The following is a 144,179-nucleotide window of genomic DNA, read 5'->3' on the forward strand; positions in this document are numbered from 1 at the left end:
TCATTTTAATTACCAAGAGTTTCTTTCTTATAACCTAGTGTTATCATTGGCTGATTTCTCTGTGAACACTAATTATAGAAGTTACAATAAACAGGAAAATATTTAGCTCCATTTATGTACTTCAATAACATATTTGAATTTTCAATATAAGATTTTTTTTATCTAAAAGTTTTTAAAATCATCTTTTGTGGGATTTACTGTTGGGCAAATTAGGGTTTCTGTTCTATTGTGGCTAGTACATTTTTCCTAGTGTACAGAAATGCTATTGATTTTGATACAGGAGTGCTGGGAAGGGACGAGCATGGTCCCTTTAAACGATACCGAACGGGGGACAGGGAAGTGCTGGGTAGAGCAAGGCCGGTGCCTGGCTAGGGCTTCACCCTCCGGCTTGTGCCCACGAACCTAGGTGAGGACAGGCACTCCTGCCTTTGGGCCCAAATGTTGCATTTTCCAAAACCACCCTGGCCCACCACGCCCCCATCCTGGGCCGATAAAAACTGAGACTCTAGCAGGCAGATACACAAGCGTCTGGACGTCCAGAGGAGGGGATCAGCGGAAGAAGACACAAGCAGCCGGACATCGAGAGGATGTCGAGGGGAGCATGCCAGTGGAAGAGCACATGACAGACACTGGCAGGACAGCAGGCCATTGACTGGAGGAACGATGTGGAGTTTAGCGAGATCAGGTGGAGGAGAGCACGGGCCGCTAAGCAGAGGGACCCCTGGTGCATCTCCCGTCTGGCTCCCCCATCTGCTGAGAACTACTTCTACTCAGTAAAACCTCGGACTCATTCTCCAAGCCCTCGCGTGATCTGATTCTTCCGGTACACCACGGCAGGAAACCCTGGGATACAGAAATCCCCCCGTCGTTGTGGTAAGTAAGCGGGTCTATGAGCTGGTTAACACAAGCCTATAGACGGCAAAACTAAAAGAGCACCCTGTAACACACGCCCACTGGGGCTTCAGGAGCTGTAAACATCCACCTCTAGTCACTGCCGTGGGGTTAGAGCCCCATGGCCTGTTTGTCTGTATGCTCCCCTAGAGGTTTGAGCAGCCGGGCACTGAAGAAGCAAGCCCCTCCCCCATCGCATGCCCCCATCCGGACATGGGAACTTTTCCCATTTCAATTTCATATGTTCAACTTTCATATAGCAACCTTGCTAAACTCCAGTATTATTTATTTCTAATTGTTGTGCTTCAGATTATCTTGAATTTTCAATTATGATAAACATATTATATGACTAAAATATAATGTAATATTTATATCTAATTTCTGTTCCTTGCCTTTTTGCATTAGTTATAAATTAAGATTGCTTGACTTTGTTGCATAGCACAGGTAGTGGACTTTAGTGGAAATGTTCTTAAAATTTTAACACAGCGTCATGCTATTGTATGTTTTTGGTTGATATCCATCCTCATATTATCAGGTATCTTTTTTAGTTTGCTAAAAGTTTTAATCATTAAACAGGCATTAACTTTCATTAAAGGATTTTTCTTTCTCCATTGATAATAATAATTTACCTTATACATGTTAGTATTTTTATTATATTAAACAATAGTTAAATTTGAAATATTTTACATTTACTAAAAATTATTAGTATTACTAGTTTTTCCTTTTGCCTTAGATTCCAATATGACTTGGTTATTGATCCTGTCTTTTTAAATTGTGATATTTTATTTATCATGGATGTTTGCTATAATTTTAATTTTTTAAACATGTTGCATTACCATATTATTTATCTTGGTGACTGAGATTTTTTAATGTTCCCTTAAATGTTGTGCCTGAAGAGATTACCTCACTTGCCTCACTCTAGTCCCAGCCCTGCTAGTCAGATTACAGATTTTGTAAACACTATATTTCAGATAGTGTTTACACGAGAAAGATATTTAGGAGTGGACTTGTGAATCAACATGGTCAATCAGACAGTCATATCTCTCTAAACAAGATGTTAGGTTCAAAGGTGACCTAAGACATTTGGGTCAATGAGCGTGAAGCCAGGACTTTAACTCAATTCTTTGAGGTAGGAGAATCCAAAAATTTTTAGAAGACTTTACCCTGAAAAGATGTGGACCTTAAATTCTGAAAGTCATATTGAAACCTTGTGCAACTAGAAAATAAAGGCAGAATATATTGAGCAGCAGAATCATGAGCCAAAGATAGACTGAGTTTTATTGACCTAATATGTGACCCTGAATCTATCTATACTAAAGTCAAATTCCTCTGGTCCTTTCAGTTTTGTGATTCAAATATATCTCTATTTTATTTCAAACTGATTGGGCTAGAAATTTTACAATCTGTGGCTAAATTGATGAGGAAATCATATTCATTGTCCTAATGCTCCATTTTATTTATTATAAGGTTAAAGTCTCTCTCTGTCTCCCCTTTCCTGGTACAATAAATTACCATGCACCTACTATCTAAATATTTCTTATATTTATAAGTACTCTGAGTAATTCTAACCAAGAAACTAGCTATGTGGTTGTAAGTAGTTCAGAAACTGGACCTGCAGGACCAACAAAAGCAAGGTTTTCTGTTCTACCTAGCAAAATGTGGGGAAAGTGATTAAAGTACATCCCAGCCAAAGTCCCTGAGAAAGCACTTAAAGTCAAAAGTTGGAAACACTAAATAAAATTGCTAATTTGCTAAAAACCAGGTAAGAGCAGGAGCCGCTGATGACAGAATCAACCAACGGCCTAAATAGTTAGCTAGTTTAGTGTCATGATTTTTTTTCTTCTGATATAGAGATGGGCTAGGCCAAATACAATAGCCAGGATAGGAAGTTATGTAATGTATAGTTATATAACATATATTTAAATATGCATGTCTATATTCATACAATTGTATATGAAATGAGTGATGAAAATATATATGTAGCAGAGTAAATTTTAAATGTGTAGATTATTAGGACATAGTGTACTAATTTGTTTGACAAATAAATTATAATATATGGATGTGTACTTGCAATTAAAAGGCAGCTATTAACAATTCCAATTTAAGGAAATAAAACCAGAGTGTGGGAACAATTATTTTTGGTCTTAAGATTTTGTACCTTTATGATAACTAATGAGCATTGAATTCTTTTTTATGTACTAAAATCTTTACGAGTACAACAGCCAGGTTTCATTATTCAGAATAATATATTTTACTTCTTATAATGTAAAAAATATAATCGTTTGAGTGGTTTTCAGCATGATCTGTTAATTTTGAATACAGAGAGTGAACAAAGCAGGTAAATATATGTATATGCTGAATAATGTAATTCCATATACAATTCACAGTTAGATGCACTTGATTGTGGAAAATAAAGGAAAACAATAACATCAAGATCTTATTCCAAAACACGGTAAAAATAACGTTCACATGCATTAAACATTTCAAGCCATCTCAGTATATGTCTTTCTTGAGTAAGTAGTGAACCAATGGACCAGTGGTTATTGTTGGAGAAAACAATTAGGCAACTCATCAATGCGCTATTTATACAATCTTAGTGACTATTTACGACTTCACCTAAGTAGACTTTCCCACTCATTTGAAGCTATTGCTATCTATAAATAAATGGCAACAGGAAATGTTTCACAAAGGCCTTTGATTTCCAAAACTCTCAAATTCCACAGCAAAGACTCAATTTAAGGCAATTATTTATGCACTGAATATGTGAATGAAGTTGTATTATTTTCCTTAAGTGAAAAAAGCTGATACTATTTTGTAATGATAAAATTTGTATACCACAGTAGAAAATGATTTGCAATTATGTGTTAGGACTTTTCATATTCCATATTGAAACATAGTGATTCTGTAGCTGGCATTAGCTGTACCCTGACTTCACATGAATGGCCTGGAGGGGATCATATTTTTAAACAGGAAATCAGTGTGAATTAGCTGAGTAATTAACATTCAGTGTACAGTGAGCATTCTTAACTAAATCAAAGTAGTCATGAAAGAAAGTACTGTTGGTAAATCCAAAAACATACATCAAAATTAAATGGTGAGGTTGAAGGTTGTAGTTAAGTACCAACTAGTGTGAGTTCTGGGAGCATTTTGAAATGGTGGAGGAATGTACTAAATTTCTGAGGAATTAATACTGATGGGAAGGATGCAGTAAAGAGTAAAACCGGGGGCATTATGGTTTATACCTGTAATCCCAGCACTTTGGGAGGCTGGGGCTGGAAGATTGCTTGAGCCCAGGTGTTCAAGACAAGCCTACGTAACGTGGTGAAACTCATCTCTACAAAAATTACATAAATTAGCTGGTGTGGTGGCCTGCACCTCTAGTCCCAGCTAGGTGGGAGGTTTCAGTGACCCGTGATTGCACCACTGCACTCCAGCCTGGGTGACAGAGTGGGACCCTGTCTAAAAAAACATAACAAAACAAAACAAAATGAAAAAAAAAAAAAGAAGAAAAGAAAAAGAAAAAAGTAAAAAGCCTAGGGATTGGGTGAACTTTTTTGAAAAAAAAAAAAAAACAAAGCATAAAGATTTGGAGACTGTTTAGATGTGGTATATGAGGGAAAACAATAAATCTAAATTGAGTTCAAAATTTCAATCCTGAAGAACAGGCAGAATTATACTATCATTGTTAGCGAGAAGTCATGAAGCTATTCATGAAGCTAGTCATGAAGCTAGTCATGAAGCTATTCATGAAGCTAGTCATGAAGCTATTCATACCAAATGAATGAAACGGTTGTTTCTAAATCAGTTCCAATTCCAGTGTCAAATTTGAGGTGAGCACTACAGAAAATGACATGTCTTGGAGGTTGTTGAGGTTGTTGAGATGCCAGACTGCACATGGCTCAGCAATAAATGAAAGATACAGGTCTGGATATAGTCAATTAACTCCAGCAAAATATTAAATCCCCAAGAATGACTAGCACATGAATTTTCTAGTAGACTCTTCCCTGCTGATAATTTTCTCTTCAACAGAAATAACCTACTTTTTAAAGCATGAATTATTAGTTGCATTGTGTGCAAATCCTAATGATAACTGAATAGATTTCAGAAGGTTTCAATATTTTTGTTATTTTTAGTAAGAGAAAATATTGGGAAGCATAGTATTAAGAAGTACATATAAATAATTCCCTCTCGATTGCCATAAAACTTCTTGTTTCCATAAAGGTTCTCCTTATCATGAGTTGTATTTAACACACAATTATTCAGTCATCTTGACTGATAGAATGGGCTATGGTCAAACAAAAAAAAAAAAAGTGAAACCAATCCAAATCAGGCAGGCACATGATGCAGAGTTGACTGTTCAAAGACAGTTTAGCTCAATATAGATGGAAGTACTGGTTAGTACAAAAGGAGAAAAACTATGTCTAAGGAGGGAAGCACATCATAGAATTCTATTATTACCAGTCTTTTTAAATACACAATTGAATAAACTTTATCAGAAGCAGGTGTTTGTCACCATTTTATATGTGAAACTCAGGAAGTTCTTGATTTTTTAAGAGCTGTATTCCTTAACCTGGTAACAGGCTATAAAGGAGATAATCATTTACATGAGCATATTCTCAAACAGATGGTCACCAAATGGAATCAAAGGACTGATTTGATGTAGCCGGTAGTATGATAATTTGTAGTTAAATGAAAATACAGAAGGATCCAGAGAATAAGTAATTTCCCAGTAGCCAGTTAATAAATTACAGACCTAGAATAAGCAATTTAACAAGATTAGAAAAGCAACTCTGATACAAATGTGTTGATAACAAGTACAATAAGCATAGAAAATTTAATGAACATATTAATTAAAAGGATTTTAGAAGAAAAATAGAAAATCATAGTGAAACATTTCATATAAAATATTTAGTAGAATTAATGTTATATTGCTATAACAAATTCACATATTTTTAACAAAAATTTCTTCATATGCTATTTTCACTCTCTGCTTCTTTCTTTTTCTTTTGGTTTTAATTAGGCCTCCTTTTGATATTCTTTGGATGAAACCTATAAGAGGAAAAGGAATAAATTAATGTGTGATAAAATAACACAATGAAATGTTTTATCTAAAATCTTCTCAAAGTAACTTTTAATATTTAAATCCAAAAGATGTTATTGATTTAAAAGCCTTTAATTTGTCCATGTATTCGTGTAGAACAATTTATTTTTAAGGACGTTACTATGCATATATGAGTTAATAAAAATGGATAAGCATGCCGTTCATTTTTATTATTAGTTCCTCTTCTGTTACAAATCCATGCTTGCTTTATTTTTAAATAGTAGAAATGTGGTTGTATGTGGTTGATTAAATTACAGATAGTTTTTATTTGCATTTTTATACTCTTCTTAGTCTTTTATAAACATGCATTACTTTTATATTCAGAAGACATTAATAAATATGTTAAAATTTTGTGCATTACAAGAAGGCTTAAAACAATTTTGGTATAGTCTTTTAAAGTGAATTCTTAGTATTTGAACTCTGAAAGAATAACATGTTTAATTTGTTTTAAATTGATTCTTTTTCTATGAGGACATTAAAAGAAATTACAGTTACATATCTAGCAATATTATCTAAATGTAATTGAAGAGGACATTTATTAGCTAGATTATACTTTCTTATAATAAAGATAATTAATTTAATATCTTAATAGATTATCATTTCAATTCAATTGCTATCTTAAACACTAGTCAATTAATGGGAAGAGTATCTTCTATACCTTTTTTACATGCCCTCAGACATTCTTGTTTGGAAGTAAAATTGTTTTCATTTCCCCCACATCCACTGTACTTAAATGGGCGGCACTTCCCAATGACTGAATTGTAGTAGAATCTGTTCTCATTGGCACGACACAATCCTCTGTCTGCTGGAGTGAGACACCATGAGGGACCGTGAAATTCTAAAAACATCAGGAAAACATGGTAAGCCATATGTGATAGTGGATTTCAGGTTTTCGTATTGTATATTGTTTATAGATTAATGTTGTTGCATGGGTATGTAAAACAGTAATCTGAATGAATAAAGGGGTATTTAATAAAATTCGTGCATTTCAATTCTAGGAAAATGCTTAACAAAACCATGTGTCCAGTATATTGAGATCTTTCTCCAATGAATTAAAAAATCTCATTTGCTAAAGAGAAGTGTTATGATTACTCTTTATATGAACAAACTATTTGTACATAATAAAAACCACTCTTCAACAATGTAACTGCTGAAAATTTCTTACAGACACACACACACAGACACACACAATCACACATATATATTCATTTACATATCATTTGTTCCCAAATATTTAGCTTTAAAAAATTCTAATGAGCAAAGTTTTTATTTGTGATGTAACAAAAACACTGAAGCTGAGGAAGAGTTACTTCTCTTGACTAAACACATGCTGACTGATGTAATACAAGCACAGTTTAAAGTGGAGGAATTCAGGTATGGCAAGTTCTAAGTTTCAAGGAATGAGTCCAGATGAGTTGTTTGTCTTGGTAGCATTTTTTTTCTCACATTTGAAGCTTAGTTCTAGATGAGTTAAATGTTTTTGCAAAGGAAGCAATATTGATAAAGCCAGTGAAATGAAACATTGATTTGGATCAGACAGATAAGCTGGTTTGTCAATGGGATCAATCAATGGTTTTCAAAAACAGAAGAGAAAAATACAATTAGGGTAATAAAAGGAGCACTCATTTGCCAAATCAAAAGAGAAATTAGTTTCAGCTGAATGTTAGTTTTTAGCTCTCTGGGAATTACTGTCAATGAGGGGCACCGAGTACTCTTCGGTAGCACAGCTAAACTGCTTGATGTTAATAAACCAGTACTACAGGTAAGTTGTTGTATGGCAAGGAATCAATACAAGAAAACTTTAATGGCTTTGTCAAATGGTGAGATGTGATACAAGCAAATACAGAGGAGGAAGATTTGCTAAATGTCCAATATTAGCAGAAAATAGAACTTTGAGGAATCCAGTAGTTAACGAAGGTGAATAGATTGTGCTTTAAGCAAGAAGCAGTCTTTTGGCAAATAAACCCCAGATGAACAGACTGTAAAAGAAAAGAAATAAAACAAAGTGAGAAAAAATGAAAAAAAAAATCTCAAATTGATATAAACATTTTTTACCACCTCCTGCCTTCTAGATATTTAAATAAGGACTAGAGTGTCTTGATATAGTAACTCAGGTAATAAAAAATATTCTGGGAAATATGAGAGGGAATGAATACTGTGAGAATAATTTATGAGAAGAAATTTGAGACAGGTGATATTTTTGTGCCAAACTATATCAATAAGATATCAGAACTATAATCAAATAAAGAGTATTTAGTTTTACTTAGGTCTTTGACTAGGTATATATGCAGTGATTTTAAGACCTTCTAGGATTTGTAAAATGAAAACATCGTTTTAAATCATATGTAGCCCTTTATGTTTTACCTTCTCCTATGTAGGGATTATAGTGCGTGATTTTTAAAATAATTTTTATTGTGTATATGTGAGGTTTACAAAATGATGTTATGGGATACATATAGATAGTAAAATAGTTGCTGTAGTGAAGCAGATTAACATATCCATCTTCTCACAGTTACATTTTTGTGTGTGTGACAAGGGTAGCTAAAATCTACTTATATAACAAAAATCCCTAACACAATACTGTTTTACTAACTGTCGTCTTCATGTTGTACATTAGATCTCTAGGCTTATTTATCCTACATGCCTGTATTTTGTATCCTTTGACATGATGATATGCCATCATAAATCAAAGTTGAATGGTGAGAATGTGTGCTAGACATTCTAGAAAATGTTGACATTTCCTGTCACTAAGAATCATTTATATTAGAGGAATTTTCTAGCAGTCTAGGAGAGTTATATTGTAATTGAGTTGTACTATTGTACACACTTTTCCAATGTGTGTGATGTGTATTATCATCCTTGCACAGTGTAGAATATAAAATGATTATTAATTGCCACCACTTTGATCTCATGAGCTTCCAGTTATCACCTATGTTCAGAAACAAAAGAGATACACTAGATGCAATTAACCTAATTTGAGAAACAGAGAAAACAGAGGAAATTGCTATTGCTTTTTTTCCTGTTTAAACAACCACAGTAACTTCGAAATAGATGTGTATGATAAAACGATATATGACTTATACATCAATTTCACTTTAGCATTTTGTATGTAAGATATATCTGCCCACAGTAAGTTGCAGATAATATGTGTGAATGTGGTTGTAAGTTGTATCCTTCTTTGCAAATGTTAGTTGTTACGTCTAAATAGCAATGCCAGACATCAAGCCCCCTTATTCCAGAACAGAGAAAATTTTCTGATGACAGGGAGCAAACTTCTTCTCTTTTCCCACATACAACCTATAGTAAACATGGCCCAATCATAAAATCAAGGTTATTTCAAAATGGGAAAAAGCTAGGCTAGTACATATGGGGCTACAGTCCCTAGATTGGACGTATGAGAAGAGGAGCCTCTGTTATCATAGACCAAGAACAGCAGGTGAATCCTAGAACCATTTGGGCCTTTCCATTGAAGCTGAAACCATGGAAGATACACCGTGGAGAGACATATACTAGCTTCAGTCTTCCTTTGACCATCCGGTCATCCAACAAGGCCTGCCATTTACCAAATCCTTTCAGAAGCCAGAGGAGAAAGTTCCCCATAAAACCACATGAGGCAGGGTGAAAGCAGGGGATTGGTTTGAGAGCAAAGAGACAGTTGACCAGCATAGATGCCAGCAGAGAAAGCTTCACTAAATTATCCAAGGCATCAGATTGCCTCTACTGACACTCTTTATGACTTCTGAATCAGAGGGTGTCTGGCATGCTGCTTCTGACAGCCTGGGATTTGGTATGCAGATGCACCTATAATCAGATACTTGCTCCTACTTGTCCATGACTGATGCAATGTCAGTTGTTTATCTATCTTACTTCGCCCTGATTTCAACCACTGCTTATGCAGATCATTCAACACAACAGAGTTTTGACCCAGATCAACAGTGAGGTTCCTAACACTAGAAATGGCAATATTTCGATAGTGCATTAAAATGTGAAGTTAATCACTAAGGATATTGTATTATGTGTAATTAACTTTTAGAGGTTTTTAAAGATGCAATAAATTATTGTCAGTTAAGGAATCATTATAAGGCGGTTATTCTTCAGGACATAAATTTTACCTGATATGTAAACTAATTCATTTATCTTAAGATCATTTTAACTCTGAGCAGTAAGACTATCATTGGGTTACTATACCATAAATCACAGTAAAATTAAAGTAATGAAGCAAATGGTTTCTTAAGAACATTTTAGTTCCATTTGAATTTTTTTCACTTCTTGAAGAGAAAAACTTGATTGTTTCCAAATAGCAAATTTATTCTACATATAGATCAGCACTCATCTATTCAAAATCCAGACTTTGCTATCTACAATGAAAGAAAATATAAAGGTTTTACGAAATGTGATTTTTTTAGTTGAGATTATAATTATTCACAGAAAGTTAAGATAGAATAAAAAGACACTAACCTGACTTTTGTTGTTTTTCCAAAGGGAATTTAATAATCAAATGCATTCTGTCTTGATTCTGCCATTAATAACCAGTTGTGTACCTTCTGTCTACAGGGTTTTTGATAGCTTTCAGAATTCAGGATACACTTTTTTTTTTTAAATCAGGAACTATCATGATCTAGTGTGACTGCTAAACTGTAAGATGGTGCTCTAAACTCAGTTTTACAGGTAAAGTTGTTAATGTAAATTTGCTTTGAGATTTATACAGTAAACTTTGAATCATATATTCACTTTGAATCTTTACTGTGGTATCTTTTTTATGATTCTCATTTGGCTTGCCTACTTAGGCTTTTGTTTTACTAAACAAACTAGGTTTTAAGAAATATCTTACAACTTATTAAGTACATTTATTTTATTCTTCTAAGACTTTTTAGGGAATTGAATAACAAATCTTTTTTAAAGTTTTTTTCTCTATAATTTTGTAGTAAAGAGAAATATAAATTATTTACTGCAAATTATCTTTGTAAAACTTTGAAATAATATAAAAGTATAACAAATGTAAAACAAAATTTATCCATAATTTGATTCTTGCCCTTTAGCCACTACCAATGGTTTACATATCTCCAAATTGTTTGCATATTCAAATGTATTAATATAATATTCTATATTTATTACTATACTTGATAATATTTTGTGGCTGTGTCTCCACATTTTTATATAGGCCTCACTCTTTTTAATATAGGTACAGTATTTCATTTTATGAGTTGACTACGGTATATTTAGTCAAATGGACATATAGATTATTATAATTTATTTTTTTCAGTACCAGACAGTGGCTCATGAACACCCATGTACACTGGTTCAGGTGCTTCCAGAGGACATACTTCTAAAATTAGAATTATGCAAAATCTATATTCAATTTATAATTTGATAGATGTTGCTGAATTTTCCACTGAAACTTTTCACAAATTTATATGCCTACAACGACATTTAAAGTGCCTAAACCATTTAGCAAACCATGGACCTTACTGCTATGAATTTATCTCCTATTCAACACTTTTTTTCTTCCCCATGCCAACAAAAGTAGAAGGGTACTATGTGGGACAAGAAACTGCTTATAGCTTGCCAAATGTTATATGAAATATCATTTACATGAAATCCAAATATCATTAATTTGAAGATGCACTATTATTTTGTGTACTATTCATGAACAAAGAAAGACACGGCCAGGCGTGGTGGCTCACACCTGTAATCCCAGCACTTTGGGAGGCCGAGGTGAGTGGATCAACCGAGGTCCGGAGTTTGAGACCAGCCTGACCAACTAGGTGAAACCCTGTCTCTACTAAGAATACAAAAATTAGCTGGGCGTGGTGGCACACGCCTGTGGTCCCAGCTACTAGGGAGGCTGAGGCAGGAGAATCACTTGAACTCCGGAGGTGGAGGTTGCAAGTGAGCTGAGATTGAGCCACTGCACTTCAGCCTGGGTTCAGAACAAGACTCCATCTCGAAAAAAAAAAGAAAGAAAAACATAATTACACTGTTATACACTATCAGTTATAAGTTTCATCATCATTAGAATCATGTTAAAAGGTAGAAAAACCTGCATGTTAGAATCAAGAAAATATAATAATTTATATTTCGTACCAACACACAATACATACATATATATACAAGCACATATAAATGAGAATAGAATTTATATATGTATCCATTGGGCAAAGATTTAAGAGGACGTGCAATCAGTTGGGAGGATGATTACTATAGAGATAGCTTTATTAGGTAGGGAGCTTAGAGATTTGCTAGGTTAAATTTTACAAAAAGATACTTTTATGCTGAGCTTATTCTATATTGTTCGGGCTCCTCCAGCCGCTACTTCCAGTCTTGAACTTTATTTACTTTGTGGCAAGTTGAAAAAAAATACAAGAAAATAGTAAATGAGATATGCTAGAATGCCAACAGTGATTGTTTCTGCATAATGTGGATATGGCCAGTTTTTCTTCTTTTATTTTCTTTTTTATTCAAATTCTTTGCAATCATAATGCTCAAGATATATGATAGAAATAATATGTTAGAGTGAGTCCAGTGTCCTGAGGTAATAGATAAAAGGCTAGAGATTAGAGATTGGAATCTGTTTCTGAGTAGGAATGTGTGGTAAACTTGTCCCGCTCTCTGTAAAAAAGAAAGAGTATGTAGCTCTATTCATTAATCAGGAGAAGTGGTATTAAATTGGTGGAAAGTGATATTCTATAAAGAAAAAAAAAACGGGGAAGGGAATGGAAAAACAAGCACTGTGGAGCTTTTTTCCCCCCCCCCCCGTATGTGTATACTGGGCCACTTACCTGAGGATAAAGTATAGAAGGAGGGTTGCCAGTGAACTTAAAATTGAAAGGTCATAAAGAATAGACTGAGTGAAAACCTGCCCAGACAGAAACTCCCTCCACATATTAAAAGGGAAGGAAATAAATTGGGTAGATGTTCTCTGGGTTGGATTTCATTGCCTAGATACTGCGTAATCCATGGACAGAGTTCATAAAGTCATGTTTCTTCAGGGATTTGTCTAAGCAAAGCTACAAAGAAAGAAAGCCATGGTAAAATTATAGATTATACAGCTATTGAGTATACTTTATTCTAAGATAATTATATCTTATAATGCATTAGAAAAACTTTCTTCATGACATATATGTAAAATTTTAAGCCCTACAAAATTTTAGTAAAAGTAAAAAATTAACATTTAGTCTGTTGATCAGCTTTTTAGGAAGAATGGGATTTTAGTAAGCAGAGAATACAGAGAAGCATGTGGGTGAAGGAAAGTAAAAACACAAAGGTCAGAATGTTTCTGGTTTGCTTGGGGGTACTTTGCAAACTCCAGGCTATCTGGAGAACGTAACACAAAAAAGAGTATAGTGGGATAGAAGGCTGGAAAATTACATTTAGGTCAAATTAAGAAGATTCTTGAATACTATTATATTTAGATTTTTATAATGCAGACATTAAAGAGCCACTGAAATTACTGAATAATGAAAAGACAAGTTCTGATCTTGTTGAATACATGAAGCAAACTCAACCAGGCATGTTTAGGTTGAATCCAGTAACTTTCAATAGAGAAGAATATAAAATTACCACAACCGAAGCAGTTACCATGGGAGTAGCTAAAATTAAGCACCAGATTGAATTTGGGCAGGTAGAGAGCTAGAGATGAAATAATTCTAGTGTTTCTACATTCAGAAGATGTAATACTTGTCTAATATGTTATGAAACATTATAGAATAAATTCTACTTATAATAGTTGTAATTTTTGTAAATTTTGGTGGCTTTTATTCATTGTGGCTTTACTTAGAAAAATATCTGAATATAAAGAGGAAATTGTAGTCTATGTCCATGGGTTAGCCAGCATCCAGGCAAACGAGTTTGAAGTGGAAGATGAAGATAGAGCTCAAGTTTTGAGAAGATAGAGTATTTTAATTTTGACATTGTTTAATGAACGTAAAATGTTATTGTGACTCTGTTCTCCCATAACCCTTGTGCAGGTCTCTGTCTTAGCATGTAACACAGGCACTGAAGTCACCTATTTATTTATCTTCTTCCCTATTTGACAAAAACACCTATAAAGGACAAACTTACACTTTTATTTTTCTCATACTTCCAGTACCTATGGTAGTTAGTCCCGTGTAGGAGACACTCAATGTTTGCTGAAATGAACTGAAATTAGGAAGTACACAGATCTGTACCTTAGGTCATAAGATAAAGTTGAAAATATAGGTGTATACGTCCTTCAATTAGTTATAAGATCCAAAGACAAAAAAATTGTATAATTATGTTTGAATTTTCAAGTGCTATATATGTTATTTCAAAGAAACTTAGCATAAAATTTGTTAAATGAAGATATGTCAGATCAAGGTTACAGACTTTAGCTTCATTAAAAATGATCAGTAACAAAATGTATACAAATAGTACTCATTTTTTGACTATAAACCTCGGATGAAAATAGGTCATCATCATCATTGAAAACAAGCTCAAAAATTAATACTTTGTGCTTTAATTGTGTGCTCAACAACTGGGTTAAGAATTTTATGTCTCATTACAGTTTTCCAAAAGTTTTGAGATATTTCTTGCCACATATAACAAATGAGGAACCTGAAGCCGAGAGAAATTTTGTGATCTTTTTTTCAAGGCCACAGACTGAGTCAGCAAATAGCAGAACTGGAATTAAAAACCACATCTTTCTTTCTATAACGTCAATGCTCTCAACCACTAAGATATGTCATTCTGAAAACTAACTAGAAAATTAAGAAAATAATACCTGAGCAAAACTATTTTAATAATTTTATCAGATAAAAAGAAAATTGTCACAACTTCTCCTTTAGAACTGATGTCCAAATTCCCTCTTTTCTGAAGCTCAGGTTCAGAACATGCTAAATGTACCATAGTCCACAGTTACAAACATGAAGTTGAAGTTTCCTAAGTTTGAACAGGAGAAAGAGTTCTAATCAAAATAGGTCATCACACAAGGAGGCTAGAAACAAATCTTGGTGCAACAGTGCTGATTCAAACAGTATTTAGAGAGCTTGAACATTTGAAGGTAACAAGTATTGAGTTGGCATGGTCAACAGGGACTGATTCTAGAAACAACCACACCAAAGTTCCAGTCTTGCATCCATGTGATCATATCTGCATTGGTCACTCAGATCCATGTAATGCACTGGTCACTCAGATCCATGTAGTGGTATTAGATATAATCAAAACTGGAAACCCCACTTTTGATTAGATATAATCAAAAACTGGAAACCCCACTCTACTGTGTCCCTAGAAGAGGCAGAGTTGGAATTTTCCTGATCAACAGATTTTATTTATTTATTTATTTATGAGAGAGTCTTGCTGTCATCCAGGCTGGAGGGCAGTGGCACAATTACAGCTCACTGCAGCCTCAGCCTCCCTGGCTCAAGCAATCCTCCCACTTCAGCCTCCAGAATAAGTGGGTCTACGATCACAGGCCACCATACTGAGCTAATTATTTTATCTTTTGTAGAGAGAGGGTCTCTGCATGTCACCCAGGCTGGTCTTGAACTCCTGGGCTCAAGCTATCTTCCCACCCCAGCCTCCCAAAGCGCTGGTATTACAGGAGTGAGCCACTGCACCCAGCCACCATTTTGTATTAATACTTCTTAACTTCATTTCTGCAAAGATTTTCCATTACTCAAATAGAAAAAAGGTAAAGAATTACACACAACTTAGAGTAGCTCAAGTTTGTCTAAGCTATTTCTACCACATTACTAAGCTGCCCTACACCAGTCACTATTAAATTCACATTACAATAAGGATTTTTCTTTTTTTTTAAGCAAAAGAAGTCTTATCAAATTAGTATTATTAATTTATTAGTTTGTAGCTTGCATGGTATTAACTTATAAACAATTTTTGGTTTATAGTTGTATAATGATCATAATGAATTTATTCCTACTATGTTACTGGTTCACACAAAATGAAAGTTATTTTAAGTAATTTGGCTTACAAATTGGAAGTCTGTGATTTTTTTTCCTTTTAAAGATACCTATATATTATTCAAGCTTGAGAAACACTTCTCTGGAGGACTTTTATGACTGGGGCAACAAATTATCTGTGTTAAGACTAAAGATGGTCCAGGAAGAAAGGGATTAGAAAAGTAGACAGTGGTCATCTAGGGTGACTGCATTTTGATGGCAGTGATTTTGGCAGAGATGAAGTGCCACATTTTTGTTTCTCATCAGCATTCCTGTCAGGAAGTAGAAAACTTGCTGGGTGCTGTCCAAAACTTGTTATCTATTTTTGGAAAGCCAACTTGTCAGAAAATCAGAATATGAGGCTCCAGATTTACTATGCAGGCATCTTTAGATTATGAGGGATGTTCCTGTGCTTCTTGGTCTTAGAACACATTATGAAAGTCAAGATACTTCTTTAGAACTATGAAAGTGGACTGTGGATGAAGTGGGTTTTTTTTGTTTGTTCGTTTTTTAAGAACTGTAAACAGTGCTTGTGATGACCTGTGGTATGCAGCTGGATGTGGAACTCTTTAGCCGGTGAGGGATAGTTTCTCTCCAGAAAGTTCTCATGGTTTCAGTATTCCTCTACATGCAATCACACCTTCAACAAGAGGCGAGATAATAACAAGGAGATAATCTCATGCAGATTTATAAATTGATTATATCAGTGATTGTGTTTGGCTGTCCATTAGGCCCTTTGTGAATATAACACCTGTTTCAGAAGGCTAGTGATAACAAAAATCTTTTAAAAATGTATTTATATATGCATAGATTTTATTTTCTATTTTTTCCACATAAATGGAATGTATGTCTGGAGGTCATACATTGAATACATTCAGGAGAGGGATAGAGTTTCAAGTAGCAAAAGGATCTTCAGGATGTCATCCAATTACTTTCCCTGGACCTGGAGGCTGGCAGGAGGCAATGTGGAACTGGGTCAGGTATATAGGAGTTCCCTTTCTCAGTCAGTGGCCAAATACTAGAATTGGGTTGGCAGTAGCTTTTTAAGTCTACCTGAATTTTCTTCCCCCCAGAATATCATAAAGCTGATGTAGTTCCAAGGCCCCTCTCAAGAGTTGATGTATGGGGCCAGGCAGAGTAGCTCACGCCTGTAATCCCAGTACTTTGGGTCAGGAGTTCGAGACTAGCCTGGCCAACATGATGAAACCCTGTCTCAACTGAAAATACAAATATTAGCCGGGCGTGGTGGCACATGCCTGTAATCCCAGCTACTCGGGAGGCTGAGGCAGGAGAATCCCTTGAACCTGGGAGGCGGAGATTGCAGTGAGCCGAGATCGCGCCATTGCACTCCAGCCTGGGCAATAAGAGCGAAACTCCATCTCAAAAACAGCAACAACAAAAAACAAAACAAAACAAAAAAAAAACAAATAGTTGATGTATGGAAGCAAAGGGATGTATAAAAATCAGGAAAAAAATGACTTTTTTTCCATGAATAGTTAGGTCCAGTCAAAAGACCACAACTAGCACGAACTCCTGAGAATATTCATTTTTCTTTGCTAGTTAGACATTTACAAGTGAGGTGCAGTGAGAAGACTATGTTTACTATGCATGTAAATATTAAAACTTTATTAGCAGTATGCTATCAAAGGCATCATGTATACATATAAATATTAAGAAAATGCCAAAAGCACAAATATTAACATAGGCATGAAATGCTATCCAATCCTAGAAAGAACATGGATGCATGAATGCAGAAGGTGTTCAGAAAGACTTGGTAAATATGAGCCGCATTCTTCCAACCATCATTTGTTCCTTCTTTTGTAACTGTGGATCACAAAATTGATAAATAAAAAATGTGAGTCATCTCTATATGTTTAACACTGTGGTCAATGCTGAGGGTGGGGGAAGTCTATAAACTATATAGTACATTATGTTTTTCTTCAAAAAAATCTTGTAATCTAGACAGTGAGGCAGAGCAAACACAATATCTAATAGTACAAGTATTGAAGGAATCATAGTAAGAAGCCAGGGGAGAGAGACAGAAAGAAGGCCTCCTTATGGTAGTGAAAAGGCAGATTGGTTAAGAAGATGAGGAGGGTCAGTCAATTTTAGGTGGGGAAAATAACATAAAACATCCTTTAGAATAAGAGTGAGTAATTTGTGTTTAATGATAATGAAAAGGCCAATATGAATGGATGGAAAAAAGTTATATTTAAGGGACAGAAAATATCTGCAATAGATAGAGGACTAGTGGACAATGCAGACAAATTTTAGGCAGTGGATGAAGCTAAATTACCACATGATCGATGAATAGAAATAGGACAGTGATGTCAAAAAGGTCATGTATAATTTGTTACATATGACTGTTCCTTTTTATCTCTCTCTCTAATATGCTTTAGTTTACTTATGTTAGATATATAATTACATTATGTGTAATATATATACAATATCTGAGTTATATCTGAACTTTCTGATATCTATTTATTTATCTATTTGTCTCATGTCTATACAGCCTGGTTTGCCTAAGCCCCTATTAGTTTATGCTTATTTTGGGGGGATATCACGTTCGATTTAAAAATACTGAAATACTTTTAAATTTAAAACTATTTTTTGTAGAGTCACCAAAACGACAATTCCAATTTTAAGTCAATGCATACATATATTTAAAATAGACGTATACCTTAATTTTTTAGCACCCTCTTGAACTATCATTAGTGTTCCAAATTGGATGACATGATTGTTTAGGGAATCTAACCATGAAGGATTGATGATCTGAACGAAATAAATAGGAATGAAAATGGAAGAGACAGAAATAAACATTTCATAAAAAGCAACGAAATTTAATGAATGACTGGAAGAATAGAAGTGATACAAAGAAAATTACTAATCATTCAAATTGGAATAACCAGAAAAACAGTAGAAGAACTCAAAAAGTTCGGAAAGTTGGAAATGTCAAAAAGATAAGGAACAATTATACAAATAAACATCTTTTGACCTTGAAGCCCCATGATACTTCTCTGTGACAATAATCTCAACTTGTTTCTAATGAACACATTCAAACTCTTCGAGTTTCCATATATGCATTAATTTAGTTCTAGTATGAATTCTTCTTAAAATATTAGTCATGATTTTGAGACTGTATATTTACTGATGCATTTATCTGAATAACCAGAGACTTTGTGAGTGTCTGAAATATAAATTTCTTCTGCAAATGGGAACTTACAAAGAAGTTGTTTAACAAATGAGAATCTAAGGCCTGGTGAGTTAAGTGTATTACTCTGAATCACATGGATAATAATAATGAGTAACCCTACACGAACTGACTAGATATCAGGCACTGTCCTAAGAAAGTTATGTATTTTGACTGATTTAACCTCACAACACAACCTATCAACTTAGTACTATAATATTACCATCCTCATTTTACATTGGAAAGATGAAACTCAGGTTAAGAAATATCTTAGGGTCACACAGCTATTAGTCAAAGAGTTGGGAATTTAACCCATGTCTTCAGGCTGAAAGGTTTTTTATCTGCTATATCATTATTTCAGTCATGGGGGAAATCAAGAAGAACCAGTTGTGATGGCTTTCAATTCTAGCGTTTATGTGCAAAATTGCACACATTTAGGGAAATTGCTTTAGAAATATTTCAGGTGGAGAGAACACACATTTATTTTAACTACATGGATATACTCAATACAGCCAATCAAACTGAAATAATGCACTCACGCTCAGGGATATGCTTACAAATCATTATTTAAAATCTCTTTAAGGAAGAGTAAGACTGTCTTTGAGATTACCTAAATAACTTGTTAATATTGAATTGTGGAAATAAAAGGACAAATTACACCGGAATTGTGCTTAGTAAGTATTCAAGTATCTTGAATCAAGAAAGCTTACTGGAAAAATATATCTTGAAAGCCATTTACAACATTCCAGTAATTAAAAATAAATAGCAATTTTTAAAAAGTCATATTATGATAATGTTTAAACTTCTAAAATGCTTCCATAATATCGTGAAGAAAAACATTAAAATTATATTTATAAATATTTCACTTAATAATTGAATTTTAGAATATTCAAATACTCTACTTAAAGATTGTTATTTAGTGGAAAGAATTTAAAGACTGGTATTCCATTTATGTTGTGGGGCAGATTATTATTCCTGTACATTGAATTGAAACTTTAAAGGATTTACAGCTTTTCAAAATAACCTGATACCACAGAGAACTTTACACGTTTGATAAAACCCTTGAAAAACAAAGTTTTATGTAAACAAAGAATTGCATTTTCTTAAACTACAATAGAATGTATTAATATAATTGTAAGCAGTGACAGATGTAATTATATTTGATTGGGGAAATTAAGAGGTGTCTGTAGATCTCAGCAAACCCCTCGGACAGAAGTGACAAGGGGTCATCTAGGTTTTAGACAGAGTACAGGGACATCTGCATTCCCACTTCTGCATCTTGGCTGGGGCAGATTCGAAATCACGTAGGTTTTAAGAAGAATGGCAACATAGCTTCATTGACAATCCACGTTATGCCATCCTTAATATCAAATGTCTCCTAGTTACTGCAACATTGTTTCATGTTTTAGATTAGGAAGGAAGAAAGGCAGGGAAGGGAGGGGAGGGGAGGGGAAGGGAAGGGAAGGAAATGCTCTCAGAAAAAGAGGAAAAGGGGTCAAATTGGCCGGAGGAATGTTGATTTTGAGGCCAATATATACAATCAAAAATAAAACAGTTTTTTAGACAAATAAAGGAGACATTTGCCCTAATTTTAAATGCAGTTACGATAACATTATTCCTTAAATGTCTATTATTCTGAATAAATTCTTGTTAATATTGTTTTCTTTTAAATTCATGTTGTCAATTCTTACTGCTTAGTTAATAATTTACTTTTACAAGCATTTATTTATTTGTTACAATTTTCAATGTGCATCTACATAATAAAGAAGACACATATCAGAGGCCATTTAAAACTCATTAATATTACTTTCTCACACTTATTTTTATTTTGCCCTTTCTAACTTGGTAGTATGCTTACCAAAAATTTTAAATTTTATACTTCAAAAAAACTTAAGGCAAAACTATTCTCTAACCTACTCTACTCACTTTAATGATAAATGACTGTAGATCTCCACTTGAATTGGTAAAATAATTCAAACAAAAGTATTCAAGCATGTTGCAAACTGATTTCATACATTTCTTGTACTTACTGATATACTGTGTCACATGTATATTTAAACCTGTTAATTTAGTCATTCTAAATTTTCTTTTACAGCAGTAAGATTTAACGTGCTTTTGAAAATATAATACTTAACTGAATAAAACAAAATACGAGTGAAAAATACAAAGCTGGAAAGACATAAAGAAATAATGCAACAATAGTACTTAATTTTTCAGATAAATCAGAATCACAAAAGTATTAATTTTTACGAACGAAGTAGTATTTAAAAATTAGACTCAAGTTCATCTGGCATTCAATTCACTGCTCTACCTATTGAATGTAAGGACCTGAAGTCATTTTGAATATATCGTATTTTCCAGCTCCCACTGAAAGTTTGCATCCCCTTAATGACCTCTTAAGTGTTAATTGCACACTTATTGAATGCCTACAATTTAGGGAATTTATTAATACCTGAGACAGCCATCAATTTTTTAAGATCTCACATGAGAAAGAAACATGTTATAGAAAGGCATTTATACTTTAGTTCTCACACATTAATCCTCATGCTTAGGCTGGGTTGAGGGGGATAAGGGAGGATGGGGATGGGGGTCTGGGGAGGGTGTGAAATAGGCAGGACTAAAGGGTAAGGCATGTAGAGAACTTAATTCTCCTTTCACATAATAGTGTTTCAGTTATTAAAAGCACATACTATGCTCCCTCGTAGATCTCATGTCTGTTTACACTTTTCATTTCCTCTTTAATCATGTTTCAAATCCTCCTTGTGATTTCCAAGGTGTGACATTCAGTGCTGAAGCAAGACCCACAAATGATTAGATCACTGTGGGACTCAGCTGAACATTCACAGACTCTTTCTAGAAAAGTCGGAGTCAACATTTTAATGCTTCAAATCCACGTGGGCAGGGCTTTTGTTTGCGTTCTGTTGGCTTGCTTGCTTAGTTGTTCGTTTGTTTGTTTGTTGTAAAGAGGAGTAGCTCAAAGCCAATCTGATTCTGATAAATGGCCAAGGTAGAGAATTCCTGGCCCAAACACTGTTTCTTTTTATTATTATTATTTTAATCCTAAGATTGCAATTTTAATAGTTACAGAATTCTTCACACTCAGGCTAAGTTTATATATAAACATGCCAAGTTTACCTTTGACATGTTCACATGGACTACTTCTAAACAAAATCTTCAATATCTGAATAAGAATATGTGATTTTTATAATTTAGCTAGGATCTAACAATTTTACACTGGTAATTTTTAGCTTTTTATGTTATTTCTAACTGCCCAGATATTTGTGCTTCCTGATTATGTTTTCCAGTATTTTCACTATTTTCTCAGCTCTGCATTTTGTGGAAATATTTCCTGTATATTCGTTTAAATCTGATAAATAGGTTAACAGACAAGAACATAAAAAAGAGTCCTGCAGAATTCAAAAGAAAATTCCCTCCAGAGTGACATAACATTTAGGCATGGTTATTCAATCAATTTCTAATCTGTCCCGTGAGTAACACCAGAGACCTTGCCTAGTGTCATACTGACTTTAAAAGCACTTTAGACTGCCTTTGATGCACTGCTGTGCCAGTACAATGATTTACCATCTTACACTGAGGCTAATTCCTAGCACCATTTTACAAAATAAATTTGGCATAGAGTTAAATATCATATGAAAGTTTTTCATGTGATACATAATCAAAAGCTTACTTCAAAGCATACTTTAAAATAGATTAGGAAAATTGTTGCTTTTATGAGATTAAATGTCTTAAACAATTTGAATCTCAGTATTTCAACAAACACATTATTAAGCAACAACACAGGTATATATATATTTAAAGACATACTTCTAATACACAATCCACTTCATTGTTACCATGATAATAGTTTCCTGGAAGCAATAAAATCCACAAGATTCTTACCAAAAAGGCTGGGAACCTTGGTTGATTGCGGAGTCAGGGAGTTATTCACAGCATTGAGCTGGGTTCCATAATTATCCACCTGGAAACCATTCGCTGGAAAAAAATACAGCCGATTAAAATAGATAAACATTGTCACAATCTCATATTTGGACTCATGAAGCGTACGACAGTTAAAAAAGCAGACTTCTGGCAATTTCATTCACATTGCTATGTTAAATTAGCAAACAGTGAATCTTTAAATATAATTGTAAGGTAATATTTCCATGAGTAACTGTAGTTCTTGGTCAAAAAAGCATAGCAGTTAATGTTTAAGTCATCCCTTTAATAAATGTTATAGGCAGATAAAACTAAGTGATTTTAGGTGGTGGTTTTCAATAACTGTTTGCTCTCATATTTGTATAAATGTGAAAGATTTCAGCAATTCTACTGTGCCAAAATTGTACTGCAGTATTCTCAGGAAGAAGAATTAAATAGTGCAACATAAAAAGTATTAGATCTATGAAAATAATTTCTTAATTTTCTATGCTTTTTAAAAAACTACACATTGTCACAAATCTCACATTGAATGCACACAAATATATCTTCATTTGCATGGCTCAAACAAAACCTGAGTATTGAATACCATCTGAGATGCCTTAGTTTTAAAAGGATGCCTATAAATGAACTAAAATGAAATAAGAAATAAACTTACGACCATCTTCACAAATGTTCTTGCATTCTTCCAGTGTCTCAAAATTGTTCATATTGCCCAGGCATCCACCATACTTGAAACGTTCACACTGTTTTGTCTGATTGTTATAAAAATACCTGGTAATATAACCTCGACATATTCCAGGATCTTCTTCCAAAAAGCAGAAATCTGGCTTTTCTAGAAATTATAAAAATGTCAGAAAGCAATATTCTTTTGTGTAAATAAATTACTGATTTTAATAAAACTTATAAATACCTGGCTAAGTTATTGAAGGAGTAAGCATAAAAATTAAAAAGTAAAAATCTAACTTTATCCACAACTATACACTATTAAAATTATCTACCATATTTTGGGATTGGCATTTCAAATTCTAAATTTCTCATAGTAAATTAATAGGGAATTAACTGTCATTTTTTTACGAATTTAAGGAATAAAAGATTATTTTACCATGTACCACTCTTGCTTTGAAATTACAAAACATTATGGCAAAAATGTGGTTTAATTATTTTTAATATGTTCATGTGTATTAACATTTAGGGAAGGTCTATGAACATTTCAAGCTATTGAGGGTGGCTTCTCAGGAAAAGCATTGTAGTGCGTTGCTTCATTAAGAATGGTTTAAATTTTTAAAAGTTGAAAAAGAATATTTGAGGGGTAGGAAGTTTTCATGGCTAGCCTTAGAAGTTCCTGAATTCTTATGCAGGAATTAATATCTGTACTAGGTAGGACATCCTCTACTGCTGTGTCATTTTTATTTTTTCCTTCTTCTTGTCATTGGAATGACTTCAGTAATGCAGAGGCAGAAAGGAAATACATGTTCAAGGATTGGAGAGGCTTTTGCAAAAGACTAATACTTCTTCTTTGATACTGCTCCAAAGCAGGCTAAACACAGCTGTCATAAAAGTTGTGCCACTGTGATCTACATCACCAGCTCTGTCTACATGCATGCACTGTGAAAAGAAGTGAGCTAATTTTCAAAATTATTATGCTCACAGGCGTATTGGGCTTGAATTTTTAGAACAAAATTCCAATTTCTCAATTTTTTTCCTGCAAGTATATTACCATATTGGCAAAACTGAACTGTGGTAAGCTTTTTCATCTTAAAGCAACTTGTTCTTCTATGTCAGGGAAGCAATACCCACAAGTATTTTACAATAAAAAAGAACATGTATTTAATAATGTTAATGATTTCTGCAACAGTTGCAGATCTGCAAAAGAACAAACTCCTTATTAAAAAGTTATTTTATTAAGTAAAACTTCCTACTATAATATAGTTTTAAAAGTCTATTTTCTGTAACTTTTCAATGTATTAATTTGAAAGTTAACTTTGTTTCTTCTGTATTGCCTCTTGATCTTTCAAATGAATGTTTTTATGATTTTTAGTTAATTGTAATAATATGTGGGGGAAAGGAATAAAACAATTCTTTAAAATGTTATAACATTTTATAAGGTAAAAATACATTGAATTACTATCATATGATTTGTTTTAGTCTTAATGTGTACTTTTTATGAAATTTTAAATGATCTGAACAGAGGATACAAGAACTTTATGTTTGCCAAAAGTGGATGGAGGAAAAATATTGCATATAAAAAACATAAAGGTATAACAAATTATGCTGATAAGTATAATTAAGAAATTGCACATGTACATAAATATATACACCTAATATGTACCCACAAAAATTAAAAATAAACAAAACCACAACAAACAATAAACTGTACAACTGAAAGTTGTTATTTTTCATATGAAACTACATTGGGAAACATGAACTTATGTGAAGACAAAGTTGAAAATGGACACATGTAAAATAATTCTTTTTTTGGCCTGCAGTTTAAACTACAGTTGCAAATCAAAAAATTAATTTCCCATTTTCTTCAGGTAAATAAATTAACCTTCTTATTGAATTTGCATACATAACCCTTGCTCTAAGTCGGTGCTCAGTTGAACTTGAGTAACACAGAATGCAGACTGGATAAGCTAAAGCATTATCACTGTCAACTTTTGTTTGGGCCTGAATACTTGGGAATTGTCCTGGACCAAACTTTCTTTCTAAGGGATTGTATTAAATCTCAAATCTCTTTATATTGGTCCAATGCTAGGAAGCATAATACAAAGTTCACTCGAAATTGATCAAGTCTTTGTTATGAATAGGTGTTAACATGTAAGCATTTTTAACATTCATGTGAACACAGCTTTATTATCTAACTTTCATATATAATATGAGATAAGAATGATTGAATTCTGAATTATAAATATACACTTTACAGCATAATTTTACCTAAAAATAGTACCTGTATTTAATTTTTTTCTAATTTTATGTTTTTGGTAAAAGGTCCTAATATTTAAAGGTTGATATTTTCTTTCACAAAAATATTTATTCTCCTTTGTAGACAAAAACTTCTTTATTATAAATATGCCATTTTGATATTACAGATAAGGCCTTCATTTAATTAAAGTACTAAACATTTTGGTCAAGATTATTTTAATATTTATAGGAACCTATTTTTTAAAATTGTAAGTACATACATTTAGTTATGTTTCTTGTACAAACTTTGCTATTATCTTTATTTTATACATTTTGATTCCAATTCTGGTCAGTGAATTGAGCTTAAAGATTATCAATATGTCACAGAAATTTTCAACTCTTTCCCACATAAATAAATCAAAATAAATAAAATTAAAATGCACTTTGAATTTTGTGGTCTTTCATGTTGTGGTCTTTCATGTCCTGAGTTAAACAATTTAATCTCTTTGTTCAATATTTTCTCATTGAAATGTAAATGCCATAACTGACAATTGGACCAAATCAGTTTCCAGGCCTTTATTAAAAGGACGTTGGTTTCCCTGATCCATTGATAACATTTTTTCTTGTGCTGATATATTTGTGAAAAAGTAATTATTTTTAGCTAAAAACAATAAATGGTATGATTTAAATTACACAATTAAACATACACATACATGCTAGATATTTATTTTTAAATATCTCTACTTACTTTTGCATGTATAACTGCTGACAACTCAGAGACATACATCCATTCAAGGGAATATTTGGTGAAACTTGCTAAAGCCACACAATGTTGATTAGATTAACAAGTGATTAGAGATCAGAGAAATAAAGACTCAAAATATCTAAATCTCTATCAGGAAGGTGTTAAAATAGCATGTGTGGCTCTGGACTATGATTGAACTAAAACTAAATATAATACTACATTAGAATTAGAGTAAATATGGTGTTTGGAGCCTCCTCTGACAAATATAATGTATATATTTTCCTAATTTTTGATTATGTCCATTGAATCATGCAACAAATCATTTCAAAAATGACATGATCAATCTGTCATATGGGTTTATGATCAATCTCTTTTATGGATTTTTTTAAATCAATCTCAGAGAAACTTAAGAATTGAATATCTATACTGAATCAGGGACCAGAAAAAACAAACAAGCAAACAAACAAACAAAAAATTGAATATCTAAATGCCTTACATAAATGCTTCAAATTTACAGACAAATAAATGTTCACCTTGTTGCAATGTTGTCTTTATAATCCTGTTTGCATTATCTGTAATCAAAAGAATATATGCATATCAATTGTCACAATTTATAATGTAATACTATGAATTTGAATTTAACAAACAAGAGTGACATATTTATTACCATTAAAATTATTCTTATACAGAATGTCTTAATAAAAATTGAATTTCTTTTTCTTTTCTCTAAAAATTAATCTTTTCTATTTATTGTAACCATGAAGCCACTTCATTTCAATAGAGTAATGTTTTAGAAACTATGATAAAACTTTCTAACACACTTACAAAGCTGAGAATTCATAGTGACTATGTTTACTGTTCAGGATATCTATACTTAAAACAATTATTTTAAAAATGTGAAATATGAAAGTAATTCAAGCAGCCTACATTACATATAAAAATAATTTGTTAGATAACTGGGAATAAAAGTGAAATTAACCAGAATTATTTCCTTTCCTTATTCTTTCCCCTGCTTCGTTGTCTCAATCCAATTGCAAGTTTCATTATTATTACCAATGTAGAGAAGAAATGAAACAAAAGACATCTGGGACACGTTGTTTGGTTTAACATTTGATTAACGGAATCATTTCCCTCTAAAACTGGAATGTTAGTTGTCTTTGTCCTACCATATTCCAAGTATGAATTCTTTAAGTTCTAATTTAAATGATAGGTAATGAAATTTAAATTGACAAAATAAGTCTATGAAGTTTTAATTTGCTCGCATAGACATTAGGAAAGTTGAGTGGTATTTATTTTGTTGTGGAATCATTTGTTTTGCAGAGAAAATCTTTGGTCAAAGCAGGTTACCATTCGTTATATGACCAGAGAGATAGAAAGGGAGCGAGAGAGAGAAGGGAAGAAAGAATGAGAGAAATAATATGAATTGGGTTATAAGCCTCTTTCAGCAACTGCATCATCCTTTTTTTCTTGAAATAGTTAATTCTTCTATGGAGAGTAAAATGTCTATGAAAGGGAAACTAACGGACCCAAACTTCTTTTCGAATTGTACTATGTTTTATTCAATAGCCTTTTAAAAAAAGAGGTGTGTGTTTGTGTGTGTATGTATAGCTGTATCTATTGAGGTAAGTTTTTTGGTTTACTTCGTTTTCACTGCAACTAACCAACTTCATATTAATGTTTTCAACTAGATTGTAGACTGTCATATAACCTGACATTAAAATATTTAGATATAAAACTAATGTTATGATTTAATTGATAAGAAGAAAGAAATGTATACATATAATGAGTACATAAGACTAGAACGCTAAACAATTTTCATTCCTGATTTACCTATTGACAATAGTCATAAGATGGGAATATATAAATGCTTGATTCATACAATTTTTAAAAGAACATCTATTTTGTTTGTTTACTGTTACATTCTAAATAGGATTAATTCAGGTAATATACATGCCAATTAACTCAATGTGGTTTAGCACACTAGAATTTTAAGTGTATTTATATTACCAATAATTGTCTTTGAGGACTAATAATAATAACCTTGGACACGATAATTTGTATGGCAATAGCAGTATGAAAGCGATTACTAGTTAGAAAAGATTTACAGCAAATTATCAAGTTTTCTTAGATTTAGACAGGATGAAGCATTTATCAATACTTTTTAAGGAGCAATGAGAGAATGTTAGACTGATTTCCATTCTAGTACTCTTTTGAATTTCAATTTATATGAATTTGTTTTAATATTTCATTATGAATATTAAGATGTAAGACTGACAAGCAAAAATATCCCAAAATTTGCATTTGGTTGACACACATTGGCATATGATATTTATACCTCAAACTGACTTATTTATTTTTGCTTCTAAATCCATTCAAAAGTGTGCCAGATGTAAATAATGATATTTTCTTCTGGGTATGCAAGGAGAGTGTTAGATAAATACCAATTGTGTGAAGTTGGTAGAGAGTGTTGTTCAAATCTTTTATATCCTTAGTGATTGTTGTTTACTTTTTCTGTCAATTACTGAAAAAAGGTGTCTTGAAGTATGTAAACTGAACTGAATAATTGTATACTCTCACTTCTGCCAACTTTTTCTTTAAAAATTTTGGAGTTTTATAATTAGGACCATGCACATAGGCATTAAGGATTGTTGTGTCTTTTTTATTAATGGACCCCCATTATAAATATCTTTCTTTCCACCTGGTAGTATTTTTTATCCTGTAGTCTACTTTTACTAATCATTCTTATGATTAGTGCTTACATATTATATCTTTTTCTATCCTTTCACTTTTAATCTCTCTGTCCTTATTTTTAAAGGGCCTTTCCTATAGACAACATATAGTTAGTTCTTGATTTATTTTTGCATACAGAGTGATAATATCTACCTTTTAACTGGCGTGACTGGACCATTAAATTTTAATTTAATCTAATTATCATTAAAGTTGAGTATAAATATCACTAGCAATTTGATTTCTGTTTCTCATTTCTTCTTTGTTTCTGTTTCCCTCTGTTCATGTCTTCTTTAGAATTACTGTAATTGAATATTTTAATAATAATTTCATCTTCATTATGGGCCTATTTGTTATTTCTGCTTGTTTCATTTTTTTAATGGTTGCTTTAAGCATTATAATGTACTAATCCATTACAGTCTAGTGCCAAGTAATGTATGTCATTGTCACCTGTAGAAACCTCAGAACTTTACAACAATAATCTCATATTTTTCTCCTTCCTTCCTGTGTGCTTCAATTCTAAATCCTTTAATACTAATTGTACTGCTGCTCTACCAGGAATAAATTTCCCCAGATAATGCTGATTTGAAAAGCACTTGTTTTAAGAAGTAGATTACTGATTGGCACTTTTTTTCTCTTTTAGTTCTTTGTTTTTTCTTTTTAAAAATTTATTTTTTATTTTCATAGATTTAGGGGCTAGAAGTACGATTTTGTTACGTGGTTATATTGCATAGTGGTGAAGTGGATTTTAGTGTAACCATAACCCAAATAGTGTCCATTGTACCCATTAGATAGTTTCTCATTCCCCAGTTCCCTTTCATCCTCCCATCTTCCTGAGTGTCCATTGTCTATTATTCTACTATGCCCACATGTATGCACTATTTACCCCCCCCACTTATAAATTAGAAAATGTGGTATTTGAATTTCTGTTTCTGAGTTATTTCACTTAAGATAATAGCCTCCAGTTCCATCCATGCTGCTATAAAAGACATGATTTTATTTTTAATGGCTGAGTAGTACTCCATGGAGTATATGTGTATATATAAATATCACATTTTATTTACCCAATCATCTGTTAATAGACACTTATGTTGATTTTATATCTTTGCTACTGTAAACAGTGCTGTGCTAAACATACAAGTAGAGTTATCTTTCTGATATAATGATGTATTTGCTTTGGGTAGACAGCCAGTAGTGGGATTGCTGGAACAAATGGTAGTTCTATTTTTTAGGTCTTTGGGAAATCTCCATACTGTTTTCCATACAGGTTATACTAATTTACATTTCCAGCAACAATGTATAAGCATTCTTTTTTCTCCTAATCTTCAACATCTGTTATTTTTTGACTTTTTAATAGTAGCCATTCTGACTGGTATAATATGGTATTTCATTGTGGTTTTACTTTGCATTTGTCTGATGATTAGTGATTTTCAGCATTTTTTCATATGCTTGTTGGTTGTGTATATGTTTCTTTTGAAAAATACCTTTTCATGTCCTTTATCCATTTTTTAAATGGTTTGTTATTTTCTTGTTGAATTGTTTGAGTTACATGTACATTTTAGATATTAGTCTTTTGTCCAATACACAGTTTGCAAATATTTTTCTCATTCCTTAGGTTATCTGTTCACTCTGATACTTCTTTGGCTGTGCAGAATATTTTTAATTTAAGTTACTTGTGGATCAACTTCAATTTAACTCTCATTTGGCTATTTTTGTTTCTCTTGCATTTGCTTTTGAGGATTTAGTCATACATTCTTTGCCTAGGTCAATATGTACGAGGGTTTTTCCCAGGTTTTCCTCTAGAATTATTATAGTTTCAGGTCTTACATTTAAGTCATTAATCTATTTTGAGTTCATTTTTGTAAAAGGCGAGAGACATTATTCCAGTTTTATTCTTCTGCATATGACTATCCAATTTCTCAACACCATTTATTGAATAGAGTGCCCATTCACCACTGTGTGTTTTTGTTGATTTTGTCAAAGAACAGTTGGCTGTAAATAAGTGTTACAACCAGGGGGGAGGCTGTACCCTGCAAAGCCACAAGGGCAGAGCTGCCCAAGACCATGGGAGCCCACCTCTTGCATCAGCGTGACCTGGATATGAGACATGGAGTCAAAGGAGATCATTTTGGAGCTTTAGGATTTGACTGCCCTGCTGGATTTTGGACTTGCATGGGGCCTGTAGACCCTTTGTTTTGGCCAGTTTCTCCCATTTGGAACAGCTGTATTTACCCAATGCCTGTACCCCCATTGTATCTAGGAAGTAACTAACTTGCTTTTGATTTTACAAGCTCCTAGGCAGAAGGGACTTGCCTTGTCTCAGATGAGACATTGGACTGTGGACTTCTGAGTTAATGCTGAAATGAGTTAAGAATTTGGGGGACTATTGGGAAGGCATGATCAGTTTTGAAATGTGCAAGTGCATGGTGCAACCTGTCAATGGATCTACCATTCTGTGGCCTGGAGGACCGTGGCTTTCTTCTCACAGCTCCACTAGGCAGTGCCCCAGTAGGGAATCTGTGTCAGGGGTCTGACTCTACATTTCCCTTCTGCACTGCTCTAGCAGAGGTTCTCCATGAGAGCCCCACCCATGCAGCAAACTTTTGTCTGCGCATCCAGGCATTTCCATACATCTTCTGAAATCTAGATGTAGGTTCCCAAACCTCAATTCTTGACTTCGGTATACTCTCAGGCTCAATACCATGTGGAAGTTGCCAAGGCTCGAGGCTTGCACCCTCTGAAGCTCTGGCCCTAGCTCTATGTTGGCCGCTTTCAATCATGGCTGGAGTGGCTGGGACACAGGGCACGAAGTCCCTAGACTGCACACAGCACGAGGACCCTGGGCCGGATCCAGGAAACCACTTTTTCCTCCTAAGCCTCCAGGCCTGTGATGGGAAGAGCTGGCACAAATGTCTCACATGCCCTAGAGATATTTTCCCCATTGTCCTGGTGATTAACATTCAGATCCTTGTTACTTATGCAAATTTCTGCAGCTGGCTTGAATTTTTCCTCAGAGAACGTAATTTTCTTTTCACTTGCATTGTCAAGCTGCAAATTTTCCATACTTTTATACTCTGTTTCCCTTTTGAAACTGAATGCCTTTAACAGCACCTAAACCCCCCTTGAATGCTTTGGTGCTTAGAAATTTATTCTGTCAATTACTCTACATCATTTCTTCAAGTTCAACATTCCACGAATCTCTAGGGCAGGGGCAAAATGCTGCCAGTCTCTTTGCTAAAACATAATGAGAGTCAGCTTTGCTCCACTTCCCAACAAGTTCCTCATCTCTATCTGAGACCACCTCAGGCTGGACCTTATCGTTCATATCACTATCAGCATTTTTGTCGAAGCCTTTCAACAAGTCTCTTGGAAGTTCCAAACTTTCCAACATTTTCCTGTTTTCTTCTGAGCCCTCCAAACTGTTGCAACCTCTGCCTGTTACCCAGTTCCAAAGTCACTTCCACATTTTCAGGTATCTTTCCAGCAACACCCCATTCTACTGGTACCCATTTACTATGAGCAAGTCACATCTTACATGGATAGCGGCAGGCAAAGAGAGAGCTTATGCAGAGAAACTCCTGTTTGTTAAAACCATAAGATCATGTGAGACCCATTCACTACCACAATAATAGCATGGGAAAGACCACCTTCCCCCCCGCCCCATCCCCCATGATTCAGTCATTTCCCACCAGTCCCTCCCACAACATATGGGAATTATGGGAGCTACAAGATGATATTTGGGTAGGGACACAGAGTGAAACCATATAACACACATTGTTAGAAAAACCACAACCACTTCTGCTTTCTAATCTCTAATAGCCATCTCCTCTTTTCAGAGAGACCACCATGCTGTACTTGGGTTTCTTTCATATAATGGTGGTTCTGAATGCCTTCACACAGGAAGCAGGGGAGATTGCAGGGCTCATCTTATGTATTTACCTTCTCCCAGAGGTCACAATCCTGCACTGCCTTTTGTTCAATGCTTGCAAACAGTAGTTTTTTACATTTTGTCCAGTTTTATAGTTCTTTATGTTGGGAGAGAAAGTCTTGTTCTATTTATCCATCATGGCTGCCGATTAAATTCTCTCCTTAGGTGCGTTTTTAAAAGTCTAGCCATATTTTTTCCATATACCAGTTATATCCTTATCAGTAGTCTGCTGTATAAAACACTCAGACATTCATACAATAATTGCAAGTGACTTTTTTTTTTCATGGAGTCTTCCTCTGTTGCACAGCTAGAGTGCAGTGGTGCAATCTCGGCTCACTGCAACGTCTGGCTCCTGGTTTTAAGCAATTCTCCTGTCTCAGCCTCCTGAGTAGCTGGGACTACAGGCACATGCCACCATACCCAGCTAATTTTTGTATTTTTAGTAGGGACGGAGTTTCACCATATTGGTGAGGCTGGTCTAAGACTCCTGACCTTAGGTGATCCACCCACCTCAGCCTCCCAAAGTACTGGAATTACAGGTGTGAGCCACTGCACCCAGCCTCAAGTGAATTTTGATAGATAATGAGGAGACGGGGGTAAGAGAGTTACATTTATATGCTAGCCAGAAATGATATTTTAAATGATGATAAGCAAGGCTATCACTGATGAGCAAAATGATTACATTTCCCTAACCTTTAAAGAAAAGAGTAAGTTTTGCACAATGATAAACCATAAGACTTGAACTATACACATATATAAAAAGAACAGGTATATATTTCAGGAAAGAGGCCAGTTGATGAAAATAAATAGCCTGCTAAATGAAAGAGTGGGGATTACAAAGAATGAGGCAACCAGGCTTCTAGCCAAGGTACTGACAACTAAGAATGATTTTCAACTCAACACAAAAGGATACTTGGCCCAATATGTATGGAAGAAAATGGGGTATAGAAATCTGTGATGAATGGGAAAAGACCAAGGAATCACAAAAACCAAAAGCACCACTGAGGACCACTGAGCTGCCTAAACTGTGTTAGTAACATTCCTAGGGCATCTATGGAGAGGAAACAGAGAAATCAGTGCTGTGAGGTTAAAGAAATATATTCGTGTCTATTCTCTTCTTTCAGCTCGGGAGCATACAACTAAACATCTTACAGAGTCACAGAGGAGAGAAGTTCGCTCTTTTCACCACATGGAAGTTTTCCCACAGGCCAAGAGCACCGTGATGCCAAGGCTGTTTAGTAAATGCTATTTAGAAAGCAGTAACAGAGTGAGAATGCAGAGCTGCCTGATTTGCAAAAAACAAGACATCTAGTGTTACTAACCAGAGATATCATTTCTGTATCACCTCAATTGTATCCAACCAGCTCTACGAACATGCTATGGTAGAATATTGGTCTAGAAACTAGGGAAATAAAAGCAACTTAACTTATTCTATCCCTTGAGTAACTTACAATTTGGAAGAATAGCCTGACATTAAAAAAAAAACATTCAAAATTTTGGTCAGTAATTATTTGTAATTTATCTTAGTGAGAAGATATAAAATCCCATACAATAAGGTAATTAGCAAAATTTGCAAAAATGTTAAATTTTAGTAGGATTAATGCAGAATAAAAGTTTAATATAATATGATGTACTTTTGAAATTTATAACTTAGTAATATTAATATAAAACATTGGGTTTAGTAAAGTCCACAAGGGTCATCAGGGATGATTTTTCTTTTCTATGGTATTCTATTTTTATTTCCTGTAGTATTTTAAGGTTCCAATAATAAAAAAATCTTAAATTTCATATATAGTTCTACTATTTTATGCAGCTTAGAATTTTGTAATTAAGAGCCATAGAGCTTCAATTTCCAGATTCATGATCTTGAGAGAGGATAGTGATGAGACCATTGTGTTGACAAAGGAAAGACTAAGTCAATGTGACTAACAGTTTTTCTTCTGCCAACTGAGATTACAAGTCTGGGAGGCCGAATTACACCCACTTTATTTTAAAAATACTTCACAATTCTGTGAACATGAGTTGAGGTTTTTTTCTTCTGTCTTTATTATGGATAAGAGTATAAGACAATAAATGGGGCCTCATATTTTATAATTCACTGATATGAAAAAAAATGAAAAATGATAGTTGAACATGCAAGTTGACCGTACCTAAAATTTGATAATTTGCTTTAAAATGTCTCTCGGGCATATAGAGAGTTTCTGGTACCTATAAATGTGGGTATTTCATGGTACAATTCAGAATTATCATTTTCCTTAAATGTTTTTAGGATTCCCTGAAAGTCTAAAAATGTGGAAATAAAAGATTCCTTGGAAATATTAAAACAGCATGAAATTACTTTTCTCCCTAAATTATCAAATCCATAATTAGACTCAATAGCCCTAAAGGGTCTTGAGTAATAAGGGTTCCCAGAAACCTACCTCTTGTACACATTTTTTTGCACTCTTCCAGAGTTTCAAATCGATTCTGATTTCCTTCACATCCCCCATATATAAATTCTTCGCACTGTCGAGTGAAAATATTGAAGAAAAATCTTTTCATGATTGCTTTACATGGGCCATCATCCGCCTTGAATGCACAAAATGAATGCATAAGTTTCAGTGGTGGCAACTCCGTATCTACAAGGTAAAAATAAAATATATAACATGTAATCTCCATCAACACTGTAATAATGTTCTTTATTTCCTTTTTAATATGTCCTGATTTTAAGGAAAAGTGCAATAAAACATACTAAGAAACTATAAAAAGTTATTCAGTTATCAAAATGGTAGATAAAGTTAATAAATTCACCAAATGAGACACAACTTCTAGACTCTTGTTAGAGAGGTATTGCTTAAATCGTACCAACCGAACTGGGAGGGAATTGAGTAGTAGTTGTAAGGCAACTTCATTCAAGTGGATGTGTCCACAATAGACCTCTTTTAACTCAGCTAATGGACAGTTCTTTGAATTTCTCTCCCTAACCCACACTTGTGTCACTTTTTATACATAAAACAACCCTTTAAAAGCAACAGCATATTCACATTCACATATATATATATATATACACACACATATGTATATAACACTATATTAAACCATTTTCCCTAATTATAAAAATTTATGTGTTTGATGTTATGAAAAATATACTTCATGGTGCTTTTTATTTTAACTTACCATACGATGCCTGGGTTTTAATAATGTTGAAATAATGTAAATAATGCTTTCTATGTTTTAAATAGAATGAGGCAGTTCTTTTGACTTCACGTTATATATTTTTTCTTTAAATATTTAACTCCTAATTTTCATAACAGAATTTTCTATCCTGGGAATGGACATAGACAAAGAGGAAACTCAACTAGATTTTTTAAACATTTTATTTTTTTCAAGTCCAATAAAATTAATAGAAGCCTAATGTTAAGTAAAGTCTATCTGTTTACCAGTAAAGATAGACACTGAAAATTGTGGGTAGTGCAACCAAAGGAATAATGACAAAAATGCCATATAATACTTCTTGAATATTTTCTGCATATTGAGTCTATGTATTTTCTATGTCTTTGGCAATTGATTTATTAATCTCTTATGGGGAATATTGAAACCTATAAATGACCTAAACCAATTTTGCCTCTAGAGGGCAGCAATATTATATTGAATTAAACAGATGAGTATAAATATCTTGAAAAAAAGTGTTTTTATGCATTCTAAAATAGTTTACTTTGAACAACAACAAAAAAATGAATGAGACTTTAATATTTTCACATAAAATATTTTTAAAGCATAAAACACAGGATAAGTTTTTGGAGTATAATTGTCTCAAAAGAAATCAGTTTTAAATTTCCTGTAATTTCAAAATGTGAATTTTTTGAAACAGAAAATATGTGTGTAATAAAAGTTAAATTAGATTATTTTATTAATTCCATTCCACCCATATTATTATTCTAACCAATTTTGAATTAATAGCAAGTATTAGTCTTATTTTAGTAATGTTAAAACTTTTTGTAACAAAATGATTGAAATGATATTGTTAATTTTTTATATGAGTCATAAAATTGTAAGTAGCCTTTACAATCTTGGAAGGATTAAAAATACAGCTTTCTATACATAAGTTGGCATTTTCATGCTGTTTGATTCATGTGACACTAATTATTTTTGAACACGTAAATTTTATCTCAACTACTAACACTGCTTTCAATTTTTAAAAATACTAGTTAAATTTACATAATACCATCTCATTATTTTGATCTATTTCATAAGTTAATTGATTTTTTTTTCAATTGAAATAAATTGAGCTGACAGAACTGATAGAAGAGTATGTTTTTCAGGTCCAGAATTTGTTAACTTAGAATAACATATGACAGAGAATTATTATGATACAGGGATAGTTTCAGCACCAAACACAATTGTCATAAAATAGCTAATTAGCAAGTAAGAATGTTGATCAAATCTTTAACTAAAGTTGAGTTTTATGCACATATGCATTTGTGTGTCTTCAAATTTTTCTGGAGTTATATTCAATTGACAAAATAAAATGTTTGTGTTTACCAACATGATTTTTAAAATAATTTTAAACCAATAACAGTGTTACTAAATCCAATAAATATCTATAGTCTATATACAAATAATTGTATCAAAGTGAGTTAAGAAATATTGGTGAACATTGACAAGTTTAAATGTCATTTCTTTTTTTTTCAAATCCTTTATCTAACATTTCATGTTGATGAACATATCTAAAATATGATAATTTGCTTTAGAAGGTCTCTCAGGTATATAGAGAGTTTCTGGTACCTATAAATATGAGTACTTCATGGTAAAATTTTCCATTTTTCTTAAATTAGATACACAAGTACTTTTTAATAGAAATTCATAACATAAATATAATTGAGGATTGCTAAAAATACTTTCTAAAAATCGAAAAATGTATGAACCAAAATGACTTGTTAAAACACATTTTCTCTATCACTGAAGTTATAATTGTCAGTTTTAAAAATCATTGAATTTTTTTTCTGAGTGGCACATTTACGAATAATTGTAAATGCTGTTTATATTTTTTTGTCTTTACTTAAGGATTTTAGAATGCCAAGCTGACATTTTGAGTTGTTACGAGAAACCAGAAAATTGGTGTGAAGACCCTAAGTGGTGCGTCTGACTTACAGCAGGCCCACAGTAAGTATCATCAAATTACGTATCGTGAGTTTCTGAACTCTAGACATGTTTGTTTTGAAACCAATAAAAATGTGACCTATCAGTTCCTTAAATATGGGACCCCAGAATTCACGTAACAAAGCAGGAATAAAAATATTCTGGCATTTTTAATTTTACAGCTATATACCATTATCTCAAATTGCTGTAGAAATTCTCGTATAATGTGATGTTATTCATTCCCAAGTTAACATTACTTTAGAACTTTAGAGACAAGTTATTGAGGTAGTGTTTCAGATAGAAAACTTCAATAAAGATCTGTATCTGCAGAACACAGGGAACTTTACCTAATACCTGCATTGCCATGTATATTCAGAAAAATCATTTTTTATAAATCAATAATTTTATCAGATACTAATTGATGATTTCTCTACTTTTTATTCTTAATATATTTGATAGTGTTTATTATCAAGCTAAATAAACCTTTTTTCCATTTTCTGCATTAAAGATATAATCACCTCTAGTTCAATCTGCTATTGAGTAATTTTGCCAGCAGGTGGTGGCAGTGCACCACAAAGGCAAAAGCTGATAAACTAGCAACAATAGCTAATGTTGCTCACTGAGTAATTACAATACCCTTGACATTTTTGTAATTGTACCCTTTAATGATCATAATCACCTACTGAGTTAGGCATTATTATGTTCATTTTATAAATTATAAAATAGCATTGCAGAAATTAAGTAAATAACTTAAATTCATACCATAAATGATGGGTTTAAAATTGATCCTCATATGGTTTTACAACAGCTATCTCACACATTCTTAATAACTACATGATATTGTCACAGATATGTGACTGAGATTCCTAAAGTAGCATTTGGATCAAGCATATGGTTTTAATTATATAATTTCCACTCAATCAACAACATTTTTTTTCAAACATTCACCTTTATGAAACTAAAAATGGTTTCAATAATGGAAGTAGGTGATAATTTTATAGAAATTTTCTAGGAGAAACACTAAGTATTAACTTTTATGATTATATTTTGTTAATTATTAGGTGATTATTTGTCTTTATTCACACTTTAATGTATTTCTTATAGAAATCCTGTATTAGAATATTCTTTGTGCAGTGATCTTGCAGCCCACACCTAAGCACAGCATCCCTGGACTCAAGCAATGGCCAGGTGTGCTGGGTGACCCACAGTGCCATGCCATTTCACCCAAAAGGGATGGAAATCTGCCTCGGTTTTCATTTCTTATTTTGAATAAACGCTTTTGAATGTTAATAATTGGGTATTGACCATGCGTCAAGCACTGTGCTGTCACTACAGATATGACAGTAAATTAGATGACAGCAACCCCCCATTCATGGAGCATATAGACACTAAGGACTTACATAAACATTCAGAAAGTCCTGGGTGCTGTGCGAGTGAACAGTAGGATACCTAAATTAGCCTGAAGGGGTCAGCGATAACTTTCCTGAGACTTGAAATTGAGACTTGAAGGAAATGTTTACAGAGGTAATAATTATCTGCCAGCAGCCATGAGAAAGCAAAACACATAGAGGGCAATCTAAAAGGAATTTAATCTGATCCAGTCATATAAATAGAATTATGGTTTATATTGAATCATTTGCCTTTGATGTCATGAATTTTATGTCTCATAGTCTAAAGGTTACAATCCTGCCTTCCCCTCCCCTTCCCCCACCCCATGTCCTGGGATGTTGGATAGAAGCTTACTATAATATTTGCTGCCTGAAAACATGTCATGCCCTTGACTGTAAGAATACTCATCCTCTTGGAACTTATTTGCGAATCTAGGGCTTTCAGGTAACTTACCATCTAAGAATCCACATGCTGCTAGACTCTAATTAAAGGATTTTATTTTATTTTATTTTATTTTCTGGCAGGGAAGAACAAACACATGTACCTTTTGCCTTCTCTGTGTCAGAAAATGTGCCAGATGCTTTTCCACTTTTTATATAAAAATCATAGGAAATTAGTTATTTACATTATTCATTTACAGCTTAGGACACTGGTAGTCAGAAAGTTTAAATAACTTATTCAGTCTCACAAAGGTACTAGGTGGCAAACTACACCTGCAAACTCAGGTCTGTCTGATTCTAAATCCTACAAAAGATACTTGCCTTTCACTAAATGTTCACTCTTAATTTTCTCTCTCCTAGCCCAATGGAATTGTTTTAAAAAGCTTATCACTACTCTTTTTATTATCATTTTTGCCTTATCTAGACGTTAATTCTAGATTATCCTCCCTGCTGATTTGACTGTTAAAAAATCATCTACTATTTGCTTATGAGAGAAGCAATAAAATTTGATGTATTTTTCTATTAATAAGAGTACCTTATTTCAATTAAATAATATACTTCTATAAAATGATGTTATGATCTTAGCATCATGTGATAAATTGTATCTCCAAAATAGAATTTTTTCAGATGTGAGATAAGGTTACTATAAAAATTAATTTTAAACAAAAACAAAATAAAACTAGATAAAACTGCAACTAGTTGGTGAAGAGGTCTTTAAGTCTAGCTTAAATATCAAAATTCTTTGTTACCACCTAGGTTTGGAAGCTACTTTATAGTAATTTTAAATTCTGGCTTAATTACTGATGACTTAATTCTGGATTATTGATTGACAGTGGCAGCAGCAACAATTTCAGGAACTTCCTGGTTAACCAGTATTCATTTTCTCAGTCCAGTTGAGGAAAATTGGACTGGGACAAATACAGGGAACACTTGGATCTATTTGCTTCTCACTTCGCACAATTGAGATTGCCTGTTTTTTCCCTGTTAAGACTTATTTTATCCTCCACCTTCCTTGTTTCTGTAACCTCCAGAATGTTAGAATTTTAACCCACCACCTTCTGAGAAAAAAGCCGAATGAGGGATTGAAACTCATAATGTTCAAATTCCTATTTTCAAAAAGGTACATTAGGGTTTTTACTAAATAATGCTTCATCTCTAGGAAATTTTTATAACATGACTTCCCCTTGCGGAGCCCTCAGAGAGCCAAGCTTGATTGAATCTCCTTCCTCTTCCCATCAACAGCAGCACTCTCCATGCTTCTGTCACTTTGTTTACTACTTTATACGGAAATAAACTGTCCACCCTTCACACTCCCCTAGGAAACGGTGAGATTCTTGAGCACCTCATCTCAGCCATACCTGTTTCTCTAGCACCTTCCACAGTTTCAGGCCCAGAAGATGTATTTATTCAAACTTTATTAAAGTACACTGAACACAGTCATTTTAAAAAGCTATTAAAGCTATCAAATAAGAATGCATTTATGGAAATCTTTTTTACATCTTAAACCACTATACAAAAATAAGCTATCATTTTGTTAATATTCTCTCAATACCAATGCTTGAGATTTCTGTCAACAATTTACTAATTTGCCACAAAATGTTACTTTAAGAAAGGTATATATCCACAATAACCATCACCATACAGTCTTCTCCTTGCTCTATTTTTTATTGTTAATATTCTCGTTTTTAGACACAGAGTTTTATGGAATTAGATCTAACTTATATTACTAGATCCTTTGGTGTCCTGGTTGACTAGATTTTTATATTAGTCTCAACTGGGAAGTTTTGATTTTGGAAATATGGGGAAGAAAGAGAGAATAGCTGAAACCTCAGATGTCTGAAGTTCCCTTTCCTCCTCACACTTTTCCTAGCCAAAGGGTAGCATCAAATGTCATAGGGAGTTGTTTTTACAACATTTTGCTCCTTGCAATAGCCCAGAGCTACTCCAGTGTTTAATATTGTATGCTGAAAAAAAGAGAGAAGTGTTTCAGCTAAAGTTACTTGGTTTCGGACTGTTTAAAACACACATGTGCGTGTATACACACACACACACACACACACACACACACATACATTAGGTATAATAAATTTCCAAAGAAAAATATCACTTCAATAACAACTAATTTCCCTCCACAATGGAAAAATATGGTAGATTTTTTAGATTAAAATTGAGAGCTTTAACTAGCTTAAAAAGATAATTGCTTCTAATATTTTACCTGTGATAATTGTGTGTTCTTCATCTTCCTCAGAATCAGCATTAAGAGGGGCAGGGGCAAGATTAAGCAGCAGGCATACAGAAGCCCAAAGTGCATGTACTTTCTTCATTGTGTAAATCATCTCTGAAATACAGAACCCATACATATCTAATAAATAAAGTGTTAATATGCACTCATTTACAGACTAGTAAACATCATATGTGTACCTCATATGCAAATTTCTATGCCATTTTATGTGTATACACATACATTTCTCTGTGCATACTCAATGAGTCATACTTAAAATGTATATGTAGTATTCAGAATTATGGGCAAACACATTCAGTGCATATATTTATTAATATTCAAGCAAACAGGTTATATTTCAACTTTGAAAATATAAATAAAAAGGACAGTAATTGAGAGACATGGGTAAACGCTGATCAATATGGCGAAGTATGTATTAAAGTCCATTTCCATGTGCAATTTTACTTTCCACATCTTTCGCACAGCTATTCTTTCTCAGTCAGAACCAATAATTATTTAGGCATTTTTCTATTATTTCTTTAATGCAACTTTTAATTCCTGATTTATCTTTCCCTCTGCTCTAGTTCTTCTTTTAAAAAGGAAACACATTTTCAGAATTTTCATCTTTGTTTCTTTTAAAAAATACATTATTTACATCAATTTCCTAACCAGGTTTTCTGTGAGACAGCAGACAGCCAAAACAGAGGACAAAAGAAGTGTCTGACATTCGAGTTAGTCCTCTTTCCCAGTTCATTATTCCACAGTTTAGGGAGTTATCTGATTCAAAAAGTTTCACAGAAAAGTGACTCTAAGTGATAAGCCATCACTCTTACACTCTAAAGGAATCAGATTTCAATAGGAGAGTGAGACTTTTCCTGTTTCAACGTTGTTTAAAGATCTATGGCCAAAAAAGAAAAAAAAAAAGAAAAGAAGTAAGTCACCTTTATTTTTTTAAAGACGACTTCTTCTTTGGATTTAAAGGTGGAAGGAAAAGTGTAATGATCATGCAACACAGAAAAATAAAAGAAGAGAACACTTGCTTCCTTCCTGTTCTCAGCCACTAGTGCCCTTCCAGTCAGGAAGGAAAGCGAGATCTTATCAGCAAACATTCACAAATGCAGGGACAGATACTCCATCAAAAACAATCTAGAGAATTATTTGGTTTTGTCTGTAGCAGATCACAGCTGCAATATACACCATTGTGGGTAGCCATATAATAATGAAGTAATAAATGTTATTATGCTTTAAGTTTCATTAAAATCACTAGCGAGATACATAACCTTTTTTTCTCACAACACTTTGCAAGTGTTAACATACATTTGATTTTTAGTCAGTAGAGATATCATATATCTTGTAAATCATACCATAAACCATTTGGATTCACAAATATATATATATATTTATATAGATACATGATTTTGAAGAATCTTTAAACTAAACTTCTAATCCTTATCGCATTTTTGAACATGTTTTTCAGAGATTCATTTATTTCCATTTGATTCTTTGAAATATACTATCCTGCTATACTTTGAGTATAAAATACAGAGTGTACTCTGCATCACACAGTTCAGGAAGCAGGCTGAGGTTGGGGGCCTGCTGAAGCCCTTGAGAGAGAGGGCTCTAAATTCAGCAAGTTCCTGTCTTAAAAAATGGCAGCCTAGGGTATTGCCTAAACTTAGTACTTTAGACTTTCGTTGGGTGCTAGGATTAGAAACCAGCTCTGACAAATTTGGATCATCAGTTTATTTATTCTAGAATATGTGGAACAATCTGAGATGACAAGGGCAGGCTTGCATTGGTTCTCAGAAACAGCTAGAGCTGGTGAGCTGAGCACCACCAGGTATCTCTCATTGTGGCTAAACTCCTTAGACAGCTTTATTTTCTCTCACTGTGACCCAATCTTCTCTGCATAGCATGATGCATGAACAATGAACTGTCCTGGCTTTTAAACCTTAAGAGTTTTTCAATCAAAATAGTGTGACTACTTCTCTTTATGGTCCAGGCTTAAACAGCTTGAGACTAGCTCTGATAGTTTTAGCATGAAACAAGGGACACCTTTTGGACCAATCCATTTGAGTTGGGAATTGTAGGAGACCATCATAGATTTGGTGGACCCAAAACCAGTCTGGGGTCAGGAATAAGAAAATGTAATACCATGGCAAATATTAATGGAACCATATGGTTTGGGTGGTGGAAACGGACAAGTGTAACTCCCAGAAGGAGGAAATTGTTGCTTTCAGAAGGGAAGGGTGTTGGACAGATAAATGACTATATGACCATATGACTATATACCACAGCAAGCCATAGCTAAATAGTAGCGTATGTAATTTTTTTTTTTTTTTTAAAAAAGAAAAGCAAAAGGCAAATAAAGTCATGAATTGCAGGAGGAATCAAATATCTAAATTTTTACTCAAAAATGCTGTCTGGTTCTGGGTGATAACAGATTTAATGTAGGGATGAATCCATGCACCAACTTCTATATACCATGCAAAATCTTTTTCCTTTTGGAAAAATCCAACTTTCTTAAAATTAGAAAACAGAGGTTTATAAAACACCATTTGCGGATCTCTTCCCCCCATAGATCAGCAGAGAATTTGCTGTAAACATCTGCTTGATAAGCCCATAATCCTGGCTTTCTAATAGAAACATCTTCTTTTAAAAAAATTGACCCTATTATTTAAAATAGTTTTAGATTTAAAAAAAAATAGAGAAGAATGTACAGAGACTTCTCATACACCTCACACCCAGTTTCCCTATTAACATGTTACGTTAGTATGGCGCACTTATCATTAATATACCAAAATTGATATGTTGTTACTAACTAAAGTCCATATGTTAATCAAATATCCTTATCTTTTCCCCAGCACGTTTCTGTTCTAGCAACCCATCCAGAATACCAAATTGCTCTAGGTGTCATCTCTTCTTAAGTTCCCTTGGCTGTGACAGTTTCTCAGATTTTTCTTATTTTTGATGATCTTGACAGTTTTGAATAATACTGGTCAGGTATTTTGCAGGGTATCCCTTAGTAGAATTTATCTGATGTTTTTACTCATAATTAGACCAAGGATTGCCTTGGCTATATGGGCTGTTTTTTGGTTCCATGTGAAGTTTAAAGTAGTTTGTTTTTTCTAATTTTGTGAAGAAAGTCAATGGTAGCTTAATGGGGATAGCATTGAATCTATAAATTGGGCAGTATGGCCATTTTTCAATATTGATTCTTCCTATCCATGAGCATGAAATGTTTTTCCATTTGTTTGTGTCCTCTTTTATTTCCTTGAGCAGTTGTTTGTAGATCTCCTTGAAGAGGTCCCTCACATCCCTTGTGAGTTTTATTCCTAGGTATTTTATTCTCTTTGTCGCAATTGTGAATGGGAGTTCACTCATGATTTTGCTCTCTGTTTGTCTGTTGTTGGTGTATAGGAATGCTTGTGATTTTTGTATCCTGAGACTTTGCTGAAGTTGCTTATCAGCTTAAGGAGATTTGGGGCTGAGAAGATTGGTTTTTTAAATATAAAATCATGTCATCTGCAAACAGAGACAATTTGACTTCTTATCTTCCTATTTGAATAAACTTTATTTCTTTCTCTTGCCTGAGTGCCCCGGCCAGAACTTCCAATACTATGTTGAGTAAGAGTGGTGAGAGAGGGCATCTTTGTCTTGTACTGGCTTTCAAAGGGAATGCTTCCAGGTTTTGCCCATTCCGTATGATATTGGCTGTGAGTTTGTCATAAATAGTTATTATTATTTTGAGATACGTTCCATCAATACCTAGTTTATAGAATTTTTAGCATGAAGAGGTGTTGAATATTATCGAGGGACTTTTCTGCATCTATCGAGATACTCATGAGGTTTTTGTCATTGGTTCTGTTTATGTGATAGATTAAGTTTATTGATTTGTGTATGTTGAACCAGGGTTGCATCCCAGGGATGAAGCCGACTTGATCGTGGTGGATAAGCTTTTTGAGGTACTGCTGGATTTGGTTTGCCAGTATTTTCTTGAGGATTTTCACATTAATGTTCATCAGGGATATTGGCCTGAAATGTTCTTTTTTTTTGTTGTGTGTCTGCCAGGTTTTGGTATCAGGATGACGCTGGCCTCATAAAATGAGTTAGGGAGGTGTCCCTCTTTTTCTATTGTTTGGAATAGTTTCAGAAGGAATGGTACCATCTCCTCTTCATACCTCTGGTAGAATTCGGCTGTGAATCTGTCTGATCCTGGGCTTTTTTTGGTTGCTAGGATATTAGTTACTGCCTCAATTTCAGAACTTGTTATTGGTCTATTCAGGGATTCAACTTCTTCCTGGTTTAGACTTGGGAGGGCGTATGTGTCCAGGAACTTATCCATTTCTTCTGAATTTTCTAGTTTATTTGTGTAGAGGTGTTTATAGTATTCTCTGATGGTAGTCTATTTCTGTGGGATCCGTGGTGATATCCCCTTTATCATTTTTTTTGTGTCTATTTGCTTCTTCTCTTTTTTCTTCTTCATTAGTCTGGCTAGCAATCTATCTATTTGCTGATCTTTTCAAATAACCAGCTCCTGTATTCATTGATTTTTGAAAGGTTTTTCCTGTCTCTATCTCCTTCAGTTCTGCTTTGATCTTAGTTGTCAGATATAAAAAGAGTTCCTCTTTAAAAGTTTGGCTTGTTTAGCATCCTTGCTCTTTGTTCCCTACTCCCAAAGCCAAACTACATTCCTTATCCTTTATGCCTCCCTGTTTTAGTTTCAGTAAACAACTTTCCTATCATTCCTTATCTACAGAGCCCACATCTGCTAATCAATCTGTAAATCAGCCCTCCCATTGTCCACCAGTGTAATCACACTCCTGCCCCTTTCAAGTTACCCAATCAAGTTCAGTGTCGATTTGTACAGTCCAACTCCAGCTAACAGAGACTAGACACATGTCAGAGATGATAAATTCATCTTCAAAAAGTTTTAGTTCCATATTCTTCCTGTTCTTTGTTTCTCCAGTTTCTATAGTTAACTGTGCTATAAACAATCCTTCCCACCAGTCCTAATCTATAACTTACATCTGTTCTGTTCCCTTAGTTACGCACTCTACAACTATTCTTCCTGCTGAAACTACTTGTCCTACCACTGTAACCCACATCCTTGCTCTATTCAGATTAGCCAATCAAAATTAGCTTCGATTATACAATCCAACTCAGTCAGTAAAAAAAAGACACAACAGTAAAAGCCCCTTGTGTTAAAAATAAAAACCCCTGCCCACTCCTCTTGGTGTGCTTTCAAAATGACAAGTGCGAATAACACCCTTCTACTAAGAGAGGAGACCACCCCTCATATTGTCTTATGCCCAACTTCTGCCTCAGAAAGAAGAAGTAAAAACTAAAAGGCAGAAATGAAATCCACAGGCAGGCAGCCCGGCGCTGCGCCCTGGGCCTGGTAGTTAAAGATCGACCCCTGACCTAACCAGTTATGTCATCTATAGATTCCAGACATTGTATGGAAAAGCACTGTGACAATCTCTGTCCTGTTCTGTTCCATTCTGATTACTGGTGCATGCAGCCCCCAGTCATGTACCCCCTGCTTGCTCAATCAATCACGACCCTCTCACACAGACCCCCTTAGAGTTGTAGTCCCTTAAAAGGGACAGGAATTGCTCACTTGGGGAGCTCAGCTTTTGAGATGCAAGTCTGCCGAAATTTCCAGCTGAATAAAGCTCCTCACTTCTTTAACCCGGTGTCTGAGGAGTTTTGTCTATGGCTTGTTCTGCTACATTTCTTGGTACCCTGACCAGGAAGCGAGGTGATTAACAGAGGCCAAGGCAGCCCCTTAGGCAGCTTAGGCCTGCCTTATGGAGCATCCCTGTGGGGACTCCAGCCAGCTTGAGCGACGCAGATCCTGAGAGCGCTCCTGGGTAGGCATTTGCCCCAGTGGAACGCCTTGTCAGAGCAGTGCACGGCAGGCCCCCGCAGAGGGTCAACGCAGTGGCTGAACACCGGGAAAGAACTGGCACTTGCAGTCTGGACATCTGAAACTTGGTAGGACTGGTCTTTGGAACTTGACCACTCCATTTGAGTGGAAGCGTGGCCTGATCACCCATGGCGTGTCTGTACCAGCACTTTGGTTTTTGTTTTTGACTTGACTTGGATTGCTTGATACTTTGGTTTTGGTTTTGACCTGGCTTGGATTTCTTGATACTCTGATTTTGGTTTTGACTCTGGTTTGGTGTAAACTGTGAAAGTGTCTGTGTGCCCTTTTTACCTGTTCTTTGTTTTGCGGTGTGCATGTGGTGTTTTGTCTCGAGGAAGCATGGGTCAGGCACAAAGTAAGCCCACCCCACCAGGAACTATGTTGAAAAATTTCAAGAAAGGATTTAAGGGAGATTATGGTGTTACTCTGACACCAGGAAAAGTTAGAACTTTATGTGAAATAGACTGGCCAGCATTAGAGGTGGATTTCCCATCAGAAGTAAGCCTTGACAGGTCCCTTGTTTCAAAGGTATGGCACAAGGTAACCTGTAAGCCAGGGCACGCAAACCAGTTCCTGTACATAGACACTTGGTTATAGCTGGCTTTAGATCCCCCTCACAGTGGTTGAGAGAACAGCAGCATAAGCAGCTGACAGAGGCAAGGAAAGACCAGCAGAGAGAGAGAGAGAGAGAGAGGAAAGAGACAGAGAGGGAAAGAGGCAAAGAGAGAGAGAAAGTGACAGGAAGAGACAGAAAGACAAAGAGGGAGTCAAGGAAAGAGAGAAAGAGAGAGATATACAAGTAGTTAAGAAAAAAAACAGTGTACCCTATTCCTTTAAAAGCCAAGGTAAATTTAAAACCTATAATTGATAATTAAAGGTATTATCCATAACCCTATAACACTCCAATACCACTTTCTTGTTGTCAGTGTAAACAAGAGAATACCCCAAAAGCATTGAGGCCACTGATAACCCCTAGACTTCCTATCAAAAATCCTTGACCCAGGAACCTGCGGATGGCCCAAATGCATTCAATCTGTAGCGGCAACTGCTTTGCTAACAGAAGAAAGTAGAAAAATAACTTTTAGGGGAAACCTCATTGTGAGCACACCTTACCAGTTCAGAAGTATCCTAAGTTAAAAAAAAAAAAAAAAGACAAAAAGATAGCTTACTAACTTAAAAATCTTAAAGTATAAGGGTATTCTGTTAGAAAAAAAAGAAAAAAGATGATTTAACATTAACTACTGAAAATTCCCTTAACCCAGCAGGTTTCCTAACAGGGGATTTACATCTTAATTACAAAGGTTCGACCAGACCTAAGAGGAACTAAGAGGTCTGGTTCGACCAGACCTAAGAGGAACTCCCTTCAGGACAGGATGATAGATGGTTCCTCCTGGGTAATTGAAGGAAAAAAAAAAAAAAAGCCATCTATACCAATTCTAAGTTAATTTGAACTAAACAAGTTCTTATTAATAGCAAAGGATAATTGAAATCCCAAACTTACAAGGTTTTCAACAAAAGTAAAGTGTGCTAAAAGTTAACAGTGTAACATGTATTATAGTAACTTCTAATCTTGTGGCCTTAGACAGTCTAGTCCACAGACATAAAGGAAGTTCGCTTTGGAAAAGAATGGTTATCATCTTCAAAAAAAAGGGAAAAAAAGTTGGGGGGGGGCGCGAAATTTATGTAAAAAGAATGTTATATGGTAAATTCTTATCCTGAAATAAATTAACTGGTTGTTTAAAGAAAGAAATGTTTGTAATAAGTCAGAAAGTTAAGGCATGTCAAAGAATTGTCTGTGAAAGTCATGAAAGAGAAAAAAAAGTTATAAAAAAGAATTTATGCAAGAAATGTTGTATAATTTAAAAGTAATTGGGCCTCCTGAATGTAAAACTATTGAAGAAACAGTTTATGTGCAAGGTGTATAAGGAAAGTAAAATATACCTTTGGTAAAGGGATTATAAGGAGGCATAAGAATGTGGATTTTTACCTACATTAAAAGGTTAAAAAAAAGTTTTGTTTTGAAGGCTTAAGCAAGTTTTAAAACATTAATCATAAAGAAAATTCTGTGTGTAAACATATTAGCTAAAGTTAAAGAGGTATCATCCAGTTTTTCTGTGAACTAAACATTAAAATAAAAACACAACGGGTTTTTTCTTAAATCACTAACCTGCTCTTTAACAAAAACTATAAAAGGTTAAAAAGAGTCTATAAAAATCTTACCTTATGGTCCAACATTAAAAATTGAATAAATATGTCTACGAAGTTTTATTAAAACGAAGTTTAACATTAATAACACACTAATATAAAGGTGAAATTTAGCTTATCTGGTATAAAAATCACACAAGAAGCATTGTCTAATTTCTTAAAAATTATATACACTTTCCTTTCCCTCCAAACCAAAAGTCTTTTAGCACACTTACCACCCCTAGAATTTCTGGTAAACCAGCTCCAGCCTAAAGATCACGTAAGAAGGAAAACTCGAGCCAGCCTGTGAAGGAGCTTACCTTGTGCTGCTAACCACTGAGACTGCTGTTCGTACAATGGAAAGGGGATGGATTCATCACACCCAAGTCAAGAAAGCACCACCCCCTCCAGAGTCGTGGGCCATAGGGGAAACCCTACCAAACTAAGCTAAGAAAAATTTAACTCTTTCATCTATTCTGTTACTCTTTCTTCTTTCCTCACTCTATTGCTGACCATCTAGTTATTAACATAACCAAGTCAATTTTGCCTCAAACTATTGCATTTAATGCTTGCCTTGTTATACCCTGTGGGGATTTTCCAAGTCAAAGACAGCCCTCTACTTCAGAAAAGTACCTCTGACCTTCCTGACTCTCCTCAGACTGGGCATTAGTAAATTGGGACCATTTAATCCACGGAGATTTCCATAAAGACCCCAGTGCCAACTAGGAGTCTTGCCCCCCGATGTAGAGCTTTTATGCCATAGTTGGTCCAACATTCTGTGGACCACTACAGAGCAAGGATGGACTTCCCCAACCGGTTTTTGTAATTTCCTAAAACCATACGTTCATTTTACTAGAGGATCATAGAAGTTAAAGACTTAATACAAACTTTGGCAATTAAGCAGGTTACCAAGATGCAAATGCCTGGTTGGAATGGATCAAATATTCCCTCCACATGTTAAACAAAAGCAATTGTTATGCTTGTGCACATGGCAGGCCAGAGGCCCAGATTGTCCCCTTTCCACTAAGGTGGTCCTCCAGTCAACCAGGCATGGGCTGCATGGTAGCTCTTTTCCAGGATTCTACAGCCTGGAGTATTAAGTCATGCCAAGCTCTTTCTGCTATATCCGGAAGTCGAGCACCCTGCGGGTCAGCCCTCGAGGGCCATCCCGCTTCCGTCTTCCAACACTAGGTTCACTTCATGTCTCTCATGACAGGGAGAAAACTTAGCATTCCTTGGAGACCTGAAGGGATGCAGTGAGCTTAAGAATTTTCAAGAGCTTATCAATCAGTCAGCCCTAGTTCATCCCCAAGCAGATGCGTGGTGGTATTGTGGTGGACCTTTACTGGGCACTCTGCCAAATAACTGGAGTGGCATTTGTGCTTTAGTCCAATTGGCTATCCCTTTCACCCTGGCATTTCATCAACCAAAGGGAGGAAAAATAAGACATTGTAAAGTGAGAGAAGCCCCTTATGGGCCTTTCGACTCTCACATCTATTTAGATGCAATTGGAATCCAAAAGGGAATACCAGATCAATTTAAAGCCCAAAATCAAATAGCTGCAGGATTTGAGTCAATATTTTGGTGGGTGACAGTTAATAAAAATGTAGATTGGATAAACTACATCTATTACAACCAACAGCAATGAGCTTTTCATGAGTTAAAAGAAAAACTCATGTCGGCCCTAGCCCTGGGGCGACCTGACCAGACAAAACCTTTTACACTGTATGCGTCAGACAGAGAAAAAAAATGGCGGTTAGAGTTTTGACCGAGACCATGGGGCCCTGGCTGGGGCCAGTGGCCTACCTCTCTAAACAACTAGATGGCATTTCTAAGAGTTGGCCCCCATGTTTGAGGGCTTTGGCAGCAACAGCCCTGCTAGCATAAGAAGTGGATAAGCTAACTCTTGGGCAAAACCTAAAGATAAAGGCCCCCCATACTGTGGTGACTTTAATACATACCAAAGGACATCATTGGCTAAAGAATACTAGACTAACTAGATACCAAAGCTTGCTCTGTGAAAAATCCCTGCATAACCATTGAAGTTTGCAACACCCTAAACCCCACCACCTTGCTCCCCGTATCAGAGAGCCCAGTTAAACACAACTGTGTAGAGGTGTTGGACTCAGTTTATTCTAGCAAGCCCAACCTCTGAGACCATCCTTGAACATCAGTAGACTGGTAGCTGCACGTGGACGGGAGCAGCTTCACCAACCCCTGCAAAGTGACTCTGAAGAAGATGACAAGCCCTGCTCCAGTCACACCCAGAAGCTGACTGGTCCACGCACAGCCGAAGCATGAGGAAACTCATCATCGGACTCATTTTCCTTAAAATTTGGACTTGTACAGTAAGGACTTCAACTGACCTTTCCCAGACTGAGGACTGTTCCCAGTATATACGTCAAATCACTGCAGTAGGACAAAAGGTTGCTACAGTTCTATTATTTTATGGTTATTATAAGTGTACCAGGACTCTAAAAGGAACTTGTTTGTATAATGCTATTCTATACAAGGTATATAGCCCTGGAAGTGACCAGCCTGATGTGTGCTATAACCCATCCTTTTTCCTAGTGCCCATAAAAACAGGCACACTTCTAGGCTTCCCAGTCTATGCTTCCCTAGAAAAGAGAAGCATAGCTATAGGCAACTGGAAAGATGATGAGTGGCCCCCTGAAAAAAATCATACAGTACTATGGGCCTGCCACTTAGGCACAAGACGGCTAGTGGGGATACCAAACCCCCATTTTTGTGCTCAACCGAATCATACAGTTACAAGCTGTCTTAGAAATAATAACTAATAAAACTGGTAGAGCTTTAACTGTTTTAGCCCAGCAAAAACCCAGATGAGAAATGCTATCTATCAAAATAGACTAGCCCTAGACTACTTGCTAGCAGCTGAAGGAGTAGTCTGTGGAAAATTTAACCTAAACAATTGCTGTTTGCACATAAATGATCAAGGGCAAGTAGTTGAAGACATAGTTAAAGATATGACAAAACTGGCACATGTGCCCTTGCAAGTGTGGCATGGATTTAATCCTGGGGCCATGTTTGGAAATGGTTTCCAGCACTAAGAGGATTTAAAACTCTTATAATAAAAATTATAATAGTAATAGGAACCTGCTTACTACTCCCTTGTTTGCTACCTGTACTCCTTCAAGTAATAAAAAACTTCATCACTACCTTAGTTCACCAAAATGCTTCAGCACAAGTGTACTATATGAATCACTATTGATCTGTCTTGCAAGAAGACAGTAGTGAGGATGAAAGTGAGAACTCCCACTAATGAGAGAGGTTCTCAAAGAGGGGGGGATAAGGGAAGAGACCACCCCTCATATTGTCTTATGCCCAATTTCTACCTCCAAAGAAGGAAGAAGTAAAAACTAAAAGGCAGAAATGAAATTCACCTGCAGACAGCCCAGTGCCACGCCCTGGTCCTGGTAGTTAAAGATCGACCCCTGACCTAACTGGTTACGTTATCTATAGATTCCAGACATTGTATGGAAAAGCATTGTGAAAATCCCTGTCCTGTTCTGTTCCGTTCTGATTATCAGTGCACGCAGCCCCCAGTCACGTACCCCCTGCTTGCTCAATCGATCACAACCCTCTCACGCAGACCCCCTTAGAGTTGTAAGCCCCTAAAAGGGACTGGAATTGCTCACTCGGGGAGCTCGGCTTTTGAAATGCAAGTCTGCTGAAGTTCCTGGCTGAATAAAGCTCCTTCCTTCTTTAACCTGGTGTCTGAGGAGTTTTGTCTGTGGCTCGTCCTGCTACACTACAAAAGTAAAATTGCCTTACTAAGTAATCTTTTATTGAGCACACGTTTTCTTCGCAGCACCAAGCACTTGTTTCTAACCTTAGTTATTTCTTGTCTTCTGCTAGCTTTTGAATTTGTTTGCTCTTGCTTCTCTAGTTCTTTAAATTGTGGTATTAGGGTGTCAATTTAGATCTTTCCTGCTTTCTCCTGTGGGCATTTAGTGCTATAAATTTCCCTCTAAACACTGCTTTAGCTGTGTCCCAGAGATTCTTGTATGTTGTGTCTTTGCTCTCATTGGTTTGAAAGAACTTATTTATTTCTGCCTTAATTTTTATATTTACCCAGTAGTCATTTAGGAGAAGGTTGTTCAGTTTCCATGTAGTTGTGCAGTTTTGAGTTTCTTAATCCTGAGTTCTAATTTGATTGCACTGTGGTCAGACAAACTGTTTGTTATGATTTCCATTATTTTGCATTTGCTGAGGAGTGTTTTACATCCAATTATGTGGCTAATTTTAAAATAAGTGTGATGTGGTGCTGAGAAGAATGTATATTCTGTTGATTTGGGGTTGAGAGTTCTGTAGATGTCTATTAGACCCACTTGGTCCAGAGCTGAGTTCAAGTGCTAAATATCCTTGTTAATTTTCTGTCTCATTGATCTGTCTAATATTGACAGTGGGGTGTTTAAGTCTCCTACTATTATTGTGTCGGAGTCTAAATCTCTTTGTAGGTCTCTAAGAACTTGATTTATGAATCTGCGTGCTCCTGTATTGGGTGCATTATATTAGGATAGTTAACTATTCTTGTTTCATTGATCCCTTTACCATTATATAACGCCTTTCTTTGGCTCTTTTGATCTTTGTTGGTTTAAAGCCTGTTTTATCAGAGACTGGGAATGCAACCCCTGCTTTGTTTTGGTTTCCATTTGCTTGGTCAATATTCCTCCATCCTTTTATTTTGAGCCTATGTGTGTCTTTGCACTTGACATGGGTCTCCTGAATAGAGCATACCAATGGGTCTTGACTCTGTATCCAATTTGCCAGTCTCTGTCTTTTAATTGGGGCATTTAGCCCATTTACATTTAAGGTTAATATTGCTATGTGTGAATTTGATCCTGTCATTATAATGCTAGCTGGTTATCTTGACTTTTAGTTGATGCAGTTTCTTCAGAGTGTTGTTGGTTTTTACAATTTGGTATGTTTTTGCAGTGGCTGATACCGATTGTTCCTTTCCATGTTTAGTGCTTCTAGAGGAGCTCTTTTAAGGCAGGCCTGGTGGTGACAAAATTTCTCAGCATTTGCTTGTCTGTAAAATATTTTATTTCTCTTTCCCTTATGAAGCTTAATTTGGCTGGATACGAAATTCTAGGTTGAAAATTCTTTTCTTTAAGAATGTAGAATATTGGCCCCACTCTCTTCTGGCTTGTAGAGTTTCTGCAGAGAGATCTGCTGTTAGTCTGATAGGCTTTGCTTTGTGAGTAACCCAACCTTTCCCTCTGGCTGCCCTTAACATTTTTTCCTTTATTTCAACTTTGGTGAATCTGACGATTATGTGTCTTTGGGTTGCTCTTCTTAAGGAGCATCATTGTGGTGTTCTCTGTATTTCCTGAATTTGAGTGTTGGCCTGTCTTGCTAGGTTGGGGAAGTTCTCCTGGATAATATCCCGAAGAGTGTTTTCCAGCTCCTTTCCATTCTCCCAGTCACTTTCAGGTACACCAATCAAACGTAGATTTGGTCTTTTCATATAGTCTCATGTTTCTTAGAGGCTTTGTTCATTCTCCTTTTTCATTCTTTTTTCTCTAATCTTGTCTTCACACTTCATTTCATTAAGTCAGTCTTCTACCTCTGATATCCTTTTTTCTGCTAGATTGATTCAGCTATTGATACTTGTGTATGCTTCACGAAGTTCTCATGCTGTGTTTTTCAGCTCCATCAGATCATTTATGTTCTTCTCTAAACTGGTTATTCTAGTTAGCAATTTCTATAATCTTTTTTTTTAAGGTTTTTACCTTCCTTGCATTGGGTTAGAACATGCTCCCTTAGCTTGGAGGAGTTTGTTATTATCCACCTTCTGAAGCCTACTTCTGTCAATTCATCAAACTCATTCTCCGTCCAGTTCTGTTCCCTTGCTGGCAAGGAGTGTGATCCGTTGGAGGAGAAGTGTTCTGGTTTTGGGAATTTTCAGCTTTTTTGCGCTGGTTTTTCCTCATCTGCATGGATTTACCTACCTTTGGTCTTTGATGTTGGTGACCTTCAGATGGGGTTTCTGTCTGGATGTCCTTTTCGTTGATGTGGATGCTATTCCTTTCTGTTTGTTAGTTTTCCTTCTGAAAGTCAGGCTCCTCTGCTGCAGTGCAGGTCTGCTGGAGTTTGCTTGAGGTCCACTCCAGACCCTGTTTGCCTGGGTATCACCAGCAGAGGCTGCAGAACAGCAAAGTTTGCTGCCTGTTACTTCCTCTGGAAGCTTCGTCCCAGAGGGCACCTGGCAGCTGCCAGCTGGAATTGTCCTGTATGAGGTGTCCATCAGCCCCTGCTGGGAGTTGTCGCCCAGTCAGGAGACACAGGTGTCAGGGATCCACTTGAGGAGGCAGTCTGTCTCTTACCAGAGCTCGAGTGGTGTGCTGGGAGATCCTCTGCTCTCTTCAGAGCTGGCAGGCAGGTACATTTAAGTCTGCTGAAGCTGAGCCCACAGCCTCCCCTTCTCCCAGATGTTCTGTCCCAGGGAGATGGGAGTTTGATCTATAAGCCCCTGACTGGGGCTGCTGCCTTTTTTTTAGAGATGCCCTGCCTAGAGAGGAGGAATCTAGGGAGGCAGTCTGTTTACAGAGGCTTTGCTGAGCTGTTGTGGGCTTCGCCTAGTTGGAACTTCCCTGGGGCTTTGTTTACACTGTGAGGGGAAAACCGGCTATTCAAGCCTCAGTAATGGTGGACGCCCCTCCCCCTACCAAGCTAGTGCATCCGAGGGCGACTTCAGACTGCTATGCTAGCAGCAAGAATTTCAGGCCAATGAATGTTAGCTTGCTGGGCTCTGTAGGTGGTGGGATCCGTTGAGCTAGACCACTTGGCTCCCTGGCTTCAGCCCCCTTTCCAGGGGAGTGAACAGATCTGTCCACTGGCATTCCAGGCACCACTGGGGTATGAAGAAAACTCCTGCAGCTAACTTGGTGTCTGCACAAATGGCTGCCTGTTTTGTGCTTGAAACCCAGGGCCCTGGTGGGGTAGGCACCTGAGGAAATCTCCGGGTCTGTGGGTTGTGAAGACCATGGGAAAAGCATTGTATCTGGGCTAGAGTGCACCATTCCTCAAGGCACAGTTCCTCTTGGCTTCCCCTGGCTAGGGGAGGGAGTTCCCCAATCCCTGGCACTTCCCTGGTGAAACAATGCCCCACCCTGCTTTGGCTTGCCCTCTATGGGCTGCACCCCCTGTCTAACCAGTCCCGATGAGATGAGCCAGGTACCTCAGTTGGAAATGCAGAAATCACCCACCTTCTGCGTTGATCTCTGTGGGAGCTGTAGACTGGAGCTCTTCCTATTCGGCCATCTTGCCAGCCACCCGTACTGTACTTTGGAAGAAAGTCACTACATATAGCCAGCACTTTAAAAGAATGGAGAATTATGGTCCCTATCCTTAAGGTGAGAGTATCTATATAAATTGTTCGGAATACTTTTGCACCAGATATTTGTCTCTCTGTATTAAATTATTTAATCCTTTATTTATATAAGTATGGACTCATGGATATATATTCTATACTTTGTGTTATAATTCACTATGACTTTACTTACATTGTTGCTCAAATGGTCTCCTGGCTTTGGCAAATTTGAGAGAGCATTCAGTTGGCTCCTGTACTTCTTTGAGATAGCTCCATCAATATGAGTTTTTAATTTTTTCTGAGTGCCTTACTTTTTGTCACTACTAGATGCCCCAGTCTCATATTGTATATTTTATGCCCCACTCATAATCACAGACATTTCTCCAAGAAGCCCTGATTCCTTCTACTAGAGATTGGTATTAGAAACCCAGATCTAGGCACTAGGCATGCTCATTGTTACTGGGATGTCATTTCTTTTAGGCCTTCTTTTTGGCAGATTAAAGGAATATATGTGTATATTCTACCCTATCTGTAAAGGTACACTATCTTTAAATACATCAGTATGTTCTGTGACTGGCTTATTTTACTTAGTATACCATCCATGTTGTCACAAATAGCAGAATCTCCTATTTTAAGGCAGAATAATATTTCACTGTATATATGTATATACCACATTTCTTTATTCATTCATTTTTAAAAAGATACTTGAATTGTTTCCATATCTTGGTTATTGTGAGTAATACCTCAGTGAACATGGGAATACAGATATCTTTTCAAGACTCTGATTTTAATTCTTTTTTATATGTACCCAGAGGTAGAACTGCTGGGTTGTATGACAGTTTTATTTTTAATTTTTGAGAAACCTTCATATTAATACCCATAGCTACTCTACCATTTTACATCCCCGCCAACAATTTGCCAGCATTTTAATTTCTTTTTTTTGAGACAGAGTCTCGCTCTGTCACCCATGGTAGAGGGCAAAGGTGCAGTCTCGGCTCACTGCAACCTCCACCTCCCGGGTTCAAGTGATTCTCCTGCCTCAGCATCCCGAGTAGCTGGGATTACAGGCGCCTGCCACCATGCCTGGCTAATTTTTGTATTTTTAGTAGAGACAGGGTTTCACCATGTTGGCCAGGCTGGTCTCCACCTGCGGACCTCATGATCCACCCGCCTCTGCCTTCCAAAGTGCTGGGATTACAAGCGTGAGCCACTGCACCAGGCCCAGCATTCCAATTTCCACACATCCTTGCCAACATGTTACATTTCGACTTTTTAGAAAAATAGCCATTTTAACAGGCATAAACTGATATCTCATTATTATTTGATTTTCATTTCCTTGGTAAATAATGCTGCTGAGCTGAGCATCTTTATATATCTTATTTGTATGTCTTCTTCGGAGAAAAATGTGTTTAACTCCTTTGCCCATTTTTTAAAAATTTCTGCTATTGAGTTGAAGGAGTTCCTTATATATCTTGGCAATTATCAGATATATGACTTGAAAATATGTTCTCTCATTTCAGTTTGTCTTTTTATTCTGTTGATTGTTTCTTTTGCCACGCAGAGCTTTTTAATTTGATGTAGTCTTGTCTATTTTTGCTTTTCTTGCTTGTACTTTTGGTCTCATATTCAAAAAATCATTGCCAAGACCAATGTCAAGATTTTCCCCTATGTTTTTGTCTAGAAGTTTTACATTTTCAGGTAGTGACTATACTAGTTAAACTGATAGAAGAAGAGAATACAATAGTGGTTGCTAAGGGCTGGAGAGTGGGGAAAATAGAGTGCTTGTTGTTCAATGGGTACAAAGTTTTAGTTATGCTAGCATAGTAAATTCTAGAGATCTGCTGTACAACATACTGTTTATTGTTAACAACATGGTATTTTGTGTTTCAAAATTTCTTAAGAGGGCAGATCTATTTTGTCTTCCTATCACAAAACAAACAGAAAACGAAAACAAAATAAAAAGGCGGGGCGTGGTGGCTCATACCTGTAATCCCAGCACTTTGGGAGGCGGAGGTGGGTGGATCACGAGGTCAGGAGATCAAGACCATCCTGGCTAACATGGTGAAACCCCGTCTCTACTAAAAATACAAAAAAAAACCCCAGGCACGGTGGTGGGCGCCTGTAGTCCCAGCTACTCGGGAGGCTGAGGCAGGAGAATGGCGTGAACCCGGGAGGTGGAGACTGCAGTGAGCCGAGATCGTGCCCCTGCACTCCAGCCTGGGTGACAGAGCGAGACTCTGTCTCAAAATAAATAAATAAATAAATAAATAAATAATAAAAAACAGAGACACCACAAAACTTTGGAAGGTGTTGAATATGTCAATTATTTTGATGTGTTGATGGGTATTTATTTGCATATGTACAAACTCATCAAATTTTACATAACAAAAAATGTGCATGTTTCACTGAGATACAATCACTATACAAGGAACTGCACATATTATTGTCTAAAATTTGATGAGTTTGTGCAGTTTTTAAATAGTGATTATATCTCAATGAAGTTGTTTAAAAACATCAGTGAAATAAATAAATACATAAATAAATAAGGAACCAACTTTAAGTGAAACATGAGTTCTTATGCATGTGTTCAACATATGAATTATTTTAGCCCTTGAAACTCAACAATCACTATCCACCAACTCTTTAATTAATGTTCAATTAAAATATACATGTATAGCAATAGGAATATTGTTAACCCATATGTCCATGGAATACAACTTTATTAACTAGAGGGCAGTGTCTGTGAGCAGTTCCTTTTACCTTTATACTTACAGGCTCCACTTATTTTCAATGTTATTTAGTTCAGCCCTCCTCCACCCCCAAACTCCTTCAGTGAGGTTGCCTTACACATTCACAGCAGAGTGAGATTTTCTTGTCACAGTCTGCATTCCTTCCAAATTCCTGACCTTTTAATTTATATTTTTTATATTGTATAAATTAAGGTTCACTCTTTGTGCTGTAGCTGTCTATGGGTTTCAACAATTGCATAGTGACACATATCCACAGAATAGTTGTAGTATCATACAGAATATTTTCCTCTAAAAATTCTCTGTGCTTCATCCATTCATCCTCCTCCTTCTCTCCTCTATTCCCTTTGAAGTTACTGATCTTTTTACTGTATCTACAGTTTTTTAAGTAATTCAATCATTCACAATTTTGTACAAATATTATTACAGCCAATTTTAGAACATTTTCATTCCCCCATAAGGAAATTCTCCACCCTTTAGGCTTCACCCTCTTCCCTTAAAGTTCTCCATCTCTACATTAGTAGGAAACAATTATTTGGCTTCTGTCTCTATGTATTGCCTATTCTGAAAGCTTTAGTTAAATGGAATAATATAATATGTGGCCTACTATGTCTGGCTTCTTTCACTTAGCATACTGTTTTCAGGCTCCATTCATGCTGTAGCATATATGATTGCTTTCTTTTTATTGCTGAAAATATTTTATAGTATAAATATACCAAAATTTATTTATTCATTCATCAGTTAATAAAAATTTGTGCTGTTTCTACTTTTTGCTTATTATGAATGATGCTGCTATGAACATTTGTATACAAGTTTTGGTGTGAACATAGGTTTGCATTTCTCTTGGGTATATAACTAGGGGTAAAATTCTTGAATCACATGGCAATTCTATGTTTAACCATTTGAGGAATTTCCAGACTGCTTTCCAAAGTAGCTGCACCATTTTCCTTTCATACCAGTAATGTCTTCCTTTCTTTTTTGAATGACACTCATCACCATTTATATATTTATGTGCATTTATATATTTATGTGTGCTGTCTCCACCACTAAAATGTTTTCTATTCTTAGCACAGGCACTTTACATAGGATTCACAACTCTGTGTTCAATACCCCAAACAATGACTGATACAAGTAATACTTGATGAATAATTAATAAATTAGAATAAACTTTGTGAGTTAAAATTAGGCTGCAGTACAGATCTTTGGATATATGCATGGTGTTTTATTACTACCAATTCCACCAAAAAATAAAGAGATCAGAAACAAGTATTGTGAAATGGTGCCATAAATATTTTTAAAATTGTGTCTTGTATTGCTTTTCATTTTTTAAAGGTATGAAATACTTCAATTAAAATTGTTTTAAAGAATCTGTAATGAAAATGAAACAAATGACATAGATTTAACATTTTTTAAATTTTGCTGAAATGATAGGTATTTTTCAAGTCAAAGAAAACAGATAAAAATGATTCCTGAAATTCCAGCAAAAAAGAAATGTGACTCTGTGGGAAAGATGACTGAAGAAAGGTGGGCTTAGAAAAGAGATAATTAGGTAGAAGAAATGCATAATTTGCTATTTTACTCTTTCTTTATAATATTAATATTAATATTTATGAGAGAATATGTGAAAGAGAGGTCAATGTTCTGTATTGAATCTACTAAGAGAGGACCCAAGAAAGGAAAGGAAAGAAAAAAGGAAGACCTTTGAGACTTTCACTTTTTATGAACTCTTCTATGAACTTCATATGAACTATAATCCCCCTAATAGTCCTAACCTATAAGAAGTATGATGTGCATCTTAAGAAAACTGAGGTTCATAAAGGGAATATAACCTTCCAAATAGCATAAAACAGAGTAATATTTGCACTCATAACTCTGTGAGTCCAGAATTCATGGACACTTCACCATACAAAGCTGACTTCCCAAGAATTACTTTGTCTCCAGCATCATCTGGAAAGCATTCTGCCTCCAGTTGTCTTCATAATTATTCTGGTTTGCTTGGCAAGTAGCTCCTTTCTTTCTCCCTTCCTCCCTTCCTTTTTTTCTCCTTCCTCCCTCTTTCCCTCTCTCTTTCTCAGCTCTTCCTTTCTTTTTTAAGTTCGTTTAGTGGTTAAGAAGAGGGGGTTTGTAGTAAGACTGTTTTAGGGGCTGAATTGTGTCCCCTTTCAAATTTATATGTTAAAGTTTTAACTCCCAGTACTTCAGAATTCAACTGTATTTAAAAACAAGGCCTCTAAAGAGGTTACTAAGAATAAATGATATCATTGTTGTTGAGTCCTAATCCAATATGACTGGTATCCTTATAAAAACAGGAGATTAGGACACATAGAGGAAAGACTGAACATCTATAAATCAAGGACAGAAGGCTCAGAAGAAACCAATCTTACTGATCACCTTGATCTCAAACTTATAGCCTCCAGGACCATGAGGAAATAACAAACTATTCATTTTTAGCACTTTGTTATGGCAGCCCTAGCCAACTAAAACAGACTATAAAGCTTCAAATATCAGTTCCGTAACTTACTAATTATATGAATTTGATACTATATTTACTTCCTATTTGTCTCTATTTACTTATCTATAAAATGAGTATTTTACTAGAACCTACTACATAGTATTATGAGGATTAAATATAAAAGAATTAGAATAGTGACTAGCTTGATAATGTTAGCTATTATAATTTTTATAAGTAATCCTTGAAAACCTCTTGGGTACACTGTAGAAACAGAAGCTCAGTATTTATAGATCTTATTCTGCATTGAGAGTGTCATCTCAGACTTTTTGAAGGTCTAAAAATATAACTGAAAAATAGCACTGATTTGGAAAGAGTTTAGGATCAAACCGAGAGACATTTTCATTTGAATTTGGTTAAGCATGGGAGCTTAGATTTGAAAGACTACAAGTGGTAAGGTGAAGCAGTACAGGTCTCAATGTAAAAGCCATGTTCTAAAGATTCAGATCCATTGGAGCTAAAATATTTCGGCAATTTGGCTTTGGTGGCCAGAAGAAAAAACCTCAAAAGGAATAGCAACAGATATTGACAAAAATGAAATTTATGGGATGAAAAAAAAGAGCAAGAAGCTCACATAGAATTAAAGAGAGTAATAGGATTAAATCATAACATTAAATTTCCAGTTCATTATTTTGGGAAAAGCATGATACAACTAGCAGGCAGTTATTGATCTGTTTTATCATTAGTTTTGGGGTATACACATTATTTTATCATCTTTAAGTGAATCTAGAAAAAAATTTATGGTGCTAAAATGTATACTAAAAGCATGGTACTTATCTAAAGTTTCTAGTTCAGATTTTTCTCTTTATTACATATTGTTGAATTTTTTTCTTTTTTAAAGTTTTACTATTAATCTCTAAGCTCAGTGAGTACTTTGCCATGTCTAAAAGAAGGAAATTTCATTTTAGCTGCTGATTTATGGTGTACCAGTGGAAGACAGGAGAGACAAAACCTGACAACCAGAAAAGAAAAAAAAATAAATTGAAGAATCTTTCTAATTTTCTGCTCAGCAGTGGCTAATGTTGTTGTCCTCTTGTTGTTGATTACTTCCATCCACTCAATTTGGCTGATCTCCAGGGGGCCTACCCTTCTGTCCACTAAAACCTGGCAGCCTGTTTTTTTTTTTTGTTTTTTTGTTTTTTATCTTTAACTGATGTGCTTTCATTTTGTTTTATTTTGTTTTGATTGTTTTTCATTTTGGGTGAGTTTACAGCACACTAATACCAAAGAAAATGAATGAAGAAAACATTAGAATAAAACTATGGTGGAGGAGAAGGGGAACAACAAACTCTACAGGAATTCTGATAGCTTTCTATTTCCTTTTTTTGAAGTTTACTTTTTGTAAGTAGTATTCTCAATTGTAAATCCACAAAATATTGAGAATAACTAGGATCTGCAAATGGATTTTTGTTAATAAACATTCTTTACTAGATTTCCAACTGTATTTCCCCAATGGAGAACTTGCATAATCTCAGGGAGAGGTTTGAGAGCCAGATTTTTCTCAGGAAAAGAGTATTTCCTGAATAAATACATTGTGGGAATGCAAATGTTTGAGCAGTTTCCCAGGGGAGGTTTAAGGCTGTGTGACTGCACATTTGCCACGTACCAAATTCTAACAAGTCGGCACAGAGCCTGCTTTATCTCTTTATTAATGTCCCTGTTGGGTCCCACATTTTTGGGATGTCGAGTCATCACTATAAAGATTATTTTGGCATTAAGGTTCTTTATATATGACATAAAATTAAAAAGATAAAATTTTGTAAATTTGGCTGTATGCTGAATATATACCACATTTATTTAAAGCAATAATATTAGAAGTGCAAAGATGTATCATTATAAAACATCATTTTTTATAATGATTTACTATTTTCACAGTGGTTTCTTATCTGTTAGACTACATATTGACAATAATACTGCACAAGTATGTTGAATAGTGCTATGCAGGTACGTTGAATTTATCTTAGAGCTACATAATATATTTTTCAGCATTATATGACTAGATGGCTAGTAAGTGACAAAGGCAGAACTAGAACCTGGACTACATTATCCCAGAACATCCTGAAAAATAAACAAAATATATGAAATAGAGGCCAAAGCCCAACCCAGGAAAATATAATAAATAAATATATTAATTAAATTTGTCTATATTTTTGATTCAGTGAGTTGCCTAAATGTTTTCTATTTCTAAATTAAAATCTAAATTTCATTTATATTTATTATCATAAAGTACTTCTACATCACTCTATCCACATATATAGGAATCTGGGTTTCAGCCCAAACCCTAATTAACCTCATCAGAGAAGGGCATAGGTCATAAAGCTTAGAAACCTGGAGAATTGCCTCTCACACCTGGGAATAGGGCAAAGAAGTTCACCCAACAGTCAAACCCTGAATGAATGGATTAGTACAAGCCTAAACAAGAGAATGTCTAAAGAGATACTTGAAAATCTGTTAAGTATTATATTTATTTTCCCTTCAAACTTGAAAGGAAATACAAAGCATTTATATACCAGTTTTTTTTTTTTTTTAAATCTTGGCTAAAGAGTTGAAAAGAGCAAACCCTGTTTTATTTCAGCCTCCTTTCAAACATGTCATTATGGTCAATTCAAATTATCTGGGATGAATTGTTATATGAAGATTAAGTCTGTTTAGATTTGCTCTGTAGATGCCATTTTATTACTATAGGAACGTTAAATTACAGTTTGTCCTTCTAATTATAACAATCATAATGTAAATAGCAGTTTCCATTGTTGAATCTATTATTATTGCTTTTCTCATTTGTATCTCATACTCACCTTAAAATAACATTATCTTATGCTAATTTTATAAAGGTAAGAAACAATGGTTCAAAAAAACAAAGTAAATTGTCCAGAAAACAGCAGTGTAACTATATTTGACCCTGAAGCAAATCCCTTTAGTCACTGCTCTATGCTGTCAGATTTTTTAAGATAGTGTTGGTAAAAAAAAAAAAAATTAGTAAAAATCATATTTAACACTGATGTATAGATTGAGTAGTGTGACTCCTTTTTATAAAAATGGTAAGAATTTGAAAAAGGCAGTAAAGATTTGATACAGGCAGTCACCATCTTATAATGGAGTCATTCCAAACTATGTTGGTAGGACCAGTTTTTTGGAACACTGAACATACAATATTATAAATGAAATTTATGTTGATAGTTAACTGGTAAAAACAAACGAACACGAATAAAAAAGCCTCAATGCATAAGGATGAACTAGTCCAGATTTGAAGTTTGGTAAGAATGCTGTATCAGACCCAGTTCAAGGTGGCTTTTATTTGCTATCACTTCCAAACAGCCAATAAGTCTTAGAATGGATCTTCACCAGGTAAGAATACAATTGATTCTGTGAGTGAAGCTCTCAGAAGCTCTCTCAGTCTATTAGGGTTGCTGTAACAAAATATCACAGACTGTGTGGCTTAAACAACAGAAATTTGTATCTCACAGTTCTGGAGGCTAGAAAATCCAAGATCAAGGTGCTGGTCCAGTCGTTCCTGGTGAGGGCTCTCTCTTGGCTTGCCAATGGTGGCTGCTTTCTCCCTATGTCCTCACGTGGCCTTTCCTGTCCTGTGTGCACATGGAGAGAAAGAAAGATATCTTTTCTCTAAGGCCTTCTTTAAGGCCATCAATCCTATTGAATTAGGATTGAACATTTATTATCTCATTTACGTTAATTACCCCCTAAAACCTTACCTTCAAATACAGTCACGTTGGGGGTTAGGTATCCAACATTTTGGGGAAACACAACTCAGAGCAGGAACATTCCTAGTGTTTCAAGAAATTGTCTCTAACTTGGTTGCAAGTTTGTCTCGGAAGTGGGGGTCACTGCCTTTCTATCAGTAGGCTGGAGCTGAAGATACATCAGCCCTAGAGTGCACTTTCTAATGTGCAATTCAATTTTTTCCTTTCCACATAGCTATAGCCTTTGATTCTCTGTTTCTTGTGGCATTACTAACCTTTAGGCAGGACTGGTCATATCAATCACATTTCTATTGAAAATATAGCAATTGCCAACTTCTTATGTTGTACATTTTATGATAATTTGCCCAAACTATGGTGTTTGTTTATTCGTTTGTTTTTGGTTGTTCCTTAAGAGTGAAGAACTGGTCTGGGAAAGTGACTGTTTTCTAGAAGTGTTCTCCAATGAGAAAGTGTATTTTTTGCTCACAATAAGCAGGAAAGACTTGGCAGGGAAAACAGATCCTCACCATCGAATTCCTTCTCTACCCTTATTTCTCAACTGTAATTGCAAATCACATGTAAGAGAGCAGAAGGCACTGCCCTGGAGGTCAATTCTTGTAACCTGAAATTGAGTAATATATTTGTTTTCTGATTCAGTTAGTTGTGCAGACTAACTATGAAAGTACCCAGAAGGCTTGTTTTGAAATTGGAGATCTTTTTCAAAATTGTGCATAATAAAATTCGCATACTAAACATTCTAAGGGCCCTAATCTAAATATGTAATATTTACCACAAGATTTTAGGAAAATGATTAGTTATTATCACGAATATGAAAAAAGGTGGAAAGACATTCCCAATGGCAGCAGAGAGAAAACCTGGTAAATCCTACCCATATTGTCAACATTATCTCTTCACTTTTGGCATCGTCCCCTGACTTAATCACATGAATGGAATGGAAGTATTGCTTCTATATAAAATCTCTACTCAAGTGGTGTCTTTCAGAGCGTAAAATAACTTGATGGTTACGTTCTCTTCCTTCCTATGCTTTTTAAATCACTGTACCTCTTCCTGTGTTACACATTATATATTTATTTGCTTACTCTGTCTTTTCTCTCAAATGTAAGCTCTTTAAATATGGGAATCATGTTTGTTCTTTCTGGTACCCTCTGGAACTCAATGGATATTTGTGAAATAAATCTTTTATGAATTAAAAATTCAGTAAAAATTGTTTTATTTTGTATTCCTTTTACAGAAAGTAAAAGGTCACTGGAGAAATTTAAAACAAATATATAAGGTAAAATTATTTTAAATGGTATGAATAAAAGTGAATATAATGGGTAATGGGCCTCGAGTATAAACTAATCCTTTATTAGGGAAGACAATTATTACTTAACTAATCATTTTTCCTTTCTTCCACCTTTGTTTCTCACAAAACCTGTCCATATTGTGTACTCATAAAATGTATTCTCAAAACTTCTATTAAATGGACAGTAATGGAATCACAGCAGCATCCGGCCACAACTGACTTGCCAAGGAGTCAATACCTTTACAGACTCAGGCTAACTACTGTCTGTAGAAAGCTGTGTGGTATAGAGTTCTACAGAGGGCCAATACTAGAGAGGCTGCTGCAGTAAACTTAGTTGTTTATATTTTAGTTTCTGGCTTAGCTCATGACTGTAGAGTCTCTAATATGCTCTATATTCTACCAAAGAATTCCAAATTGTGCTTTCAAGGTCTTATTATATAAGATGTTTATTGTGTCTGAATGAATTCAGTCCGACAATGAATCATTAAAATGTGATGTATTTTATCAGCACCTTATTGATGTAATAATTCGTTTCTTTTTACAGTTATTACAAGTGTCAATAACAGAAAAATATTCACAGAAATTGTTCTTTTTTTTTGCAACCATTTGATCATAAATTTTCATATCAATTTTCTATTTAAAAATACCGATAGCATATTCCTCTTTTCATATGATTTATATGATCATGATAATCGTACAAGTTCTATGTCAACCAAAAATTTTATTTTTCCTCATCTCTGCAATGGGAAAAATTAAAAAAGGTTTACCAATGCAGTCACCTAGAAATCGACAATTTTATGTTTGATGCCATTTACAAAAAGTTTATTTTTCATGTAAGTGATACATTGACATGTCTAAAGACAGCATTCTATTTGATATTATTAAAATTGTATTCATTATAGTTAAATACAATTTTGCTATGACCTTTTATAATACACTTAAATACTTTCTTCCAAAGGTAGAAAGGATTGAGAGAATGAAGATTTCTTACCAACCGCTTTTATTTAAAATTTTTTTTCGAAATTGGAGTATTCTATTTATTTTTAGCTACATATTTAACTAACTGTTCTATTCTTTTAGTATTTAAAATATTAAAACTGTCTTTTTACATTGGAAAAGTAATACATGTATATTTTTCCAAATCATAAAACATAAAGCAGAATAAAGAAAATACAGAATAACCATCAATCTACCTATTCAGAAGCAACCTCTGGTTGTATATGATTTCTTATGCATGTTAATATGTATAAGTGTGTGTATATGTGTGATTATATTTATATGAGCATATGTGAATGATCATTGCACATATATTGTTTGGTAACCTCCTTTGTCATTGAATGAGATAATATTGATAACTTTTGAGTTGCAGGCAAGATGGCTGAATAGAAACAGCTCTGTTCTGCAGCTTCCAGTGAGATCAATGCAGAAGGCGTGTGATTTCTGCATTTGCAACTGAGGTACCCAGCTCATCTCACTGGGACTGGTTAGACAGTGGGTGTAGCCCATGGAGAGCAAGCCGAAGCAGGGTGCTGCGTTGCTTCACCTGGGAAGCACAAGGGGTCAGGGAACTCCCTCCCCTAGCCAAGGGAAGCCTTGAGGGGCTGTGCCATGAAGAACAGTGCATTCTGGCCCAGATACAATGCTTTCCCCATGGTCTTTGCAACCCGCAGACCAGGAGATTCCATCGCGTGCTTACGCCATTGAGGCCCTGGGTTTCAAGAAAAAAATTGGACAGCCTCTGGGCAGTCATCTACCAAGCTGCGGGAGTTTTTTTTTTCTTACCGCAGTGGCGTCTGGAATGCCAGTGAGACAGAACCGTCATCCCCTGGAAAGGGGGCTTAAGCCAGGGAGGCAAGTGGTCTAGCTGAGTGGATCTCAGCCCCATGGAGCCCAGCAAGCTAAGATCCACTGGTTTGAAATTCTTGCTCCTAGCACAGCAGTCTTAAGTCGACTGGGATACTCCAGCTTTGTCAGGGGAGGAGCATCCGCCATTACAGAGGCTTGAGTAGCCGGTTTTCCCCTCACAGTGTAAACAAAGCCCCAGGGAAGTTCTAACTGGGCGGAGCCCAGCACAGCTCCTCAAACCCACTGTAGCCAGACTGCCTCTCTAGATTCTTCCTCTCTGGGCAGGGCATCTCAGAAAGAAAAACAGCAGCCCCAGTCAGGGGCTTATAGATCAAACTCCCATCTCCCTGGGACAGAGCACCTGGGGAAGGGGTGGATGTGGGCGCAGCTTCAGCAGACTTAAACATTCGTGCCTGCCAGCTATGGAGCGAGCAGCAGATATCCCAGCACAGTGTTCGAGCTCTGCTAATAGACAGACTGCCTCTTCAAGTGGGTTCCTGACCCCCGTGCCTCCTGACTGGGAGACACCTCCCAGCAAAGGTCAACAGACACCTCATACAGGAGAGCTCCAGCTGGCATATGGTGGGTTCGCCTCTGGGATGAGGCTTCCAGAGGAAGGAATAGCAGTAATCTTAGCTGTTCTACAGCCTCCACTGGTGATACCCAGGCAAACAGGGTCTGGAGTGGACCTCAAGCAAACTCCAGCAGACCTGCAGCAGAGGGACCTGACTGTTAAAAGGAAAACTAACAAACAGAAAGGAATAGTATTATCAACAAAGAGGACATCCACACAGAAACCCCATACAAATGTCACCAACATCAAAGACCAAAGGTACATAAATCCAGAAAGATGAGGAAAAACCAGCACAAAAAGGCTGGAAATTCCAAAAACCAGAACATCTGTTCTCCTCCAAAGGATCACAACTCCTTGCCAGCAAGGGAACAAAACTTGATGAAGAATGAGTTTGATGAATTGACAGAAGTGGCTTCAGAAGGTGGGTAATAACAAACTCCTCCAAGCTAAGGGAGCATGTTCTAACCCAATGCAAGGAAGCTAAGAACCTTGAAAAAAGTATGGAGAAATTGCTAACTAGAATAACCAGTTTAGAGAAGAACATAAATGACCTGATGGAGCTGAAAAACACAGCATGAGAACTTCGTGAAGCATACACAAGTATCAATAGCTGAATCAATCTAGCAGAAGAAAGGATATCAGAGATTGAAGATCAACTTAAGGAAATAAAGCATGAAGACAAGATTAGAGAAAAAAAAGAAAAGGAATGAAGAAAGCCTCCAAGAAATATGAGACTATATGAAAAGACCAAACCCACATTTGATTGGTGTACTTGAAAGTGACAGGGAGAATGGAAAGAAGTTGGAGAACACTCTTCAGGATATTATCCAGAACTTCCCCAACCTAGCAAGACAGGCCAACATTCAAATTCAGGAAATACAGAGAACACCACAAAGATACTCCTTGAGAAAAGCAACCCAAAAACACATAATCATCAGATTCAACAAGGTTGAAATGAAGGAAAAAATGTTAAGGGCAGCCAGAGAGAAATGTTGGGTTTCCCATAAAGGGAAGCCCATCAGATTAACAGTGGATCTCTCTGCAGAAACTTTACAAGCCAGAAGAGAGTGGGGGCCAATATTCCACATTCTTAAAGAAAATAATTTTCAAGCCAGAATTTCATATCAAGCAAAACTAAGCTTCATAAGTGAAGGATAAATAAAATATTTTACAGACAAACAAATGCTGAGAGATTTTGTCACCACCAAGCTTGCCTTACAAGAGCTCCTGAAGGAGGCACTAAATATGGAAAGAAACAATCGGTACCAGCCGCTGCAAAAACATAACAGATTGTAAAGACCATCAACACTATGAAGAAACTGCATCAACTAACAGGCAAAATAACCAGCTAGCATCATAATGACAGGATCAAATTCACACATAGCAATATTAACCTTAAATGTAAATGGGTTAAATGCCCCAGTTAAAAGACATAGACTGGCAAATTAGATAAAGAGTCAAAACCCATTGGTGTGCTGTATTCAGGAGTCCCATGTCACGTGCAAAAACACACATTGACTCAAAATAAAGGGATAGAGGAATACTGACCAAGCAAATGGAAAGCAAAAATAAATAAATAAATAAAATCAGGGGTTGCAATGCTAGTCTCTGATAAAGCAGACTTTAAACCAACAAAGATCGAAAGAGCCAAAGATGGGCATTACATAATGGTAAAGGAATCAATGCAACAAGAAGAGCTAACAGTCATAAATACATATGCACCAAATACAGGAGCACCCAGATTCATAAAGCAAGTTATTAGAGACCTACAAAGAGATTTAGACTCCCACACAATAATAGTGGGAGACTTTAACACCCCACTGTCAATATTACACAGATCAATGAGACAGAAAGTTAAAAAGGATATCCAGGAGCTGAACTCCGCTCTGCAACAAGCAGACCTAATAGACATCTACAGAACTCTGAACCCGAAGTCAACAGAATATATATTCTTCTCAGCACCACATCACACTTATTCTAAAATTGACCGCATAATTGGAAGCAAAACACTCCTCAGCAAATGCAAAAGAATGGAAATTATAACAGTCTCTCAGACCACAGTGCAATCAAATTATAACTCAGGATTAAGAAACTCACTCAAAACCATACAAGTACATGGAAACTGATCAACCAGCTCCTGAAGGACTACTGGGTAAATAACAAAATTAAGGCAGAAATAAATAAGTTATTTGAAACCAATGAGAACAAAGACGCAACATACCAAAATTTCTGGGACACAGCTAAAGCAGTGTTTAGAGGGAAATTTACAGCACTAAATGCCGACAGGAGAAAGTGGGAAAGATCTAAAGTTGACAACCAAACATTGCAATTAAAAGAACTAGAGAAGCCAGAGCAAACAAATTGAAAAGCTAACAGAAGACAAGAAATAACTAAGATCAGAGCAGAAATGAGGGAGATAAAGACAGGAAAAACTCTTCAAAAAATCACTGAATCCAGGAGCTGGTTTTTTAAAAAGATTAACAAAATAGACCGTTAACCAGACTAATGAAGAAGAAAAGAGAGAAGAATCAAATAGACACAATACAAAATGATAAAGTGGATATCACAACTGATCCCACAGAAATACAAACTACCATCAGAGAATACTATAAAAAACCTCTAAGCAAATAAACTAGAAAATCTAGAAGAAATGGATAAATTCCTGGACACATACAACCTCCCAAGACTAAACCAGGAAGAAGTCAAATGCCTGAATATACCAATAACAAGTCCTGAAATTGAGGCAGTAATCAATAGAATACCAACCAAAAAAAGCCCAGGACCAAAGAAATTCACAGCTGAATTCTACCAGAAGTACAAAGAGTAGCTGGTACTATTCCTTCTGAAACTATTCCAAACAATAGAAAAAGAGGGACTCCTCCCTAACTCATTTTATGAGGCCAGCATCATCCTGATACCAAAACCTGGCAGAGACACATGCACAAAAAGAAAAATTCAGGCCAATATCCCTGATGAACATCGATGCAAAAATCCTCAATAAAATACTGGCAAACTGAATCCAGCAGCACATCAAAAAGCTTATCCCCCACCATTAAGTTGGCTTCATCCCTGGGATGCAAGGCTGGTTCAACATACGCAAATCAATAAACTTAATCCATCACATAAACAGAGTCAATGACAAAAACCACATGATTATCTCAATACATGCAGAAAAGGCCTTTGATAAAATTCAGCATGGCTTTATGCTAAAAACTCTCAATAAACTTGGTATTGATGGAATGCATCTCAAAATAATAAGAGCTATTTATGACAAACTCACTGCCAATATCATACTGAATGGGCAAAAGCTAGACACATTCCCTTTGAAAACTGACACAAGACAAGGATGCCCTCTCTCACCACTCCTATTCAACATAGTATTGGAAGTTCTGGCAAGGGCAATCAGGTAAGAGAAAGAAATAAAGGGTATTCAGATAGGAAAAGAGGAAGTCAAATTTTGTCTGTTTGCAGATGACATGATTGTATATTTAGAAAACACCATCATCTCAGTCCAAAATCTCCTTAAGCTGAAAAGCAACTTCAGCAAAGTCTCAGGATACAAAATCAATGTGAAAAAACCACAAGCATTCCTGTACACCAATAAGACAAACAGACAGCCAAATCATGAGTGAACTCCCATTCACAGTTGCTACAAAGAGAATAAAAGACCTAGGAATACAACTCACAAGAGATGTGAAGGACCTCTTCAAGGAGATCTACAAACCACTGCTCAAGGAAATAAGAGAGGACACAAACAAATGGAAAAATAGTTCATGCTAATGGATAAGAAAAATCAATATCATGAAAATAGCCATACTGCCCTAAGTAATTTGTAGATTCAATGCTATCCCCATCAAGCTACCATTTACTTTCTTCACATAATTAGAAAAAGCAAACTAGTTTAAATTTCATATGGAACCAAAAAAGCCAAGACAATCCTAAGCAAAAAGAACAAAGCTGGAGGCATCACGCTACCTGACTTCAAACTATACTACAAGGCTACAGTAACCAAAACAGCATGGTACTGGTACAAAAGCAGATATAAAGACCAATGGAACAGAACAGAGGCCTCAGAGATAACGCCACACATCTACATCCATCTGATCTTTGACACACCTGACAAAAACCAGCAATGGGGAAAGGATTCCCTATTTAATAAATCGTGTTGGGAAAACTGGCTAGCCATATGCAGAAAACAGGAACTGGACCCCTTCCTTATACCTTACACAAAAATTAACTCAAGATGCATTAAATACTTAAATGTAAGTCCTAAAACCATAAAACCCTAGAATAAAACCTAGGCAATACCATTCAGGACATAGGCATGGCTGAAGACTTCATCACTAAAACACCAAAAGCAATGGCAACAAAAGCCAAAATTGACAAATGGGATCTAATTAAACTAAAGAGTTTCTGCACAGCAAAAGAAACTATCTTCAGAGTGAACAGGCAACCTACAGAATGGGAGAAAATTTTTGCAATCTATCCATCTGACAAAGGGCTAATATTCAGAATCTACAAAGAACTTAAACAAATTTACAAGAAAAAAACAACCCCATCAAAAAGTGGACAAAGGATATGAACAGACACTTCTCAAAAGAAGACATTTATGCAATCAACAAACATATGAATAAAAGCTCATTATCACTGGTCATTAGAGAAATGCAAATCAAATCCACAGTGAGATACCATCTCACACCCATTAGAATAGCAATCATTAAAAAGCCAAGAAAAAACAGATGCTGGAGAAGATGTGGAGTAATAGGAATGCTTTTGCACTGTTGGTGGGAGTGTAAATTAATTCAACCACTGTGGAAGACAATGTGGCAATTCCTCAAGTATCTAGAACCAAAAATACCATTTGACTCAGCAATCCTATTACTGGGTATACACCCAAAGGATTATAAATCATTCTACTATAAAGACATATGCACAAGTATGTTTATTGCAGCACTATTCACAGTAGCAAAGACTTGGAACCAACCCAAATGCCTGACAATGATAGACTGGATAAAGAAAATGTGGCACATATACACCATGGAATACTATGCAGCCATAAAAAAGGATGTGTTCATGTCCTTTGCAGGGAAATAGATGAAGCTGGAAACCATCATTCTCAGCAAACTAACACAGGAACAGAAAACCAAACACTGCATGTTCTCTCTCATAAGTGGGAGTTGAACAATGAGAACACATGGACACAAGGAGGGGAACATCACACACCCTGGCCTGTCAGGGGTTCGTGGGACTAGGGTAGGGATAGCATTAGGAGGAATTACCTAATGTAGATGATGGGTTGATGGGTGCAGCAAACCACCATGGCACTTGTATACCTATGTTACAAACCTGTATGTTCTGCACATGTACCCCAGAACTTAAAGTAAAATAAAAAAATTAATAACTTTCCAAACTGACTTGCATAACCTTATTTAATGGCTGCATAATATTTTTTGGATATTTAAAAATTTATGTTACCATTCTCATATTTTTGGGCAATATCTATTTTTGCAATTGTAAGTATTCATGCAAAAGTGTGTTTGTAGTCTAATATTTCAAAACTTTGAAAGTTACTTATTTATGGTAAATTCACAGGAGAATTATTGGGTCTAATACTTAAACATTTGAATAATATTAATATATATTGAAAATTGTCATTCAGAGATATAATATCAACATACACTTTTCTTATGAGCATATGAAAGTGTTTATTTATTTGTACCTTTGCCTAAATAGTGTGTGTGTGTGTGTGTGTGTGTGTGTGTGTGTATGTGTATGTTCTTTCAAACTTTATCAATTGTTCATTTGGATTTCAATAAACATTAAGTGGCTGCTACTGTGGACAGTATAATGTCTGTGAGTACATTAGAGAAATATTTTACAGAGTGTGAGAATGCAAAGTAAGGACCAGTGATAATAAAGTTCTAGGTGTGCCCTTGTACACTCTTTTTTTCTTTCAAAATAACTTAAGAATTAAAACAAAATGAGATGGAGCAAATAAATATATTGGTGTTATTTTATATGTAGGACAAGGTAGTGTGAAAAAATGAGATGGATAGAATGGACATAGGAAAGGCATAAAACAAGATCGAAGTTTACCAACTTTTTAATGGAAAAACACACTAACCATCTATAAGATTCAGTTTTCCATTTGTTAAATGAGGCTATTAAGCCTATTTGTGTTTGAGGAGTGAAGATAATGTGTAAATAACACAGCAGATAGTGTGTAACCTTAGTGCATTTTCCTCAGCAAAATTTAATCCACGATTGGAGACTCCAACATCTGTGATTTTTTTCCAGAAGTAGAAAATCCCTTCAGATAAAGTTTGATGAAAGTAGATAGAGAGCTAGAAAAAAAATTGGTCCATTTGTCTTCAAAAGGCTAGATGTGACTTATTCCAAATCAGACAACAACAAAATGAAATGGTGGAGGAGAGGGGGGATTGTTAATGTGAAAGCAGTGTCTAGTTTATCCTCAAACTGAATAAACATGTTTTGTATTCAACATGCTTATTCAGAGAATTCCTGACATCTTTAACATCACAACCACCACCCATTACGTCATCTTCTTCTTTTTTTTTTTGAGACGGAGCCTCGCTCTGTCACCAGGCTGGAGTGCAGTGGCTCGATCTCGGCTCACTGCAACTTCCGCCTCCCGGGTTCAAGCAGTTCTTCTGCCTCAAGCCTGAAGCTGGGACTACAGGCGCCCACCACCACGCCTGGCTAATTTTTTTTGTTGTCGTATTTTAGTATAGACGGGGTTTCACCATGTGGCCCAGGCTGGTCTGAAACTCCTGAGCTCAGGCAATCCGCCTGCCTTGGCCTCCCAAAGTGCTAGGATTACAGGCATGAGTCACCGCGCCCCGGCCACGTCATCCTCATTTATAACCCTTAACTATTTGAGCTTGATCCTAAACAGAAAGAGTAAGATCCTTACCTCCCTGCAAAAAATTGCAAAATAAGATGGAAAAAACATAGTGTGTCAATAAATCATATCATACTATGATCAAAATCACAGAAGCCCCACTGCATATTCAGTATAGGGGGATTAATGCTGTTAATAATATGACAGCTGTGAACTGGAAGGAAATAATATTTTGAAGATAGATCCTTGGTAAAGTGAAATATCAAAAACTTCTGAAAACTTGGAAAGAAAGCTCGATAAACTGGGACAAAGAATGAGCAAAACCTGTGAGAAATTTTATAGATGTAAGTCATATAAAGAGATGACTTCTTTTATGTAATACATTTTCTTAAAAGAAAATAATAAACCAGCCAGGAGGGGTGGCTCACGCTTGTAATCCCAACACTTTGGGAGGCCAAAGCGGGCAGATCACTTGAGGTTAGCAGTTCTGAGACCAGCTTGCCCAATGTTGTGAAACCCCATCTCTACTAAAAATACGAAAACTAGCCTGGTGTGGTGATGTGCACCTGTAGTCTCACCTACTTGGGAGGCTGAGGCAGGAGAATAATTTGATCCCAGGAGGTGGAGGTTGTAGTGAGCTGAGATTGTGTCACTGCACTCCAGCCTGGGTGACAGAGTGAGACTCCATCTCAAAAAAAAAAAAAAAGAAAGAAAAAAGAAAAAAAAGAGAAAATAATAAACCTTTAATCAAAGAGGCAACTTAAGAGATAGGATTAAATAATAACAGATCATTCAAGATGCTTCAGATTCTGAAGCACAAGTGACCACAAGCAATATATTATGTAAAAATATTCAGACACATTTTCATATATCTTCTCCATATTTCATAACATCACAAATACTTACCACACACACTCAAAAACTGTAAGACATAAAACTAAAAAGTTATCCTAACATGTATACTTGAAAGTTTTCACAGAGCAATTTGAAATATATTCTGGAATGTCAGAAAGCCAGAAGTTTGGGGATAAGAATTATCTATGATTTGTAACACAATATTGGAAATAGTGGTCTAATTTTTGAGAAAATTCAAAAGTAAATTCAAGAGACTTTTATGATTAAAATGATAAGGCAAGTGAGGAAGAGAGAGGAATCAAGGCCACCTACAGTGAGCATCTGACTTTAGCAAAGGAGTCAATTGATGGTTCCTGCACTGACTTGGGAGCCTAAAATAAAAAAGAACGTAGCCCTAGGAAGGTGATTAATTCAAGGTGAGGCAGTTTGAGTTTGAAGGATTTGTGAAACCTCCAGTGGAACTATGAAATAAAAAGCCTCATATGTAGCTATGGAGCTCAGAATAGAGGTCTCTGCTGGAGACAAAAACTTGAGAATCAGGAGACGAACGATCATTGTTTCGTGGGGTGAATGAGATCTATTTATTTAACAAGTATATATAGTATTTGATGTGAAGCAAGCTCTCTCCTGAATGCTTTTACAAATATTAACTCATGTAATCCTTATAGTGACTATGAGGTGACTGTGAAGATTGGGAAGGAATATCCTAGAAGTGAACTCTGAACAACCAGGAGAAAAACAAGTATGAGAAAACTGAGAGGAAATGGCCAGCAAAGCAGGAGAAAACTTGGGAAGCCGCAGTTACACAAACACTAGGGGAAGTGACTATTGCCAGAAATTGTCATGAGTCAACAATGTCTAATGCACAGAGTGTTCCAGAGGGCAAGGAGTAAACACATGCATGGGATTTAATGACAATGGCATCACAAGTAACCTCCTAAAATATTTTAGCGTGAGGGGGCAGCAGCAAGTGAGATGGGGTAGGAACAGGAACAGAGGCTATGAAAACAGAAATTTAGGATGCTATTTTATAAATCTGTGCTGAAAAGTAACAGACAGAATTTGAAGAGAAAAATTTTATGAAGGTTATAGTTGTATATGGTTAAAAAGGGAGAGTCAAAAGCTGTAAGAAAAGTAAAATAAATAGCAGATGCTATCCCAGGCTCAGGTGAAAAGAGTTTAACTGTGGGCTGAATAAAAGATGTATTTCCCATTAAAATGACAGGTTTTCTTGGTGGGGGATACAAATACATTTTCAAAGTGTGTGTAATGAATATGTGTGTGTGTGTGTGTGTGTGTGTGTGTTTTGCCAGGGGAAACAAAGAGTCAGAAACAGAGAGAGAGATGAGAAAGTTGCTGAAGAGCAGATAGGAAGACGAAAAATTTCTTGCTGTGATTAAATTTTGTGTATGAGAAAGAGATTGAGATTGTCTTTCAGAATGACAAGAAGCAGTAGACTTTTAAAAATGTGAAGGTTTGATGTTTTCTCTAGGTAAAATAAAATGGAGCATTAATAATTTAGCATTAAAAGATTTCTGGGGCTGGACGCTGCGGCTCATGCCTGTAATCCCAGCACTTTGGGAGGCCAAAGTGGCTGGTCACGAAGTCAGGAGTTTGAGACAAGCCTGACCAACATGGTGAAACCCTCTCTCTACTAAAAATACAAGAATTAGCTGGGCGTGGTGGCGTGTGCCTGTAAACCCAGGTACTCAGGAGGCTGAGGCAGGAGAATCGCTTGAACCCGGGAGATGGAGGCTGCAGTGAGCTGAGATTGTGCCACTGCACTCCATCTTGGGTGACAGGGTGAGACTTAGTCTCAAAAAAAAAAAAAAAAAATCTGGGCTGCTGGAATCCCAACTATAAATTAATAGTAACTTCTGCTGCCTTAAAAATTCAGCATTTCTCCCCTCCAGATACAGGAATTTAATATTTGAATGATTATATTTGGATTTTATTAACTGGACAGAGATAAAGATCAAAAGAAGCAAGACTTTGAAAGGTGCTGGTAAGAGGAAATATATAAATGGTTTAAATGGTTTATTACTTAATCATCAACTAATCATTTTTTCTACATGTGTTCTTTCAATGTTTAGAAATGTAGATAATACTTCAAATTAGTAATATCACACTTGGGAATTAAAAATATTACAATGGCTATGTGCACGTTCATATTTATTTTACTAGAGAAAATAAAATTACATTTTAAACAATGTAGATTTCCAACATAATTAAAGTTATTAGATATGGTGGCACATCCATCTACCGAATTTAATATACACTAAGTTAAACTGGCAGTGATAATGACTAGAAGATAATTTGGGAATAATCCACATGATATGAATTTGAAATGCTGTACACAAAAATAGATGCATAATTTAAGATCAACCAAGTAAAAAATTGGTGTTCATGGAGAAAAAGATGGTTTGGTAACAGAAAATACTTTAGGTCAATGAGATTATGAATTAATTTTCATAGTTTCTCTTCTACTTAAAAAAAGTTTAGTCATCTGGTTTGTTTGCTCATGAAACATTCTCTGCTACATTAGAGAGTGAGAAGACTCTTTAATATGTTCATAAATCCAGCTCTCAGAGAAGGTTAGCCTACACCCACCTAAAGAATAAATCACCATTAACCCACATTAATCATGGTGATTCCATTAACTTTATAGTGTTTGGTTTAGATATTTCTATATGAACTCTGGCTAACAAGTTGAGAGGGGATGTAGCTGCATGGTTGGGGATGGGGTGATTTTGAAAATTCTCCTTGCTGTGAATGCAGCTATATGGGAAGAACCACAAGGTATCTCCTCCTTCTATTTGTCCTGTCTGTAAGTGACACTTGTTACTGAAGCTGCAATCTTGTAACATTGAGGCAGACAAACTAAAAATAAAATTTATCTGCTGTGTATGATGGAAATAAAAATATAGGAAAAACCTGGTTCCTTGTTGAAGGAACCAGTCTTGAAGCAGCTTACCTCTGTATTTTGTACCTCTAATGCAGGCTAATAAATTTAAGCTAATTATTTATGCTACCTGTGCTGTGGTGGTTTCCTATCAGCAGCCAAATATAACCTCACAGTTGTTTTGCTGTTTTTGCTTTCACAAAAGATCTATTAACCAACTTAAAAATGTTTTTTGATTGAAGGATGCTTAGGGGATGAGAGGATATCAACAATATAAGCCCATGCCAAATCCCCATTTCTTATCATTAAAACTGACCTGACATTAAAGCAATGCTTAATTTTTTACCGTAAGAGTGAAATTTTGAGATTATAGTTTTAAAGTGTAAAATATTTACACTTAAATTACACTTATAATTTTAAAGTGTATAATATTTACACAGATTAAAATAAAATATGGGAAACAATGAAGCAAAACATTCTAAACTTGAAAAGTAAATTGATATTACAAACACAGAGTGACTTAAAAACAAACAAAAACAACAAAAATCAAACCTCCGTTATAATTGCAGATTTGTTGACTAAATGTTTACTAAAAGACTGGCTAGCTTGAGCCCAGGGGGCGAAGGTTTCAGTGAGCTGAGATTGTGCCACTGCGCTCCAGCCTGGGCAATAGAGCAAGACTTCATCTGGAAAAAAAAAAAAAAAAAAAAAGCCTCCCTAAAGGGAAATTTCTTTTTGGATTTGGCTCTTTTTACAGGAAGTCATACTTTTCTGGAGAACTACTTGATGAAAAATTTCTTAACCTTACTTCATGAATCAAATCACAACTCTTTCTACATTTTAGATTGTGAAAATCTCACTGATAAGAAAAAATAATTGTTTCTCTTGGCCAGGTGCAGTGACTCACATCTATGAAACCAGCACTTTGGGAGGCCAAGGCGGGCGGATCACCTCAGGTCAGGAGTTTAAGACCAGCCTGGCCAACATGGCGAAACCCTGACTCTTCTAAAAACACAAAAATAAGCCGGTTGTGGTGTGCGCCTGTAATCACAGCTCCTCGGAGGCTGAGGCAGGAGAATCGCTTGAACCCGGGAGGCGGAGGTTGCAGTGAGCCGTGATCGTGCCACTGCACTCCAGCCTGGGTGACAGAGGGAGACCCTGTTTCAAAAAAAAGAAAAAAGAAAAAGAAAAATAATTGTTTCACTCTTTTAAGTACAAAAGTAATTGTACATAGTTTTTTAAAGGAGGGAAGTCTCTTCCAAGAATAAAACTGTTCACTGTATAGAATTAATATTTTTGTTATTCATAGTATTAAAAGAAAGTCCCTTGGAGAGGAAATAGCAATACCAGGCAAAATGACGATATATTTTTATGTTACAACACAATAGCATATAGCATATGCAAACTATTTATTTAAATAATTTTAAAGCTAAAATGGAGATGAGGTCACACATTTATACACTGCTAGAGCTAAAAACAATCATAGAAATAAGTATCTGAAATATCCAGATTTTTTAAATACAAAAACTGAAGCTCAGGAAATTGATTTTTTCACCCCAGAGTCTTACATTTACATATTGGCAATGTTTCAACTCAGACATAGGAATGTGACCATTCAAGGAAAGGGCAACGGCAAGCTTCAAAAGACACGCTATTCTCACAAGTATTTTCCTTTTTATCACCTAAAGTAAATTTCAGATTACTTACAATCTCTAGAAATTAACATTTCATTAAACCATAACTAGGAAATGTTTATTTAATATTTGAGCAAAAGTTAAGAAACATATTTAAACTTAATTAAAACAAAAATAAAGAAAATTAATTAAAACAAATTTTTATGTAATGTTTTGAGCCAAAGTTAAGAAATTTAATTAAAACAAAATCATTTTTGGTGTTTATGTTTTTGATAGGTAAAAATAATTTTCTCCTACCAAATAACAGGAAATATTAATATTTATTGCCAATTAAGAGAGGAGTGTGAGTCCTGGAAGTGGAGAAGTGAAACTGAGAGGCAATAAGGGGGAAGGGGGAGAAGAGATCATTAGAAAATTAAGAACAGGGCAAATGTAAACATGTAAACACATTTCTTAAAATTTGCAATTGAAATCTGAAGAGAATGTGATATACTATAGATCTCCACTACTAAGAATACAACGAACACATTGAAATAAAAAAGAAACACATAATAAAGGAAATAATGCCAATGTTTCTTTTTATAGTAATGAATAGTATTTTATTATGCCTGTTCTATGTATAGTTGTCCATAACTACTAAAACTCTCTAAAAATGAATGGAATTATTTTGTCTGGACTTTATAGTTAAATTTGTAAGTTTTTTTTTTTTCAGAAAAAGATTACATTGTTTTCTTTGAATGAATTCACCTTTCTTCATCAAAATTACTGATTTCCATACTAACTAAACTTGTTTAAAAGCAAAGCTCTTTATGGTATGTTATTGTCATTTCCTTAAGAGGGGAAAAAAACAAATAAAAGTTAGCATTACATATCTGAACCAAATGGAGGTTTTCAAGAATAAAATTCTGCACAACTACAAAACTAGTAGCTCCAAATGAAAGGAAATGGAATAAAAAATGAATGCAAGATAATACAATGAATTTTTGGCGTGAGAGGAAAAAAAAGAATAATATATTAAATGTCTATTTCTCTATTATAATTACCATACATATTAAAAATGAGAATGATATAGAGAGATTGAGAAACCTGTGGCTACTTTTGGCTATTTTACCTGCTTTTTGTATTTGCTCTTCTAGGTACCTGTTATTGAGTGAGATAAGCAAATGGTATTTCAGGACCAAAACATCTATTTCCTGAAGAGTTGCTCCTTTAATTGTGTATCTACCTACCTGTCTATGTAACTCTTGGTAAATGAATTAATTTGTTAGTTAAAATCAATCTATTAATTCATAATGAATGGGATATCTTGTGGGAGGTACATGTACTTTGCAAATACATGGAAAGACAGTTGAGACTTTCCTAACAGGTTCTGGAATTCAGGTTGATATTACCTTTTTAAAAATTTTTAAGGATTAATAGCTAAAAAGATCAAGTCAGTTTCTTCATTTCTCCTGAAAGCCTGTTTCCATCAGATTTTATCTCTGCCTAGGCAAATATATTGGAGACTTCTCAACTTTCTGCTTCTGATGATCTCAACTTGTGGTACGGCAAAAGGAGAGCAAAATGTTCACCCAGGTATGGGAATTTCTCACAAAAATGTTACTTTATTATATTTAGGGGAAAAAGGGGGCAAAATCTACACTCATAATACCTGAGACTGGATTTCTAGAACCTTTTGGTTTCAGATTTATGATGAATTAGAAAACTTTCTGATTAGAAAAATGTTATAGTTTCAAATATTAGCTAAAATTTTTATCTGTAAGTACAATAAACATGACAAATAGTGATCAGTGTTTTCACTCCTATTAAGGAGAGTATTTTTAGTAATAAAAATAAGCCTTAATGTGAAAAAGCTAAGAATTCATGATTGCTTCTAATGACAAGTATCTGGGAGGGGTCTGAGTTTGGTTCAAGAGAGGAACTACAGCTGTTGGTGACTACAACCATCTGCCCAGATGACATTGTGATCAACTCCTCTGAATCACTCTAAAGGAATGAGAAGTCCTGGCAGCTGAGTCATGATCCCCCAGGAGCCGTTAAGAAGTTCATCTTCAGTCACTTCCATCCAAACAGAAGAAAACCCATGAAGGATGAGAACTATGGGTCCTGAGAATGACAGGTAATTGGTGCCACTTTATTCACAGAATCCAATAAATAGTACTCTTTGATTCACATATTTAATGCTCATTATTGTACATTTTTATAAAGACAAGTTAGTCTAAATTGCCATTCATCTCTTTCTTATCAAAGTCATACCCAACACATGATCATATCATCAGAAATCAGATGTTTTCTTGTTGAATGCCCTACCTAACTCATTCAATTGTAATTTTCTGGGAATGGTGACCAGAGATTTGATATTTTTGGAAGTTACATCAAATCCTCATTACTTTATAAGTGATTTAAAATTTATCACATGGTACACTTTTCATATCTTTCAAAGGATTAATATATAAAAAGTATATAGTTAATGCTCAGCTTTAAAGACATTAAAGGACAGAGTTATACAGAAAGAAAGATCCAGAGATCTTTCTTTAATAAAGATATTAAAATTGAATCTGCTTATTCAAGTATAATGATAGAACAGAAAGAGATCTTAAAATGGTTTAATCTCTTCCTTGGCTTTCCAAAATATAAAGCCTTCTTCTTTATTGGAGATTTCTTTATCCATAGAATATCTTAATTCCCCACTCCCCAACTTCCTCCCCATGTGAAGTTTTATCTGTCTTTAAAATATTTATGTTGTCTTCTTCAGGATATATCATTGATTGGCACTTTTTGATTCTAGTTTTATATACTGTTATCCTTGTATATTAAAGTAGGTCTCAAATATATCTTTCATGGTGGTGTGTAAGGTTCTGAGAGAGCTGGAAAAAACGTATAAGCTCCCTTCTAAAGTGCAGGTATATACTTGCAGAGATATTTTTTCACTTACATTCTTGGAGATCATCCATGGTCTCCCCATGTCTTTTACAAAAGAGGTTTCCAGCACCTATTAGGGAAGCTAGATGGTCACTTGTATCTTCCTTATCTCTGTACTAGATGATAATATCGAATGCAGGTAAGTGGTGGTGGGGAGAGTAATATTGACAGAATAGTTATATGGCAAACATTGGCACCTCAGAAATTTTTTGCCTTTTTGAGGGCTCTTATTAATATTTGCAAACTTTAAAAAGCCTTGAAAAGAGTTTTATCCAGAGCTCACCACATATAGAAAAACAGATCTCTCTTGTTATGGGAATTGAGGCTAGTCCAAATTCCCCCAGATTAAACGTCTTTCCTCATTTGGCACATTCTTCAGCTGTTCCTTAAGAAAAAATCATACTAAGAAAAGTTAATTCTGGGAAGTCTAGAATTAGAATAAAATTATTATACTAAAAGGAAAGCCCAGATATCTCTTAAAAAATGCTTATCTTAATTTTTTTGAAAACTCACATCAGCACCAGATCATTTCTTTAATGTGTACAGATTTCCTTTCTTCATTGACTAAATAGCTTTGCTAAACGAGATTAAAACCACATAACTCAAATGAGACATATAAGATCTTGAATAATGTTCACATAGCTATAACATCAAATTCCAGTGCTAATATAAATTATGTCTACTACGTTTTCATTTATTTGGGATTATCTGTTTGCCTCAAGTGGTGTAAAAAAATTGAGCAGGAACCACCTGAAACTTCCTTTCACAACAAGAGAAAGTTGTAATTTGTATTTACTTTACCTAGCTTTCTTTATATGAATGTAGCCAAGAAGCAGGGGAGGAAAGACAATTATAGGAAATTGTGATAGGAAACTATTAGGAAAAGCAATTTGTAATTTCTGATAAAACTCTAGGTAAATAACCCTGAGCACTCATAGTCTGGCAAGTGGGAAGTACCTGTTGAACAAGTGATCACTTGATTGATTTTAAGCATGTGGAGCTCATTTGTCATCTAAAATATAGAAGAGAGTGAGATATTAGCTTCCTGAATAGCTATTGTTATTTAGAAAAAATAATGAACCAATAAACTTCTCATATAAGATGAAATAACTATTTTCTAGAAACAGTGATCTTATGTTCTTCATTGTATAAACACTTATGTACTCATATAACATAGCTCCTGGGATACAATAAACAATAAATGTATGTTTATCTTATTTAGGCAAACTAAAAGTTACAGGCTCTGTGCCCTTAAATTTTTAAATTTATATTCATCTTTTGTTTTTTAAGGTGTTATGAAAATACAATTTTAAAAGCCCTTCTATTTCTAACCACCATGTATTAACAGGGATTGGATTTTTCCACCCACCTGAAATAAGTAAAAAAAAAAAAAGACAAAATATAAGAAATTATATTGGTCAGTGGAGAGCAGTGATTTCATAGAGATGAGAAACAAGTGTTTGAGCCCCACATTTGTACATTTGTTCCACCAGACTGAGTGGAGACTCAGTTTAGTTTCTATATGAAAGCTCAGGGAGGAGGAACTCTACAAGAACCCAGTGGTCTCGCTGAGTTTGGGAGACAAAGCAGACAGTCTCAGGAGGTAGTTAGGGTATATAGTACCGAACGTCAGAGAGGACAGAGTTATACAGAAAGAAAGATCCAGAGATCTTCAGATGGACTTCTAGGCTTCAGCTCAATATTGATCTGTTGCATTCATAAGAGAAAAGTCTAAAGACTGGGTGAAGCACCACCTAAAAGGGTTAGAGGGGCCCACACATGTAAAGCAGGGAATATTTTTTGTTCCCAAGTTGCAAAACTCTCAGTTCATGGAGCATTAAGTATAGTACTCAGGTGTTTGCATCAGTAGTAGGAAAAAATTAACCATAGAATAAACAATTCTCTGGTCTTGCCTAACAAAGTTTAATAGCAAGACAACAAAATAGGAAACAGTTTCCAAGTACTTTAACTACATCCCAGAAGAGAGCTCAAGGATATTTATAGAAATACAACATATACCAACATCCAATAAGGTAAAATTCATAATATTAGGCAACCACATCAAAATTACTAGGGATGCAAAGAACAGTAGAATATAACTCATAATGAGAAAAGTCTAAATGACAGAAATGACATCAAAAACAGAATTAGCAGACAAAAATATTAAAAATTTAAAGTATTTTCCATATGTCCAAAAAACTAGAGAAAAGTTGTATTACATTTTAATATAACCATTGTGATTCATTTTCTGAGATGAAAATTAATCTTTGAAGCTTTCTAAATGGACTTTAAAATATTACCAAAATATTCATAATAAACACCATTATTCTGGAGACTTACCCTGTTTCTGAGATTTACTCTGTTTTTAAGCCTTGGGAAATGAGGAATGAGGAATGAAGTGATGCTTACAGATGAATTATCATAGAATTCAAGGACTGGATAGAAATAGATAAGGGTCAAGAAGAGGAGGAGAGATAGACTAGGTTGGCAGCAGTGTGGTGGCAGCACTTGAGGGTGTGGTATATTTCGAGGGTGTCAAAGGCACATTGTGCTTGGTAATAAAAACTGTTTACATTTTATCAGTGTCCTACTGATGAATACTTTCACATTTCTGATGTTGAAATAGCTTTCTTATGCCCTAATAAGCAATATATAATATTTTTTACTCAGATATTGACTGGGTAATTCCTTGCAATAATTCCAAGTCTACACAGAGACCTGTGGTCCATCACATGGAACAATTGGGATAGTTGTACTGCAGCATTGGAACTTCTATTATGGGCCAGGATGTCCTTATATTCTTTTGTTTTTGAAGTAATTTTAACACCTGGTTGTTCCAACTAAGAGAGGACATAGCATCCCAAATAGAGGCTTAAAGAGAAAACAGTGGATTTGACATGGGCCCATACTTTCTGTTATTGTTTGTTTGAAGAAGAATAAAAGTAGAGGTGAAGAAGTTGCCTTCAGCAACTGGTAGCTACTGGTAGTTGAATCTCAGGCTGTGGTTCTACTTGGCACCTGACACTTGGAGAAGTGAAGACAGGGAGAGAAAGGTAATGGGAAGACTGGGTCCCCGGAATTGATACATAACACCAAGAAAGCAGTCAGTGAGGATTTCAGAAAGCCAGGAGAGATGGTCTATTATGAAGAGAACTTGCTGGAAACACTTGAACACTTCCCTGTTTCTGGTGAGATTTGATATCCAGAAACACATGTCTATTGAATTCAAGTTTCTCCTAATGCACATTGTAGCAATCAGAAAGAATTATAGTGCTGCTATATTTCTATAAAAGATAGCAGAATCTACCTTTGACACTAATGCATGAAAATATATTTGTGTTTTAAAAAGGCACCCTGCCAAATTTAATTCCTAAAATGAGTTAATTGCTATAGATGGTAAACAAAAAAGGATGGCTGGTTGTAGAAGGCCTTTATTGAGAATAGATGAGTTGTATTGTAGTACAATTCTTAGATCATGTCCACATAGAAAAAATAAATTGATGATATAATTAACCCATTTTAACCTATATTATAATTCAATTTAATTAATTTATACTGATAAGATTTTTTTGAAAATCCTAGTCTAAGTAATTTTCTTCACTTTTCATATTGTCTCTTCCTTTTTATTTTTTGTAAGGATGTTTACTTTGTATTTTTTTCTTGTATTAGGTAGAGATATCAGTTGAAAGATACCTTAAAATTTTGTGACACTGAATTTAATCAGCCAACCATTCCTAAGGAATTGATAGCATATTTACTATTTGGTTAGATGGATAGGCACTCTGGCATTAAATTAAGTCTCTAAAGTTGGCATTTTTTCTCCATTAGTTTTCCATCCTGCCCACTTACCTCTTGAATTTGAAAGATGTAAATAAAAGATTTCTAAAGATTAGAAAATTAATTTTTAAGATAATTAAGCTGTTTTGAAAATTAGAGTTTATTACAAAATATGTTATCATTTTATGTATTATTAATTTAACAATAAGTTTTATGACAGAAGATTTAAGTCACAATAGTTGTACAATCAACAAGTAAATGATAATCATTTCCTTAAATGATTATCTGACTGATAAATGGACAATCAGTCAGACCATCAAACACCAGTTGATAATATAATCCATTTGGACAGGAACCACATTTCCAAAGGAGTTTTGATTTAGTCATTGGTGGTAAAACAAAAGATGTAAGACTGTACCTTAAAAACAAACAAACAAAACAAAACAAAAACTTGTCCAATTCAGTATACCTAATAGAGATAGGAATCAAATAGTAGTATATGTCATTAAACTTTTCCAACAAGATTCTGTGGTCACTTGAAGTAGAAAAAGTTGGTTTTCCAATATAACTACTCAAATCAGTAAAAATAAATATTTTAAAGCTTTACTCTTATTTTAAAATTACTTGGTTAGTTATCTGTATTTACATTAATATTTTTCAATCTTTGTTGATCCCTAATTATATTTCATATAATTTTATTAAGCTGTAGGCCACAAATTAACATTTCAAACTCAGCCAAATTTCAGGGACTATCCCTCTTTAGTTTAAGGATTAGATGAGATATGGACACTGTATATTGAAATAATCATGCACTAGAATGATAGATTTAAAATAATCTTTAAAATGTGTTAGGGAGATTTTGCCTCCCTAACACATTTTATTCAAAAGTTTTGCAGTATCTCTCAAAATTGTCACAACTTTCCCCCTTTCATGTAAATATTATGCTTTTACACATGAAATATGACTCTCTGGGCAGTATGTTTCCTGCTTGAGTTTTGCCCTTTGTGTTTATATTATCTCATGTTATACAAAGTCATTTTGTGACTAATTTCCAGAGCACTGAGTCACAGTGTGGCTGTTGCTTATCTTTTCTTTTTTCCCACATGGTAGTACTCTTGGCCCTTATTTTTGGTAATTATTTTATACTAATGAGTGCTTTTTCATAATTAAATAATTGTTTCTCTCATATTTCTGTGGTTTTTACTGCTGTATTATATGCTTTCATTTTTCACTAGAAGCAAACATTTTATAACAGGAACATAACAGTACATCATGTAGGCACGTTATCTATTGTTTTAATTTACAAAATTGCACAACATAGACTTGATCGTAAGTATTCTCGTTTAGGTATCTCAGAATATGACCTTTGGTCTTTGGAGAATTGTAAAATATTTCCTTAGAGAGATTAGTTAATGCTGGCATAAAATATTCCATTTAGAGTACGATTATTTTAATGTTTATACCTCATTTTAAATATCATCAACTAATAGTATTGAAAGATTATTTGAATAGAAGAATAACAGTCTCTATTTTATATGTTATGAAATAAAATGGAAAGGTAAACCGAACTTTCAAGAACTTCCAATTAAGCAAGCACAATTAGTAAAGAATTCTACTACAATCTTCAAATTATAAAAAAGCTACATACACCAATTAGTTACAAAAATGTTTATGGTTTAAAATCATAAAAATTGCACATAAATTTGCTTAAGAACTAAATGCAAAATGCTGAGAACTCAAGTTTGGATTGCAGTTTGAATTTACTCTGTTTACAGGGAAGGGCTGATTTTCATTTTAGGCAAATAAACAGTGATCCTCCCCTATCAGTTCTTTGCTTCTCAGCACCCTGCTTTTCCCCCGAGAAAAAGAAATTAAAGTTATTTCTTATGGGCTAGACAGTATATTGCCAGGTACTCACAAGTAAAATCTCTGATGAAAGTTCTTGGAATGTTTTTTTCAAAACGGAGTTGAGGTTATTTTGTTTTTCCTTCCAGGTATTGAAGACAGGATTTATCTTCTCTACTTCTTCTTTTAGAAGCAGATCAAGAAACTGGCGATTGAAGAGTAACTGAAAGAAACGCAATCTGATCTTACTAGCAGAGAAAGAGCGAGGTAAGAATTTGAGTATTATCCAGCCTAAAGTCGCTGCTGTCTGTTAGAGCAAAGAGGGAGCCTCAGAGTCGGCTTCAGAGATCACTGGCAGTTGGGAATAGCCCAACTTCCTGTTTAGGTCACTGCAACTCTGACTCTATTTAGTCTAAACCTCTTTTTTCTTTCTTTCTTTCTTTTTTTTAGTGGAGGAAACAGATGAAGGAAACAGCTTACACCAAGATTTCAGATACGATCATTTTGAATAGCTATTTCCCTTACTTTCCAGGATTGTTTTTGTAATCAGTTGAAAAAGAATGCTTTTTTCCCCCTAGAGTTAGGGTTTAAAAAAATTACATATTTATTATTACACTGTTAATAAACTTTTTTGCAGTTTGTTTCTTCTTCAAGTTATTTCATTTGTTTCACCCACTGTCAATATATATATATTTTTTTAAAGTCTGAGGGCTACCGTTGGAGGTCTCTCTTAGTGAGACAATGTAATGCATTATCTATTGCAGGTGTCAGGCTTTGAGCCCTACCTTAGCTACTTGCTAACTTGGCTACTCAGCCCAGTTATTTGAATTCACTATGCCTCAGTTCCTTTGTTCCTAAAATGTCGATAATAAAAGTTTCTGGGCTTGATGTAAGTACTAAATGGCTTAATACATAAAAAGTACTTAAGGCAGGACCCAGCATGTAGCAAACCTCCAATAATTGTTGACTATCATTATCGCTGTTTTCTGTATTTCTATTATTATTATTCTACAAAATATGTAAATATTTACAGATATCAACCAGAGTCTCTGCTGTATGTCCCTATCATTGAGGTTCGTCTGTACTGTCTCTGTATTGGAATTATGGTCATATCAGACTAAGATCACTAGAGATCTAATAAATGGGCAGAATCTACTTTGCCAGGAAGGCTGAAGACATTTGGTGAGAAAATGTAGGAGTTTCTTGCTTCTGCATCTCAGATTCTTTGTGCCTTCAATTTTTCTTGCTTTCCTTAGACCTCTATGTAAAAGGTAACCTTTCATCTTGAGTGTTTTTAATACGTATTGAATAATTATTTGGTGACTGGAACATAAATTATCTGATTTAATTCTCACAACTAGCTTATAAAGAAGTTCCTCTTTGTATGCCCATTTCACATGTCTAGGAAGATCGAGTTCAGTATGTGGAGCTGTGATTCTAATGTCATGCAGTCTGACTTTAGAGCAAAAATGCATAAATCCTCCTCCATGCTGCCTTTCACTCATGTTCTGGATTTCATATCATGTTAATAACTTATTTCCTATTACCTCATGCCCTGCCCCTCAACCACAATCAAAGCTATCATCTCACTCAGATTGTAGAGGAAAGTCCTTTTTTCTTGGTACCACCATGGACCTTGATTAAACTTTTGACGAATCTGTAGCTCAGGTAGAGGCAAGCTCAGCCAATCAGATTTTCTTTCTTGAAAGTTTCATGTGCATCCGTGTGAAGAGACAGGCTTTGTGTGAGCAACATGGCTGTTTATTTCACCTGGGTGCAGGTGGGCTGAGTCCGAAAAGAGAGTCAGCCAAGGGAGATAAGGGTGGGGCTGTTTTATAGGATTTGGGTAGGTAAAGGAAAATTACAGTCAAAGGGGGTTTGTTCTCTGGCTGGCAGGAGTGGGGGTCGCAAGGTGCTCAGTGGGGGTGCTTTTTGAGCCAGGATGAGCCAGGAAAAGGAGTTTCACAAGGTAATATCATCAGTTAAGGCAAGGACCGGCCATTTACACTTCTTTTGTGGTGGAATGTCATCAGTTAAGGTGGTGCAGGGCATATTCACTTCTTTTGTGATTCTTCAGTTACTTCAGGCCATCTGGGCATATACGTGCAGGTCACAGGGGATGATGCATGGCTTGGCTTGGGCTCAGAGGCCTGACACTCCTGCCTTCTTATATTAATAAGAAAAATAAAACAAAATAGTGTTGAAGTGTTGGGGCAGTGAAAATTTTTGGGGGGTGGTGTGGAGAGAGAATGGGCGATGTTTCTCAGGGCTGCTTCAAGCGGGATTAGGGGCGGCGCGGGAACCTAGAGTGGGAGAGATTAAGCTGAAGGGAGGTCTTGTGGTAAGGGGTGATATTGTGGGGATGTTAGAAGAAACGTTTGTCGTATCTTCTAACGTCATCATCACCAGGCCATTGGTGTCGTATCATCACCAGGCCATTGGTGATGGCCTGGATACGGTTTTGGGTGAATTGAGAAACTAAACGGAAGATACAAGGTCTGAATAAAAGAAGGAGAAAAATGGGTATTAAAGGACTAAGAATTGGGAGGACCCAGGACATCCAATTAGAGAGTGCCCAAGGGGGTTCAGCGTAATTACTTGCTTGGTTGGCAAGTTTTGGGGCTCTATCCTTGAGTTTTTTTATGTTGTCATACACCAGGCCAGATTGATTTAGGTAAAAACAACACTCTTCATTTATGAATATGCAGAGTCCTCCTTTTTCAGCAGTGAGTAAGTCAAGGCCTCAGCGGTTCTGGAGGACAACTGCAGCTAAAGAGTCAACTTGGGCCTGGAGGACTGATAAAGTTTGTGATATGTCTGTGATGCTAGCAGAGAAGTCATTAGACAGGCTACGGAAGGTCGTGACAGAGGTTGAAATGCCTGCTATTCCAGTACCGAGAGCAATAGTGGAGGCAGAAAGTCCTAAACCGACCATCAAGGGAATTAGTGGAATAACTCTTTTTTGTCGTGTCGGTGTCATGAGGGGAACAGGGAGCTCTTTGGTCCCATTTGCAAATTGAATTTTGGGGGTAAGGAAGACTAGTGTACATGTGCCTGTCCAATTAGCAGGTAGACACATGTAGGTAGAGGATCCACAGAGGAAGAAAAGACCTTGTGTGAGGCAAAACTGGAGATGTAAAGTAAAAAGATGAGAAGGAGTGCTGAAAGGGGTGTCTTGTACCCAGACTCCTAGGGATCCAGCTAGGGCGGCAGCTGTCAGAGGTTGTAATGGGGACTGATGGGGTAACTGCATAGAGGGGGAGGTTCGATTTTCATGGTGTATGAGAAAACGTTGAGTATCTGTGAGCAACCTTTCACTGTTATTTTCGGGGCTGGGTATAAGTAAACAAGAAGAGGGCCTGGGAGAAGAGTCTGATGAGCAAGGGGAAGGTAGCCAAGGATGGAGTGAAATACAGGGCAAGTATCTTCCTAAGCAATAATTACTGCTAATGTTTTTAAGTTTGTCAGTATTGATAGAGGGCTTCTCTGTAATATTGTTTCAGTGATGTGTGTAGTTGGACTTCGGAGATGAAGAGTAAAGGAACATCGAGAAGGTGAAAGATTACCTTGGGGAATTCCAGTGGGTCTTTGCCGAGAGATACATAAAGGAGCGATCACTGGAATAGTAGTTTGTGTAGTGAGAGGTCCAAATATGGGGGGAGTAGAGTTAATATAAGGAGAAAGGTTTTTTAAATAAGTGCGAAGGAGGGCGGCAGCTTGCTGATGTGAAATGTCTGGGGAATTCTTGCTAGACCTGTCTAGAAAGTAAATGAATTCTTCAGGAAGGTAAAGGTGAGGGCTGTTAAAGGAAGTTCGGAGGTGTAGGGAGACGGGAGATATTGCCCAGTCTGTCTGTAAGGTGGGGATAGCTGTGTAGGCACTGGAAGAAAGGGAAATGCAAAGCCAGCAGTTGTTTGCTAAGGAGGGATTAGAAGCGGCTAGGAGAGAATGGGTAAGGTTGACAGTGTGGTGGAGATAGCTGGGGAGAGGTAGAGGGTGACATAAGAATGGGAATGAGAATAAGAGTGAGTATAAAAGTAAAGAATAGAACTTCATCAGGGTGGAAGTATTGGAGGGTGCCTTGCCAGCAAAGATCATCTATCCACTCTAAGAAGGAGTTAAGAGTGGCAGTTTGGGGATAGCACCAAGAGATATCAGCTGTGATGGCTTGAAGAAACAGTGTAAACCGGCGGTGTAAACAAGAGTAGGGCATTTATAAGTAGTTGAGAATGGAGAATAGGAGTATGACCTGACAGAAGGTAGTAGGGATGACTAGTTTTTTGGGGCTCGGCCTAAGTGGTGGGGGTGACTTCGTAAAGCCCTGTTGCAAAAAGTAGGGTAAGGACGAACAGATCGAATAGAATGAAGGGATATATTAGGCTCATAAGGGTTATTACTGTTCTTCAGAAATACGAGTGAGTTTAAGGGAAGTGGGGGAGAGTACTTGCGACTTCCAGGAGGAAGAGGAGGGATTAGGCTGGCTGTCCGATGGACACAGCTTTATTCTGGAACAGTGAACCCAGTGGGGAGGATCCTGCAGGCGGATGGCAGTCGGGGTACTATAGATGACTAAGTAGGGTCCGGTCCATCGAGGTTGTAGAGTTTGAGGGGTCAGATTCTTAACAAGAACTGATCGTCCAGCTAGGTTGTCTTCATATGGCTGGGGATCTGGAGTAGGCAAGAGAAGATTAGCAGCCTGGCAAATTTCCTGTCTAGCCTGCTGGAGGACTGGAAGATAGTCGCCTAGAGGGCTGGTGTCTGGGATGGGGTTGGGGCCAAGCAAGAAAGTGCGTCCATACAAAAGTTCAAATGGACTGTACCCTGTAGCATCTCGAGGACAGGCTCTGATTCTGAGAAGAGCAAGAGGTAAAAGTACTGTCCAATCCTTTTTAAGTTGGAGGCTGAGCTTGGTGAGGTGTGCCTTTAAAAGACCATTAGTCTGTTCTACCTTTCCTGAAGATTGAGGATGGTAAGGGATATGAAGGTTCCACTGAATACCAAGAGCCTGAGAAACTGCTTGGGTGATTTGGCTAGTAAAGGCTGGTCCGTTATCAGACTGTATAGAGGTGGGAAAGCCAAACCGAGGAATTATGTCTGACAGAAGGGAAGAAATGACCGCAGTGGCCTTCTCAGACCCTGTGGGGAAGGCCTCTACCCATCCAGTGAAAGTGTCTACCCAGACTAAGAGATATTTTAGTTTTCTGACTCGGGGCATGTGAGTAAAGTCAATTTGCCAATCCTCGGCAGGGGCAAATCCCCGAGCTTGATGTGTAGGAAAGGGAGGAGGCCCAAACAATCCCTGAGGGGTAGTAGAATAGCAGATGGAACACTGAGAAGTGATCTCCTTGAGGATAGATTTCCATGATGGAAAGGAAATGAGAGGTTCTAAGAGACGGGCTAGCGGCTTGTAACCTACATGGAAGAGGTTATGAAATGATGACAGAATAGAATGGGCCTGTGAGGCTGGAAGAAGGTATTTTCCTTGGTCTAAGAACCATTTGCCTTGTGTGGGAAGAGATTGATAGGTGGAAGTTTCAGTGGGAGAATAGGTGGGAGTGACTGAAGTGAAGGAGAAAAACTGGCCATGAGGGACAGAAGTTGGAGAGCTAGCTGCTTGTCTAGCCACCTTGTCAGCATAAGCATTGGCTAGAGCAATGGAATCTGATGCCTTTTGATGCCCCTTGCAGTGAATGACCCCAGCTTCTTTTGGAAGTAAAGCAGCCTTGAGCAGAGTTTTTATTAAAGAGGCATTAATGATGGAGGACCCTTGTGTAGTGAGGAAACCTCTTTCAGCCCATATGACTGCATGGTGGTGCAGAATATGAAAGGCATATTTAGAATCAGTATAGATATTGATCTGTAGTCCTTTTGCAAGAGTGAGGGCTTGAGTTAAGGCAACTAGTTCGGCTTGCTGAGAGGTAGTGGAGGGAGGCAGAGCGGTAGCCTCAATGATAGATGTGGAAGATACTGTAGCATAGCCTGCCTTTGCTGGTGAGTGGCGATTAGGCCTGGTGGTACTGCCATCAATAAACCAAGTGTGATCAGTGTGAGAAACAGGGAAGAAGGAAATGTAGGGAAATGGGGTGAACATCAGGTGGATCAGAGAGATGCAGTCATGAGGGTCAGGTGTGGTATCCAGAATAATGTGGGAGGCCGGATTGAAGTCCAGGCCAGGAACAATGGTAATTGTGGGAGACTCAACAAAGAGTGAGTACAGCTGAAGGAGCCGGGGAGCAGAAAGTATATGTGTCAGGTGTGAGGAAGAAAATAGATTTTGGAAATTATGAGAGCTGTAGAGAGTGTGATGAGCATAGTTTGTGATTTTGAGGGCCTCTAAAAGTATTAAAGCAGCAGCAGCCACTGCACGGAGACATGAGGGCTAGGCTAAAACAGTAAGGTCAAGTTGTTTGGACAGAAAGGCTACAGGGTGCGGTCCTGGCTCTTGTGTAAGAATTCTGACAGCACTAACCATGCCTAGGAAGGAAAGGATTGTTGCTTTGTAAGGGATTGAGGTTTGGGAGATTAATTGGACACGATCAGCAGGGAGAGCACGTGTGTTTTTATGAGAATTATGCCGAGATAGGTAACAGATGAGGATGAAATTTGGGCTTGACTGAAGTAATGGGGGCTGTCTGTGAAGCCTTGCGGCAGTACAGCCCAGGTAATTTGCTGAGCCTGATGGGTGTCAGGGTCAGTCCAAGTGAAAGCGAAGAGAGGCTGGGATGACAGGTGCAAAGGAATAGTAAAGAAAGCACGTTTGAGATCCAGAACAGAATAATGGATTGTGGAGGGAGGTATTGAGGATAGGAGAGTATATGGGTTTGGCACCATGGGGTGGATAGGCAAAACAATTTGGTTGATAAGGCGCAGATCCTGAACTAACTTGTAAGGCTTGTCTGGTTTTAGGACAGGTAAAATGGGGGAATTGTAAGGAGAGTTTATAGGCTTTAAAAGGCCATGCTGTAGCAGGTGAGTGATAACAGGCTTTAATCTTTTTAAAGCGTGCTGCGGGATGGGATATTGGCATTGAGTGGGGTAAGGGTGATTAGGTTTTAATGAGATGGTAAGGGGTGCATGATCAGTCACCAAGGAGGGAGTAGAGGTATCTTATACTTGTGGGTTAAGGTGGGGGGATACAAGAGGAGGACGCAAAGGAGGCTTTGGATTGGGAAGAAGGGCGGCAATGAGATATAGCTGTAGTCCAGGAATAGTCAGGGAAGCAGATAATTTAGTTAAAGTGTCTCAGCCTAATAAGGGAACGGGGCAGGTGGGGATAACTAAAAAGGAGTGCTTAAAAGAGTATTGTCTAAGTTGGCACCAGAGTTGGGGAGTTTTAAGAGGTTTAGAAGCCTGGCCGTCAATACCCACAACAGTTATGGAGGCAAGGGAAACAGGCCTTTGAAAAGAAGGTAATGTGGAGTGGGTAGCCTCCGTATTGATTAAGAAGGGGATGGACTTACTTTCCACTGTGAGAGTTACCTAAAGCTCGGCGTCCATGATGGTCTACGGGGCTTCCGAGGTGATCAAGCAGCGTCAGTCTTCAGCCGGTAAGCCAAGAAGGAGTCAGTCAGAGAGCCTTGGGCCAGAGTTCCAGGGGCTGTGGGAGTGGCTGCCAGGTGAGTTGAACAGTCCGATTTCCAGCGGGGTCCCGCACAGTTGGGACACGACTTAGGAGGAATCCTGGGCTGCAGGCATTCCTTGGCCTGGTGGCCAGATTTCTGGCACTTGTAGCAAGCTCCTGGGGGAGGAGGTTCTGGAGGAACGCCTGGCTGCTGCGGTTCAGGCGTTTGGAAGTTCTTCTGTGCTGGAGATGTGGCTGGGGTTTGTCTCACAGTGGAGGCAAGGAATTGCAACTTTTTTCTATTATTGTACACCTTGAAGGCGAGGTTAATTAAATCCTGTTGTGGGGTTTGAGGGCCGGAATTTAATTTTTGGAGTTTTATTTAATGTCGGGAGCAGATTGGGTAATAAAATGTATTTTGAGAATAAGACGGCCTTTTGACATTTTAGGGTCTAGGGCTGTAAAGTGTCTCATGGTTGCTGCCAAACAAATCATGAACTGGGCTGGATTTTTATATTTGATGAAAAAGAGCCTAAACGCTATCTGATTTGGGATAAAGAAAAAGGAGCATTAACCTTGACTATGCCTTTAGCTCCAGCCACCTTTTTAAGAGTAAATTGCTGGGCAGGAGGGGGAGGCCTAGTCAGGGAATGAAACTGTAAGCCACACCAGGTGTGAGGAGGGGAGGTGATAAAAAGATTACAGGGTGGAGGAGCAGAGGCTGAGGAAGAATTGGGGCCTAGCTCGGCCTGGCGAGGAGCAGCCTGGGGAGGAAGGGAAAGGTCAGATGGGTCTGTAGAAAAGGAAGATTAGAAAGACTCAGCGATGCTTGGGGTTGGTACTGAGGGGACAGGTGGGAGGGAAAGAAGGAAGATTTAGGACGAGTTGCACTGGGCACAGAGACTAAGAAGGGACTGATGTGTAAAAGAATGCCTGGACGTCAGGCACCTCAGACCATTTGCCTATTCTATGACAAGAATTATTTAGATCTTGCAGGATGGAAAAATTCAAAGTGCCATTTTCTGGCTATTTGGAACTACTGTCAAATTTGTATTGGGGTCAAGCGGCATTGCAGAAAAAAATAAGGGATTTAGGTTTTAGGTCAGGTGTGAGTTGAAGAGGTTTTAAGTTTTTGAGAACACAGGCCAAAGGAGTAGAAGGAGGAATGGAGGGTGGAAGGTTGCCCATAGTGAAGGAAGCCTAGAGAAAAGAGAGAGTAGAGAAACGGAGGGAAGGGGTTCGGAGGTTGTTACCTTCCAGGAAAGTGGGAAAAGGGGTTGGGGCGCAGAGATAAGAGGTCAGGGCACGGAAATAAGGGATGGGGTGCAGAAATAAGGGGTCGGGGCACGGAAATAAGGGGTCAGGACACGGAAATAAGGGATTGGGGTGCAGAGATAAGAGGTCGGGTTGCAGAAATAAGGGATTGGGGCACAGAGATATAAGAGGTTGGGGCATGGAAATAAGGGATTGGGGCGCAGAGATATGAGGTTGGGGCGCAGAAATAAGGGATTGGGGCACAGAGATAAGAGGTTGGGGTGCAGAAATAAGGGATTGGGGGTTCTTGCCCTGTAGAATTTTGGGTCCACCGATAAAACGTGTCTCCTTTGTCTCTACCAGAAAATGAAAGGAATTGAAATTAAGAGAAGGGGGAGATTGAAGTGTGGCGCCAAGATTGAAAGGAGAGGTTGAGGGATAGTGAGGGAGGTTGGAGAAGAGAGTAAAAAGAGGCCACTTACCGGATTTGAAATTGGTGAGATGTTTCTTGGGCTGGTTGGTCTGAGGACCTGAGGTCATAGGTGGATCTTTCTCACGGAGCAAAGAACAGGAGGACAGGGGATTGATCTCCCAAGGGAGGTCCCCCGATCTGAGTCACGGAACCAAATTTCATGCGCGTCCATGTGAAGAGATCACCAAACAGGCTTTGTGTTAGCAACAGGACTGTTTATTTCACCTGGGTGCAGGTGGGCTGAGTCGGAAAAGAGAGTCAGCCAAGGGAGTTAAGGGTGGGGCCGTTTTATAGGATTTGGGTAGGTAAAGGAAAATTACAGTCAAAGGGGGTTTGTTCTCTGGCGGGCAGGAGTGGGGGCCGCAAGGTGCTCAGGGGGGTGCTTTTTGAGCCAGGATGAGCCAGGAAAAGGACTTTCACAAGTTAATGTCATCAGTTAAGGCAAGGACCGGCCATTGACACTTCTTTTGTGGTGGAATGTCATCAGTTAAGGTGGTGCAGGGCATATTCACTTCTTTTGTGATTCTTCAGTTACTTCAGGCCATCTGGGCGTATATGTGCAGGTCACAGGGGATGCGATGGCTTGGCTTGGGCTCAGAGGCCTGACAGAAAGCATAAAATGAGAACTATAGAAAAAGTACATAGTGTAGAAATAAAATAAAATTTCAGGACTATCTAAATTTAGTATGTCAAGGAAAAAAATTAAGCCCTGGAGACTCTCACGTAGCATATTTGCAATTCTGCCCTTAGATTGCAGATTGGCTCTCTTCCTGATTGTTCTTGTTCTAAAAATGACTAGCAGAGACCAGATATCAGACCTTCCCCCTACTTCCAAGTACTCATCTTTGTTATAGATTAACTGCCTCCTTTATTGTCTGGTACCTAATTCAGACCAGATGGCACCCAAGACCCCATGACTGTTACATCTTCAGTGTGGAATGTTAAATATACCTTTCCCAAAACAAAAGCACCACCTGGACCAATCAGCTAATTGTAACTATGCCATTAAGGCTTATGAAGAAAGATGCTGAAATTTTGTTAAGCTCCCCTAAACTTTGTCTCTATAAGTGATCCCAAACTTCTATACTTCTGAACTCTGACTTCCATTCTTTGGAATCTGTCCTTCCTGAACAGCTTGTCCTCAAACTTTGTGGACAAGAGAATAAACTCTCTTTAAATTCGATTCTGACTCTTTTAGTTATTTTAGGTTGATAACAGTAAATGTCAGGCTCTTAACTAAAAGGCCAGATAGAGAAAGGGCTAATAGCCACAATGTCTGTGTGCAAGATGGTTATGTGGTGAAAGTTAGTTGATAGCATATTGAGGAACAGAATAAAGGAAAGAGAATAGGTAACTTCTAAGAGAGAACCAGGGAAAGAATGAAAGCAAGAGCAAGAGTGAGCAAATGATGTGAGCATGATGCCTGAGCTCTACAGTGGCAGTACATGCCCAGGCCTAGCTCAAGTTTTCTGAAGTACTCAGGAACATGCATCCTTGCAATAAACCCCTTTTTGTCCTAAAGTCATTTAAAAATGTTTTTCTTAAAATGTTAAGAACCCTATCTGAAAGGGCCATAGCTGAGTGGTTTCATTTTTTTTTTTTAACACCAGAGATTATCACTTTCATAGTTAAGCTGTGCTTGGCATCAGTGAAAACTTCTCATCATTTTTAAAAATGTAACTTACAAAACCTTCAGTATTCTTGTGCTAAAGAGAATGTGAGAACTTGATGTTATTATATTGTTAAGTCAGCCTGTTGCTGTAACTATGGACCCTGTAGACTCAGCTCCTCCCTCCCAAAGGCTTGTGCAAGATCATTTCTGTGCTTTTTTTTTTTTTTTTTTTTTTTGCTAGTTTACCATTTCATTGTGCATAACTCTAAGTCTAATTTATTTGGATAAAACAAATATTTTCGCCAACAATTTGCCTATCTGCCTTTGTATCTTAAACCTCTCTGTATCTAATAAGTTTCTGTATCTTTTGTATCTTTTCATTTCTCACCATGTTTTGTTGTTTTTTCTTTCCAACTCATACATGTCAAATAAAGAAGTTTTGATAAATATCCAAAAAATTAAATTTTATCACATCAAATATTCATTTCATGCTTTTTTGTCTACTTTAAAGTGGGTAAATATTAGATATTCAATTATTTCATATTTTAAACAATTACTTTTCATACAAAATGTGACTGCAAAGATGTTTAACTGGATTGGGTGAAGGGTGAGTCCTTGAGCTTCACTCTTCATTCCAGTCTTCATCCTTATATGTAGAATCTAAGCCATATACTGTTTTTAGTTCACTTTTTCTGAAAATGGGTTTCTGAAAACAGATCAGCAAATGAAAACAATGGATATTATCAGATTTCAGATGTAAAAAAGAATGGCCTCTAGGCTATATCAGATTATATTTATTAAAACTCTATGTAATAGGTAAGACACATGCAAATATGATTTTAAACGTGCCTCTGTATTTATTTAATCATTACTGAAATGTATTTAGCTCTTAAGTCCCTGTGTTTCCTGATGTGGAAAGTGCAATCTTGCTTTTTCTAGGTAATTTATTACTAGCTAAATTATCAGTTAAAATTTGGTCACTTTGGAGAAAATCTAGGCAATTCAGATGTGTCCTGCTCTCATTCCTTCCCTTCTCCTGAGAGCACCTGAACCTTTGGGAGTGACTGGGAAAGGCCCCTGGTCCATTTTCTCCTCTCTGTCCTGACTACCCTCTGCTAAGAGGGCTTTTATAGCTTGGTTGTGTCTATTACAGACAAGATTTAAAATTAAAAATACGTTCTCACTTCAAATCATAGTTCTTGCAATTTAGAGCCTTGTCTTTCACGAAAATCTTCTTTCCTGTGGGTTGAAACAGTCATTCGGCAAGTCACATGAAGTTCTTTTTGCTCTTTATCTGCCAGGGATAAAGGGTAAGGACAAAAAGAAATGGAAAAACATATCATGTGGCAAATCAAAATACTACCAACTATAGTCCAGCCACCTTATTTTTAGCTAAATTTAATATCATGTTCATTTTAACAATAGTTGATACTTAATATTAAGTACATTATGCAATTATCTGCATGATTAATTTCTCTTTAGATAGTTGTTTCAACCATTAAGTATCTCAATTTTTCATATTAAGAATTTAAAAAAATCCGTCTCACAGGGAATGAGGGACAATTAGATACATGTGAAGGAGAAGAGACATACTTAGCTTCTTTTCCTACTCCTTTCTCTGGTAGATTATATTATTTTTTCAAACATACATATTTGCTTCCCTTCCCTTTTGCTCCCTCTTTGGTAACCAGTGAAAAAAGAATATTTCTCTCCTCTCGAACATAAGATTTTGCTACATTACTGGCTTTGGCAAATACAATGAGCAGAAATATATGTACACAACAGCTGGGTAGAATTTTTATGAGCTTCATGACAAGTTTATGAGTTTTATGTTCTATATTTTTTTCCATTGTTTCTGCCAGATGATTGTTATGTTTGAGATAAGGGCTATTCTTTCATGATCATAATAAAGAGGAAAAGAAGCACAAACATAGATGACCCACAAAGGTGATTGAAAATGAACCCTTTGTTGGTGAAAGCTCTGTACATTTGGGAGTAATTTGCTATCAAGCATAAGTTAGGCAGAAATGATCAATACACTATCTTGACTGCACGCATATAATGACATTATGTAACCCTGAACCACTGGACTAAATTGGACTGCTAGACCCCACGTCTTCCATCTCCCTGTGCCCCATCTTCTTCCTACACATTCCTTGCAGCTTATGAAGTAATTTGGGGGAGAATCCTTTCCTGAATTTACCTATGGTAAGCAGCGGCCTTCAACAATTAATTAAACAAGAATCAATTTGAAATATGTTGCAGATTAAATTATTGTTAAGCAGCCTAGTAGTAACAAAATGGTTTTCAGGAATTTTCTATTCACAAGCAAGCTGAGTCCATCTGTAGGAAAATTCCATCTTCTCAACTGGTTAAATTTTCACAATGATATCAAAATAAATACATATATGCAAAGGTTGAGTGCCAGCATTGTTGTAATTTTTGTTTGATCTATGTCATATTTATTATTAATAAGATATTTCTTGCTAAGTTGAAAATGAGAATGGTTATTGAGAAGTAGTTGTAGCATGTGGGACTATGAACCTCTAGTCATGGTTTGAGGGTTACTTAGCCCTCACAGAAAAATTTTCAAAGAAGTATTAGTCATAAATTACATAAGGTTTTCACAATAAAATATTGCTACTTATTTTTAACGTAATGTCTCACAAAGAAGAAAAAAAATTCTTCTGTGGACTGAAAAAATATTTTCTGTGTGAGGTATTACATTTAAAAAAATTCTAGTTTTCTGTAATCAGACATTCTTCTACATAGTATGGTGATATTATTTAGATATCACTTATATTAATGTAGTTTCTTCCTAATACTATTTCATTTATTTCTCTACCTCTTTGTGGGAGAACCTTATAAGTATATCTGTATCTCTGAAATGTAAATAAAGAGGTAAATCAATATACATAAATTGATTTACTTTTTAAAGGTGCATAACAAGGGTTTCCTATATGCTTACCTCTGATAAATAAGTCCTATACAAATGACATACCCGTTATAAAAGTATCATAGACTCTTAGGTCACAATAATTGATAAAAATCATCCGGCATAAGAAAAGTAATATTCCCACTGCACTTTGCAATCTCTTGCTTTCATCTGTGGACCAAACATTAGGAGAGCCTTGTCAAAGCACGGTGTGTTCAGAGGAGTGAGTCAAAAGGCATGTTATTTAAAGGATACACATTTAGACACCTAAAAATATATGTGCCTCAAAACAAATATGAAGCAAGCTGGGATATTTAACTTTAGGAAGAAAAAGCTTGGAAAGTGGGGAGAATATATATTCACATACTATATTACATTATTTTATATTACTGTTGCTAGAAAACTAGTATGTGGAAGAGAGTGTAAATATAATCTATTTTGCTCCAGAGAGAATTAGGTGAGTTGATAATATTGGGCACACGGATTTTAGCTTAAAATCCGGATAACTTTCTTACCAATTGTAGTTTACAAAGATTGGATGAGCTGCCCTACAATAGGGTATGTGCTCATTCTCAGAAGTGTCAGAGAGTGGTATGTGGAAGCTGCTCAGAAGACATATTGACACTGGTGTCTTTAGTCAAGACACTTTGACTAAACTAAAAGATCTGGAGAATTATCTCCATTTTTCACAATTCTTCTAGACTTCTCCTCCTTTGATCAATAATAAGGATAATGTAGTTACATATATAAAAACAATAATACAAATAAGCATGACAACAATAGTTAATGTTTATTGAAGGCTTACAGGGTACCAGAAATTATTCTAAGTCCTTTATGCCTTAAAATTGCTTAATTCTCACAGGGCGCGGTGGCTCACGCCTGTAATCCCAGCACTTCGTGAGGCCAAGGTGGGCGGATCACAAGGTCAAGAGATTGAGACCATCCTGGCCAACATGGTGAAACCCCAACTCTACTAAAAATACAAAAAAAAAAAAAAAAAAAAATAGCTGGGCATGGTGGCATGCACTGGTAGTTCCAGCTACTTGGGAGGCTGAGGCAGGAGAATTGCTTGAACCTGGGAGGCGGAAGTTGCAGTGAGCTGAGATACACCACTGTGCTCCAGCCTGGTGACAGAGTCAGACTCCGTCTCAAAAAAAAAAAAAAAAAAGCTTAATTCTCGCAACAAACATGTGAGGTAGGTAATAGTATTTTTCCTGTTTACAGATGAAGAGAAATGATTAAATGACTTGTGTAAGTTCAAACAGCAAATAGAAAACAGTGAAATTTGAATCTTGACAGTTGGATTCTGAGCATACAGTCCTAAATACTATACCACAGTATCCCTCTGTTTCAGTAGTTATGTTACCTTTTATATATTTCACTAGCCATAATAATAAATATCCATTGACCTTCTTAAATTAAAAAATTCCCAAAGCCAAATCTAGTTATTTTAAAATTATATATAATCTACAACCCAGAAATTATATCTCTAATATTCTAAAAAAAGTTGCACTCTGCATTTATGCACCAGTAAATACTAACAATGATACGTGTAATATACATTTTTTATTATACTTTAAGTTCTAGGATACATGTGCAGAATATGCAGGTTGGTTACTTAGGTATACCTGTGCCACAGTGGTTTGCTGCACCCATCAACCCGTCATCTACATTAGGTATTTCACCTAATGTTATCCCTCCTCTAGTCCTCCACCCCCCTACAGGCCCCAGTGTGTGACGTTCCTCTCCCTGTGTCCATGTATTCTCATTGTTCAACTCTCTCTTATGAGTGAGAACATGCGGTGTTTGGTTTTCTGTTCCTGTGTTAGTTTGCTGAGAATGATGGTTTCCAGCTTCATCCATGTCCCTGCAAAGGACATGAACACATCCTTTTTTATGGCTGCGTAGTATTCCATGGTGTATATGTGCCACATTTTCTTTATCTGCTGTATCATTCACGGGCATTTGGGTTGGTTCCAAGTCTTTGCTATTGTGAATAGTGCTGCAATAAACATATGTGTGCATGTGTCTTTATAGTAGAATGATTTATAATCCTTCGGGTATATACTCAGTAATGGGGTTGCTGTGTCAAATGGTATTTTTGGTTCTAGATCCTTGAGTAATTGCCACACTGTCATCCACAGTGGCTGAACTAACTTACACTCCCACCAACAGTGTAAAAGCATTCCTGTTTCTCCACATCCTCTCCAGCATCTGTTGTTTCTGACTGTTTAATGAGTGCCATTCTAACATGAGATGGTATCTCATTGTGGTTTTGATTTGCATTTCTCTAATGACCAGTGATAATGAGCTTTTTTTTTTCATATGTTTGTTGGCCACATAAATGTCTTTTTTTTAGAAGTGTCTGTTCATATCCTTCACCCACTTTTTAATAGGGTTGTTTGTTTTTTTCTTGCAAATTTGTTTATGTTCCTTGTAGATTCTGGCAAATTGTCTCTGTTTGCAGATGACATGATTGTATATTTAGAAAAACCCATTGTCTCAGCCCAAAATGTTCTTAAGCTGATAAACAACTTGAGCAAAGTCTCAGGATACAAAATCAATGTGAAAAAATCACAAGCATTCCTATACATTAATAACAGACAAACAGAGAGCCAAATCATGAGTGAACTCCCATTCCCAATTGCTACAAAGAGAATAAAAGACCTAGGAATACAACTCACAAGAGATGTGAAGGACCTCTTCAAGGAGATCTACAAACCACTGTTCAAGGAAATCAGAGAGGAAACTAATAAATGGAAAAACATTCCATGCTCATGGATAGGAAGAATTACTTTGGCCATACTGCCCCAAGTAATTTACAGATTCAATGCTATCCCCATCCAGCTACCATTGACTTTCTTTACAGAATTAGAAAAAACAAACTACTTTAAATTTCATATGGAACCAAAAAGAGCCCATAAAGCCAAGACAATCCTAAGCAAAAAGAATAAAGCTGGAGGCATCACGTTACCTGACTTCAAACTATACTACAAGGCTACAGTAACCAAAACAGCATGGTACTGGTACCAAAAGGTATATATAGACTAATGGAACAGAACAGAGGCCTCAGAAATAACACCACACATCTTCAACCATCTGATCTTTGACAAACCTGACAAAAAAACAGCAATGGGGAAAGGATTCCCTATTTAATAAATGGTGTTGGGAAAACTGGCTAGCCATATGTAGAAAACTGAACTGGACCCTTTCCTTACACCTTATACAAAGATATGTGTAATATTTTTTATAAAATCTGAAAATTGAAAGCAATTAATTTTTTTGAACATTAAATTCAGGGGTACATATGCAGGTTTGCTATACAGGTAAATTATGTGTCATGAGTGTTTAGTGTATAGATTATTTTGTTACCCAGGTAATAAGCACAGTATCTGATAGTTTTTCACTCCCCACCTCCTTCCCAACCTCCACCCTCAAGTAGGCTCCAGTGTCTGTTGTTCCCTTCTTTGTGTCCATATGTACTTGACGTTTAGCTCCCACTTACAAATGAGAAAATGTGGTATTTGGTTTTTGTTCCTGTGTTAGTTTGCTAAGGGTAACAGCCTGCAACTCTATCCATGTCACTGCAAAGGATATGATCTGATTCTTTTTCATGGCTGCCTAGTATTCCATGGTGTATATGTACCAACCACATTTTCTTTATCCAGTCTTCTGTGGATGGGCATTTAGGTTGATCGATGTCTTTGCTATTATGAATAGTGCTGCAGTAAATGAACATGTGCATGTGTATTTGTGAAAGAATGACATAACAATTTAAAAATTAATCAATGTGGACTGAATAAATACATTTTGGTATAATCATTTGATAGAAGACTATTTGGATAAAATACAGTAATACAGTATTTAGATAAAATACAGTATACACATGACCAGGACAAAAAATAAATCAGAGTAAAAGTTAAGGACAATATCATTTACCTAATTTTAGAAATACACATAGCTATATATGCAATAAAAGGACATATAGTTACATTTGTTGTTTGTTCTAGAAAGGAGGGGAGAGGAATGCAATAGGGAAAGACTATAAAGAATAATGTGGCCTTCAACTATACATGTAATATTTTATATATCTCTTGTATGAAATACTAAATAATACTGTATTTTACACAAAATACTATATAATAAAATATAAATTATTACATATAACATGGAGCAATTACAATGAAAATGCTAGTATTTACTAATTGTGGATGATGGCTACTGGATTTTTGGGACATTTTCCTTTCTACTTTTCCTCGATTTCAAATATTTAAATTAAAAATAAATTAGAACATATACAACAGAAAAATATTAGACATTTTTACAGTTCATTCTTTCCAAAATGCTTAATTTTAAAAATTATAATAACTACCTAAATGAAAGAAAAAATAACCATTTGTTATCAAGATAATATTTGTAGAAACGAATTAAAAGTCCTTCAAACATTATTTCATTTGATCATTTTTATCACGTCACAAAAAGGGCAGGTATTCTTTTGCTCTGATATAATGATGTTATTCTCTTTTATAATATAGTTTCCAAAGTCAATGTACATGAAAAGTAAAAAATATCTTTCCTGGTTATCTGCATAAGATGTGATAACCAAAGAACTTCCAATGTAATAACCATGTGGAACTAACAGCACTCTTTTTCTAAATGTACTGATTTTTCTTTTCAGTAGCTTTTTCTCACAAAGCAGCTGACCATTTTTGGCAAGATTTAAGAATTTTAACCTACAGCTCTCTTTAGCTGTCTGTGCTAGGCATGCATGGCAACAAATGCCTTCTGAATTTCCCTCAAAAGAAGCTTCTTTTTGCTTGTATTTTCTCTTTCTCTTGAGGAAAGCAAACAAACTTCATTTATGCTGTGCCTTTATTTTAAAAGAAAAACCACAGAATGTGAACTATGTAAACTAAATAAATTGAAAGCTATGATAACACTGTATGTAATCTTGACATCACTTTAAGTCTTGCAACATTAAATATAAATCTCGGAACAAATTATTTTGTGGCCCAAGAGAAGGCACACAAGAGAAATTTGTTATTTTCCTTTTTGTGTATGCTTTTTTTTCCATTTGTGAAAAATGGATATTGGTTAGGGGGGACTAGCAGACTAAATGTCCTGTTTCTTCCTGCCTTTCCCCAACTCTATGTGAAAGATAAAAACTCAGAACACGGATTTCCTGCTGAGCTTGCTGCTCTATCCTTTCTGGGAATTTTCCTAATTGAGAAAAAAATCCAGATGGAAAAATGTAACCTCCTTTGAGAATTCAATAGGCAATTTAAAAAGTGCTCAAACATTTGTCCAATCTCTTCTCCTAGGTTCTGGCACGTGTGAAATGCACCTGATAAAGAAGTGTGATGGGTCTGCTCACCATATTCTCTTTAAGCTCAGATTTAATTAAGAAAAGTAATGTTTTACTTAACACAGAATTATAAAACCATTATTCACCAAAACGATTATAAGCTATTACAAAATTTAACAAAGTAAACACACTTGATTTTCTTAACAATGCCTTAAGATAGCACACAGGATGTTTAAATAACTTTACAAGTGTTAACTCCAACTCTATAATCCTTGAGTTTAACCATGATGAGGTATTGTTTCACTGTACTTTTTAGGACTAAGAGGTTTGCAAATTAATGATCCCTTTTTCTTTGCAGTATGTAAGGGATCAGTTAATACACACAAAACCTTGGGTGAGTGAACACAAAGAGAGAAAAGACCATGGAAAGGAGAAGCAAAACTGCTGAGACTAAATTCACAGCCTTGTCCCTGAAAATTAACCCCTGTTGTGCTCACCAGAGTTTTAGTATGTATGGATTTCATTTAGGATATCTGCCTGGACCCCCTTCAAAAAAAGTCAAATCTCAGGGAACAGTTATCTTTGCTTTTATGGTTTCTACATCTCTCAGGACCCTGTTTGTTTGCTTCTGCATTGGAATGTTAAGTCTCAGAATTTATACTTTTAACCATTCTGTGTTTTATTCTTTAATGTTCTAGCCTTTAATTGTTTTGCTTTTATTTATTTTCTATATTTTAAACTGGTTTTAGGCTTTTCATTTACTAGGCCATTTATTTTAATTATTTTGTAACACATTCTTAATCATTCATTTAATCTTTATTGCTTGTATTCCATTGAAAATCATTTAATATTGAATCCTGTCTATAATATTTTATTTTTAACAAATTTTGTTGTTTTCAGTGTTATTTTAACTCTTAGTATTTAAGTATTTACCTTGAGTTATTTTAACTCTTAAGTATTATTATTGGTGCTGTATTAATGTATATATAATGCATGATGATCATGTGTATGAATATAGCATGGTATAAACCAGAGAAGTTGAGCCTTTTTTCCCGTCTACTTAATATAACAGCAAGCCTTCTATCCACCTAGGATGGACTACCCATCCCTTAGCAAAAATTGTACTCAAATACTCTGTGATCACCACATTGAATAATTTCATAGGTCCAGAGACAAAATTTTAACTGTCCTGCAAGGAAGGACAGTAGCAAATTGCATAAGAAGTTTGTCTTCTCATACAAAACCATTTCATTTTGAATCTCCCAGGAAAATTACATGTAAGGATAGGTCCATTTTACTGCAATCTCCCCACCAGTATACACATTTGCTGATTTCTGTCTCTTTATGAATTGAGTTTCAGGGATAATTACTTATGGCATAGATTATCTTATCTCTCTTATTGATTAAGAATGCTTAAGGAACTTTGACCTCAGAAAGAATTGTGTTTACAATCTATTCCTGCTGTTTCAGACTGTATAAAGGGAACTAAGCCCCTGATGGATCCTGGCCTGAGAAAGCCTGGCTGATTAGATAAAACAATCCTGCCCAGATTTTTCAGAGGGCACAAGACCAGCTAGTAGTCATCTTCATTCTTTCCTTGATTATAACCTCTGAACGTCACAAAAGTTTCAACTGAATTGACTTATGCAGTTTCTAGACTCTGTTCATTTCTTTAGTTGAGAACAGAATTTCATTTTAGGAAGGTTTCAGTACTGCAAAGCAGGTACAAATGTAGCTGATTTTCTCTAATGTGTTGTCCTTTTCAGCAGTCAAATTGTATATTTGCCCTCAGGTATATTAACTTGGGCATTATTGACATTTTAGAACAGATAATTCTTTGTTGCAGTAGGTTGCCCTGTGCACCGTAGGCTATGTAGCAGCATTGCTAGTCTCTATACACTAGATGCCAGTAAACAACTGCCCCTGATGGTAACAACTTAACATGTCTCCAGAATTTGCCTAACATTCAGTGAAGAACGGAATCATTCCCAGTTGGGAACCATTGTTCCACTTTGAGCCTCACTCTGCAAACCTGACTGCATCTGGGGTGTTCTACTTAACTGTCTGTTCCCATGCTCTGTGTCTCACATTCTCCCTCTGAACTAATTATCTACCTGTGAGCTTTGGGGCTCTCAGGTAGCTTCTCAGAAAAGTTTATCTGGGTATGATATATGGCCATTCTCTCAACTGATTTTCATTTCAAATAAAATAAAATAATAAAATAAATACCAGTAAAATAAAATACTTGATTGACTAAGAATATCTGCTAATTATGGATAATAAGAAAAGCATAAAGACAAAATTTAAATAGTACATATTATTCATATGTATTTCCCAACTATAGGCATTGTAAAACGTTATCCCGTATATTCTCAGTCATGGAGAGCTCTACAGATGTATGTTTCTGTTTTTTTTTTTTTAAATGGATTATATTTTGTCTATCAGTGTGTGGTCTGTTTTGAATGACTTCACATTTTTTTTGTATTCTAATACATTATTTTATTAGCCATGTTATTTAATTGCAAATGTTTGATTAGTTACTAAACCAACAATCTGTTGGTAGAAAGCTGCATCTTTTAAATGACTATAAAATATCTGAATTTCATAGGCAATATATTTTAGAAGGCCTGTATCTCTGCTACCACATTGGTATTAATAATATATTTTACTTCAAAGGAATTAGGGTGGTCCCAGCTTATGAAGTCAGCCAGGTTGTAGCCACAGATCCATGGACTTCTATATTTTATTATGTAAGTGGCTACATCTTCCAATGGTAGTATGATACTATTAGAAGATTTATCTCCCAGGGAGGACAATTTAAAAGTATAGAAATGTTTACCTGGTAATATTCCCTCTAGGCTACCACAATCTCATAAAAAATTTGTAGAGGCAGAGTAGCATTGGTTGAGTATTGACTAAAGGAGTAAAGGTGACAGACGTGGGTAAATTTATTCTAAAACAAGACTTAGACCAGAGTACAAGTTCTTCTGAGTGAGGATTGGACTAACTTCTATATATAATATGTACAGTGGTATATTAAAATGTATCTGTATTGTATTAGAGTTCAAAGATTATGTTCATGACCATGTATCTCAATGATACCAGAGTATGAGTTCAAAAGAAATTGAATACACTTTGTCTTTTTTATTCTATATTCTTTCTGATCACTTGAATTTTCAAATGTCTTCTATGAGTAACTAAGTTTGAATTTTATATATATATTATTATTATTATTTGAGAATAGAGTCTCACTCTGTCACCCAGTCTGGAGTGCAGTGGCATGATCTTAGCTCACTGCATCCTCTCGGGTTCAAATGATTCTCATGCCGCAGCCTTCCGAGTAGCCGAGACCACAGGCCTGTGCCCCCACACCCAGCTAACTTTTGCATTTGTAGTAAAGATAGGGTTCCGCCATGTTGCCCGGCTGGTCTCAAACTTCTGATCTGCCTGTCTCAGCCTCCCAAAGTGCTGGGATTACAGGTGTGAGCCACCACACCTGGTCTGAATAATAATTTTTATTCAAAATATTTTATTTTTATTTTTGTCTTTATTAAGTATATATTTGTATTTTCACTAATTTTTTCTAAGAGGAACCAGAAAAAAAAAAAAAAAGACATTGGTCCATGCTCTTTGGAACTCTGAGGAAACATGGCTCACTAACAATCACAAAGCTAATGGTTTTGTGATTATCTATTTCCCTTTGTCTAATAATACAAGACACATCTACAAAAACAAGAATGGTTCGCAGACAGAGAGTTTGACTGATTTTTGGTAAGAATCATAAAAATATTGCTAACAGATAATCTCTATTTTAGACATTTGAAAATAATTTCCTGTAAGTTTATAAACATTTTATTAAAATATTTTTACTTACAAGTTTCTTAGAAAAAACTTTAAAAAGTATGAAAAAATAGCACATAAACATATCACATAGACATATTTATTAAGCACCAACTATATGACAAATACCGTTCAAGGATTTAAAAAAACAGCAAAGGGCAAGACAGATAAAACCACAATAAAGTGAATTCTACCAATGATCACAACTTTTACTCTGAAGGAGGATTACAACAAACTGAAGAATGTCTCACCTTTTGATATATCTCCTTTTAAAGCTGCTTAGAAATAAGTTATTCATGTAAAATTCTGTTTATTTATGACTTTTAATTTATAGAGAGTCAGGTTGGTGTATCTTGGGGAGGTTTTCACTGGTTATTCAACATCTAAAATGTAAAGAAAAAATTTTATTCATCTCATTCAGATTTTTTTTTTAAAAATTTAAAATTTGAATCCCATGGTGAATAATTATATTTTTATGTCAATTTCTAGTCACTTGCACTTTACAGTTTATGATAGTAAACTCCTTTAATGACACTTAAATTTTTTTTCTCAGTTTTATAGGCAAAACCTGGCAAAATTTTAAATTTGCAGTCCATTAACAGCGAAGTTGAATATTAATTTTCTTATTGGATATTTTTCTTTTTCTTTTGTGAATCGTTATTTATGTTCTTTGCTTATTTTATATTGTGTAAACATATGTACATATGTACATATATTACATATGTTACATAAACTTATGTATATATTTTGCATATATGTATATATACACATAAGCTTAAGGATAAAATGCAATATTCTTTCTATTATTAGATACTATTGTCCTAACACAAATCTGTATAATGATAATAGTAGTATAGTAATAATAAACATTATTTAATACCTAGTACTGTTGTATCTTTTCAAATAACTATTTTAATCTTTAAACAATCCTCTAAAGTAGCTATTGTCACTATTTTAAACCTAAAGAAATTTGAGAATTATTAGAAAGCTGAATTAAATTGGCCAGAGTTTTAGTACTTACTGGCAGTAAGGAGCCAAGCATAGTTTAAACTCAAATCTGTTAGTCCTTTGTCTATAATCGTTCCAGTGGGCACTAATGCATCGACACCCACTATGCAAATGATTAGAAGGCAGAGAGTAAGTGACATTTTGATTCCCATTGGCAAGGCCCCTTCTGTCATCATGAAATTATTTTTATAATCTTTCTTCTTTTATTATGTTTTTATTTCTAACCCAAAGGACTGATGTTGTTTGAAATAAGAAGTGTTTGGTTGGTTGAAGTCTTTGTTTGGAGAGGAGAAAATTGGAATGTGATCAAAATTTGTAGGAATAGAGAAGAAAATGGTGGTCCTTCGAATACTATGTTTCTTCAAATTCTATTAAAATGATTCATGCTTGCTCAGAGAACAGGGATTACTTGTGGTTAATTACTGCCCTCTGTTGACGTCATGATATATAAATTGTAATTCATGTTCTAAAAAGAAAGTTAAAACTACAAGAAAACTCATTTATGAAGATTAGTAATTAAACCTCAAAAAATTCAAGTGCTTGCCCAAACACCTATATAGCTAGTTAATTACAGGGACGAGTGAGACTCCAAGTGTCATAAGCTATGATTAGTCTCGTGTTGACTAAATTAACAACAGTATTATTTTTGGCCTGAAAATATTTTCCTATTTTCTGAGACTCAAAAACAAAGGTTGTAGTACTCAAAACAATTCAAAATACATTTTATTCAAGAAAAATTTAAATACAATTTATATTCAGGTTAAAATAAATTATGCAGTACAGAAAAGTGGGAAGTGGAAAATAAATATATTTTTCTCACTCTCTACTTGATCCCAGAGGTGACAATCACTAACTGTTTGTTTGTTCTGAAATGAATTCTAAATGCATAGAATTTTTTTAAAAACTAAAATACTGGTCTCTAACTTTTTTAAAACTTAAAATATATGTCCTAGGGTTTATTCCATATAACCACATAGAGATATAGCTTAGTTTTTAATATGACTGCCTACTATTGACACTTTTGAGGATTACAGGCATGTTTAGAATGCCCTTAATTTGGAGTAACTTGTTATTTCCACATAATTAAATTCAGGTTATGCGTTATCTTCTAGGATTATTACAAAAGTGAGGTTGTTTTGTTCTCATTTCCTTCCACCAGGGGGCACTTCATTTTGGTTTGTCTCGATCAATGTTCACTTCGATCACTGGATTAAGGTGTTTCAGGCTTTTTCATTGAAAGCTACCCCATTTTCCTGCTTCTGTGTACAAGAAGGATTTGAGTGGCAAAAGTGCTCAGCTAAGATAAAAAATAAGTAATTACCCCGTCAAATCCTTTGTCCCAAGTAACAGGAATAATGGAATGGATCATAGAATGTTAAGCATTATTTTCCCAAAAGTGCTGAGTGTCCTAGTTTGATTCTAATTCCTTTCTAAAGGAACATACAAATAAATTTGGTATTTGTACCAGTTGTACAAGGAGGGGAAAGAATCTTTTCCTATATACAACAATTCATTTAACTCAAATTTGTTAATATATAAGTCTATAAACAACACAGAAAGTATAATCATGGTTCTTTCTATTGGCAGCTAGGTGAATATTAGAACTGATGATGGTTTTGTTTTTCTTAAAACATTTACTAAGACATAGTCATTTTTAAATAATATTAAAGTTTCAGTTTCATTTGGCTATTTTAAATTTTCATATTCATAATAATTTGCAATTTGTATTTGCATTTTAATAAGTAATTTTGAATTCTTTAGAAGAAAAAAGTTATTGAAAAGATGATGTTTAAAAACGTTTATATTTAATTGAATTTACGTGTTTGAAAAAATATTTCAAATTGCATGCGCTTAAATACAGTACAACAAAATGATGCAATGATCATGCTTGCAACATAATTACTGGTTTTGCTGAAATGAAGGCAAGGAAGATCAATATGGAATAAACATATACTTATGAATTATCTATGTATTTTCATTTATTATTAATCCAAGCATCATCACCAATTAATTAAATACCTAAATATGCAGAAAAAATGTATTTGATGTGTCTAAATATTTTGTCAACTTTCCTAACATAAAAATTACAGCTTTATAACATATCTTTCAATTGTCTTTATGAAATATATTTGTCTAAATGGGATGGAAAATATTTTATGTAACAACATACTAGCTTGATTAATAACTTTTAATATTTAGAATATAGTTACCATAATGCCTTCTGCCTCTCACCTCACAATAATACAAAGAGTGCATTTATTGAATCATCCATTCACCAACTATTATCGGCCAACTATTATGTGCCACTACTGGGAATACAGCAGTAAACAAACAAACAAAAAAGGAAAAATTCTGTTTGCTTGGAACTTACTTTTTAGTACATTTTTTACCAAAGGAGAAAGGAGACACATTCAGACATAAAGCATAGCTTTTGTCCACTTTGTATCACACATAACTTTCTCAAGTTTTCTTTATTGGCATGATAGATTTTTGCTGAATTAATGTGGTTTTAGAAGAATATATTCATAACCACAGATAGATTTACCAGAAGCCTGGAGAAAAAGTTTGGCCTTAGGGGAAACGTTTAACGAGCAAATGACAGCAGAATAAAAATTTCAGTGTGGCCAATAATATGTTATATATTTAATGAGTAGAGTTGAAAGTGGAAAGAAGCAAGGAAAATTGAAATTTAAATTGAGTTTTTGTTTTACTTTGGAGAAATATTACAGAAGCAGAATATGCTTAATTGATTTCATAACAGGTAATATACAATCACAAAATCATATCCTCTATGTCCTCATGGAAACAAAGTGATAAACAGCTGCTGTCCACTTTACAGGCACGGAAAAGCAAGGTTAATTAGAAGTACTGTATCTGCACATTCAGTTCCATTAACGGCAAAATCAATTCAGAAAAGAGCGTTTTCATGGCATAATTTTTTTCCTAGTTCTATTAGTATTGTGTCAGATCCATATATTTGTGATTCATTAGAGAGCTTAGAAAGTGGGATGCCTGCCAAAGCCCACCTGGACTGGGAAGAAAATCATTTCAACTGCCTTGGCAACAGTCATTTTTCTTTCTTTCAATGTAAAAATCATTCAGAATCCAGGTGACATTCAAGATAACCCAAAGTCACACTAAACAACAAAAGCATATAGACAGTAGTCGGTCTTCCTCCCACCACAAATAAGTAATAAAATCCTTAAATCACAAGCTTAATCCAGATTTTTCATATTTATCTTAAACTTAGGGAGTGTCTGTACCTTTCCTTTCACAAATAAGGATGACAACTGAGTAATGCATTTACTTTAGGATGACGTTTAGGGCTCAATTACCTGTGTGCCCCAAAGTATGGTAACAATCTTCAGTGAGTATTACGATTCCTTTATAGTGCATGGGGTTTACAGCACAAGCTGTTTTTCATCTTCAGATGTTTCTCCTGATACTTGTTCTGTTCATGCTTTATGGATTGCAGTTACCACTCATAGTCAATATGAGCCCAAATTGATTTTGTTCTGTCTGAAAATCTTAACTCCAGTATATTCTATAGTCTTTCTCCCTTTTTAGTAGTAGCCAATAACCAGAAGCTGGGATGAATTCTCCCTATGTACGTTTGCTACCTATTTACAGAAATAATTTATACCTTTTTCCTGTTTTAAAAGATACACAAATAGTATTACGTTCTACTTATTCTTTTGTAACTTACTTAAAAAAATATATCTATGTATTTACCACTTGTTTTATTTTTGTGGTACTGTGTTCTTTTCAATAGGAATTGCTAGGTTGTAGAATAAGCAGTTTTTCAATTATAAAACATGTTGCTAAATGGCTCTACAAAGTGTTCTCATCACAGCACTCTGGAAGAGTATTTATTTCTTCACATACTTGCTAAAAACTCTGGTGAGAATTTTTAATTCCTGCCAAAGTAATATTTAAGAAATGATGTCTCATTTTTTATTTGATTTTCAGTTCTCAGATTTCTTGTGAAGATGTGTTGATAGTTATTGGTTTCCTCTTCTGAGAAGTTCCTGTTTGTATTCTTTGGCCATTTACAAAATTTGGTTTTCTGGTCTGTCTTATTCTTGTTTCAAGAATAATTATTTTTTATTCTGGACAAAACCCTTTATTGGTTTTATGACTTAATAACTTCTCCAAACATATGTCTTGACATTTTAGTTGGTTTAGAGTAGTTTACTTGTCTTGTGGCGATTAATATTGAGGTAAATAACTGTATCAATCCTCTTAATGATTTATGCATTTTACGTCTTATTTTAAAAATTCTACCTACCATAATGTGATAATGTAGTTCTACATTTTCTTCTGAAATCTTACTTTTAAGTCTTTATCTTTGACATCTTCGTCTTTGTCTTCTGTTTTAAGCATTTTAAAATTCTTTTGGCTATTTTTGTACCTTTTACATCTTCCATGTGCGGTCTAACATTGGCTTACCATTTTCTTTGAAAAAAAAATTAACTAGTAGTTCATTGGATTAATAAATTAATTTTGGAAGAATATTGTTGATAGACAAGAAGAGCTTGAATTCAGTGACCAGATAGATCCATTCACCAGAGCTGGGAGAAAGGTAGCTTATCTATAAAAACAGAAGTCAGCCAAGGCAGGCGGATCACGAGGTCAGGAGATGGAGACCATCCTGGCCAATATGGTGAAATCCCGTCTCTACTAAAAATACAAAAATTAGCTGGGCGTGGTGGCACGTGCCTGTAATCCCAGCTACTCAGGAGGCTGAGGAAGGAGAATCACTTGAACCAGGGTGTCTGAGGTTGCAGTGAGCCAAGATCGTGCCACTGCACTCCAGCCTGGCGAGAGAACGAGACTCCGTCTAAAAAAAAAAAAAAAAAAAAAAGAACGGAAGTAATGGCTGCGCTAACAATAATCTTGATGGACATGTACTGCAGTCACACCAGATGCTGTGCTCAGAGGAGACCTGTGCTTAGCTCAACTATCTGTTATCGCCATCTTGAAACTTTAACAAGGAGCCTACTTTTTCATTTTACACTGGGTTCCAGTATCTTACAGCCAATCCTAGCAAGTATATGGGTACAGTTGCAAAACATGGACAGTTAGAGTAGCTGGTGTATATGAAAGTTCTCTTCTGTTGGCTTTTATATCTTTCAAAAAAATGGGGAAGTAAAGGTCGTTTGTCTCCCTGTGCTGCATTCTAGGTTATTTTCCTAGGTCTCATATTCAATTAATTATTTCTTTCTGTGCCTTATCTGAAATTTGAGTGGATCAATACATTTATAATTATAATACCTATATTTTAATTTTAGAAGTCCTACTTAATTCCTTTTCAAAACTGACTTTTCTATGAATTTGGTGCTTTGGGCTTAATGATTTTAGTTTCTTGTTTTGTCTTTAATAACTCTATATACATTATTTTTCTCTTTTCTAAATATGGTTTTTCTATTTTTTGAAGTTCTTAAGACTATTGGCTATGTCTGCCAATAATTACTTATGATGCTAATAATTTGGAAATATACTCACCTTCACAGTGAAATTATTTCTGAAAATTCTGTCTTGGATTATGTATCTTTTCAGAGAGATTATGCATTTTTATATACTAGATATCCCAAATGACTGCTATTAGCCCACATGGGAACATTTTGCTATCATTTCTACAGACAATGCATTTCATATAATTGTCATAATGTACTAAAACAAAACAACTTACTGCCAAAACTGAAAAAAAATGTAATAGAAAAAGTACAACTATAATGTCAAAGTTATGACTCACTTCTCTTGAAAGTAATACCATTGTGCAATGCAAAGTCTGCACAAAAGTTTATAAAGTTGTGGTCTGACCTGTTTTTAGGTTTTTTAATGAAACCAGCTTCTAAGCTTATTTTCCCCTCCTACTGGCATTTCTAAACCATTGGAATTGTGCAAATTTGACCATGAACTCACCTAAGAAACATACTCATTGCTGTAAATTATCAAAGGAAACTTGTTTTCTGGCTCTAACCACAGCAAATAGTCATCTGATCTACTTCTGTAGGTGAATAGAGATTTCCCTAGACTTCCTTTTCAGTAATTGTGTAACCTTTTTGTAGAGTCTCAGTATTTTGCAGTTGCATCAGTTCTAACGTCCTGTGTCATATAGACTCAAAACGTATTTCCTGTCCACATGAGTATGTGAAACCAAACTTAATAGCCAGACATAGCTGCAAGACCAGCTCACTATTTCCATTTTATCCCTCATTTTGTTTTCTTCCCCTGACCCTGAGGATTTTACATTTTTTCCTATAAACATAGCAATATATTTTATCAGAAAAGTTACATTTCTATTCAGCACTTCGAGGCATTTGTAGCATAAAAGTTTAGTATTAATTTATTCTACCAACATTAATTTATTGCTTCCATTACAAAAATTTTAATTTCATTCCATTAACTCAGGAATTTAAATTTTCTCTTAGAAACAGGAGGCTACAACCACCAGGCAAAAGTTTTTGAATACTAGCTCACTGTTAAAATATTTATAATATTCTTCACGTCCTTACTCCAACACATTTGTTTTTACTCTCAATAGAGGATTTTATTTTGTTTTGGGAGAAATAGGAGACAGCTAGATAGATAATGTGCTACCAAACTTCCTGTTCCTCACCAGCAATCTTTTCTCTATCCACATCTTTTTGTCTCAGTTGTATGGTTCATGGTTGAGTTGAAGCAAACAGAATATACTGTAAGTAGTTTAAGGGTAAATGTATTTATTACAGTGTTCTAAATGGATTATAAATTATTGAGAGGGCTTAAGAAAGAGACATATAAATATCTAATAGCAGAACTGTGCTGCCAGCTCAGCAGCTCTTCCCAGAATAAGGAACTTGTCTGTTCATTGATAAGTTGTCTTCATAGCTGTTGTCTCCAAACACACACACACACACACACACACACACACACACACACACACACACACGCTACTATTACACCTGCTGGGTTCAGAACCATGCTGCCTCTTTTATAATACTGACCACCAATCAGAGAACCATGCACTGTGCTTCTCTTGTCAATCAATAATCTCAGTTGTAATTCCAAGTCTCGTGTGAGCTCATTTGATTATGGAACCTGAAACACATTTGGAATTCTAGCTATGAGATAATCTGGAATTTGTTTTAAGCTTTCCTGTCTCTGCAACATAGAAAGAAATACTAAAAGAAAGCTGGGATAAATATTGAATATTTTCCACTCACACTACTCTTGGAAGTTCCTCTTTCCAAGGTTTTCATATTTATTAAGTCAAATGGACAGTTTTCAATGACCATCTTGCCCTCCAGACTTTGACCTCTTCACATAACTTGAGATTAGTCACTGTTTCTTTCTAAAAATTTCACCTGATTGCCTGTCTCTGCCTTAGTCTTATTTCAAGTTCTTCTTTCTCTGCCCATCTATCAGTTGGGATTTTTCCCAAGTGTTTATATACTTCTTTCAGCTAATCTGAAGACTACATCTAATTTATTTCTCTCAGCTGTTGGTATCAAATAATCATACATGTATTGAATTACAAATATTGTTTTTCTTTCTAATACTTCCAAACATAGATACTATTATATAATTACCTATTGCATATACCCCTTGGATATTACAAAGACATATAAAGCTGAACTACAACCCTGATTGTCTAAATCTGTGATTTTTGTTGATATCCTAGTAGTTTTTCTTAATTTCTTATTTCCCCTTAGGTCCTGTGGGTTACAGCTCATGAATAGTTTTTCAATCTTTTCCATCTCTTCTATTCTCACAGCTACCACCTTGGTTCTTCATTTGTTATTCAGGAGTCACTATAGTGGTCTCCCTAGCTGCAATTTTGGCTTCTAATCTAGCTTTCAAATTGATGTCAATATGATGCTTTAAAAACAAAATTCCAATCATGTCACTCTGTATGTGAAATTTGATGCATCAATTTACAAATATCTATCGAGCATTTACTATGTTCCAAGCATAATACAAAATAGGCATAGTTCTAGTCGTCTCAGAGTTTATCATCGAAAATACTGATTCGACTGGTCTACCTAGCATATGATACCAAGAATGAATTATTTACTTAACAATTCTCTCCCATATATGACAAAATTATTTTCAATAATGACCATGAAGTTAAATTATACATAATACTTGAGGCATTAGATATGCCAAACAAAATAACAAATATTCAGTAATTAATAAGTGAATTTTAATACAACTGGAATTTCTGAAAAACAATTTAAGTTATATTAAATAACTGCCATTTTATTTATCTGTTATTTAGTTTTCCAGTAATCAATTAACAGTTATAAAAAAGAATGCATTTCAGTTTTAACTATGTATTTTTAAATTAGGTAATATTTTTCATACATGGGATAAAATTTGCACTTACCAAAAATATTGTTCCTCCCAGTTCAGACTCTGTTTCAATGTTTAAAAATTTAAATGCATGCACGCACACAAACTCCAAGTGAGCAAATAGAATAACAAAATTCAAATAATGTAAGTTTTGTTTCCCCCTCTTAGAAACTTTTCTTTCATACTTTATTTTGAGTTTACTCTTTAAATGCTGGAATTGGTGGTTCTCCAGGGGTCAGAGACCAAATGGCACAGAAGGGGAACTAAAATGATTCAAGATTGTTGTGAATTGGGTGTTCTGTATGATTAGGAGTTCTCAGAATTAACTTCCATGTAGAAAACATGGGTCCCTCCCATGATACGTGGGGATTATGGGAGCTACAATTCAAGATGAGATTTGGGTGGGGACACAGCTAAACCATATCAGTCTGCCCCAGCCCCTCCCAAATCTTATGTCCTCACATGTCAAAACCAATGATGCCTTCCCAACAGTCCCCAAAAGTCTTAATTCATTTCAGGATTAACCCAAAAGTCCAGGTCCAAAGTCTCATTTGAGACAAGGCAAGTCCTTTCTGGCTATGAGCCTGTAAAATCAAAGCAAGTTTGTTTTCCATGTAGAAAACATGGAAGTTTACTAAAGGGTACCTAGCAAAGTTGAGCTATTTGAAGCTTACTATTCCCATTTGTTGATACATAACAAACCGCTATTAGCGAGTTGTTTAAAACAATGACTATCTTTTATTTCGTTTGCAAACCTGCAATACCAGTAGGCTCAATGAAAACAGTCTGTGTCTGTTCCATGTGAAATCAACTGGGGAAACTAGGTGCTGGCATCTGAGAAGTCATTCACTCAGCAATCTACCAGATGATTCTTGCTCTCATCTGGAACTTAAGCTGAGAATGAATCAAAGAGAAATAGCACTGGGTTGAGTTAAACAGGTGAAGAAGACTTTATTCAAGACTATTGTAGTAGGGATCAAGCCTATTGCAATACGGAGAGAGACTGAATTCAACTCCACTGAAAACAAAAGTCAGGAGAGTCTTAAGCACCTGGGCGAGCTAAGGAAACAGTGGTGGATAATGTTAGGGAGGAGGTTGGTCAATGTGATTAGCCATCTGTGTTTGCTAATTGGTATTTATCAAAGTTAGGCTCCTACCTAAGTAATCATCAAGAAAGATACTACCCCATCTCTCATAGAGACTGGGTGATGGGCTAATTTTTTGTTGATGATTACATTTCAATGGTTTAATTCTCAGGTCCTTGAGAAAGACTTCCCAGGACTGCAAAACTGGCAAGAGGCTGGGAACCGATGGATATTTCAAAGGGGCAAATAAGTAATTTACAATTGCAAGTTTTCTAAAGTAAATGTTCTAAGAACAAGAAGATCAGGGGCTCACAGTTAGTAAGAAAACTGTATAATGCTTTGTCAAAATGAGGGGAACATAAGTGTTTTAAGTCTATCTTGGTCAGGTGCCATCAGGAACATCTACATGTGTCCTCTGAAAATGACTGCTTGGCTTCCTCGCAGTAACGGTGGCTGGGGGTCAAAAACAAGCATTCCCTTTCAAGAAAGAGCTTCTATGACTTAACCTCAAAAGTCATATTGAGCATCTCTTCTGATGCATTGTGTTTATTGAGACAGTTAACAAAAGTCTATCCGAGGAAAAGTAGAGAGGAAGAAGTTTACACTTCTTGATAGGAGAGTGACAAAATTCTGGAAGAGCATATTATTACATCTGTTTTTGGAAAATACAATCTGCCACCCTGGCACACATATTATTAAATATCAACAATAAGTGTAGAAATTGTTTGCAACTACACCAACACATTTTTTTTTTAGGAGTATTATCACTGACATAGTTTAGAATTGCTGATGCCTAATAAAGAAACGCCAACTAAGTTGATTTTTGTATTAGTCCATTTTCATACCGCTATGAAGAAATACCCTAGGCTAGGTAATTTATACAGAAAAAGAGGTTTAATGGACTCACAATTCCACATGGCTGGGGAGACCTTACAGTCATGATGAAAGGCAAAGGAGGAGCAAAGGCATGTCTTACATGTTGGCAGGAAAGAGAGTGAGTGCAGGGGAACTGCCCTTTATAAAGCCATCAGATTTCCTGAGAGTTATTCACTATCAGGAGAACAGCATGGGAAAAACCCACCCCCATGATTCAATTACCTCACACTGGGTCCCTCCCATGATACATGGGGATTATGGGAGCTACAATTCAAGATGAGATTTGGGTGGGGACACAGCTAAACCATATCAGTCTGCCCCAGCCCCTCCCAAATCTTATGTCCTCACATGTCAAAACCAATGATGCCTTCCCAACAGTCCCCAAAAGTCTTAATTCATTTCAGGATTAACCCAAAAGTCCAGGTCCAAAGTCTCATTTGAGACAAGGCAAGTCCTTTCTGGCTATGAGCCTGTAAAATCAAAGCAAGTTAGTTACTTCCTAAATACAATGGGGGTACAGGCATTGGGTAAATACACCCATTCTAAAGGGGAGAAATTGGCCAAAACAAAGGGGCTACAGGCCCCATGCAAGTCCAAAACCCAGCAGGGTAGTCATTAAACCTTAAAGTTTCCAAATGATCTCCTTTGACTCCATGTCTCACATCCAGATCACACTGATAAAAGAGACGGATTCCCACGGCTTTGAGCAGCCCCACCCTTGTGGCTCTTCAGGGTACAGCCCTCCTCCCAGTTGCTTTCACAGGCTTGCTTTGAGTGTCTGTGGCTTTTGCAAGCTCACAGGGCAAGCTATTGGTGGATCTACTGTTCTGGAGTCTGGAGGACAGTGGCCCTTTTCTCACAGCTCCATTAGGCAGTGCCTCAGTGGAGACTCTGTGTTACTGGGAGTAAGTGTGACACAGAGACTCTGCGTGGGTGACTCCAACCCCACATTTGCCTTTTGCACTACCCTAGCAGAGGTTTTCCATGAGGGCTCCACGCATGCAGCAAACTTCAGCCTGAACATCAATGCATTTCCCTACATCTATTGAAATGTAGCTGGAGGTTCCCAAACCTTAATTATTGTCTTCTGTGCACCTGCAGGGCCAACACCACATGGAAAATGCCAAGACTTGGGGATTTCACCATCTGAAACATGGCCTGAGCTGTATGTTGGCCTCTTTTAGCCACAGTTGGGATGCAAGGTACCAAGTCCTGAGACTGCTCAAAGCAGCAAGGCCCTGGGCCTCACCTATGAAACCATTTTTTCCTCCTAAGCCTTGGTGTCTATTATGGGAGGGGCTGCTGTGAAGACCTCTGACTTGCCCTGGAGACATTTCCTCTTTGTCTTGATGATTAACATTTGGCTCCTCATTACTTGTGCAAATTTCTGCAGCAGGTTTGAATTTTTTCCCCTGAAGATGGGTTTTTCTTTTATATTGTATCATCTGGTTGCAAATTTTCAAAACTTATGCTCTGCTTCCCTTTTAAACATAAGTTTTAATTTCAGATTATCTCTCTCAAGTTCAAAGTTCCCCAGATCTCTAAGGCAGGGACAAAATGCTGCCACTCTCTTCGCTAAAGCATAGCAAGAGTGACTTTTGCTTCAGTTCCCAATAACTTCCTCATCTCCATCTGAGACCACCTCAGCTGGACTTCAGACACTATCCTTTTCAAAATGCCTGTGGGCAAGTGGGAATGTGTAGTTTTGTTCACCGTGTGTTTTTGTGTTTACTAGTTTTGCTAGGTAAGCACAGCTTACATAGGACAGTAATCTTATGATTTATGGAGGGAAATAGTTACCATTCTATTTGGAGAAAGCTTTCATGTTCTTCAAATAATTATCCAATTATCTTTATATAGGCTCTTCTATAGAGACAGTAAATCTGGAATGCTTAATCTTTCATCACTGTTCTAATTATTTAGTATTTTAGATTCTATTTAATCAGTCTGTTTAATGGAACTTTTAACTGAATATCTTCTTTTTTATTTGTTTTTTTACATCTCATAAAGGCACATAGAGCATGTATTACACAGAATGATTTTTAACACTTCCTACATGCAATAGCTTGGGTTATACACTTAAATAACTTGCTTATTTGTGAAATTTCTGTGACACATACTGAATGAAACTTTTTTATTTGTTCTCCCCAGAATGTTTTCAACTGCCCTTGTGCACGACTAAACATTTTCCATCTGTGATTTGCTCAGTTTGTTTTTCATGTTGTTACTAGATTTCCTGTTTTATTTATTGTTTCTGAATCAGTGAACCAAGGTTACCCACTTTCCAAGGGAGGAGATCCTTGGAGTCTGAGTCCATATGCTCCTTTTAACATCTTCAGGTTATTAATGAAGACATTTGATAGATATTAGGTATAGTAACAATAACACATAAACTATAGCACTTATGTCTACACAGTCAGGTAAAATATTAAAGACATAAGTCAATCCTTTTATGTAACTTGAAATCTGTATTAAGGTTATCCAGAGAAACAGAGCCAATAGAATATACGTGTATATATCAGTATTTATCACTGACATTGTTTAGAATTGCCAGTGCCTAATAAAGAGCAACTAAGTATATATATATATATATATGTATATACATATATAAAAAACTAAGTATATCTATTTTATATACACACATACCAAGTATAACTAAGTATACTTATATATTATGTATATAAAAGAAAATTTATTATGTGAATTGGCTCATATGACTATATAGGCCAAGAAGTCCACAATATGCTACCTACAAACTGGAGAATCAGAAAAGTCAGTGTTGTAATTCAATCTGGGTTTGAAGGCCTGAGAACTGGGAGCTCACAGTATAATTCCCAGTCCAAGGCCAAAGGCCTGAGAACCAGAGGTAGTGGGGGAAGCTGGTATAAATCTCAGAGTTTGAAAGCCCAAGAATCAGGAACTCTAATATCTGAAGTCAGAAGAAGATGGATACCCTAGCTCAAGAAGACAGAGAATTTGCCCTTACTGCTACTTTGTATACTGTTTGGGCCCTCATCAGATTGTATAAGGCCCACCCACATTGGTGCAGGTAGAACTTTGTTATTCAGTCTACCGATTCCAATGCTAATCTCTTCCAGAAACACCCTCTCAGGCACACCAAGAAATAATGTTTTATCAACTATCTGGAGGTTCTTTAACCTGGTTAAACAGACACATAAAATTAACTATCACCATACCAATAAATCAATTTGGTCATCAAAGAAGCAAAACTCAAAGGAGTAGACATTCAAAAGATTAACTGGGGAATCACCAATGAAGGGTAAGTTAAAGAGAGCAGGGGGAGGCAAGAAAAGCATTCAGACCATGAGGCAGGTCTAACACCTATGCAAGGAGAAAAAGTAGGGAAAATTGAGGAGCCAGAGCTTCAGACCACAGCATATTTCTGACATTAGCCACTGACTGCTGGGGAAATGTCTGAGGAAATGTTGCCTGTTCAAAGAACCTTGTACTAAGCGAGTATCTTGATTCTAGGGTTCTGGACCCACACTGTACTCACTGTCTGAGAGCAGTCTGGAATGCCTCATGGATGAAAAAGTACAGTAACTGGAGAGTTTCAATCAGTTTTACTCTCTTATTTTGCATATGAAAACATTGTATGCAAAAGAGAGTATTGCCTAATTAAGATACATAGTAACTGCTTAAAAAACACTTCTGGAAGAAATATAAAGTCTACAAATAAACTTAATATAGTGTTTTGAAGAATATATTTTAATTCAGTGGGAACTGGCTTGTTTATGTAATAAATGTTGATGAGATTATTTAATCATCTGCTAGAAGAAAAGTAGGAATTTTACTTTATTTACTCACTTAAGAATAATTGTCAATCAAGTAAGTAACTAAATGAAAAGGAAAGTAGTAAATATATTGCAAGAATAATAGTAAAAATTTGAAGTGCTATAGATCTTTCTGAACAAAGAAGGTAATTCAGAATCTATAAAGTAAAAGATGGGTATATATTTATGCATACTTGTTATTGTATGGCAAAGGATACCACAAAATAGCTTAAGACAAATAAATAACAGCTAAATATGTATATCATCATAAATTATACAGTTATTACTGCCTATAAACATGTCCTGTAAATTAATTTAAAAGACAAATATCAAACTAGATACATGACAGTTGTCACAGACATCATTAGTCACCATCAAATATTCACCAAGTGTAGCTCACATATTTCCCAGTCTTACTTATAGTTAGATTGAGGCCATAGGACTAGTCATTGTGAGAAGTGATAGTTATATTTTGGAGCTAAGGCTGCCATAAGCTGTGTCTCCTCTATAATTCTTTGCTTCTTGGAAGATTATTATTTTCATTCTCTTAATGATTAACTGGTTTTTATTTTCAGCAAGTGATGTTTTAAGGATACAGTCTTAGAAAATTTAAAATAAACAGAAAAAAGTATGCAGTTAATTATTTAATAATGCATTTTCCTTTGCTTTTGGCAAATCTAAATAATATTCCTTGAATTAATCTGAGTAGTCACTGGATGTCACTGTTGCTTTACCACATATGACTGTTTTGTTTATAAAGACAATTATTTAAGGTATTTTCTAAATAAGCACTTTATTAAAAGAAGCAAATCCACATCATAAATATCTGTCAATAATGTTTAGGTCAAAGCCACATACGATATCAAGAATTTTAAAACATTTCATTTTTAAATTTACATGCCATATGTTTCTTCCTAGGCTTGTAGACATGCTTCAAAGAGCATTCATTGAGGAAATTTTACAGTATTAAAAAAGTTATTTGAACAATGACTGCTTTTTCAAAATAGAGAAATAGGCTTTAGGTTACATATGGTACATGAATAACATTTTACAAATTAAAAATTATTTTATAACACACAAAACATTTAAAATCATATGTGCATGTATACTCAAATATTAGAAATGTATATATTTAATATAAAATTGGAATAAGTTTATTCTATAGATATCTTTCCACTTCAATATGATATATTTACTGAAAATTTTATGTTTAAAATATTTTCCCTTAGGAAAAAAAAAGTTTGAAGGAAAGTAGTTTATCACAACTACCATATAACCGCAAGAGAGTATAACTACCAGATGAAACTGTGTATACAGATCAGCTTATTTTGGAAAGTGCTTTACGCAAAAACTGTTCCTACACTTGTGCTTCCATGCTTCGAACAGGCCCCACCCACCACCCCATTGTCTGGCTAAACTCTTCCCACCTTAATATCCTTTCCTCAGGGACTGCTATACTGAAACTTATTAGTTACATCACCTTAGGACATTACTTTTTACTTTTTTTTGTTTTTTTTTTTTTTTTCATTTACCACGCAGGTCATTACCAGTTGAATGTCTACTTACATTACTGGGCTGTAAACTTCCTGAAGGTGGCACAGTATCTGCTTTATTGATTGCTTATATCCAATAGCACATAAAAATTATACATAAACGTGTTAAATAGTAAAATTTCGTGAAACAATAACCCCTTTAGCCCTGTAAAAAAAAAGTTACACTAAATGTGATTCATAAACATAAAAATATTACTGAAATTTGGAAGGGAGGGATTGGGATAAAGCTCTAAATCTGAAATAAATTACATTTGTCAAATAAGCTTTCAACTATTCCCTGGATTGAAGAACGTGTGAATACATATAGGGAGACTTTCAAAACTCACATCTTTTCATACAGCATTTTCTACTGTGTTCTACTTTGGATCATAGATCTACATTTACCGTCACTGAGAAAATAATGATAAAACATTGTTTACATATGCCAATGATCGACTGACAGTATTAAATTGTAACACAAAGAATAAAATAAATGTATGAAAATACATACTAACATAGATAAATGATAGAATAGATGGATCATGCCGGAGAAATGACAAAACTTTCTTACCAAAGAACAATATTCAAATAGTAAATGTAGACAGAAAGAGAGAAATAGAAATTTACCATAGCAATACAAGTGTGTGACACTTTAAAGAGAAATAGCATATCTGCAAGCGTTCAAAATATCTCCTTGAAAATATGTATTACTTACTTAGGTGATTTTTAACATATGTCCACAAATTATTTGATATCCCTCTCACAAGGAGATGATACTTAATTCCCTTCCATGTGTGCTGGAGAAACCTGTCAGGCACCGCTTAACCAAATGATGAAGGTTAATATCACTAGTAATAAGTCCTGTTGACATCATTCATATACCACTTGATATGTGGTGAGAAAGCCACTTTAGCTTTCTGGTATTTTTCATAAAATCCATAACTCAAGTCTAATCAAGAGGAAACACCAGACAAAGTCAAATGAAGGAATGATGTACAAAATACCTTACCAGTACTCTTCAAATGAGTCAAGGTCATGAAAGAAAAGAGAAGACTGAAAAACTGTCACAGTTTTGAGGAGACTAAAGAGCATTGTTACTAAATGCCATCTGGTATCCTGGATTGGACTATGGAATATAAAAAGGACATTAGTGGAAAAACTAGTAAAATTTAAATAAAGTCTATAGTTAAATAACATTATGGTTATTGAGGTTAATTTATTAGTTTTGTTAAAGATATCATCGTTATGTAAATAGTAACATTAGGGAAAACTGAGTAAAGAGTATGGGAAAACATTCTGTTCTGTATCTGAATCTCCTTTGGAAATATTTCAATTTCAAAATATTTGTAAGCAAGATATGATTATTCCTGTTACATATCTATTCCTAAATCTGATACAAATAGCACTTCTAGTATATTAGTTACATAACATAATATTACTGAGTCTTGCAAATATGTATACAAATTATATTGTTAGGCACCTGACTAGATTTATATAATAAAAAATGAATCCTCTTACTTTCTTTATGCTAGGGTCTATCAGTTTTATGTTTTTTAGGCACAAAAGCAGAAATAGTTGCAGTACAGGCTATAGGTTCCTCAGAATACAGATTAATGCTGGAGTTACACAAAACTTTCCAAAGGATACAAAATTCCTTTTAGATGTTCCTGTTTTCATGAAGGAATTGGAATTCAAGTTTGGATCTCTGTATTGCATAGAAATGCAACAAGACCAAAACATCCTGGAATTTCCAGAACAACATTATTACAGAAGGTTTCTGGGCACCTAAAATTGACATAATAACAGGAACACGAGTCCAAATGAAGCAGGTAAGTGAATACTTCAAAAGAAAATCACCTTTTCTTATTTGGTCCTGCGTATTTTCAAAGATTCCATAGAATTTTCAGACTGTTACTCTGATGTTTACTAGGTAGATTTTTTTTTTCATGTTTCTTTACAATTTTACTGTTATTATACTTTAAGTTTTAGGGTACATGTGCACAATGTGCAGGTTAGTTACATATGTATACATGTGCCGTGCTGGTGTGCTGCGCTCATTAACTCGTCATCTAGCATTAGGTATATCTCCCAATGCTATCCCTCCCCGCTCCCCCCACCCCACAACAGTCCCCAGAGTGTGATGTTCCCCTTCCTGTGTCCATGTGTTCTCATTGTTCAATTCCCACCTATGAGTGAGAATATGCGGTGTTTGGTTTTTTGTTCTTGTGATAGTTTACTGAGAATGATGATTTCCAATTTCATCCATGTCCCTACAAAGGACACGAACTCATCATTTTTTATGGCTGCATAGTATTCCATGGTGTATATGTGCCACATTTTCTTAATCCAGTCTATCGTTGTTGGACATTTGGGTTGGTTCCAAGTCTTTGCTATTGTGAATAGTGCCGCAATAAACATACATGTACATGTGTCTTTATAGCAGCATGATTTATAATCCTTTGGGTATATACCCAGTAATGGGACGGCTGGGTCAAATGGTATTTCTAGTTCTAGATCCCTGAGGAATCGCCACACTGACTTCCACAATGGTTGAACTAGTTTACAGTCCCACCAACAGTGTAAAAGTGTTCCTATTTCTCCACATCCTCTCCAGCACCTGTTGTTTCCTGACTTTTTAATGTTCGCCATTCTAACTGGTGTGAGATGATATCTCATTGTGGTTTTGATTTGCATTTCTCTGATGACCAGTGATGATGAGCATTTTTTCATGTGTCTTTTGGCTGCATAAATGTCTTCCTTTGAGAAGTGTCTGTTCATATCCTTTGCCCACTTTTTGATGGGGTTGTTTGTTTTTTTCTTGTAAATTTGTTTGAGTTCATTGTAGATTCTGGATATTAGCCCTTTGTCAGATGAGTAGGTTGCGAAAATTTTCTCCCATTTTGTAGGTTGCCTGTTCACTCTGATGGTAGTTTCTTTTGCTGTGCAGAAGCTCTTTAGTTTAATTAGGTCCCATTTGTCAATTTTTGCTTTTGTTGTCATTGCTTAAAGGCCAGAGAAAACTCCGGCAATTAAGCAAAATGAGCCACTAGACACAAAAGCTTTGAGAGGAGAACTACAAAAGATAAATTTATCATTAAAGATGAAGATTAGAAGGTTTCTGGAGACCAAAGAAACTGGAAACTGGTACAAGAAAAGTTAAGGAAAACGAGCTTGAGAGCAAGACCTTATAAAATCTTTATCAGCACTAATTGTCTCCAGAGAAATGTGAAAAAAAATACCCCTAGAATCCAGGTAAATCCAATAGGAGAGAATGTTTAATTTGAAAAGTATTGATGATGCATCTTGCTCCAAGAACACTGTGACTGGCAAATGGCAGAGGGAGTTTTTTATTATTATTATTTTTTAAAAAGCAATAATTGCTTTAGAAACACCATCATCATAATGGAAAGAGATTCCTGCTTTGCTCAATAAGGCACTCAGGTCTCAGCTGAGTTTGAGTCCAGAGACAGTTACAGCAACTCACCCCACCTTTCCAGACCCACCTATATGGACTCATATTTGGGCCACTTCCAACCTTTTGAGGTGTGATTTAATAGCTTGACACTAAAACATTCCCTGAATGACTCCCTCAGAAAGTTAGACTGAAAAGCCCTCAGATTTCATCCAGATAAGCAACCTTATGGTAAAAGTCCAACTCCAGAAGACAGAAGCACATGGTTTAAGTCTCTGTTCTGTTTCTAGTAAGCTGTGACCTACTGGATCCAAATCTTTTCATAGACTTTAATCCTCTAACCAGATGTTTAGCTATAAACATGAGCTTTCACAGATAAAGTGAAAATGACCAAACAGTGGCTAAAAAAAAAAAAAAAAAAGAAAATCACCAGGATTCAAAACACTCTCATAATATAAATGTTTTCTTATCTATGATCCTTTATTCTTTAATAAATATTCCACACAACAAGTAATTATAGATAATTACTATAATTAGTAGTAGCTAGAGCTAATGGCCTTGGTCTGTGGTGTGCAATATAGACACATGCACACACACATGAAACATTGTCCTCTCTGTGCACTGAAGTACCTATTAGTGGCAATCATTGTTGGTCCTTGGAGGATGATTTTTGCAAGAGTCTTCTAAAATACAGACTGAAAAAATTGACATACTGTAAGTCATAGTTATAAAACATATAAGAAAATATGTATTTATGCACAGTTAATTAGATGTTTTGTCCCACTGAATACTTATGCTGGCAAACACTTGTATCTTAAACTAACCAAACAAAAACAATCACCTCATAGTTGTTTACAAGAGACTGCAATAAAATTCACAGTACATGCTAGAGTTTATATGACAGAATTATATAGAAAATTTGAGCTCATTTTAAAGACTAAATATTTTGAAATGGACAAAAAGGAAAATCAAAATTATATAAATTATTGTGTTGTTAACCTCAGTAATGTAGATTCAAAAGTAGTCATGAAATGTCCCTTTTCCCTTTTGTAATAAAATCACACTGATAAAATTCTGGTCTACACTAATAGGACCTGTGGCTTTTTTAAAGGACAGGTAGTGTTTAATACAGATTCTAGAAAGTGACTTGGGTCACTATTCCTTTCATGGTAATGTTGACTTCAAAATTATTGCATACTGCAGTCTTGCTTGTCATGGTAAATGTGTGAATACATTTTAGCGATATTAATAACAAAATAACAATAAGTTTTTGTCTTGCAAATACCTATAATTAATTTATTATTGATAGACTATTGCCATTGGTATAAATTATGTAACAGTTATGTAGAAAAAATAAAGTATAATAGGATCAAATTTGTATTATAATAGTAGGCAAAGGAAAGAAACTGACCACATATCTGAGAAATAAAAAACATATAAATATAGGTGATGGAGAAAGGTTTTAAGGAATTCAAACTACTCACCATGAATAGTAAAGCACACATATATCATATCTGAGAAATAAGAAATATATAAATACAGGTGATGTAGAAAGCAGTTAGGGAATTCAAGCTACTCACCATGTACAGTAAGGTAGAAATACAAGAGTTTGGTACTGGTATTAATGATAGCACTTTTTAATATAACACTAGTCTGTGAAAGACTGTTAATTTCTCCCACTATTAGGGTGGCCATATAATTTATGGTTCTCTAAAAGTCAAAGGGTCTTAAATCTGAAGAGATTCTGGAAGAACAGGTGTGCTTAACTTATGCAGCAAAGTGGGATATGCGGTCATCCCTCCTAAGATTCATTCTCTACTAATTTTATAATAATGACATTTTAAAACCAGAGTCATGTCTTTCCAAACAAAGATTACTTTTTCCAGCTTCCCTTAGAGTTACATGCAGCCATGTGTTTAATTCTGCTGTCTGGAATATCACTGGTGGTAAACTATTTTATATCAGATAGACAAGGGCATGAACTAAGAATGGCAAAGAGTGTGGAAGGAGCTTCATGTCATGTCATGATATCATAACTAACATTCCTGATTTTTATGGGATAGAGTCATGGTAACAGCCAAGTTTTTTAATGAGATAAACTTATATGTCCTTTTAAACTACTGTTATATGTCTGCCATCTGCAACTTAACTTATCCTCACATAAAAACACAAAATATAATAATATGCCTAATAGAACATATATAGCAAAGAATAATAATGTATAGCAAAAATACTTTTTCAGACTATTGGAAATAGATGTATTGCTTTAGATAATTATTAATTTCTTTAGAGTAACAACCTAGGAAATAAGTGGAAAGCATGTATCTGGGAATCCAAGCAATTAAATTAATCAATAAGATATGAAGTAATGTATTAGTTTTAGGAAAATTATGGTGACCAAAGAGTAACTGAATCAACCAATCTATATCTGTCTGTCTATCTACCTGAGACAAAAATGTTGTTACTAGAAAATTTGCATACTCAGCCAACATTGAATAGAATAAATTCAATAAAATTAATATGATCAAACATGTATGTCCATGTAGCTGATACAGGTTGTGTATCACTTATTCAAAAATGCTTGGGACCAGAAGAAATCGTTCAGATCTTAGATTTGTTTGTATTTTGTAATATTTACATCTACATAATAAGCTGTCTTGAAGATAGAACCCAAGTCTAAACATGAAATACATTTATGTTTCATATACACCTTATACACATGGCCTGAAAGTAATTTTATAACGCTATTTAAATAATTATGTGCATGAAACACATTTTTAACTGCATTTCTATTGTAACCCATCATATGAGATCAGGTGTGAAATTTTTCACTTCTGATGTAATGTTAGCACTCAAAACGTTTTGGATTCTTTTTAGCATTTCGAATTTTCGGTTTTCAGATTAGGGATCCTCATCCTGTATAATTAATTACTACCCTAATTAATGCTTGATTATCTATTATAAAGCAGGAAATCAATGCAAAACATGTATAGCAATATAATGTATCTTAAAATGCAGCTTATGTTTTTCTCAAAGATTTATTTTCTTATATTTTGATAAGACCAATGCTAAATTACTTTGAAGACTACTTTTGCTATGCAATCTATTATGTTCCAAAAGCTAGTCGTTGTTTTGCCTCTCTACCCTCAAAATCACTCCCCATGCCTTATATTTTATATAATCTTGTAATTTATAAAATGTTTTTGTATCCATACATGATCTTGATTGGTTGACAAGCAAGTTTCAAGCTTTGGCATGCATTTTATGTATTTCTTCATACAAACAACCTAAACACGTTGGATTAAATAGGTGTCAACAAGTTTTTCTTTAAAGAGCCATATAATTATCTGTGGACCACATGAAGTTCTTGTTGAATATTATTGCTATTAATATTATTATTATCATTTCTTAGAAATATAAAACATTTAACTTTTCAGCTCAAAGTCCCATACATAAATAGTTTGCAAGTTGGATTTGGCATGTGGTTTGCAGTTTCCCAGCCCTGGTTTAAAATGACACCATTTTATTTCCTTATAATTCTGTGGATCAGAAATTTGGGCTGGATTTAGCTAGGCTATTATTTTGCTGGTCTCACCTGAGGTCACTGTTAACGGTTGTGGTCAACTGACAGCTCAACTGTTACTGTATGGTCTCAGACAGCCTGATTCACATGTCGGGGGTTGGTGCTGGTTGTACAGTGTACTTCTTTCTCTAAGTGGTCTCTCTCATCCTCAGGAGGCTGGCCCCAACTTCTTCACATAGTTTTCTCAGGGCCCTAAGAGGAAAATACGGGGAGCTGCAAGTAATAAGACTAGCCTTGATTCAAAGGGTGGAGAAATGGACACCGCCTATTGATAGGAGAGTTCAAAGCCACATTATAAAGAAGTATGTATACATAGACAGGAGTTATTATAGTAGTTATCTTTATAAGCAATATTTCAATTTTTAAGGATCTTGAAACTTTATGATTTTTTTGTTTAGTAATAATACTTTTTCCTGGAAGGGAGTCATATGACAAACTAAACATAAATCCCAATTTACTAATTTTCATAGCATTTATGACTGCTAGGTAGTCCAGAATGCTTGTGCCAGCCAAAATAATATTTTTTTTCTCCATAGACAATCAAAACAAAAGACATTTTTTCTTAATTTTTAAGAAGGAAATAGGATTGTGTTTGAAGTGGGAGACATGAGGTGTGAGTAGGGGTAGTTAAATTTTTTAGTGGTTACTATCTTTGGGACAGATGCTGTGAATTGGATCTCTCAGCATACCTGACAGCTTCCCATTAGCCTGTCTTCCCTTGCTGCAGAAGAATGAAACACCGTCACAGAATTTCCAGACTCCCCTGAAGCTAATGTCACCTCCTAACTACTACTACTACCAGTGCTAGAATAAATTGGGAATCACACAGGATGAGATTAGCTAATTATTCAAGCACTATGGTGATGGTGCTTCCAAACATACCTCGAAAAACCTCTGGCACCCAACCTGACCTATAAATTCAATATAATTAAAATGAACATTCCTGGAGAAGTTTTGTAGAATTTGTCCACTTGATTTAAAATTTTTCATGTAAGAGTTAATGCCCACAGGTAGATAAGAGTTTTGAATAAAAAAAAGATTCTTTCTTTTTTTTTTTTTTTTTTTTGAGACGGAGTCTTGCTCAGTCGCCTAGGCTGGAGTGCAGTGGCGCGATCTCAGCTCACTGCAACCTCCACCTCCCGGGTTTACACCATTGTCCTGCCTCAGCCTCCCCAGTAGCTGGGACTACAGGCTCCCACCACTACGCCCAGCTAATTTTTTTGTATTCTAGTAGAGACGGGGTTTCACCATTTTAGCCAGGATGGTCTCGATCTCCTGACCTCGTGATCCACCCGCCTCGGCCTCCCAAAGTGCTGGCATTACAGGCGTGAGCCACCGTGCCCATCCACTTTATCAGATATTAAGACATACTGCAAGGATATAATAAGAATAATGTCATGATATTTGCATGTGACCAGAAAACAAGAACAATGTAACAAAATAGTCTATAGTCTATAAAATTGTCCTATGAATTAGGGAAATTATATGTGATTGGTATGGCTTAATAAATTTGTAAGGAAAGAATGGTTTGTCTTAAGAGGTGAGGATTGAGAAACTTGCTTCCATCTACAGAAAAATAAAGCTTTTCTGTACCTCACAACAGTATAACAGTGAATATTAAATGGACCCAAGACGTCAATGTGAAACGTTAAACATACTTTCAATAGAAAAAAAAGACACTACCATAATGCGAAGAAGTATTGTTACTTAAGTCTCCCAAGAATGAAATAGGTTTACTCATATTTCTCTTTGGTGAAGGGCACAATAGAGAATTCAAGAGGTGAATTACAGACTGGGAGAGGATGATGGAAACAAAGAGACTAGAAATTAAAATATACAGGAAAATCTTGTCCATTAATAAGAAAAAGACAGTAAATTAGAAGGAAAATGTGCAAAAGATATAAATACTTATCAGAAATATTTTCTGATGGCTAATCTGTTAATGAGAAGATGTTTAACTTCACTAATAATCAAATAATTAAATTTAATTGAAACATCAGTGTTATAGGGTGACCATTTAGGTTTGCTTAGTTTAATCTCAGCTTATGATTGCAATCTCTTTGCAGTTATTATCTCTTAACTATCAAAAGTCATCCTGCTTTGGATAGATAAAATATATATTTTCTTAATAGCTATCATGTCCTATGCATCAGATATGAAAAAAATGGCAAGTGAATTAACACCAAGAGTTGGTGAGAATATAGAGAATTGAAAGCAAGGTTATCTTGCTGATATAAGTGTAAACTAGAAAAGCCATTATGAAGGGCAAACTACCAATTCTTAGTAGATTTGTGCCTGCGTGTTTCCTATGACACTGAAATCCTGCAAGAGCATATGGCCAAGGGACACTCTCATTATCTGTTATTCCATGGCTGTTTGTGGTAGCAGGGAACTGAGGGCACCTAAGGTGTATTTAAATAGGAAAATGGAAATATGGATTGTAATGGAATACTGTGCAGAAGTTAGGACAAAGAACTAGATAAACATACAAAAAGGATCTTAAAATTTAGTGTTAAATTTAAAATTTGAAAAAAAAATGTATAGGTGAATATCATTTGTCCAAATTAAAATCACATGCATCAAGTGACACTATTTTTTTAATGAAAGTACATGCATATTAAAATCTATACTAAACACATCAGTGTGGTTAGCGAGGGGAGGTGAGTACACAGGGAAAAACTAACGATGAGGGGAAAACAATTAAATGTGAGTGAAAGAGCCTTGTACAGATGATATTATTGTCACAAGAGACGAAGGGTACACTTACTTTTGTCCCTTACATGATGGTAACTTATGTATACATAGTGTACATATGTATACATGTGACATTCACGTATATATATGTATGGTTTATAATGTTAAATATTTTACTATGCAAGAAATTAATTTCTTATAAGTTTATTTCTTTATTTCCTGAATGACTTAGCAATTAGCTTTTTCTTTTTACTTGAGCTTTTACCTCTCAGTAGTAAGACTACATAGTAATTTATTTATTTATTTATTTTTCCATCAATTATTGGAACTATTTCTTTAATCTCTAATTCTTCATAAGATGCCCAGGAATAGACAAAGTTATTTTAAATATTTGTTTGAAACTCAATTTAAATTTTAAAGAAAAACATAGTAGTATTGATATTTACTATGAAATCAATTAATTACAGCAGACTAACATTGATCAGTTATAAGAATAAAACACTTTGAATTTATTTTTTGACAATGTAAATCAATTGCTGAAACACCAGCAATGAACCTTATAGATTGATTCTTCTATATTTTAATTGGCTTGGCTGTGTTGGCATTCAGATTTTGTGAAAATAGGATATAATAAGGAGAAGCATAGTTCAACAAGTAAAAGTATAAATGAGTTATTGACATCAGATTTCTCTAACTCAAAATTCTCACAAAACATACAGAGTATGGTTGATATTATTCTAGCAATAAAACAAATATGTTTGTACAAATGAAATATGTTCATTAAGGGGTTGTCCTGCTAATTTTTCTAACATTTACTGATCACCCAGCCTTGACTCTTCTAATTGCTTTATATTTATCACCCTCATTTAATCATCATAGTAGCTCAATAAATTAATGATTAGTATGAGTTCGAATGAGGACAAAGGCGATCCTTCCGTGTAATTTAAGTAGAGATTTAATACAGAAAGTGGGTGGTTATAGAAGTATGGAAAGGGTTGAAGAATCCGTCATTAAGTTGGGTCCCAAAGAATCACTTTTGGTAAAACACCGGATAGCCAGCTAGAATCACACTCCCTTAGTCACAATCTTGCAGCAAGGTAATAATCAGAAGAATTGATGGCTCTAGGGATCCACTGCCATGGCTGGAGACTAGGAATCAGAAAGCTGCTGACCAGCGGTTGACTTCTACTTAATCTACTGAAAGAAAACAGGCACCTTAGGCTTAGCCTATCTTCTCTAGTGATTTACTTCCTAAGTCGCAGTCACCAAAAAATGCATCTCTTTAGGATTATTTAAATGACATCCAAAGCCATAGTTGCAAGGAATCTGGGAAATGTACTTTGTTACTTTCCTGCCTATGTACATTAAACAGAGGTTGGAAAGCATGTTAAGTATGCCAGTGCTGAGGAACAGACTTAGAGTTTTGTCAAAACCACATATTGAGTTAATGTCTTGCAATTAAAACACGTTTCTCTTATAGTAATTGTCACAGAAACATTGTCAATTGTAGAAAACTTTAATAAAAAGCACCAGTTTTCTAAGAGAGGCAAGACATTTTAAGATAAATAACAAAAACTATATTGATGACAAAAATGTGTTTATGTGTAAATGATTGACTAATATAAAGTTGGTTATTCATATAACCTCCTACTTTTAAAACTAGACAGCATCTGGAACATCCCAAGTTCTTAAAATGCTGCAATAAATAGCAGTATTTGTATATAAAAATATGTGACTTCCTAGCTTAAAACATCTATAAAACTAGATTTTAGAATATAATTTTGATTAATTTTGCATTTGCTAAAATTTTGACTAAAAGCTAAGGCATTGATTTTTATTAACCCATCAAATTGATGTTTGTCGATTTCAGTTTGACTTTTGAAGTAGTCAATGTTATTTCTTTTTAGAAATTTAGAATATAAACATGGCATAAAGTTGTACTTTTATTTTAAGACGAGCTCAATGAGCCACATCAAATAGTGGCTAAAATTAAATGTTACATGTCTACATCTACACCCACATTCATATCTATGGCCATATCCATTTATCTTTCTATTTGTCTATCACTATTCACACAAATACCTTCAATTCATACCATACATTGCTTTTGTCAATGCCATAATTATTGTTTTACTCTCTATTTAGTAATTGTGAGATCTACATGGAACATGCTTTAAAAGATGAGCTATTATAGGATTTCATTATTTTTTAGGGAGTTCTGTTCAATGTTTTTTAAAAATAAACATTTGTGTAATAAAAGTTACTTTAAAACTCCTTGGTATAAGAGCAGTAAGTCTGTAGCTTTTTCAGAGATTTATTAGAGAAAACAGTTGGTTTAAGCTAAAAACTTGTGCTAGTTTCAAGAGTGCAAGCACCAATATAAGGGAAAATAAATATTATTTGATTTCTAAAATATGAGACATTACATTGATAGATAAAATTACATTATAAAACTCATTTCATATTTTGTGTATCCAGAAAGACAAAAATTGAAATGCAGTGGAATATGAATAAGGTCAGGAATACTTAAAGCAATGTCAGGTTTTGATATTAGAGGCAAACTAATTCTTATCATTTAGCAGAGTAAAAGTAAGTTGTTTGAGTTTCTATAAATTAGCTATGCTATTTACAAATAATTTACAGCATACCTATGTATTTGTAAATTTTGTTTTTTTAAGAAAACATATTCTTCATAATGGTGCTATCAATTCCATCTCCAACTCAAATTGGAATCCAAAATCTTAAAACACAAAATCTTAAGAGTAAAACACTGTGTGGTCAGGACCAACCAGTCCTGATGATAAATCTATTAACCTGTCTCCTATTTACATCTACTTATTCTGTCACAATATCTAAGATTTTTAAAAATTAAGACCTTATGAAAACGAACTTAAAAATGAAAAAGACGTGTTAATAATCACAACACTCTCAATAGCATTTAACTGTACATTAATACTGTATGAGCTAATGTAATAATCTATATTTATGTATAGTTCTCTCCACATTAAGAAACTAAAATACCCTTAGTCAGGTGTGAATACTAGAACAATCTTACACCACCACCAGAGGTTGTTCTTTGTTTCTGAAAATAATAAAATGCTTCTGATTTCTTTTTGTTTGTTCTGTGTTGTTCTTTGTACATGCTGATTTGTGTGGTAATATCTTTTTCTCATATGGGAACCATTATTTTCAGCAGAAAAGTCCTTATAATCTATTACATCTCATTGTTTATTTTTAGAAAAATGTTTGTTAATTCTATCGTTCCAAGTTCTTGCACATACATATTCCCTTGACCAAAACTATATGTCTCATTAATTCTATATAACATTGGTTTCTATATTTTTAGATATTTATGGTCAAGTTACATTTTATTTAAAAATTAGATGCTTTATAGAGAATATAAGCTTTTGATTTTTCTGAAGTGAATGGAATGACTATTTTTAAAGA

General features: G+C 35.4%; 1 protein-coding gene and 1 long non-coding RNA gene across 6 annotated transcripts; one reads left to right on the plus strand and one right to left on the minus strand.

Annotated features, from left to right (window-relative positions):
• The first annotated feature begins 362 nt into the window (after positions 1 to 362).
• LOC129532142 (uncharacterized) lies at positions 363 to 85,051 on the plus strand. The gene is made up of 4 exons (XR_008677773.1): positions 363 to 873; positions 38,377 to 38,475; positions 84,378 to 84,463; positions 84,881 to 85,051. It is a non-coding gene; the product is annotated as an uncharacterized lncRNA (long non-coding RNA).
• TFPI (tissue factor pathway inhibitor) lies at positions 3,119 to 91,820 on the minus strand. 5 transcript variants are annotated; one of them, XM_019022581.4, is made up of 9 exons: positions 91,506 to 91,819; positions 66,675 to 66,796; positions 42,496 to 42,618; positions 35,754 to 35,951; positions 27,212 to 27,250; positions 23,688 to 23,864; positions 22,997 to 23,089; positions 6,651 to 6,830; positions 3,119 to 5,940 (listed from the first exon to the last, which is right to left on the minus strand). In XM_019022581.4, exons 3-9 carry the CDS (start codon positions 42,614 to 42,616, stop codon positions 5,834 to 5,836), a joined length of 915 nt encoding a protein of 304 aa, XP_018878126.1. In that variant the 5' UTR covers positions 42,617 to 42,618; positions 66,675 to 66,796; positions 91,506 to 91,819; the 3' UTR covers positions 3,119 to 5,833. The 5 variants fall into 5 exon arrangements, with proteins under 5 accessions (XP_018878126.1, XP_004032982.1, XP_018878127.1 ...); XM_004032934.5 differs by lacking the exon at positions 66,675 to 66,796; XM_019022582.4 differs by lacking the exons at positions 66,675 to 66,796; positions 91,506 to 91,819 and adding an exon at positions 57,853 to 57,921.
• Between the last annotated feature and the right edge of the window lie 52,359 nt (positions 91,821 to 144,179).

Source organism: Gorilla gorilla, chromosome 11 (genome assembly GCF_029281585.2).
Source record: "Gorilla gorilla gorilla isolate KB3781 chromosome 11, NHGRI_mGorGor1-v2.1_pri, whole genome shotgun sequence".
Lineage (NCBI taxonomy): Eukaryota > Metazoa > Chordata > Mammalia > Primates > Hominidae > Gorilla > Gorilla gorilla.

What these genes read in the sequence shown, in the direction of transcription:
- TFPI (XM_004032934.5), bottom strand. Translation starts at nt 42,616, where the DNA reads ATGATTTACACAATGAAGAAAGTACATGCACTTTGGGCTTCTGTATGC. An exon ending in CAAAAAAATGTGTACAAGAG is followed by an intron (nt 27,251 to 35,753) that starts GTAGGTTTCTGG and finishes TTTTGATTACAG; the next exon opens with ATAATGCAAACAGGATTATA. An exon ending in TCTGAGGGCATGTAAAAAAG is followed by an intron (nt 5,941 to 6,650) that starts GTATAGAAGATA and finishes TTCCTCTTATAG; the next exon opens with GTTTCATCCAAAGAATATCA.